A 144,179-nucleotide genomic window follows, 5' to 3' on the forward strand; every position below is an offset into this window, starting at 1 on the left:
CTATAACTATTAGTAGTTTGCTGAAGCTGTTTGTACTACCATAAATTCTTCTGCAAGTGCTGTCTGTCTGAGACAGTGAAAACTTCATTGCTGTGTCTAAATACATTTCATGCATAACAAATAAACAATGAATTAAACATGATTTTTTCTTATTCTTTTTGTCTTATTTGTCCCTAAACTTTTTAAAGTTCTACAAGACATACCATATTCCAGTCAGATTTTAAGCATTTTTTCACTTAAGAAAATTCACCTCTTTCTAGGCAAAAGCAAGGTGAAAAATTAAAAAAGAAAACACCAGCAGCTTTTCACATGGTATTCTGCATGACTTCAACTTTTATGATATGCTGAGAGATTCAGGAATGAAAGAAGCTGACTTTTGTTTTGTTTCTCATGTCTGCTTGCACTCTTTTAAATATCACCTGTTTAAAATGCTAAGGCTCACTATAGTAGAAACAAACCTAGAAGGGGAAGGCTAGTAAAAATTTTGACTTACTGTGGTAAAGAGCAGATATTAATTACTTTGGAGCTTTCTTTTCAGATGAGCTCATTACGTTACACGTAACGTGTTTCCATTTCTGTTGCGCAGCCGCAAGGCTCCTGCTTGCCCATGCCCACCTCTTGTCATGGTAAGCATGGGAAGCATCTTCAGCTGTAAAGGAGGCTCCAGGAAGTATATTCTTTCCTTGCACATCTCTCCTTGCGCATCTGCCTGATACAGTTAACAAATACTTCATCCTTCTACAGTAAAATGCCAGTGACAGTAAAATACTGAGACTGGATAATCTGGATATCAAGACTCTTCCCATCAACAGCCTAGTAGTCACTGTAGTATCATTCATATGTTTATAAGAAAGAGACTGAAAAAAAGTGTAACACAGTACAGAGATAAGAAGATTTATGTTCAGTATTCTGAACATCATTGGGTTTTTTTCTTTAAGAATATACTATTGATATTCAAAACTGCTAGTTATTTCCAGTATCCTGGCATTAGCATGGATTTACAACAAACCAACCAGTCTCCAAAATCATTCACTCACAGGAACTAATAAACCATCTTCTCAGAAACAGTAGACAGGAAGGATGTAATAAAGGAGACAAGATCCACTTACAGTGGACTTATAAACTACTTATACTTAGTTGAAAACACTTATCAAATATTCCAAAATACATCTGCTGGTGTCCAGAGCAAATCATAAACACAATCAGTGTAGGTGAGCCTGAATAAATTGTCTACCAGCAGAATTCACTCAGTGTATTGAAATAACAACTGGGGCTGCATAATGTTTGAGATCAATCATGCATATACGTTTCCAGTACAACCAACACAAAACATGTAAATCTACAAGTGAAAGAAAGGCATAAGCAAAACTTTTAAGTGCAAAACATGATTAAATTATTTCTGTATGACTTCCACGTTGCCTGATGAATCCTGTGCTCCTAATTCCCTGGGCTGTAAAACCCTGGTCTTCATGAACTGCTTTCATTATTGCTCCAGTTCTTCTCACATTATTTAGGACAGGTCAAATGAAAAACATGTCAAATGAAAAACATGTCTTGAATGAAAAAAAATTAAGTCAGAACAAGTTCTTAATTTTAGACCCCAGTTAACAGACAAACAAAACACTGTATTAGGCTGCTTCAATATAATAAAGCAAAGTTGCTTTTAAGGTGCTGCTGCTTAGAGATTGTTTTGCAAATATATACCTTCTGTCATTGTGCCAAAACTAGCAGCTTACTTAATTTTCAGTTCTTCTCAACTGTAAATGCATATATCTACAGGTATAGCTAAGCAGTCTGTGAACAACCCATCCCACATCAAGCAACCCCACCTTGAGTAAAATTATTCCATTTACTTGTAATAGAGTACACATCTTATTCAGCCATGATGCAAATTCTCCTTTTCTCTTTTTATTTCCCCTTCCAAAATCTCATCTCTCCACCATCTGGAAGGAAAGTTTTGCCCAGGGCAAATGGAGGAGCTACTGCACAGCAAAGTTGGAAAGTTGAGATATTGTTTGGCAGAAGATCCCTGAGCCTTACCACCGGTGAAGACAGCAGACACTCCTCTGCTAGGCAGCAAGCATTCATCATGCAGAAAGACTTTTTTGGAAAGGACATATGAGGGGGATAGTGTTGCAAGAGGAATTCAAAGATCTGAAATGATGCAGCGGTGGCAGAAGAAATAGTGCCACTTGCTCAGATTCATTTGTTATTCCATAATAGAGTAGGTGCAGAACATCTTTTTATACCTGTACATGAAAATCATTATTCTACCTGTGTACCAACTAAATTAGCTATAAAACCTACAAAGAAGAAGAATCACCTTCATCTTCCACCAAATGTTTCCTGAGGGCCATTGTGTCCCACTAGTGCAATTACCTAAAGGGTTGTGAATAATGCAGCAATTGCTACAGTTCCTGGTGTTATTTATTTTTTTAATGAAGATAGCCTAAATTTAGTTTGTAATTTTCTTTCACACATAAATGAGAGATATTTGTGAACTGCTGCCAAGTGAAGATTTTGCCACCACTGTCACCACCACTATTTGAAAATCTCTTTGAGTCCATGTCTAAAGAAAGAAAAAGTAAAGTTTCTATCCTACTCTGGTCTAATTTAAGATAAAATGAAATACTCACAGTAGTGATTTACTATTTAAGGAACAGAGAAGAGGATAGTTTACTGCATTTTACTTTTCTGCTGAAGCCCAGATGTGAAGAAAATACTATCTTTGTGAACACATTTCACACATAAAGGAGATGAAAAGCCTCTTATGTTGGCCAATTAAAATGGTCAAAGTGGCGTACTGTGGTCTGCTTATTTCAGATTAATTAAAACATACAGCTGGTACATGGCATCAGGAAAAGGAAAAAAAATCACATAGTCGATATAAAGGGTAATAATTACCTATCATAAGAAAATTAAGGAAATGTTTAGATCTGTGAATAGTGGAATGAGAAGTTTGGAACATTTAATCAGAAATCTTGATGAACTTAAAGATGTAAACTTTTACTTACATGTTCAAAATTCCCACTGACTTCAATGGGAACTTCACACGGGCAAAGGATGCAAGCTAAGACATGAATTTACACCCCTAGGGTAAACACAAGGGACTGGGAAACCTGCTATCATTCTTTGCAAGGCAAAGCAGCCAGTGAGTCATAGTTCCCTTATTTGCAGTGAGCCTCCTCCCTGTCGTTACGAGAGAAATCACATTACTACAAAAGAAGGGTCTGGACATGGTTGGATTTCCCCCATCTCAGACCATGATCAGCTTGCACCAGTGAGGAAGGACAACACCTTGTCTATATCTGGTCCAATTCATTTGTAATATGTGGTGAAACAAGTGTAATATTTGATGAGTAATGTAACTTCTCATGACTCCTTTTTGTTCTACACCATTCTGCAGATTCATTATGTGATTACAAAATTAAAGTTATGCACTCTAATATGCATTTTTAATCAACTGATATTAACTTTTATAAAACATGTGGTTAGCAAAGCCCTAACTGCATATATTATACTGCTTCTAAAAGGCAGTATAAATTCACAATATCTTTTCATTCTTTCAGCTTTTGGATAGGATAAAATGCCATGCAAGGGGTTAAACTGTAAATTCCTTTCAAATCAAGATTCCCACCCCCAAAAGTACTCAACGGCTGTTATCTTTGTTTTATTCTTTGAGGGATTAAATGGAAGATGTTCAAAACTGATCATACACAAATGATATGGTGGCATACAACAGGGGATTAAAATAACTTTTACCTTAGGGGAAAATTCTTGTCTTCCATATTCATACTATGCCACTTGCTATAAGCATCATTTTAGGATTCATAGTCTAAAGGGGCTACAATTCTTTTGCACTCCCTAATCTTACTTTTAAACCCCTTGGCAATAAGTTTTATGTACTATGTATTAAACACTACACTTACTAATGGAGAGAAAAACATACCTACCTATTCATGTTTGGTGGTTTGGTTTTTTTTACTACTGATGTGGAGGTTTTGTTTTATTTGTAGGTCTGCTGTCTGCTTAAATTCTTCTTATGGTAGAAATCACTGTCTTTGCCATGTTTCAACTAAAGTTGACTTAGCCTCAGCAGTATTTTTTCACACAATTAACTTATTTATCAGTGCAGCTGAAAATATTTATGAGTTTGGGCTGCAACAAATTTGCTGATATCTACAAAACCTTTCCAAAAGATTATCTTAAATTTGTTTAAACAGAAAAAAATTAGTGTGGATGTTTAAAGTGCCATGATTTTTTTATTAGTAGTAATCTGCTAATTTATTAAATTTTATTAAAGACAAAAAAAATGCTACCCCCATCTTTTAATAGAATTTCCATGCCAAAAAAGAGTGAAGTTTTAACTGCAAAGAGTACATGTGAATAACAGAATTACTGGGTAATATTACGTGCATATGAAAGATAAAAATAAACCATATTTGATGAACATATTATAGTTGAATGAAGGTAAAGGTCTAATAAAAAAGGTATTAACAAATTATTTGTTCTGATTGTAGACCTGTTGGGTTTGATGTTACCCCAGAACAGAACAGCTTGAAGTGCATTTTGCATGAGGCTCTGCAAGGTTCCCCCGAGGGAAGCGAGAGGCAGTCAAAGCTGCAAAGCGCTGCAGCTGGGCCAGCAGCAATGTCACCTGTGAAAGCTAAAGCCTCCCTGGAGCTGACAGCCTCAGCCAGGGACTTTGTGCTACTTGGCCAATGCTGAATAAACTGATGAAGGCCAAAAATGGAGTGGTAGCTATGCGTATTAATGTTTCCTGACACTTTCCATTATAAAATGCTGATTTTAGTACTTTTCGTTTTGCCAGTTGGTAGACACTTGGGCTCGAATGTTCCTCAGTGTCTGCTTGAAGGGTCTAAAAGTGTGTCAGAATGTTTTTTTTACCAATACAATTCAGTAATTTCTGAGAATGAGGCAAGAAGTGTCTTGTTTCACTCATGATAATAAATCAGAGAAGAAAAAGGGAAGGAGAAAGATAACAAGGGAAGAACTTATTTACATAGTTAATATAATTTGGAGCTGAAGACTGATATTTGGCACCTGGGGATAACAATGTGGGGTGAAAACTGAAATTTGGCTTTTTTGCCACGATAAATTATACAGTTTTGGAGAAAAAAAAAAGTAGGTTCAGCAGATTTATTGTCTTAAGCACAGAAATTTAGTCTGTGAAGGAGGAGAGGGGTTCCACTTATGTCTATGAAGCATTTTTTGGTTTATGCAGGTCAGTGATATTTTAAAGCCAGTAGCACTAGAAGAGAAAATAAGCAGGGTCTGTCAAGCCCAGTAGCATGATTGCTGATTGCAGTCAGACAGGGGCAAAGAACAAAGCTGTGAGGAATGTAAGAAAGAGTATCAAAGGGATCAGACACTGGGAGACTGGAAGCCTGTAATATTAAAAGAGGGGAAAAGGTGGGATTTGTATTAGGGCACATGTCAGAGGAACTTAAGGAATAAGATTGTAAATTATATGATGGAGAAAATGGGGCTTAGATGAGAATCAAAGGCTTTGGGACATAATATGATTTCCAACTAAAGTCTTTGAGGAATTGGCAGGAGAATATGTGACAATGAAAACACACTGTCTTGTTGAACTTGGAAGGGATCCCAGCACTCCTGAACTGCTCCATTACTATATTAGCTCAATTTATCATCAGTCTGTATAGCAATTCAGTATTTCCATTCATAGATATTGGTATTATTAATAAATGTGTCGTAGACTTTTCCGGTGTCACGTTGTAATTAGTCATGTTATAAATCCAAATATGGAAATACTTGAGTAAAAATTGCATAAGGAACCTTATTTGTGTCATTGCTATGGGCACACCATAAGTAAAAAATATATATAGTCACATAATAGAACTATGGTTTCCTTCAGGAAGAATACCTTGCTCAGTACCCAAGATGGGATGCTTCTGGTACTGAAACAAGGTTGTGCAGTACAGACAGTGCTATGGCCTGGATCCCCCAATAGCAGCAGGAATGGGAATACTTAGAGTGGCTGAAGCAAAGACTGCAAGGGAGCATGTAAAATATTTTTTTAATTATTAATTCAGTCAATGCCACCTTGGTGAATTTAGTAAACCTCTGCTAACCTTTCACAGGTGGCCACAAGCTATGTGTTTCCCAATTTCCCATTGCCTGATGTGAGTCTGTGCTCTGCTCTGCAGAAATACTGTTGAACTTCCTCGGTGGTAGCCGAAGGTAATAGGAGAAGATGTAACATGATCTGTACAATGCCAGTTTTCTGTAAAAAATGTTACTTTTTAAACAAGGACAACCAAAACCTCAGTCTTCAAAGGAAACTCTCAGTCCAACAGTCCTTTTCCTGTTTGCACTGGGCCTAGACAGGTTATTGGAGTAACATAATTTATAACTGTGAAGAACTCAGAAATCAAGTTTATAGTCCATAGGCTTTCTATGGCATTATTATCACAAAGAACATCTAATAAAAGGGCTGTGATATATCCAGTTTTCTTCCTCCATCTTCTCCTAGAAGAGGAAAGATCTGAGATGTTTTATTTTGAATTTTTAAATGATTGGATGTTCATGTATGTGGTTCTTTGCAACAGCAAGCTAGATATTTTTTATTACTGGGGATGTACACATGTCTAAGGATATGACTGTCCCAAGTCCAAAGAAGTTTTTGTTCTCCACAGAGATCATGTTCTATCTGAAGAAGTCATATTTCACATCTTCTCCTTCTTTTCACCCAGAGCTTCATGTTGCATTTTGTAAGTACTGTAAGTATGGTGGGGTGTGTAAAGTCCTGATCTACATTCTCCACTGTCTCTTCTGTCTAGACTGCTTCCTACAGCCCACATGGACATGTTTCTCACCCACATTAATTTGAGAGCTTCAGGGGGAAGGAGATATAAGTTGATGCTGAAAATAAATTTGACTCCAGTCTCCTGAAGAGATGCTTTGTGAGGGGCTGTAAGTGAGAGAGTCTCAAATGCCGCAGACATTTAGGCCACATTGCTAAATTTAACAGGAATAGATACAAGATGATTATTCTAGGACAAGAAAAATATTAAACTATGTTATAGGAATCTTAAAAAGAAAAAGAAGAAAAGTGGAAAAAAAAGAAAAGAAAAAAAATGAAATGCAGACACTGTAGGAAAGATCAATGCCTAACTCTGAAGGCTTGTGCTAGAAAGAAAGTTTAGACAATTTTGTCATTTGGAAAATATTATCCTCATAGATTGTTCAAAATAGATGTTCATAGACGTTCAGTTTTGACAAAGAGAAATTATAACAGCATCATGAGCCTTAAAAGCATTGAGAATCTTTGAGTAACTAATTTAAATAACTCACTTGTTTTGATAAAGTAGTGTTTTTAATAGAGCTACAAGAAAAAAAATTGGTAAGGTAAATGAGGATGCAAACAGTGGATAAAGTAACACCGGAGAGTAAAAAAAATAAGAGTAGAAAAATATTCAGTTCTGAAAAACACTGAACAAAACCATTGCCAATTAATTAATTGTGATCACTAGAAACAAAATCAGTTGACAAATAGTTTATAATAAATTTTTGCGACTTAATTATTTGATATCTCTACAAACACGTGAAATGTTTAAATTCCATCATGCAGACAACATGAGGAAACTTACAATATTGATGTACACTGTGTACAGAAGTTAACACAAGAGGTTCATAAGCTCTCAAGAGCAGGCAATTTTTTCACATAGAAATAACAAGTAAGTCTGTGAGAGTAAGACTGCACTTTTCAAATGTGATAAAGATGTATGCAGGAATGGCACAGATTAATTATTACTTTGATCTTTCAGAAGATGGAAAAATATTACAAACATTGGAGGAGAAAGGGGAAAACAGTGAATGGGCTTCACTACAGAATTGCAAGGTCTTATTTGCATACAGAAAGACATCTGGAAATGCCACCAGAAGCTCTGTCACTAGAAGTCGCTTTAACTTTGCAGATACTTATTGGAGAAGAAATGCTAAGAAGAAATTACATGGTCTTGGCTCAGTAACCGAATATTTATATGCCAGATACAACCATACTGTGTTATTGCAGACTATGTTTATTTGACTTGAGTAAGTAGCAAGCAGATTGCATAGAAGTTAGCTGTTGAAAATAACCTTACAAAGAATTATCATGAGATAATTAGCTTTAAATTAAGTAGAGGGAAAACCACAAACTAGTCCTTAAACTTCTGATTCATCACACATACTTCAATAAACTGATTTTATTTAGAACTTAGTTTCTCATTCACAGATCAATACAGAAAGAACCTGAGAACTGAAAAACAAAGGAATTAGCAACAAAACAAACAACACACAAATTCACAGAAAGCATGTGGAACTCCAGCAAAATAAGGAGAATGTATAAATAAATAAATAAATAAAGATTGAACTATAATAACCAAAACAGCAAGGAAAGCCTAAAAGAATTGCAAATAGAACTGGTAGAAAAATTATGATTTAACATGTAGGATTTTTAGGATTTTTTGAAGTTTATTACTTTTAGGATAAAGAAGAATTTTCTAAATTCACGGTGAGGTAGATGTAAAGAAAAAAAAACTGAACAAATTTTTACCCCTATAAGTAAAAAAGAAATGAGATGAAGTGAAAACAGTGAACATGGGATAAGAATTAAGAAAGGTCCATATGTGGCCATATTCTGAAGTTCAATTTTCAGTGAACTTTTACAGGAAAGATATGGGATACAAATTAGCATTTGATATGGAGAAAAAGCTTTAAGTGCTTAAGTGCTCTCCAACAAGTGACATTTAGAACTAATCAATAATGCTCACAAATTTAATTTGGTATTGCATAATGGATATAAGCAACTGTAGCTCAAGTAACTTACCTTATATATTGGTTTAAGATAGTGCAGCATCCATAGGAAATGCTAGAGATAACACTTGTCAGTCATAGTTTGAGCAACTTTTTCAAATGAAAGAGTACTTGTTGAATGCTTTTGGGATGTTTAAACAATTATAGATATATGTAGATACAGAAGTAGATGTAGATATAGATGACACAGGTATAATGAAGAATATTGAAGACTTTTCTGTGCATAGAAAACTTATGATGTGTAAGGTAATTTATGGATTGAATTATTTGTTTAGTATAGTGATCTAGTGGTCATTACAGATAAGCTCCAAATGTTGAAGGATGTTTCCTGAATTAAAAAAAATAAATTAAAAAGCATTAAGCTGGTGTGCAAGCCATTGTGTAAATCAGCTCTGGTCAACTATATGATAATTTTATATATATACGTCTTTCTTTTTTAATTAGATAATACTTTCTGCAGCAAATTTGTCATTTAAAGCACATTTCTTTGCTGTAGAAGATAAGACACATGTTTATAGATTTCTTAGAGCTCTAATGTAGCTAACTGAGCCACATAAACAGGTCACTCATTTATGTAAACCGTAGTAGTAAGTTCCAAAGCACACTAGTAAAGCTAGATGCCCAGTTAATTTTAATGAGTATTAGGCTTCCAGCTCCCTTAGGCAGCTTTCAAAATGTCAGGCTATAATTACAAACAGCTTGGACCAAAGCCCATTGAATTTAATGGAAAGTCTCCCATTGATTTCAATGAGCTTTTGGATCATTGACTTTACTCTTTACACAAATATTTCTAATGGATTTGGATAATAAATACCACATACTTTAGAAATACTACATTGCAAACAATATCTTCACTTTTTAGTGTATTGGACTATTTACAAGACTATTTGTAAGACTATGGGAAGTCATATAATTGCAGAAATGTAAACTTTGGTGGGAAAAAGAACAATGAAAAATAAATTCAAGTAAAGCAGTACTACTACCGAGCTGGTCAGGACTGTTTTAAGGAATTGTTTCAGCTAAGAAAAAGTAAATGAAAAATACAGAAACCTTAGCAAGAAAAGGCTGACTTTGAGGAATGTAACTGCTGTTAAGGAATGTTTTTTAAGGTTTTAAAGTGATCAGGGTAGTCCCTGTCAATATTTTCTAAGTAATAAATAGTGGCTTTGGTTTCCTCTACTTGGAATTTTAACCTGATTATAGAAACAAGGGTAATTCAAATGGAATTTTTTAAATTATTGAAAGAAAACATTTTTTTCTGACCTGAGAGAAAGACTTTCCTGGGTTTTTTTATTGACCAGAATGTGCAAAGTCTCAACTTTGCACCATAGAGGAAAAGTTTCCCTGCATAGGGGAAAACTCTTCAAAAGTTTAACTGTATCTGTCAGTTACTAAGCAGTATTTTCACAGTTTACAATTCTACCTTTTCATCTCTGTATATGCAGGTATGATTTTGTTACAGACATACTAAAAGCCTTTAGGCATGAATTGTTGGCAAAGTCACCAACAATACAAACAAAGATGATTATTCTGTGGAGCTCCTCGTGAGACAGCAATCCAAGCAGGTGGCTCAGCCCCAGGAACACAAAATGAGAACATGACACCAGGTTTATCACTATTACTATAGTAAAATTCTGGTAACCAAATGCTGAGTCTCAAAGAGGGAGTTCAGATGCAAGAGCAGAGAGGATCTGATGTACTTGTAGAGAAAGGAGCAAAAAAGCAGGAAATGGGGTGAAAACACTACAAGTGATAATTAAATACAATTTATATTGAAGTAAACTGTAGTAGGTGAGCATTAAGTCTCTTCTGGTAACTGAAAAAGTGCTCAGTTGGAAACTGATATTAGGCAACAACAGTATTTTGCAGTGGGAAGAAATCTTCTCTTTCCTTGAAACTGGTAATTCTGAGAGTAGATGATCAATAGAAAATGTAATGCCAACAAACTAAAAACTCTTCTAAAGCTCAGCCTTTTAGTAAATTCTACCTTATAATTAGCTTATGCAGACATGCATACACACACACATATGAAATTGTATCAGTATAAAATTACTGTAATGGAGTAAGTTAAGCTGTCAAACCTCAGAAGTTTAACCAGTGACTCCTTTAACATACCTATAATAGACCCTGAAAATATACCTCTACCCTACACAAAATGAATGCAGACCTTAGAAACTGAAATTCAGGACTGGAATCATATTAGGAAGAAAAGATAGATATAAAAAAATAAAGAAAATTAAATGGGTAGAAGAATTAAATAAGATTTAAAATTGGTCTTCAGGTGCCGGTGAATCCCAATGCTCACAATGAGAGACACTAAGCGAAGCCTAAAAATCAATGCACTTATAACACAATGGAAAAGGAGACACTACAATCTTGCCATTGTAGTTTCCATTCACAAATGAAGAAACTGAAAAAGATCAGATGAGTTGTTTCCTTTGACCTGCGCCTAATATAGTAGCCTTTTTTGTTTGTTTTATAAATAAAACGTCTTAACTGGGACATTCAATAAATGTCATACATTCTGTGAAATCTGAGAAATCTGAGATCACAAGCTAATGAAAGTGTATTCCTAGATTTTGGTAGGTTTATCTTGTTACTGTACTTGAGAAACAGAACCAAAAAGCAAGGAAATGGTATTTCTAACCTTTTTTAATGTTCAAACAAATTCGAATTTGGTTCATTGGACAGACAAATGTTCTTTTAATGAACTGAAGATATCATCTTTTGAAAGAGCTGCTGTAAACCAAAGGAGTGGTTTTAAGTAGTGGATGCATAAGAAACTCCCTCTCTCAAACAAAATCATACCAAAGCAAAAAAAACCCAAACCAAAATAAAATAAAGACAATCAGTTCCTTCATATCAAGAAATAATAAAGCAAACTAAACAAGAGCGACTTTGATCCATGTCAGTGATAGTTTTTCAACAGTTTAGAGTGATCATTTTTATTAAGCAGTTAGAAAATGATAGACATTTTTTGTTTGTGGCTTCTTGAAATTACCTCAGTATAAACAATGCATATTAATAAGGACTTCAATGCTAATGTTGAACTAAAGGATGATTTTATGGAGGATAACAGTTGGGAGATTTCCTGGTCACTCAGTCATATACAATCTCATTGCAATCTTGGCATTTCCACACAGAGCAGCATTAGCATTTTAATCTGGATCAGGCTTACAATTTTGAAGCAAAGCTCCTTAATTCTCCCCATATATGTAACTTTTCTGTCCACTGTGGAGCAGTCTTGAAGTGCAGAAAAAGATAAAGCTGTACCAAAAACTTGTGCCCAGTAGTGTGCACAATGAGTTCGAACTGCAAGTGGGTGTTCAGTCCTTGTGGCCAGAAAAGAGTGAGCCCAAAACACACCAAAACCCAGGCAAGTGGATGACTGGTTCTCAGCACCAGATACGTTGATATCCACACTAGCTCCTATTGTGTCAATCTACTTGCTAGTGTAGGCCTAACCTTAGAAATCCATGGGTACATCCATTAATCTGATTGGCAAAGAATACATACATATTGCTGCAGTTTTCTGTGTAAACTTGAGTGAAATACCTTTCTTTCTTGGACAGAGATGCTGAAAAGTGTTTCCATTGTAAGGTTTTTTACAATGTGTTTGTAACAACTTCTCAGCAAGAAAGATAAAATAGCAACAAATTGTAACCTAATCTTAGAGGTTGCATTTCATTGTTCACTTGAAACAAAGCAATAGCAGATTAACTCTGAAAATTTATCCAAGTCAGATGCAAATTCACTGAATTTTCAGTATTTATACTATTTGATCATCTAAGTATTGTTCCTGTTGCTTGCCTTTACCAGATGTAAAACAAGAAAGTTCCTTGGTTTGCACTTTGTATGTGTGCATGTGTGTATGAGTGAGAAAGAATGAATAATCACTTAAATTTCATCTCCTTAGGCAAAGACAGGGAAAATACCAAATCTTGATCTCAGATGTATTTTGCAGTATATTCTCCTACTCAGACAAGATTATTTTCCCAAAATACAGCAGAATTCTACCAAATAAAGTGTTGAAGGAAAATAAAATCAGCATGACAGATTCCAAAAGTTTTCACTTATTCACAGTAAATCGTGACAGTTTCTTAGAGACTTTTTCTTCTAGACAGAAAATTATGTGTTCTCATAATTGCATCCTTGTCATAGACTGTCAATTTTGACATATTTTTGTTAAGGAAATCAACACAGTAAAAAATCAGATGTTCCAAACATCATAAAATGACATGGTTGTAATTCTATGGAAAACCTGATTCAAAATTTATTAAAGATAGTAATAATATAAGAAGGATATATAAGTAAGTCACAAAATTTTCATTCACATAAAAATGTAACATCTGATTACTTTAAAAAGGTTGGGCTTTTTCCCCCCAAATAAGTCATTGGTAGGAATTATTTTGGTTTTATGACAGATTAGAATGAAATTATATATGTAATGGAATTTTCTACAATGCAGAAATACCATTTTCCTTCAAGTACATATTTTAATTGCTATCCATTTAATAATGAATTGTTTTGAAATACTTACAAAGAAATTTATTCCATAACACATTATTTTTTAAAGTTTTTTTATCAGCACATTAGTTCCAAATGAAACTGGCTTCTGACCATCATGAGATCTAATAAATTCAGTTGTTCTAAACTTCTGCTGTTCATTTTGGTCATGGGCCTGAGAGTTAGCTAGTGTATGCTATCTATTTATACCACTTTTCATGGCACTATATTCCTTTCCATAAACTGGGAACTTACTGCACCCAGTTTAAAGAGGCCTGAAGTTTTTGGGTAAGAGTTGAATTGTTTTTTTCATTATATTTTCAGGTCATATAGTTTAACTGATTAATTATTATAATGTTTGTCCCCACATTTTCTAGCTAATATGTTTCTTTAGCATGTAATTTTCTTCTTAGAGTTTAAGGGAAGGTTGGTTATCCTTCTGAAGCAAACTCTGCATACTGAGATTAATGTTCTTAGGTGAATTATGAGATATTACTATTCCTCATTTTTTTAAGTTTATAAACTATTCCCAAGATATCAAAATCATATGTATGCTTTGTCTTACTAATGTCAAACCATCTCGAGTTTACTTGCTTTTTTCTTCTTATCAGGTCTTTACCTCAGAAATTCGGTGTCTTTTGCCGTCTACTAGTGCATATGAAAGGTTTTATTCTTTTTTAATGATTCATAAAAGAAGGTTTAATGATGTGTAACTTAGAGAGGCAAAAGACCACAATGCATCTAGTTGTGTACTAGTATATTTAGTTGGTTTTAGTGTTCAGTATCACCAAGGACAAATGCCCTTAGTATAAGTCAAATATCAGTAACAAGGGGAAGAAAAATTTTTCTTTCTCGTGCCATTTCGCTAGTGGAAACTTTATATCTGCTCATTAAGTTACAACAGGGAATTTATTCCAGTGGACTATAAGACACAACTCATGCTGTAGTACAATTGAATATATCACCAGAATACCACTATTCATTGAACTTAATAAATTGCTGAAATACTCTTCAAATGCAACATTTTATTTAGAATTGTTTTTCACTCTAGTTTTACATCTTACCTAATTTGGCTGGTAACTATATCCATACAGTATTGTCATTATTTTTGAGAATACTGCCTTCTATTAATGTTTTCAGTATTAAATAGATTCCACAAAAATTGTGAAAAAAAACCAAAAAAACCCAAACAACTTGCTTCAGTTCAAAATAATTGGAAACTGAAAATCCAGCTCCAAGGCATGACATCTGTTAGCAACCTGGATTGTGCACCACTGAGTTTCAAAGACAGATAAAGGGGAGGTCATTATAGTAACCCTCTGTGGTGACCATGATGGCAACACATACAAGCCACATTTCAGGGCACTGTGCAAACTTAGCTTAATAGTCCTATTAAATCAGCTGCTTCATATAGAGCAAATAATGAACTTTTACCATGTAGTTTACAATTCTTCATATACCATGTGAGCTAAATGCTACCGAGGATTTGTGTTTCACATTTTGCAAAAGAAAACCTGGGCAAAGTAGCCATTTTGTCCAGCCCACAATGAGAACCAAAAGGCGATAACCTGGGAATTCCTATCTTCCAGTCATGCAGCACTGTTGTGGCATAATTCTTAAGGGGGTCACCTACATTAATCTCTTATTTCATACATCTCGGTTAAGTACATCCAAATGACCTGGGGTATATGCAATTTTCTAGCATTGAAAATAAGGGGAATTTAGGCACGGCATTGATTTTTCATGAGAGGAATTTACTATATGGATTGTTAAAATGCAGCTCTGCCTCAAAGCCTTCATAAACATATCTTCTTAACATATGCTATTTAATAAAGCCAATTAATCTGGTTTTGGCTGTCCAAGAAGTTTTTCTTCTTGTAAAATAGTGAGTCCTGCAGGCAAAAGTTACTGCCCTGAGAACAGAGCAAAGGAAGAGAACATGTTCCTGTGCTCTGCTGCTTCTCATGTATCTTCTCAAAGGCAAGGTAGGTTTGCAATTAAGATACAGGCTTTTGTGTAGACATTGTTTTGAGATTGTACTCAGATGTGTGAGACACATGTTCCATATGGTAATCCTCTGGAGCCTGGCAGGTGTTTGACAGTGACAAAACCTGGCATGGCCACTGCCTGACCTTGGGGTGATTTTTCGGAGTCAGAGACAGTTCATCAAAAACGTTATGTTCATTAATGCAATAATTTAGTGCCCTTCACTTGACTGGAGCCAAGCATCAAGTATCTATACAAGGTACTGAGGAATGAAGGGGACAATATTCAGTTCAGCAGAGGAGGATACAGTTCACACCATAGGCATCTGGGGAGCTCAGACTCCTCCTCACTCTGCTTCAGGCAGATGTGGAGACCGCCAAGACAATTAGCTGAGCAGCACAACACCATTGAGACCTTTGTGCACATGACCCAAAAGAAAGATGTAGATGCATTGGAATTTTAAGGATGCTACCCTAACTGCCAGTATTGTGCACCACCTTCTGAAAATTTACATTGTGAGGGCTGAAATTTTTATAAAACCTGTCTATAGCCTTTATCAATGAGTGATGTCACTGATCAAAATTCAGAACAATAAAGCACCATTTTTAGTTGATGGGCTATGTCAACACTAATGCGAAACTCATCATTCTCAGCTCAATCTCAATTTCACTTCTCTTGTCATTTCAAAATCTGAAGTATGTTGGGACCCAGATTGTCATTCCCAATTTGATTTTAACTGTATTCACGTGCTTAGGATGAAGTATGCTGAAGAAGTTCACATGGAAAACTGCTTCTGGATAAAATTATTTCAGAGTCTGATGGCCTTCTCTGAACACACTAAGACAATTCCTTGAAAGAAGCACTCTCCCCTAACTTAAACAGAGTGACAGAAATACTATAAAAATATATGTCAGGAAGAGACAAGTGCAGTAAACAGCTTAAAATGTATTGAGATTCTGAATATTCTGAATATTTTCAACTTCTCTACTGGAAGGTGTTAGGAGTAGGATTTTCAGAACAAAGTAAGTTAACATATCAAATCAATTGAGAGCTGTGGCTCACTGTGGTTCTTTTGAAACTCTCAGCTATATAAATCAGGCATTAATAACACCTGAGATGCAGTCATATATTATATTGATTACATTTTATTCACAATATCAAATAGAATTTGTGGGTAAAAATAAAAAAATAATTAAAATTGGATAAAATTAAATGGATTTTCTTAGTTTAAGAAATCAGCTACTTAAAATGTCAAACTGATGTGCAAAACAGTTTGAAAGTAAAAAGAAACAGCTTGATAGCTCTTGATCATCTGTGAAAGATTTATCTGGGTTGTGCAAGGATCATGCACATTCTCTGGATGCAGAAATAATGGAGTGAGCTATAGGTAGCCCAAGGGTAAACCTAGTCAGACTTTCATAAGTCACACACTCCTCTGCACAGACACACTATTTTCAACGTCATTTATATCCCAAGATTGATGCATAGCCAGTCTTTTCTCCTATTAACTTGAGGTTCCTGAAATTTCTTTCCAGTTTTCTACACTTGGACTTTGGATGCAATGTATTTGCATTAGTTCTAGATTACAAGTATGGCTTACATGGAAGACAGTCATGAATCCTCTTGATTCCAAGCTCTTTCTGTGAAAATTCACCTGAAAATTTCAGCCAGTACTCTTCTCACCTCTGGTAGTATCCTTATTATCTAATGCATCCATAATCTGATTGATCCCAATTTCCCTTTATCTCCAGTAAGCAGCAACCTGTATGCATGAATATTTTCCCTAGAAAAGGGCTTAAATATTAATTTCAATTATAATATTTTTATATAAGAATGTAAAATTTGTAGTACTTACTTTAACATCCTTTTGCATGGTCACACTTCTTTTCCAACATCCAGAAGATAATGCTAGGTATTTTGTGTGTTCCCATCACATGCTTTTAGACTCCTTAAAACAGAGAACTTTTAGCTGGGAAGCAAAAATAATGAAATAGCATAATATTTTCTGAACAGAAATGGGACAGTATGGAACATGGTGTACTATGCATTTCGAGTTCAAAGGGACTGTCATATATTCTTTAAAAAGTGAATTAAGGGTTAGCAAACTTCCTCTATCATACTATCTCTTAATATAAATCTGGTATCACCTGTAAATCAAATTCCTGTAGATAAACAGACTAATTTAGTGATTTCAATGAAATTGCCTATGATAAGTCCCAGGAATTTGAACAATTCAAATATATGTAAGAGAAAGTTAATAAATAATGTAAGCTTCAATATCTCCACTGTTGATTGCAGCTATATGTCAGATCCAGTGTTAAAGAGAGTATAAACTCTTGGAATACCCCATAGCCTGGGGCTTCCAGTCAATGATCGTTCCCAGCAGGCTGGAAGTCCAGGGTCAGCCTATACTCATTACAGTATAGTAAATCCTGAGTATGTTGATTTAAAAGAACTGTCTTATTTGGCACTCTCTTAGAGCTAATTTAAGATAAAAGACCAGATCTGCTCTCAATTACATAACTGTAAATCAGACGAGTCTCACAGCCCTGAGGTAATCTTACAACATGAGCCAACTAATGTCAAAATCCATGGATTTATTTTGTGATTTATCTGAGGAGCTTTTTTAAGGACGAGAAGAAATAAGTTTTCACAATAATGTAGCATATATTCTGTGAAATGTAGTTGATTTCCACTTCCTTCATTAAGAAATTTGTGGTTAGAAGAATGCCTGTTGACATTAGAAGGTTCTAGTTCTGTATAAAAACATGTCTTCAGGTTTATTTTCTTTTTGACTGTGATGGGAATAATCCCATGAATGAATTACATGTTTAGGAGTCTTCCTGGGCTTCAGTTTTGGCCAAGGCTCACTAAAAGTCACTCGCTCTTTTTCACTGAAATAAAATGGATTTTGAATCAAGATCCACTTATGGCAACAAGCATTGTATCCATCAAGCATAAGTTAAAGTTACCATGTACTAAAATCACTTAAAAGTCAAATTTCGTCACTTGGCCACCTGCATTTTGAACTGGATATTAGGAAAAAGTTCTTCACTGAGTGGGGGGTCAAGAATTGGAACAAGATCCCCAGGGAAATGGCCAAGGCCCCAAACCTGTCAGTGGTCAAGAAGCATTTGGACAACGATCTTAGACATGTGGTTTAGCATTTAGGTTTCCCTGTGTGGAGTCAGGAGTTAGACTCAATGTTCTGTGTGGGTTCCTTCCAACTCAGAATATTATATGATTCTATGAACTGATTTCCAAAATATTAAAAATAATACTATATTTCACAAGGCTTGTCAGCTCTTTTGCCGCTTTATATTGTTAGCATTATTACTGTTGTTATTATTATTATTATTAATAATAATGAGAAAAATTGGACTCTGGTATTGATAGTTGTTTGACAAATCAGATATCCAAAATCTTTGCCAGATTAATGTACATCAGTTTTGAAGGTAGATAATCCATAACAGTGTGCCTGATGTTTCAGAATACGGGAAGAAAAGTAGAATATTAGAGTAATCTTGGAGCACAACTTCATCTTACTCTGATAGACACTAACATTTTGATTGCTATGATTAATGCAAGCATTCTTTTATACTGTGTTTTTGATACTGAGAAAGTGCCTTAGGCTTGGGAGATCTGACAATGAAGGGAAAGAAGATGCAAAATAACTGCTTAAGCACATGGAATACCATTTCATCCTTTCTTCCTCATAGAATAAGTTAGAAACACACTTAAACCCTATCACTGGACAAACAACACTGCATTTGTCTGTTCGCAGCATAATACTTTCTGCTATAAAGAACAGCACAAGCCTTTTTTTTTTTTTTTCTATCTTGTTTACTTCTATTTCAGAGAGAAACTGAACTGATTTTTGAGACCAATTCACTGAACAGAAGAACATTTCAGACATACCAATCTTTGAAGTTCTTATTCCTGGAATGTAGTTGCAGTGTTTATTTTGTGAATGAAATATTTTGTTATCTAAAGTCCAATAGCTTGTTAACTACCATATCAAATGTCATTGGTATTTATTGTTGACTTTTCCTTCCTGACCTACTGGATATGACTTTGTCATCACAAACATGCTATTGTGTGGCACCTGCTGAATAACTCCAGAGACCAGAGTCACTGCTCCATTTCCATCTGCTTTCCCACAAACACTGATTTTTGCAGAATGAACTCCATACTCTAGAATATGTAGTGTACAGGGAATTTTCAGATGCCTGCAAAGCTACTCTATTCATTTTGTCAGAATCAGTAAACCAATTAAAATTGCCTTGAAATAAAAATCATACAAGAACAGATGGGCACCATTCATATTGTTTTCCTACTTACAAAGAAGTGTAGGGAAGCACTTAGCCAGCAATGAAAACTACTATGTTAAAAGGCATTTGAATAATGGTTATGAAATAGGTTTTCATATTTGCATGAGCTGAAATTCACACACTTGACAATTTGCATTCACAATGCAAGCCATTTTCAGGATGTATATGGCTTACGGATAATAAACACAAACACAGAGTGATCTGCAACTGGTATGATTTATAGTGGCAGCTTCTCACAGAAAATATCATCTGCCCACTGGGACTTTTGCCATTTTATTGCTAAAGTACTCTCATATCATATAACTTCTGCAAAAAGAAATAGTATTTTCTCTGGGGGATGAATATGCTAAGACGCTCATTTATTTAATTTTATTGGAAGTGTATGCATATATTTTGTCAATACAAAAGTGTAAGGCGCTTTTTTTTTTTCTTTTTGGAGATGTTATACTAGGTAACATGTCATCTGTTGACAACTTCTGCTTTTTCTCTCTTGACTGATTATTTACACCTAAGCCATTTCTTACCTGAATGAACACTTTTCCTAGAATTTTTCATGTCCTAGTTTTTGCTAGAATAATCTTAGAATGGAAATTGCATTTATTTTTGAAAAAGTGGTGAATTTCAATATCCAAGCTGCATTTAATGGAGAATTACTGCATTTACAAGATTTATGGAGGTTTTTTAAGGTATGATTGGCTGAAGATCACTTGATATTACAGGCATTTATGATTCCCATTTCACAACCATGCAATACTAAAAGCAAGAAAACATTGATGTAATCCATCTTCTTGAAGATACTGAAACAATTACAAAGCGTTTATTTCTTATCTACTTTCCTTCTGTTTGCTACATATTTAATTGAACCATGTACTTTGTAATAGTTCTAAGTAATTTTGATCCCTGGACAGTTGCAACCCTGGATTAATTACAAATATTTTTGCTACTTATGAAGCTTAAAACCCTGCCTTCCTTTCATTTCCATTTGTACCTATTTCAGCCATGGCTTTATGGTGTCATATTGCAATGAGAAATCTGCAGATTAACCCTCATGCCTGTCAAGGAGGTTATTGACCTCAATGGTTCTACTTGCATAGGAACCTACCTACTGGGACATCATTATGAAACTAGTACCATAAACTGCCTGAATAGATGTCACAAACTAATTATTAACTAGTCATTAATGAGCTAATGACATTAGTATATGTGATTAACTAGTTCCATTAACAGCCTGGATAATTCCATGAGTCTCATTGTACTATGAACTTCTGGTGCAATAATGATAACCTATGGGCCCTATAAATTATAACTATTTTATAAGTACCCATTAAGAGATTATGGCCTTAATCAAAGTGGAGGTCATTATCAGAGCCATAAAAATGACCTAAGATCATCCTTGTTAAAGAACTCTACTCCCTGCCCAGAAAACTTATACCTGTTCCCAAGAAAATTAAACAATGAATAGAAAGTTATAAAGCCAGTAAAGTTGTCAGAAATATTAATAAGGAGAATGCACATCAAAAACATAGAACTACAGTGTTTCAGAACTGGAAAAATATTACTTAATAAAGACACAAGATAAAATTAATTTGCGAAACAGGTTCAGCATTTTTTCTCGGTTACCGTAAACTCCAGAATTAAACCAGAAAACATTCTTCAAAGACCTGGTAAAATAAAACAATACTTTGTGACAAGAGTTATCAAAGGATTAGGGAAGCTTGTGATTTCTGTTCTTTGCTTGTTATATGGCACCTTTTTATAGTTTCATTTTTTACATCTGATGCATGCATTGCTAGATGTAAGAGAGGCAAGAAATGCTCGGTGATGGAACAGGAAGTGTTTAAAAGAGCAAATCCCTGGTATGAAGAAACTGCAGTGCTGTTTGGATGAAAAAAAGTGGAACCAGAACTGAAAACATTCCTTAATTGTTTATTTATGCTACAAATGTTAATTGCTTTATGCCTTACATGGACTGTACAATAGGACAGGTTAATTGGGCTGAGAAATGGCTGGCTCTGAAGGTGCAAGCTCAGAATAATTAAAACTCCTGCATCATATTAGCAGAACTCTCCTGTCATTTTGGCTCCAAGGGTATGGATTTGCAGTTTCTTTTCTTTCTTTTTATGTCAACAGTACAGGATTTCTACCATAACTGAAGAAATCAAAGGACAGAGCTTTGGCTGACTACCGATATCATGTGAGACAGATTTTTATGTGGATTTGAATGCTTTTTGGAGAATGAAAGGACTACATAAGTCTGAATGACTTACAGTGATCCTTTCAAAGCCTTATTTGCATCTGCTAGTACTAAACCAGACAGCAGGAGCCCTTAGTACTGCCAGGAAATAAAGGGGCCTCTAATTGCTTATATGTTGACTGCAAGCTTTTCAGAAACAAATCCATCACATAAAATATCTCCTAGGTCGCTGAGCAGTGCAATGGTCACATGCTTACATTTAAGAAGGGCAGATGGAGAGAAAGACGAATGCTTACAGGGGTGGCTTGGCAGGAAAAAAATAACTTAAAATTGGAATCTAATTCCCACTGATCCTTATTCACACCAAGGTGGCTTTACAGTACTCTAGCAGCAAAATAAAAAAGGATGAAGGAGGTGTAAATTACAGTTATAACTACACTATGGTAATACAGTAGTGTCAAAGCAATATAAAAGACCTTTATTGCAGTCAAGGATTTGAAGACTGCTGTTCTCTTATTTGTACCTAGGCAACCCTGAAACCCTCCATGGCAAAACAGATCTCAGGGAGACTGAAACTGGCCACTAACCTAGCAGCACTTTGCTAGTACTATTTGTTATAACTCACCTCCTGATTGCCCTAGAAAGTTTGTTCAAAGTCAATAAAAGCTGCATTGCATAAGCTCTAATAAAATCTTTTACCCAAAAGTAGGATTGTCCCTGTTGTGAATGAGGAGCAGGTTTATTAAGTGAGAAAGCCATTTCAGCTGCAGAGACATGAAGAAACTTTAAGAGAAAATATTTGGGATTAAAAAACAAAAAAATGGGTTGGGGGACCCCCAACCATAAAGATTATTTCTGATTTTATGCTTTTAGTCGTGCTGCAGTCAGGCAGAAATTGTATTTCACTCCTGTGTACCTTTTTTTCCCATACATGTGGATATCTTTGAGGTACAACTTAGCAGTTTACCATTCAGCCACTTCCAACTCAATATTTACCAGCACAGATACAGTTCTGTATCCCTGCCTAGAGCAGGGAATATCTCTCTCACCCACACATAGGTATAAAAAAGAAGTACTTTCAAGGCAAAATCCTCAGAAACAGAATTTAAAGGAAAGACAAAGCATTTTGACACTTTTCAAATAACAGTGAGGGATTTTCCTGTTCATTTCATATCAATATTTATTTATGAAAATGTGGAGTTCGAAATACTGGATTACATAAACACAAGATTAGTTACTACATGTCTTTCAAATACTGAAAATAAAAAGGCGAAATTATAAAGTAATAGATAATTTCAAAAATATATAAATCCTAATTTTTAAAGTAATACCTAGACCTGACTCTCTGCTCATTGTCACAGAAACAAACCAATACTTCAGAGCTTAGAGACTTGGACAGCAAGAATTTGATGGCAAGAATGTATCACTCAGATATGCTTTTATAGTAGGGAAACCAGCATCATGGTTTCTCTTTCTTAAGTAGTTGCTTAAAGGTATCTGTGTGACATTTCATTAGATTTACTACTTCCCTTGTTTGAATGCAGTCACCTGTGGAAGTGAACTATGCAATTGCATCAAGAAACTTAATATTTAAAATTTTGTCCTGGAGAATCTAAGTGAATAATCTCCATAGAAAGACTGATTTCTGCTGTCTCATAACTGTTCTATGGTTTTTCATGCTGGGCAACAGAGGGAAAAAGAGAAGAAATAAATTCTGTGATTTCTCAGAATGAATGGATACATTAACATTAACATTAATTAACACTTCACTGCTTGAACTGCAGCGCACCCCCATACAGGCTCCTGTGTCTCATTATTTCCATTATCTAGCATTCATTTAGGCTTCACATCATAGCATACAAACATTGAAATATTAATTTTTAAATGAAACCCAAAGGCAAGTTTTATATTAAACAGCATTAATTTTCATGTTGAAAGATTTCAGCAGCTTGTCTTTTGCAAGGATGTTAATATTAAATTTGTTATTTAATAAAGACTGATGAACAAATGGAGGGAAGTTTGTCAGTGAGGGTTTGTCAGTTTTCCTTCCCTCACAAGTTAATGACATCTGCTTCATAGACCATCCCTAATGATGCAAAGGAGTTCTGGCATTGCACAAATTTCTGCTGGAGTCTCAGTTCAGCAGTATTAGGCAATTGCACAAGTGTGGCACATTAGAAAGATGAGCAAGACTTACTGAACTTAAATGCAAAGTTGGAAATTGGTTAAATAAAATGAAAGGATGCCTATGTGCAATATTATTTTCTTTTCAGGGATGAGTCACACTTCAGGAAATGTTCCATATTTCAGAGGCAGCATGAAATACTCCCAATGGGAAAAACACAGAAGCAAAACACTCCATATCAGCTCAATGTGACAGACTATAACAGCTGCCAATGCCTCTCCTGTTCCAATCACAATAGCCCTAAAATATGTATTTTAGATTAAAATCACTGAGTCATGAAAAAAAACATTGGCTTATTTGATTTAGGTCTTTGACAAGATCAACGATACAAAGGTATCGTTGGGGTAACTCTGCCTAAAAAAAAAAACAAACAAAAAAACCAAAACTGAAAACATGTTTAGGTATTATATCCCAAAGTAAAATTCGCTATTACTGTGTATACATTGAAATTAACATCAATGGGGAAAAAATATTAACTGTTCACATATAAATTTAATCCTAGACAGCTGAAACCTCACATGGATTTATTTCATTAACTATATCCAGTTTTGGCCATCACTGCATAAAGAACACTTGTGAGGCTCCTGTGCTCTCAAATACAGACTAAAACTGTATAGAATCATAGAATCATAGAATCATAGAATCCTAGGGGTTGGAAGGGACCTCGAAAGATCATCTAGTCCAACCCCCCCTGCCAGAGCAGGGCCACCTAGAGTACATCGCGCAGGAACGTGTCCAAGCGGGTTTTGAATGTCTCCAGTGAAGGAGACTCCACAACCTCCCTGGGCAGCCTGTTCCAGGGCTCTGTCACCCTTACAGTAAAAAAATTTTTTCGAATATTCAACTTGAACCTCCTATGCTCCAATTTACACCCATTACCCCTTGTCCTATCACTGGTAATCACTGAGAAAAGCCTAACTCCATCTCCCTGACACTCGCTCCTTACATATTTGAAAACATTGATGAGGTCACCCCTCAGTCTCCTTTTCTCCAAACTAAAGAGACCCAGCTCCCTCAGCCTTTCCTCATAAGGGAGATGTTCCACTCCCTTAATCATCTTCGTAGCTCTGCGCTGGACTCTTTCAAGCACTTCCCTGTCCTTCTTGAACTGAGGGGCCCAGAACTGGACACAATACTCCAGGTGTGGCCTCACCAATGCAGAATAGAGGGGGAGGAGAACCTCTCTTGACCTACTAACCACACCCTTCCTAATGCACCCCAGGATGCCATTGGCCTTCTTGGCCACAAGGGCACATTGCTGGCTCATGGTCATCCTCTTGTCTACCAGGACCCCCAGGTCTCTTTCACCTACACTGCTCTCCAGCAGGTCAGCCCCCAACCTATACTGGGACATCGTGTTGTTCTTCCCCAAATGCAAAACTCTACACTTCCCCTTGTTGAACTTCATCATGTTTCTCTCTGCCCAACTCTCTAGCCTGTCTAAGTCTCTCTGAATGGCCGCACGGCCTTCCGGTGTGTCAGCCACTCCTCCCAGCTTAGTGTCATCAGCAAACTTGCTGAGGGTACACTCTATACCCTCATCCAAGTCGTTGATGAAGATATTGAACAACACTGGTCCCAGTACCGACCCCTGAGGGACTCCACTAGTCACACACCTCCAACCAGATTCTGCCCCATTGACTACAACTCTCTGACTCCTTCCTTTCAACCAGTTCCTGATCCACCTCACTACCTGATCACCAAACCCACACTTGGTCAACTTATCTACAAGGATGCTGTGAGAGACGGTGTCAAATGCTTTACTGAAATCAAGATAAACCACATCTACCGCTCTTCCATCATCTATCCACCTAGTAATTTCCTCATAGAAGGCTATGAGGTTAGTCAAACATGATTTACCCTTGATAAAACCATGCTGACTGCTCTTGATGACCCCCATGTCCTTGATATGCCTGGAGATAGCGACAAGAACAAGTTGTTCCATCACCTTTCCAGGGATGGAGGTGAGGCTGACCGGTCTATAGTTACCCGGGTCCTCCTTTTTGCCCTTTTTGTAGACTGGAGTGACATTTGCTATTCTCCAGTCCTCAGGCACCTCTCCTGTTACCCATGACTTACTGAAGATGATGGAGAGTGGCCTAGCAATGACCTCCACCAGTTCCCTCAGCACCCTTGGATGCATTCCATCTGGACCCATCGACTTATGGATGTCCAGATTACTCAGCTGATCCCTAACCCAATCCTCATCTACTATGTCAAGCTCCTCATCTATCTCGACTACTTCTGGGGCTAAATGAATCTGGGGCTCATGCGGAAACCCTGCAGGAGTAAAGACAGAGGCAAAGAAGGTGTTCAGCACCTCTGCCTTCTTTATATCCTCTGTCACCAGGGCTCCCATCTCATCCCTTAGTGGGCCAATATTGCCTCTAGTGTTAGTTTTACTAGCTATGTATTTGAAAAAGCCCTTTCTATTATCCTTAACCTGACTTGCAAGGTTAAGTTCCAAGGAGGCCTTAGCTTTCCGAATTGCCTCCCTACATCCTCTGACGACAGTCCTGTATTCCTCCCAAGTGACCAGCCCCCCCTTCCATGATCTGTAGATTTTCCTTTTCCACTTAAGTTTTCCCAGCAGTTCCTTTTTTAACCATGCAGGCCTCCTAGCTCCCTTACTGGATTTCCTAACCATAGGGATGCTCTGATCCTGTGCTTGCAGATAGTGGTCTTTGAATATTGACCAGCTATCTTGAGCCCCTTTATCTTCTAACACCCTGTCCCATGGGATTTCTCTTAACAGTTGATTGAGGAGGCCAAAGTTTGCCCTGCGGAAGTCCAGGGTTCTGGTCCTACTGGGCATTCTGGTCCTTCCACACAGGATCCTGAACTCAACCATCTCATGATCACTGCAGCCAAGGCTGCCATTGACCACCACTGCTTCAACAAGGCCCTCCTTGTTGGTTAGTACAAGATCCAGCAGCGCTCCTCTTCTAGTCGGCTTGTCCACCATTTGCATTAAGAAGTTATCGTCAATGCACTGGAGGAACCTCTTAGACTGTGAAAGGCTGGCTGTGTGAGTCAACCAGCAGATATCAGGGTAGTTAAAATCACCCATGAGGACTAGGGATTGAAGTTGTGAGGCTACTTTCAGCTGCCTGTAGAAGGCCTCATCAACTTTCTCGCCTTGATCAGGAGGTCTGTAGTAGACCCCCACAACTGTATCACCCACACCAGCCTGCCCCTTAATTCTTACCCACAAACTTTCAACTTGCCCCTCATCAGCCCCTGCACAAAACTCAGCACATTCTAGTTGCTCCCTCACATAAAGAGCAACTCCACCACCTCGCTTCCCTACCCTATCTTTCCGAAAAAGCACATAACCATCCATGGCCACATTCCAGTCGTGTGACCTATCCCACCATGTCTCTGTTATCGCTACCAGATCATAACCCTTAGCCCGTACACAGACCTCTAACTCTTCTTGCTTATTCCCCATGCTGCGTGCATTAGCATACAGACATTTCAGGAAACAAGCAGAGCACACTGGTGGGACTAAATCCTCCCTAGACCACCTGCCTTCGGACACTGGTTCATTCTTGTGTTTGTCCCTAACAGACCCAGTTTTCTCCCCTTCCCCCTTCACATCTAGTTTAAAGCCCTCTCAATGAGCCCTGCTAAGTCCTGCCCCAAAAGCCTCTTCCCCCTCTGGGACAGGTGCATCCCACCTGCCACCACCAGGCCAGGTGTCTCATACAGCATTCCATGATCAAAAAAACCAAAACCCTGTCTTTGGCACCAGTCTCTTAGCCACTCATTGACCTGTAAACTCTTCCTATATACCTCCCCACCCATTCTTACAGGAGGGATGGAGGCAAACACTACTTGCGCTCCAGATCCCCTAACTAGCCGTCCCAGGGCCCTGAAGTCCCTTTTCATTGTCCTTACATTTCCTGAGATAATTTCATCACTGCCAACCTGAAAAATCAGCAGTGGATATCTCAAATATCTCTTGGGATAGATTGAAGCCTTATTTTGAAGCTCATTTTATTGATCTTCAATGCAGCTAATATTCTGCCTGTGTGAACTATACATACATTGATTGCCATTACTTTCCTCTGAGTATGTAATATAAGAAGATATCATAGCAAGCCTTTGAATTGAGACTGTAGCATAAAGTAAAGGTTTCAGAAGTAATCATATTAGTTAGCTATTCTTTCATGAGGGCCTAATAAACACCACATCTAGTGTTAGAATCATAAAAATGGATGGCAAGGCATTGCCAACACTCCAAGTGATATTACAAGTTGATATTTCATTCCTTAAAAGCTAAATTTCCCAGAGACATGACTGCAGTTTCACCAGTGATAGGAGGAATTATTCACCAGCATTGGTACCTGGAATAGGACTCATTGCTACCATAATTTTTGTTTTTACATTGCTTCGAAATATGGACAGCATACTGCAATTTTTCCTGTAAGACTTTGCTTTATGCTGACTGTTTATTTTTATTTAAATTAACTAGGTTACTCTGATCATATAAACTGCTCCTATGATGCTTATTTTTAATGTTGTCTTAAAGGAGACCCAAAAGTTTCTCCTTGGAAAACTCAGAGGCCCTATAAATAAGACGCAATATGATAGTTTCCTTCTGTAAGAGCCCATTTATTACCAAATCATAAAATAAGCAAAAACAGAACCTCTCATATGAAATGATAGAAACGTTGATGATTGTTTTCCCACCCTCAATTGTATTGCACACAGTCAATTCAATCCAGACATTGTGTGATAGACTATTTCCAGACCCTTCCAAAATGAAGATGTTCAAGTAATTAAGAAGAAAATAGACTGATTTATCCACGTTTATAGAACCATAAAATGGTTTAGGTTGAAAGAGACCTTAGAGATCATTTAGTTCCAACTCCCCTGCCATGGGCAAGGACACATTTCAGTAGACCAAGTTGCTCAGTTTGAGCATTTCAGGCTGTTCTCATCCTATTGGAACCCCATGCATTTTGTGAATGTAAGACAGCTGTGGCACGTGAGCCTCAGATAGTGGCTATGTGCTAGAAGACTGGAAAGATAGAAACACTTTAAACTCTTGGGTGGCAGAGATAATAACCAGACAAGTCTTATACAATGTACTACTATGGAGATAAAATGTCCCAGGATTGTTGCACAGCTCCTGAATAATAAGAAATTTAGGTAAGAAGATACCTTGCATAAAGAAAAAAGGACAAAAGGAAAAAAAAAGCAAGAAGGATAGATAGAAAGGATGTTTAAAAATAGGAAATCATACTTCTTTTCCTTTCTTTATAAAAGGAAAGCTCCCCGATGCTGAGGTCGTTCATTACACCAGGACAGCAGCAATTTATTCAACTATAGCTCAGGTAGTGTCAGCAATTTCATTATAAACCCATTTCTAAGAGGTCTAAAGCCTGACTGTAATAATTTTTTGAGGGCTGAAACATTTCCTCAAAGGTCTCTCCTCAAGCATCAAAAAATATCCAGCCCTCCTATTTTCCCCTTTCCTTTCTCTCCCCAACAACTTCAGGCTCTTGTGAGTAGGTAGCTCACAGTGACTTTTTACATCCACAATATGTTTGACCACTGAGCTTCTGCTTCTAAAAATTCACAAGCACCTCAGTTGACTCTGGTAAAACCATATAGCTTCCTGAGGTTAATATACAAAGTTATGCTTGCAAAAATTCCAGTATATTTTTGCTTTCCCTGGTATGCCATTGAATCTAAAAGATGGTAGAGGCTGGTAGTAATAAAGTGAAATCTGTCTTCACACAGGCTAACATTTCCAGTGCTTAACTTTTATATTTATTTATTTTTCCTTTGACCATCTTTTTAGACCTAGAATACCGTAGCATTCTGCACAACTTGAAAAGTTGACAAATATTATTCCTAAACTTCCTTTATTCTCCTCTTTTTCATTTTACAGGTTTTATCTAAAATCTTCCCCAGACAAGTTTGCCATCTGAGTGCCACCTCACACGTTTAAAGAAACACTGAGCACAGTTTTAAGATGCTCTTAGGTAACTGTGCAGTCCTTGGGTATCAGCAGGTAACTTTTTTCAGCTGAGGGAGGTTCATTCATATATTTTATTTTCTATTACTTTGCTGAGAAGCATCCATAGTAGAGTTAACAATTCCATAGAACACTTCCAAAATGTATCAGTGTAACGGCCTTCAAATTTTCTGTCAGCAGAGCAGCCCAGCAGATTATTGCTTTATCTTGTTCCAGTCCCCCTGAAAACCAAGTCCTGCATTGCAGTACTGCAAATAAAATTTTCCTGCAGTACACATTTTCCATTTCTTGTGAGTCTTTCCTCTCTTTTTGGCTTTGCATACTTCCTTTTTATTTTCATACTTTTCTCAACTAATGGAAATGAAGATTGTGTGCGTTAGTAGGACACATAGTTTGGTGATGTTAGTAGCGTAGGTGTCGCTTTGTGGAACTTTAAATTTAAAAATTTCTACTGCAATTCCTTTCAATAGAGTATGACTTTGACTTGTACAAGAGTTAAACAGAATTAAAATTAATTAGTTCCAAAGTAGCTCAGAAATTAGTGTGGGATTTTTAAGCCAGTGAGTAAAATGGCACAGAAATGTGATCTATTTAAGTGGAGACATTCTAGCTAACCACTCAGTATCACTTAGTGATACACTACAGAACACTTTGTGCACTCTTTTATAGAAGTGTTAAGATTAAAATAAATTTAATCCATGCAAACAGACCAGGAAGAAGAAATTGGTCATTGGCAACATTTCATAGCATTGGACAGCCCAAAATAGACAAAACTTCAGATTATTTACCACAGGTTTTATACTTGAAATTAGTATAAGATGCATGTAATTTCTTCCTTCCTTTAAGAGCCACAAACCAGGAGCAGGTGGTACCATAAAGCCTGATATACTGAGAGATACTGGGTGTACTGCAGCATCCCCTCAATATGCTGACCCCGAACCACATTTCCAAAGAATTAGACTTCGCTTTTTGTCCCAAATTCCCCAAGGCCCACGTATCTTTGAAAAATTAATTTTTCCTTGCTTTACAAACTGAATGTCTTCCAAAAGGTCATTAAAAAAACAATGTTTTGCCTCCTTCTGCAGCTCATAACAATCTTATTCTGGACCTCAGAAGCATAACAAAACTTGCAAGTAATTAAGTCCCCCTCCTTGTTTTTAATTGATGGCATTTTAAAAGTAAACTCCAGAGGCATGAACTGTGTCAGTTGCTGATGCATTGAAGGGCTTGGCTAGTGTACAGATTACCTCCACTACATTAAACTCCCTTAGCAGTGCCAAGTATAGCATTAGAAAATTCCAGTGAGGGATCAGATTGGGATTCCTGACTTGTCCTGTCTGGGAGCTGAAGGAGAAGTGCTTTTTTTTGTGTGCTTCTTTTCACAAAACACAGCTCCTATGAATCACTACAAAACCATGGCTGATGTCTTTCTGTGTTTTTTTTTTCAGGTTCTTTTAGACAGCTACCTGCTTAATTGTAGAAAAGAAATATCCCAGTGCAGTTACCCGTCAAAGTGAATCCAAGTGCTTGTGTGTGTTTCAGAGGTGAAATTCTGCATATTTCACTGAGTTTCACTTCCCTGCTGCACCATGTACCTGCTCTGCAGCTTCCATCCATGGAGGTGCTTTTCCCTGGGATTACTTGTTTTCAGAACCAGTCCTGGCATGAAACACAACTGAAGTGATTGCCTCTCACCTGCTTTGGGTATTGAAAACTTACAAGGCCATGAATGTCGGGTGATTTCAAAACAGTAGCTCAGGATCAAGTTAAATGCAACCTTTGGTGAACATGGTCTCGGATTGAAGCTTATGAGAGAACACAAAGGTGTCTGATTGCTTCTACTCTGCATACAAATATTGCTCTGTATGCAGATGTTGGACTAGATCCACTGTATTGGTTATTTCTGTCAAAGTCCCAGTGATAACTCTGTGTCTTTTTCCTCTAGGCTACCTCATATTTCCTCTTGTAAAAACATTAACTCCTTTAGGTCCTTTCTCCAACTTTGCTCAGAGTTCTACTTGGTTTAACAGATCCTCATGAAGCAAATAGAAAATACCATTCTGTTTGTTGGGGTGTTGGCTTGTTTTTTTTACAAGAATAAGGCAGAAGTGAGACAAACGATTGCTGACCATTATGCTTAGAAGAGGCTGCAAGTGTTGCCAAATTTTTGTCACATTAGAACATTTTTTCACCCTGGAAATTTTTATCATGTCATCCATAGCAAACTTTCCATTGCCATACAAGTGTAATCCTAGTCTACTGAATGCATGATGGTGACACTAGTTTGCTGAAATACCTTTCAGATTACTCTTTTTCTCTTTTCTGTGACAGTCATCTCATTGTCTGATTTCAATACAGAAAAAGATGTTTGAGTCTCAAGGAAATAATGGAATTAATCTTTGTAGGTAAAATAGTTATTTTACTGTCTGATTTTTATTTTAATGCTTTATTAAAAATCCAATACGTGCCCAGGCTAGAGAAGAAAACTGTGTATTCATCTTTTAGCACAAGAAAAAGGGACTTCTGCAATTTATAATCCAACATAATCTAATAGAAATCCAGAAAATATGAAGAGTCAGTGGAAACCTACCATCTTAATTTGTACTAACCAACACACAAAATAAAATTAAAAAAAAGAAAAGAAAAAAAAAAGAAAAAAAAAAAAAAAAAAAAAAAAAAAAAAAAAAAAAAAAAGGAAAGGGCAGCCAGTATTAGATGATAAACAAGAAAATGTCTAACCTATTGTAACCACCTCCAGCTGTAAGTGAACAACAGCTTTGGCATTCCTTCAGTTATTTTTCTTTCTTGTTTCAACTGTCTCTTCTTAGCCTGCCGTTCTGTCAACACCTGTACTAACCAAACTCTAGACAAACAGAGCTCAGTAATATGAAGTTGGAAACAGCTGATCTAGGTAGCAACAGGTACTATTATTGCAGAGAAGACTGGAAAATGGAGATTATTGTGCATCTTGAGGTGGACATGGATCAAAAATTTCTGTCTTGTATGAATAAAGCAATTATATTCATTTCTACAAACCTAAGCCTCAGGACATACACTGCTTTATTCAACATGGGGAAGCCTAGATTAACTTTGGGTGATGCAAAGAGCCAAGAGGAGAGCACAAGCTCAGAAAACATGACCTACCTGAGCAATGCTATTTTTAAAAGGATCAATTAGTCCAAGAAGAGTAAGAGGGATGTGGCAATATTGGAATACCTAAAAGGTCCCTGCTGATCAGCCACTTGCCCAGCTGTCTGTAATGGAGGGTCCTGCCATCAATAGCCTTAAACTGGTACTCAAAGACAGTCTTTGGAGATCTCTTCAACAGAAAGGTGAAAGAAATTTTAACTTTATGGTCTGGGAGGACTGCAGAGTCAGTACTACTGAGTATGAAAAAGCCTCAGAAAGATTTCAGAAGACAGGAATCTGTCAGGGAACAGAGAGCAGTTGCTCTCCCCAGGAAGATGAACCTCTTTGCTTCTTTTCCCTCCAGCCCTCCAGATCTCTGACAGTGCTGTTACTCCTCTAGCCTTATATTGATCATTATAAATGCATCTTCAAAATCCTGATTAAAGTGTAAGGTGCTCCAGTGTCATCACTAGGGGCTCAGCATGAGAGAACAAGTGGTTTTTTTCCTGCTGCTTCACTACTGACATTCCTGCCGGAGTTCTTAGGTGGATGCTGGTCAAAGGGCCTTCTCTCCATGACTCGGTACTTCCTACCTGTGTCAAAATCATCCCCAGCTTTCTATGTCTTCTCTGGATCTGATCTTTCTCCTAGGAATGGTATATGACATAATGGTGAGTACTTTCTGATGAGTATTTTTCAGCAGAACCTTTATTTCAGCTTCAAACTTGGGTTCTTGTTTCTTGATACTGCTGATGTGCTGAAGCATGTAAGAAATCTGTCTCCTTTATAATATCTTACTGGCCATGTGGCAGTATTAATAAAATAATTGGAACATGTTCACTCCCAGCAATCAATGAAGTCTATGTATAATAAATCAAATCCAAATGTAACTAACTGACTGATAAATCAGAAATATAGTTTACCTAGACTGAATGACATTTCCCTCATATTAGTTTTAAGGAACCTTCTGAGATACCAGAGACAGATATGTTGCCATACATATGAACACTGTCATTTGTGTACATGTATGTTGCTCAATCTTGTCTAACACTATGTACCCTCTCTTGTTATTTTCTCTTCTGCAACAAATGACAATAGTCCCATTATCCTAGTCTGGTAATAGTATCAAAAACCCCAACCAATGAAAATAATGAATTAGTTCTTCATAAATCATCAGTTTGGTTTACAATACACAGGAATTATTTTAAAAATACATTATTTTCTCTATCTGCTTGTTGTTTCTGAGGCTTTTTGCCCTTGCTCATTGGACCAGTTTTTGAAGCTTTCTTAGTGATGGGAAAAGCATAAACTTACCCTTGTTAGTCTGAGATCTCTGCCTAATCACAAGGCTGTAGAAGCAAGAACTTCAAAAGAAATATCCAAAAATACATTATAAACAGAACAGTCAGAACATTTCTAACTTTTTCTTTTTTTTTTCTGATAAAATAGTACAACAGAGAATTCCTCTAAACAAGATCCTCTGTTGGCTTCATATTTTCTCCACATATTCAAGCCATATGAACCTCACTGTCATCTGTACTTAAAAGTCCCTTTCGTGTCTCTGGAGACGTGTGCACAAGGGCCTAGAGGTGAGTAAAGATTTATTTTGTGACCAGTATAATACTTCTTTTCTTCATCATGATGACATAAAGTGTTTTAAAGGGGGACTTGAGTTCCCCCAAAAATGAAATAATCTATTTTTAACACTAACATTATTTGATACTTTCTCCAGTGGTTTGGGGAAGAGTGAAAAGAAATTTGTGGGACTTCCTGATAGCTTTCTCACCCAGAGATGGCTTGTTCTCTGTGGCTTTATGAGATTTTTTCTTCCTTTTGCTGTTTTGTGGGAGTTTTTTCTGTTTTACAAAAACATAATTATTTTTTAAAAAATTATCAAGTTTTACCCAAATATAGATGAGATGATACTTCTTTTTCTTATTATTTTCTTCAGATTATTTTAATATTTTTTGAAATGGATTAATCATTACTGTTTTCCAGCATTTTTCTGTCAGGCTATTTTATAAATCATATATCATAAGATATGTATATTGTATGGACACTATAGGCATTATGTATTCTTTCTTGTTTTTCACTTTTACATATGGACTAAAAAAACATTTATGCCATAGTAACAAGTGACTATACTGGAATTTAGGATGTTTTTCCTAAGACTAAATGCTGTCTTTCTTCTTTTTTAGTTTGATTATACTTCTAGTTTATAGCAGAATAAGTAATCTCTCTGGATTAAATAATTAATCACTGTAAGTTTAAACTTATAAAATATTTGAAGACATTGAGATGAAAGATTTTTTTAATTAATCCATATTTTCTTTTATTTTACATTTAGATTGACAGAAGCTATTACATCCAGTTCTGGAAAATTAGAATTAATTACAGTTTTGTCTCTGGTGAAGTTAATATTTTCAGTTTCCCAGGTTTACCTAAGCACTTCAAACTGTGTTTTCCATTCTGTTTCTAAATGTGTAAGTGCTGCAAAACGATGCAACACATCCCTTTTCTGGCTTTCTCAAGGGAGTTTAGAACCCATGACAACCTGATGACTCCAGAGCTGCTTTCTCAAAGAGAGATGACAAATTGTGTTAATTATAACAAATGTCAGTTGTTGAAATGATTTATTGCAAGAGCAATGATTGGTTGGATATACAACGTAGAGTGGAGGCCATGCAAGACTCTTTCATATGAATGTAAGCACACTGCAGCCACACTCCCAGGAACAAAGTTAGCCATACTACATTTGTAGACCAATTGAAATACTGATTAATACACTGCTAGTGTAAGCATCATGTCTACTTAGGTAAAGTAAATAGGAATCAGAGAAACATGTTATTGTGATTAGAAATTTTAAGGAAATTTTCAAGTTTAAATCCATATGTTTACTTCTCTTCATTCCAGTGCAAGCAATAGACATTTAGTATGTTGTGTCTGTATTTATATGCTATATGAAAAAAAATTATTTAAAAAAATCAGTGAGCATGTATTTGATTCCTGTTGTTTGGGGTTTTTTTAAGCTGAGGGAGCCTTTTCAAAGGGCAAACAACTTGCCTGGCAGGCTTTTAGACTGTGTTCATAAGTTATTAATTGCCTATTACTTGGAAAAGAGGAAAAGTTACTTGAAGTGTGTTTGAAGCTATTGACTTGTCCTTACTCTTGTTTGAGATTAATCTTATTTCCTAGAAGACAAAACATGATAAAATTACATTCAGAAGGCAAAAGAAAACTTCAATGCCGTTTGGTTTTGGGACGGGGGTTTTTTGTTTGTTTGTTTTGTTCTGTTTTGGCTTTTTCTATTGATTTCTATGGCCTTGCTGTTGAAGAAATACAGAACTAAAGTACTGTCAAAACATATCAGCTGTTCAGAGTTCTGGAACATTTGTACCAACATCATTCCTAAATCACTGTTTGCAGCTACCTTTTACTCCTAGTCTCTCAGAGCTGCTGCAAGTTATTAGGGAATAGATACAGAAGGGATTAGACACAGAATAAAGATGTAAGCAGATGCAAATGTGCATCATTGACTGAAATTGTTTCTCAGAAACAATGAGAATTCTTTTATTCAGTTTAGTCAGAATGCCTTGCAGAAAGTGAAGGACAAATGCCCAGTTGCAGCCAGATGGATATTAGTGCCCCATGTGATTGAAGGGCATGGCAACCAGAAGAAGTAAATGTTACCATTCACTTGAACTTCCAGTTACCAACATTGCATTATGAACCCCAAGCTGTGAGATCTCTCCTATTATTTTACCTGCTATCGAGGTGTAATTTACCACACCTAGTACCCACCTAAACATCAGGATCCAGGACACATGTGATGCCATAACATATCCATGTATTTCTCAAGAAAGGCATGGATTTTCTCCAGGTCTTGCAACAAATATGCAACAAGTCAGTAGCTCTAAAATGACATTAGGTTCCTCTGGTTTTGATACCTGAACGTCTCCTGTAATTTCCAAGCACCATACAGTTCTTCAGTTGGATTCATGGTAGTTTTGCTTCACCTGAATCAGGTTTTCTGTCTCCGTCTCTGCTGATCTCTATGAACAGCATTTTACAAGGAGGTCATATGGGACTTCATTAGAGTGAAAGCTACTAAGTGTAAGCCTGTATAAGACCTTCACCAGCACGGTATACTGCTTCTGGCTAGAAGTTTCACCCCTGCAGTTGGCAACACAAAATTACAATTTTTCTGAACTATTCTAAGAGCTCAAAAAGAGGGAAACATGTTTAATAAACTAAGAATTTTATTCACAAACTTCAATAAACTGAAGCTGATTATTCACTCTGCTTATACCAATGAAAAAGTACAGTTTGAATGGCTTTGGCTGACATTAAATCTCTCCAAACACTTTTCTGGGAGAGGAATTTAAGAAAGAAAAGCATGAGAGAACTCTATCTCATCCACAGGTTGAGAGGCAAGGCAGAAGACAGAAGCCTTTGGCTTATTAGATAGATTACTTACAGATAGAATTATTATTCTGCTGAAAATAGCTTAAGCAAAGAAATTTTTAACCTTAAAATTAACCTTTAATTAAGTATTTAATAAATACTCTTGGGAATGAAAAATTATCTTCATTTTCTAAGGGTCAAAAAAATCTGGGGATATGACCTAGTTTTTCTTATTATTATTCCTCTTGTTTCTACAGGCTTGAGTTGAGTCAAGCTAGACACTAGATGCTCACCCAGGTGAGCAGGGAGAGACAGGGAGAGATTAGTCAGCAATTACTGTCATAGTCAAAACAGACTAAATTTGGGGAAAATTTTTTTAATATTTTGCTAAACAAATCAAAGTAGGGTAATGCAAAAATAAATTTAAAAATTCTTCAAACACTTTCATTACACTCCTCCCTTCTTCTTGGCTTTAACTTAGGTCTGGATTTCTCTACCTCCTTCTCCCACAAAGAGCATAGGGATCACTTCCTCACAAGTTCTCTTTGTTACTCCTTCCTCCTCATGTGGAGGAATACTCACACTCTTACCCTGATCCAGAATGGGTCCCTCAGAGGACAAGTCCTACCAGCAAACATTCCCCTATAGCAGATGAACCTTTCTTGGGGCACGACACTTCAAAGTCAAACAGGTGTTCTCGCAAAGGTGCACAAACAGTGCTCTGAGCTGGCTGCCTTTAGACTGGGCAAGCCTTGTTCAGTGTTTCTGCTCCAGACTCAGCTTACTTCCTCCTCTGGCTGCTCGAGAGTGAACTGAGCATGCACCTGGAATTGCCACCTTTTATTGGTGGCCCAATCCTGCTCATGCACAGGTGGGGTAAACCCTAATTGGGCACAGGTGGGCTTAACACAAGCTCAAGCCTCCCACCTTGTAATTAGCAACACCTGATTGCCTCATTTCACTACATTCTCCAGTGTGTGCTCCTGTCTCCACCAGCCTACAGGTCCTGTCAGTGGAATGCTCCAGTGCAGGCTTCCCATGTGCTCACAGCCTCCTTCAGGCATCCAGCTGCTCCAGCATGGCTGCAGGTGGGCATCTGCTCCATCATGGATCTCCATGGTCTTCACTAGAGGCTGCAGAGGAATCTCTGCTTCAGCACCTGTAGCTCTTCTTCCCCCTCCTTCTTCACTGAGCTTGTTGTCTGCAGAGGTGTCTCTCTCACTCTCTTCTGACTACTGCTGGGGTTGCAAAAGTTTTGGTTTTGCCTTCTTAATGACATTATCATAAAAGCACTACCACTGTTATTGATGGATTCAGCCTTGGCCAGCAGCTGGTCCATCTTGGAGCTGACTGACATTGGCTCTGTTGGAGACAGGGGAAGCTTCTAGCAGCTTCTCACAGAAGCCACCCATGTAGCCCACCCTGTAAAAATACATCTCCAGTGCCAGGAATACTTAGAATAAGGAAGCAGCAAAAATTGACTACACAACATCCAAATTCCCAATTGACCTTTATGTTCCAAAAAGGCTTCAGATGACCACCAGCATTTCAAAAACCTGACCTTCAGAGCTGAGATAATTTATTTCTTTTTCGGATGGTAACTCATGCTAATTAAAATAAACTGAATAAACCTGACATTTATTGAGTGAATTCTAAATGCCTGCAAAGAACACAGGAATCAGAGTCAGGTAAATATTTTTGTTTCACAAGTGTCTGATTTAAATTCCTGGGTATGCATTACTCACATTCATAGTTATGTATAAAGGTGTCATAAATTCAACAGTAAGTGAAAAAAGTCTCTCAATAACCCTTAGAGTGGTTCAAACTAGGTATTAGTGGGACTACGCCCGCTTCAAAGGACTATCAGTTATGTAAACATGCTTTAGTAAGGTTCATTTTGAGCCACTGTTGGCTTATTTATTTATTTGACTTTGAGAAAGGATGGCTACTGCCACATACAGGAAAGAGTCACAATAAATGGATGGACCTGATGCTTTCCTTTGACCATTTGAAGCTCAGTTTGATATTTCAAACTGAAGAGCAGATTTTGTGGTTTGCCAGAAAAGTCAGTTTAAGTCCACTTGATCCAAGTAATATCTAATAAGAGCTCTCTCATGGAATTGAGATTCATAAAGCCTATCCCCTAACATCAACACTGTTCAGGATGGGGTCTGGAGAGTGAACTATTTGTTCAGAAAACAATAGCTGACCATTATTTGCCTTCAACATATCATTATGACAACAAAAGGATGTGCGCTCTTTCCAGTCTTACAGCTAATTTTTTTTTCAGACTATGAGATGGTATTGTAGGGAAAGAAGGTGTCTCCCTCAGGGCTATTATTTTTCTCAAAAAACATCGAGACAGGAATTGACCAGCAACATGCTTGTTAACTTGCTCAGTTTCAAAACCAGAAAAACTGGCAAGAAATGCTTAGCAACCAAAGTCATATACCATCAGAGTCTGTCTCATGAAAATATATACCACAACCAGTCTTGAGAGTTTTCCTCACAGTGTTTTCATGTTTTTCCAGCACTCCAAGACTGTGATCCCAGATGAGTCTAGATATATACCTTATATTATTACAGTGACCTAGATGACAAATTGTTTTGTGATGCACTGTTAATGCAAAACACCTTACAGTGACGCTCAGCCCCTCTTTATCTGTTTTTCTTACCACCTTTACTCCTAGCTGACCCGGTGAGTTACAAACATCAAACTGTGTCAGCCTTCCAATAATTAAGATTGACAGGGCTAAGCAAGCACAATAAAAAGCAAAGCTTGGCTTCAAAAAGGCAGTCTGAATTTCCTTTTCTAAAGTGAAGAGTTAAAGAAAAGCATTTGCCTGCTTGTGACACAGTTCCCTCTCTGGGTCTCTTCTGAGGTCCTCACAAATGGCAAAATCCATGATGACATTTAAAGTTCTCTTTGAACTTGGACGCAAGTCTGTAAATGCCATTTCTCTGCAGCAGTGCCTACTTTTATAACCTGTCAGAAGTCTGCACCATCCCCAGAGAGTCCAGAGCCTGTCAGACTGACCCTGCATGCACTAACCTCCCAACTGTGTTGCATGTTTGAGAATATCCCAAGCCTCAAGCGTAGGCTGCTGCCCAGTGGCTCTTCCAAGTTTCCAGTGGCCCCAAGTTCTTTTTTGCCTTCTTCCTCCATGCTGCCCCTGCACTTTGGTAGAGGGGGAGGCAGAGAACACGCAACTAAAGTCCAAGAGGGGCCTTAGTTCCCACAGTACAGAATATCGCTCTAACGTAGTGTCTTGACTGAAAAATAAGATGTTCTTTTAAGTGAGTTTCAGGTTACAGTGTAGTAGGTAGGGAAAAGGTCACTCATGAGTTGATATTAGGATCAGCCCTGGAATGTTAAATTTGATCTCAATCTATTTCCTAAGAAAATGATGGGTTTGTTGATATAACTCATGAATTAGCAGGAGCCTGTTCTTTTTAAAGAACAGCAAAATTGAGGTTGGTGTTCTGATGGAGTCACTGTGCTCTGATGTTATAAGAGGCACTTCATCTCGCTTTCCTTTGTTATAGAGGTTTGAGAAAAGGATATAATAATGATGTACTTCATTCACTTCAAGTGAAGCTGAGTTCATGCTAGTACTTAGTCTGCTCAGTATGTAGCATACGAGTTACTTCATTTTGCTCTTCTTTCAAGTGCTTCCTTTTCCAAGAATGTGCTGCAAGAGCACTCTTTTGGCCTAGGTCAATTTAGCTCTTTCAGTTTGTTTTCTTAAAGAGCCACTAAGAACTGGTTCTTTTACAAGTTAGATAAGCATAAATGACAAAGAGAAACTAAAGAAATCCTTTAATAAAGAATTGTCTACAGTGTTTTAAGCTGTTACTACAAATAGATGCAATTTCAGTCATCTTGTTAATTAATGTCCATTATGTTGACTTTCAGAAAGAGTTACACTGCTTTATGGCAGTAGTCTAGTAATCCTTCTGTGAACAAGGACCCCCCTCAAATAGTAATGGAAGATTGCCTGAATACTGATGTCAGCATCCTACCTCTTATTTTAAACAGTAAAATCAAGTGAAACACTACAAACAATGCACAATGTTTCTCTAAGCACATGCTAGATAAAGAAATAATCCAAAACATAAAGGAAAGTTTCTTACATTCATAATTAGGTTTTACAGTTTAACCATGTGTACCATAAGGAATTTATTACAACATGGAATGAATGTATATTTACTTCAGACACAAATTTATAAAGGAGATAAACATGGACAGAGCAAAATTTTATTATTCCAATATGCAACTGATCATGAGGTGAGGTCTTTCATAAAACAAATGCAAATCCAGTGCTCCAAATCAGGTTCCACTGGAGAAATAAAATGTCACTAATATCTCATCTTGGATAGAGTGTAAATCTTTCATCTCATACCAGTCAGGTGTTCTTCTTTCTGGTTAATAGCACTTAGACATATTAAAAAACAAATAAACAAAAAAAACCCAGAAAATCAACCTCCACTTTTTTTTTTCTGGTAAGTCCAAGTGGTTTGTTTGTTGGGTTTTTTTTGTTTATTTGTTTTTGTTGGGGTTTTTTTTGTTGGTTTGTTTTTTTTTTTTTAACTCAAGAGTGGAAATGATGGACTCTAAGTGAAATGAGTGCCCACTGAAGTGGACTAATCCACCTGGTGATCAACACAGGCTTTCTGGAGTCTGTTGCCAGTGTGGCAAATCGTGCAGTCTGTTGAAAGTAAAAGACATATTAGGAATAGTAGGAAAATGAGAATCTAAAGATTTTTTTTTTTTTTTTTTTTTTGCATCAGCTGTACACAAGATTCAGCCAGTAAGTCAATAAATAACTATCAGATGATCTTACGCTGGGGTGTAAGAGGTTGCATGATTTCCAACACATCCTTGAGTCCCTTTTCAGTATCTTCCTTGTCTGCAGATCCAAAACCAGTTGTTCTTCCTTTGGCATCTAGGTTTTGATTTTAAAACTACTGCAAAAATACCAGATCAAAAGAGCAATTTGCAGAATAAACATTTTAAATTCTGAAGCATTCACAGTAAGACTATGCCTTTAACTTAATAGTTAAAGAAACTGGAGTCCATATAGGCTGGAGGCCTGAGTCCTGTTGCTATTTCTGCACTGACAAAATGCAGCCTGAGATCTCCCTCGGGGTCGTTTTCTACTATTACCTCAGAAAGAGGAGAGACAGCACAGGAAATTCATGATCCTCTTTCAGCCCTTCTGTCCTAGTAAGCCAAAAATCTGTCTGCAGGTGTAAGGAGTACCCTGGTCTGTAAAGGTGAGGTAGGAGCATCAGTCCTGAGAGCCACTAAGGGGGTTTTGGACATCTGTGGGAAACCTCAGTTTGTTGTCATCAGTTTGAATCAGCACCAGTGAAACCCTCAGTCTTTTAGTTTTTTCTGTAATTGTTGTAATCCTAAAATCATCTTATTAATGGGTTTGTAAATGTAACATTTAGTAAATGACACATGCAGAAGAAGTTGAAGCATTCAGTTAAATGTAGAAAAATCAATGTTCCAGTGTTTGAAACATAGTAATGGTTTGTTTTTTTAAAAAATGCTAATATATTTTTATGGAATAAAAAGTACTGCCATATTTTCCACCTTTCACAGACTTCCCAGTATAGAAACTCTGTAATTATAAATCCATGCTTTAAGCTATTGAGTGGTGTATAAATAAATTCTGTTTTTAAAAGAACATCTATTTTAAGTGACACTTTAAATCTACATGGCTAAAATGAACCACAAACTCCTACTATTGTCTCTGGATCAAATGTTTTCCAGCAAGTGCACTAGCAGTGAAATAAGTAGTTTCTTAAAACAGGCACATGGAAGGACCACACAATCCTCATTCTTAAAATAAGAAGGTACCCTGTATGTATGCATGACTCCAAAAGCAGCCACTTTTTAAACATCTTTCTACGTCAGTAGTGTACAGTTTCAGAGTTTGCAGTGAGTCAAACCACTGCTCTTCAGAAGACTACACTGCTTTCTGATATTTCCTTAAGAATTTGTTAATAAAGACATGTACTTTATATATATTAATCCTGATGCTGTCTAATTATGAGCATTCTGAGTAAAATTTCATGTCATTATTGGGCCTGATTCCTTTTAAACAGATCCATGGGAGTTGAAAGTTTATGATGTTCACAGAACTGAAAATGACACAGGGTTTTCAAATTAGTTATGGTCAATTGACACATCTTAGGAGGTGACTTGCTTTTTTCAGTACTCAGGTGTCTTACAACAAACAATGAACAAATGCAAGCAGTGTCTAGAACATTTATCATTATAAAACAGTCCTGAGACAGCTTTTCCAAAGGTATGCTTTTATTAAAGGAAAGTCAATGCAAGAATCAGAAGTAAAATCATCAGATGATGAAGTAGAAGCAGAGACTTGCAGATACATGCTTATTATTTAATAAAATATTACTTGTAAGGTCATTTTGTGAAAAATAGAATATTAGATACTTCAAGAAGGTTATCTATTCAGTAATTCTTATTTTCTCTGATAGTAAGTACTATTGCTCTTTCTCAAAAAATGTGTTTTCACTTCTTTTAAAAAAAAACAAAACATCATGATGGCTTAGTTCCAAAGAACCATTTTAGGCCTCAGTCTATCAAAAATATTTCTTCTATACTTCTAGAGTTAGGGGGATTTGGGGTATTCTTGGGAAAAGTTCTTATGTGAGTTTTCATGCTCTTTGTTTAACTACAAATGAAATTTCCAACGTTCTATTGTTGTCCAAATGTTCTATTGGACACATTTCAGAAGGGCAAAATCTGTGTAAAATTCACATTATCAATTTCCATTATAAAAGTAACAAGCATCTGCAATAGGGAAGATTTATATCATCTGTTCCACTTCCATTCCTACTGTAGGATTACTTACAACAAATCAGGGAAGGATGGGATATTGAGGAAAATGGCAGAAGCGCTCACCAAGACTCTTTCCATCAGTTAGGAGCAGTCCAGGCTAACCAGTGGGGTTCCAGTAGACTGGAGGTTGCAAAATGTTACCCCCATCTAAAAGAATAGCTGGAAGGAGGATACAGGGAACTATGGGCCTGTTAGTCTGACCTTGGTGCTTAGGAAGATTACAGAGCAAATAACTTTGACCGTCACCATGCAGTACATGCAGGACAACCAAGAGATCAGGCCCAGTTGGGTTCATGAAAAGCAGGTCTTTCTTCATGAACCTAATCTCCTTCTATGACAAGGTGACCTGCTTAGTGGGTGAGGGAAAGGCTGAGGACGTTGTTTACCTGGACCTTAGTAAAGCCTTTGACACTATCTCCCACAGTGTTCTCCTGGAGAAATTGGCTCGATATGGCTTAGACCAGTGTACTCATTACTGGGTAAAAAATGGGCAGGATGGCCAGGCCCAAAGAGTTGTGGTGAATGGAGTTAAATCCAGATGGCATCTGGACAAAAGTGGTGTTCCACAGGACTCACTGTTGGGACCAGTTCTGTTTAATATATTTATTAATAATCTAGATGAGAGGTTAGAGTACACCCTCAGGAAATTTGCAGACAACACTAAGCTGCAAGGGAGTGTTGGTCTGCAGAGGGACCTGGAAGGGATGGATGGGAGAGCTCAGAACAGTTGGATAAAATCCAACAAGGCCACATGTTGGGTCCTGCACTTGAGTCACAACAACCCCAGGCAAAGCTACAGGCTTGGGGAAGAGTGTCTGGAAAGCTGCCCATAGGAAAAGGACCTAGAGCTGTTGATTGACAGACAGATGATTATAAGTGTGCCCAAGTGGCCAAGAAGGCCAACAGCATCCTAGCCTGTGTCAGAAATAGTGTGACTGGAAGGACTAGGGTATTGTCCCCCTGTACTTCACACTGGTGAGGCTGCACCTCAAATAACATGTTCAGTTTGTGTCCCTCACTACAAGAAAGGTAGTGAGATGCTAGATTTAATCCAGAAAAAAAGCAACAAAGCTGTTGAAGGGTCTGAAGAACAAGTCTTATGAGGAACGAACAAGGGTTGTTCAGTCTGGAGAAAAGGAAGATGACAGGAGACTTTATCAATTTCTACAACTACCTGAAAAGAGCAAAGTGGGGGTTGGTCTCTTCTCCCAAGTAACAAGTGATATAAGAGGTAATGGCCTTGTATTGCACTAGGGGAGGTTTAGATTGGATATTAGAAGAAACTTCTTCACTGAAAGGGTTTTCAGGCACTGGAACAGGTGCCCTGGCAGCCCAAGCTGTTCCAGAGGTGTTTAAAATACATGATGATCTGTTGTCTAGGAATATAGTTTAGCACTGGAATCGGTAGACCCAGGTTAATGGTTAGACTTGTTGAACATAAAGATCTTTTCCAAGGAGACTGGCTATGTGAAGTCTGCCAGAACATCTCACTAATACTGTGATGGTGCCTTAGACACTTACACAGTAAAGCTTTGTCTTTTTCATCCTTTAGCAGAATTCAGTTGCTGCTGGACTTAAAAAGCAAACAGTATGTAAGTTGCATGCATATATGTATATATATATAAAATTATATATATATAAATCTTATTTGTTTAGAAATATGTCATATAGGACATAGGAAACTAAGGAAAACTTTGGCAAATTCTCAAATGAAATTTTCAAGTGCTATCTCTGGGTCTTCAAGTGTTTTCAAATGTCAGTAACCTGCTCTTGTGCTAAAGTCACCAAGAAAAATAAAACAGTCTAGCCTGAAATATATTTTGATCCAACTAAAATTTAACGTCTCAGTTGTACATACAAAAAAAAATATATATGTGTGTATATTTAATCCAATGGCAGACTGTAAGACATACATTAATCCTTATATTTTCTGTAGTTATGTAAGTGCTGTATTTAAAAAAAAAAAAAAATTCCTTTGGATATATGTGAAATAACAGTATCAACAATCTTTCTTCAAATAAGACTGTTGTATATTTTTAAAACTAATTTTTTGTCTGAACAGGCCTCTTCACACATACAATTTTAATTGGAAACAAAAAATGTAAAGTTTAAATTATGTAATCTACTTTTAAATCATTTATTATAAATCTGGTTTTGAACCGACTAAAAAATAATTTCTTCATGACTGCTCTCATATAATTGCTTTCCTTTATTTTTAGTATAATATAGATAGCATGATAGCAGAAAGGAAAAACTGTGAGAGCCTATTTGTAGCTCTTACTACTCGTTAGGGGTAGATGAAGTCACACAGGTCTTTTGCCTAGTCATAACAAATACAAAATTTGAAGTACTTGAGCAGAACAACCCTGAGTTTATCTTTTTTTACTTAATTCATCAGATTTTTACTGCACAAACAGCAAATCCCAAACACAATTATCTTACATATTGTGCCCCGAAATTAAGCAATTATTTTCTAGAATAATACTAATAACAGCCACTTCTACAGACCTGTTTCTCAATTGTGTAGTGTTAAAACCAGAAATATCAACACAGACAGGTTTTGTAAGTGGTGAATATTGCAAATAAGATATGGTGCTTAAATTCCCTTTCATCAAACTTAGCCTTTGGCAAAAAGAAAATTATAATACTTTCTTAGATTAGAATTGTCTAAAAAAAAGTACATTTTATAAAAAAATATACATGTTATAACTGAAGGTGTTTGCAGACATATTCTGTATAATATGGTAGGTACTTGGGACTTTTATTCTGTTTGTGAGTAAAGCCAGTTGGTATGAACAATAGCATTATATTACATTTCTTTCAGGATTATTTGTCTCTGATGGAAATTTAAAATTACAAAACAATGTGGTACATTTTTCAACCATATTCATTTGAAAGCGAATTGAAGACAAAATGGTTGATGTTTAAGCATAAACTGCTCTTGGTCTTTTTACTAATGTTACTTTCCAAAATAGCTCTATTTTCTAACTGAGAAAAGATAAAGTGTTTACATATCCTCCTGAATACTCCACGAGATTGACTTAGAGTTTCAAATTGCTGGAAAAAATGTATAATCTAGTAGAAAACAACTAAAACAATAATAAATACAATACATTCTACCGATAGATTAATTCTAATTGTAGAATAGAAGTCAGCAAACGTCTTAGGTTTTTCTTATGTCTGAGGTACTGTAAAATAAAGAAATAAAGGGTAAAAACTTTATTTCAGGAGGAAGAGCTAAAAGAATTTGATAATCAGCACTAGTATCAGAAAAAGTGTTCAGATGCAACCAGAACAACCCAAACAGAGTTGTTACAGGCATCAGAGGTTTTCTGTCTGCCAAACCTGAGAAATACTTGATATATATATATACTATCAGGTGTCCAAAGTAAGGCTTTCTCAGCATACATGTTGATCCCTTAAGATGCTGGCAATTGATGCTGATATTACATTCCCCCTTAATATTTGTATGACGAGGAGATATTGACAATTTTTGTATTAATAATATTTGTATTGAAAAATGATAAATATTATGGTTCACTGATGGAAATGATCATACAAGTAAGAGAGTTTAAAGAAGAAAATTCTCCCGTCTTTGAAAACCAACTCCTCTAGTCAGGACTTCTTTTATCTGCCCTTATTATTTCTGTGGTATGAGGTATGCACTCAGATCTGAAAAGAACAGAAATTTAAGCAGATATTTACCAATAAAAATGGCACTAAATTACCTAGTCCCCCCAAAAGTCTGATAATTTCTTTCACTGAATATTATTTTACAAAGAGTGAAAACCTTGACAAAAGAGTGCTTGGGTTTTTTGCAAAAAAGAGAACCTAATATGTCTTGATCCAAGGCCAAGAGTTCATGCCAATTCCAGACAAAAAATTCATACTTAAGTGGACAATGAACTTAGCTTGGAACTAGGAAGTTTAAAAATGTGTTTAAAAACTTTTTTTTCATCTTTGTAGAGGTGACTGCAGAGTCTGAAATTGTTTTTGCATGCACATTACTTAGTAGCACAGAAAATTAAAACCACTAGTCACAGGTTAGATATAGAGTTTATTAAAATTTAGCTAACATATGTGTGGTTATTTCATTCTGATAGTCTTAAAATGTGCTCTGTTCTACTGTAATCATTGCACATTTATCTGAAAAAAACACAAGTGCATTTCTAAACTGTGGATCTTTACGTAGGGTATGTGGCCATTGAAGAAAAAAAGTTACAAGATTTTGTGTGAGATCAGAATTAGAACTTTATTCTATAGTGACTTCCTTTTTCATAGTATATTTATAAAAGTAAATTCCAGGGTGCTAATTCATGATGATACAAAATTCATTGTCCTAATTCATCTGATAGTCTCCTGAAAGTTGTCAGTTTTATTGGATTCACAGTTTCTTGAGTTTTTAAAGAAGCTACTCATTTCAGTTATGTCTTGAAAAAACAGTAAACAATATCTTTGAGGCTGCAAATATCTGAGATAACAAAATCAAATTCCAAATTTGAAATAAATGGAAATACTTTATGAGGAATCCAATTATCTGGGTTATAAAATAGGTGCTGAATCTCTATTATATTCACAAACTTAAGTATAGTTGAAAAAAATCAGTGTGTTCAAATGGAAGGCTAGGTCACTTAATTTCTATAGTCTGAGCTAATGATCACAAAAAGTATTTTTGTCAAGAATTTGTTCACCTGCGGCCCAAATGAGAAAAAAAACCAACCAAAAAACCCACCCTGATTTTTATTGTTTTTTTACCAATTTGCACCCATGATCTCTACATATATTTGTTACACAGAGTACAAGCTGACACAAGCTTGTTAATGTTAACTCTTAATGTTTCTTAAAGTAAAAAGACCCTTTTGCTATGGATTTCTACAGTCACATGAGCCACAGTTTAGTCAGAAAAGAAACTGGGTTTGCTGATACCCTAAGTAACAGCCCTAATAAGCTGCTCATTACTGGTTGTACTTCTGTATCCAGTGCTCCTTACAGCCATAAACTAAAACATCCCCCGAGCAAAAGCTTCCTTGAGATGCTATATATTTGCATAAGGAGCCCTGATCTCAAAGAACAGTTGTGCCTTCACGTGCTTCTCATACAAGTCTAAATGTAATGATAGAATAAATTATTCTGGCTGTAATGCTGGTATACTAGATAATGATTTTATTAGCATAGGAAACAAATAAACATAGTTTTAAGTGATGAAATTGGTGTAGTTTCCTCTGGGTCATGTATTTTAACATTAAAAGTAAACATAACAAGTCAAACTCACATCTCAGTAATAATAAAGTTCCATTTTACCCTTTTTTATAAAGTTATTCTCAAGTCTTGAGGAGAAGAGATTGCAGTTGCGAAAACACACTCCCAAATACATATATATACACACAAAAATATATGCATATATAAGTATCATGCTCTACTTTAAGATGTTCTACCATTCTGAGAAGCTATGAAGAATTTTTTCTGTGATTAATATTACATAAGGCCCCTAACTCATTCACTAACTCACATATTGAACATGTATTATTATTTCCCAGGTGTGGTGTCCTGGGACTGTTGCATGACAGCCAAGTCCTGCTGACTGATACTGACAGTCCAAGTTCCTGAGGATGTAACTGCTCAATCACTGATCATAAATAACTGATGGGAAATCTGTTTCTTTCACATCTTTTCAGAAACCAAAAGTTATGCAACCTTGCTCAGCTATACCCTGACACTGAACTTATCACACACATTTCTTTACTCAGGTAACTGGAGAAAGCAAGTGTAACATGCATGGGTGATCCAACTACAAAGAGGTCTAAATTTAATTAAATGAATTTAAATTAATTTAGCTTAAATTTAATACCTGCAATAAATTACAAATTAAACTGGAGGAAATACAGATTTATTCAAATGAAAGGAATTAGATAGTTTTGGAGTGACAATTTTTAGATCATAGTTTTCTACAGAAGCAAAGGATTAGTTTTACATAGTACCCGTGATCTTGCAACAAAAAGAGAAAAAAATTGTAGTGGCATTTCATAATGATATTAGGTATTGAAGGATTAAAAAACATTAAAAAATCCACAAGATGATCTAAAGAATAGGATTGAAAACACATTATTAAATATTAGTTATTTAAGAAGAAATTTGCCTATGAACATTGTAGGTCATGATAAACTGAGTGTCTCCCCAAATATGATGAAACCATAAAGAAAAAAAAATAGTAAAATAAAATAAATCACAAATAATATCTCATGTTAATATTCGGGGAAGTAGGAAAATGTGTTTTACACAATTAACAAATTAAGCTCAAGAATATCTTACACACTTAAGAGGTAGCAAGTTGAATTTGCAGACTAGAAAGGTTTGATAAGTTTATAAACGTTAGTTTAAAAGTAGCGGCCCCCAGCATTGAAGCCTGGATTAGATTACCTGGGAGTTTCTTTCAAGTTCCAGCTTCCCAAGTATGGTGCCTTTAACATGTGCTCATGTGAATCTCATGTGCTATTTACAGATATATATATATTCCCTGCTTCTCCACCACCTCCCTTCTCTCCTTATCTTAGTTAAATGCTCCAGCTAAAAGCTTTAAGGGATACTTTTCTTACAGCATTCAGAGTTTCAAGCATCTGTCAATTTAAAAGGAAGAAAACATCTGCTGAAAAGCTTCCCATCTTTTGTTCTTCAGCACATCCAATAGTAAGGTTGTCTTTTTCTCCCCATAGATCACTGCCAGCTTTATTTCTACAGTCAAAGACCTTCTTTGGCCTGTGATAAAATTTGGTTTGGCATATTACCCTGAGAGTGGCAGTTCCTCAAACTACACTTTATATAGCTATGCAGGAAGCAGAGAATACACTGTCCAGTTCTATAACCATGAGCATTTTTGCTTCATTCATTCATTCTTTCTTTTATTGCTCTATATATTGTTGTACAAATGGAATGCATTCTTCCATGTGAATTATCTTTCTGAGAGGAGTTTTCTTTACTTTCATTTGAAGTCTTTTGTTATTTGCCTGCTGGAATTACTTTAATTTTTCTGCAACAGGCAGTGTTTCCTTTTGCTTATTGTTAATACAATGTTATTTTTTAACCTAAATATGACTAATTTTACCCATCTCTTACCATTTGTGATGTTTCACATTTTCACAACCACATGGTACTTCACAAAATAAATCATTTAGTACTATATTTCTTTTCAGAAGCAATACAATGACAGATATTCTTCTTGCCAACTACAGAATTAGTGGCATGAAGTCTAGTTGGAGGCTGGTAACTAGCAGTGTAGCTTGGGGAATCATATTGAGTCAAATCCTGCTCAACATCTTCATTTTAATGAGCTGGATGATGGGGAAGGCTTAACTGTCCTAACTCCACTAAAAAGAAGCAATTTTTGAAGGTTTACACACCTGAAAAAAGTGATTAAGTAAACTGCCTGATGCTATTGAAAAGGGACCACAGACCCCTTTCTGTGCACTGTAGTCATTACTTTATGTTTCAGTGTGACAAAACCAAGATTCTAGGTTTATCAGAGATAGCAAGCAGTGTAAAGCATCTGCTGAAAACCATTTAAAGAACAATCAGGTTTAATAAATTATGTCCTTGCTGCAGTTCCTGGGAAGAAATCACATGGTGTCTCATAAGCACATGATTTGAATTTCTGATTAGGATGAAAAATATTTTTTTTCTACATGTGTATCCAGTCAGTGTAAATAGATTTCTACATTCCAGGGCAAAAAAATTATCTTTTCTGGAGAATTCAAATGGAGAAAAAAGAAGATGCATTTTGATAGTAATGGTGATAACTCATGGTGATAATGATAGCTGTGATTGCCTACCTTTTTTTTTTTTTTTTATATCTGCCAATAGCTGATTTCTTGTAGTTTTCTTGTAAATTTAGGTGTTTTAGTTGTCTCTGTACTGAGTCCTAAAAGGCTTGACTATATATTCAGAGTAATTATTTACAGTTTAACCTGAAATATTTTGATTATTTTATATTATTGTTATGGTCAATATCTCACTCAGGACGGTGGGTCTGTGCCTCCTGAACACTCAAGGGTTTCAAGGCATGGCTGTGTAATTTATGCAGAAAATGGATGTAGAAGTAACATTTCTACAGGGATACTTTCTGATCGTAAAATTATGAAATTATTTAATGCCTCTTTTAAACCAGTTGACCTAGATATCCATTGGTTGTGGTCAGCAGAATAAAGAACATACAGAATCTTATGGACAATCCTTAGAAATGTATATATTACAAAAAACTTATAATTTCCTTTTTGATTGATTTAATTTAGCAATAGTTTTCACTTTTTGAGTTAAGTGTACTCTTGAACTTCTAGTTAAGAAGCTGTAATTGGCTGTACAAAGTGATTAGGGTCATGTTTGTTGTTCAAGTAGTTTAGCAAAGCCATACAAATGAAAGCCAGGTTCTACTTGGGCTTTCCAAGGTCTGATTCTTGATTATGGTTCAGTGCCTTGTATTTTTATGTTATTGTTATAAAGAGTTTTAAAAAAGAAATTTGGTTTTCTTCCTCAACATCCTAATCATAAGGTCTATACATTTAAGTATATGTGGTCCTAACCTGCAATTACAGATACATTCAAATAACCAACTTATGATGGTTTTGTTTCTCACTGATTACAGATTTTCTCCCCTACTTTCAGCATAATTTGAAATTCAGATATAAAATATAGGATGTCAGTGGAAGAATAGCCCATTTTGAATAATGCCTTTGAATACCTTAGTATTCATTAGGAAATAAGACTTCAGTAATGAGACTGAAACACCAAAACATTATCTTTTTAAATATAATACACTAATATTCCTCAACTTGGACTTGGAGAAAGTTTTGGAAGAGACACAACCTATTTCTATAGACATATGATATGTGATAACTCTGCTAGCAAACTCAGATATTTGTTTCCAAGATGTAATATCTTTTGGCTGTGTAATAGTTTAAGATATTACATAGTAATTACACAGCAACTGTAATCTTTTTGTTCCAAATCACTTTCTTCAGACAGTTTTTGCCATTCTCAAGGACACTCTGTAAACAGAATATACACTACTGAAGAGTGTAAAGATATTTGTTGGCCAACACAGATGTCAAATCAGAAGGACTAGCAAACTCCTAAACTAAGCATTGATACATTCACCATCCATGATGAGTGTCTCTAGGCCAGGTGACAAAGTCTGGATTACTGACCTCCTATCTCCTGATTCTGACTTTTTCCTTGGGATTTTCAAGAAGTTTCACATCAGTATTTCTTCTCATAAATACCTGAGTTGCTAACATTGTCTCAGTAATTCTCCTGCTTGTTCTTTTACTTGCTTTGCATATATTCCTTTCAGAGACTTTCTCACAAGTTAACATCTATTAGTAAAACTGAGTCAAGGTCACAGACGTTTGTCACCAAACTAGGGCATAAATTATAGGTATCAGAGCCCTAGGGAAAAGGTTTACAGAAAAATGGGACACTTCTGAACCAATTTTCTGAAAGGAAGTCTATTGTCAACTCTAAAAACACTGTGCAAATTATGGATAATTATGAATAATATATTCTTCAATTTTAAAAAAATCAAGATGTAATGGCAGAATTCTATTTAAAATATTTTTTTGATCTTAGTAGGACACAATAGTATAATTTAGAAGAAAAGAGATTAAATATATTCAGCATAGCTTAATAAAATGGGAAACAAGAATTCAAAATTAAAATTCTAGACAAGTAAAAATAGCTGTTTAAATTCTCACCTAATTCACAAAATAAATGCATAAACGTCTGGGCAGGGAAAACAAAGAATTATATTATTTCTGTGGATTTCATTTGGATCTATTGATTCAGCTAATGGTGCATGAAGCCTCAGAGACTACCAGGAATCTTTAAATGGAAGGAAATGGGAAGCTTGATTATTGAAAGGATGAGGCAAGACAACATAGGTCAGCAGCCCATAGACATTCTGAGTAATGATAATGATAACATTTTACTTATTGGTTCTTAATGACTGAACAAAATTCCTTAAAAAATACTGAGGAATTTTTATAAAGAAAAATGAGGCTCTCAACGACTATCAAATTCTTTGATCAACTTTATTCTTTATTTGGAACAGAAAAGTATACATTCTTACCTGTAACTCTGGACATGACATTCTTTCATTCCTGAAGGATATCAATACTATTGATAATTACTAATCCGGACAGATTTTGTTGCTTATTTGACACTCCAGTTCCAAACAAGTTGTTTTCCAAACTTAAGAAGTACAAAACCAAGAAAGATTTTGGACACACCCCATCTTATGTACAAATGCAGTGAAAAACATGGGAGTTCTGAGGGTTTTTTTAATAAAAACTCTCCTGATAACTTTTTTTTTCCCCCCAGTGTTGAATTCTAACGTTGAAATATTTTCCCTTAAAATTTCATTTTGTGTCTTCTGTGTCAGATATTATATACGTTATTTATTCCTAAGAGTTGCCATATTTATAGAGTGGTTATACCATTTTTAGACAAAGAAGTATATGACTTCTTTCTTTTTTTCCCATATTTATAGCTTAAAAAGTAATAAAACTGCAGCACAGATCAAAAAAGTTTTATGACAACCCATTGGAAAAAATTTTTACCTGGCTTCATTCCTGAATAGAGAGTCATCTGACATATTTCCTGCTCTTTTGCCATATATTTTTTTTTTAAAAAAAGCAATATTCAAGTAATAATGTTTGACTTGCACAGTCCCATTGCATTGAAACAGAATTTAAAAAGTGAACAATGTAACTTATGTTTCACATAGATTGGATGTTCAGAATTCAAGTCAAAGTGATGCTTTAGACAGCTCATCTGACATACTTTAAATAGTTCTTTTAGAATGAGATGATGTCAGCTTTGTTTTACCAAATTGTTTCCATTGCCTATGCAGAGACACAAGTCTAAGACATAAACACAAAAGCTGAGGTCATAAATATTTAAATAAACTAAGATAACACATTTTTGTATAAATCAGTAGAATGATACACCTTTCAAATTCCTTTGATAAGTCTCATTCATTGCCACATATCCCTTTTTTCAATCTTTATTACAGAAATTCTAGTCTGATATCTACAAATACCTGTACTAGATATACAACATAGGGCACCATTTCCTCTCTCTTCTTACTAGTTTACAGAACCTTTTTGAAATTTTTTGAAATTCCCAGTTCAGCAATGCTTTCTTATTATTTAGCACATGCTTAAGTATAACTGAATTTAATGCAGTTAAGATTTAGTACACAGCTAAGCTTCCTGTTGACATCTGCAACTATATCATCATAATCATCTATTGATGGGAAATCATATAGGGAATTTAAGAATTGCTGTTTAAGTAGTAAGTGTTTTGGCTTGATTTTAAAATGCTTAACTCAGTTTATCTATGCTTGCATTTAGAACATGAAACACCAATGAAGAATGCCACACAAGCATAAAATATAATGACTGCAACAAAAAACCTAAACATTTTTCATTATGTCGTTGATTTTCCCAGGCTGTGGAGAATAATAGAAAAATTAATATAATTTAAAAGAGTTTGAGTCTTCCACGGAATTAAAAGCCAACTGCGAGTTCAGATAGCATAGATAGAAACTGTGAGTTCAGATAGATAGAAAATTTCATGTTCACATACTTCTGCAAAGCGTGCTTTTGTTAGAGCTTATGAGGTTGAAGTAATAACATCATGGAAAAACTGGTAAATACAGGATGGATTGAATTATCTGCGTCAATTTTAAATTTATTCCTGATCACTTATGCTTACTGCTTCTTTCTTCCTGTGGGTACTTATTTTGGGTCTGTGAAATTCCAGACTGGCTGTAATCAGATTAATATATTAAGAATTCCATGTCTATGTAAGAAATTATTGTATGTGAGATAAGGATAAATGAAATTTCACTGGCTAAACTAATTGTTCTGAAAGACTATGCTATAATGAAAAACTATTAGAAGTGTCTGGCTCATGAAACTGCAATTTCCTGAAAAAAAGCATCATTCTAACAAAACATTATGATGAAAACTATTTATTATTATCCTATTATACATAGGAGTTTTATTAGTTTAATTAGAGGACATATTAACATTGTAAGACTATGAGAACTTTAGTGTCTCTCTTCATCTATCACTACTTACTGTCCTATCAACAAGTGCTTTTATACACCTTGGAATCTCTGTGCTCCCAATTTATTAGCAAGTAGATCAGCCCCTGATGAGGTGGAAATCGGTGTTGTACTCTGGAAATTACCATGACAATGTTAGTGAATATCTTTCGAGGTGGCAAAGAAGAAAAGTTAATTGATTTTATCTGAGAAGCTGACAGAGTGCTTATCCACATAGTGTCACACAACCATGAAGTGGCATCTGGAATGTTGGCTGATGGCTGCTTTGATACACTCTCCTTTCTTCCTTTTCCTTTTGTCTTTTTCCTTCTCTTCTGTATTATTCCCATTTCTAATACAGCCAAAAAACAATCCTTCCTACCAGATAGACTGTAAATACATGTTTAGTAGCTCAGCTGTGCCTTTAAACTGGTTGAAGGAGTATAGTGTTTCATTGTGGTTTTCTCCTCCCAAAAGAGTAAATAGGGCACTTACCAAAATGGTGGACATTTTAGTTCTTATTTGGAAAATATATAATGTAATAAACTCTTTTTTTGGGAACCAGATACAGTGAATTACATTACCTTCTCTGCTGTGCCCATTGTTCCCAAATTCTGAGCTAAGTCTCAGTGAGTACATTCCAGTGCTGATTAAAGATATTTGGGGTCCAGATAAGGAGCACTCTAACAGTTTATTAGTCTGCAATCTTCCTTTCTCTGTCAGCAGATACTGCTAAGAGAAGGGGAAGATTGTGAGGAATACTCCTCAGAAGGAAGCGACAGAAAACAACCTGTGACATCCGGACTAGAAACTCCACTCCCTTTCCCCCCAAGTATTTATGATCTGGTTTGTGTTTTAATTTTGCCCTATTTTGTTTTGATTAATGATAAATTAAATTGATTTTTCCCCAAGCTGAGTCTGTTTTGCCTGTGACCTTCATTGGTGAGTGAAAACCCCATAGCCCTTGTCTTGACCCACAAGGTTGATTTCCTGCTCCCCATCTCCTAACAGGGGCGGGGAGGGAGCAGCCACCTGGTCCTTTGCCATCGGCCAGGTTCAAACCACAGCAATCACAACATTGTAAAACCAACTTCTTCTCACCGGAGGAAACCAGATCAGTCATTTTTTATATGAACATGCTGCTTATTGTTCATTTCTGTTTCAATTATTAAAGGTATAGTTTTGTATGCAGTGTTGGTCATTGAGTGAATTAGAAAGCCTGCTCTCTAAAGCTGAGCTTGAGAGTGCACAAATTAAAGAGTGCCTCTGTTTCTAAGTAATGAATTCTTGTAGGTAAATATAAATGCTTGAACAGCTTCCTGAATGTAATTGCCATAGCTACCTAAATGCAAGTCTATACATATGTCCTCCATTTGATCACGTATGCACTTAGCTCTTGCCTAACCTCTATCACAATTTACAAATCAAATGGAAAAGAATTAAATGACACCTGAACTCACAGTAGCTGCAATCCAGTAGTTACCCTCAGACCATAAACAAGCTTTGGGTTTTCTTTGAGTCACAGCAGTTGCATCTGCTTAACTCAAAGACTTCCTTGGGAAAAATGAATCTCACACACAGGTCCATTACTCTTCTTGGTACCAGAGTATTCAAAAGCATATGTATATATATATTTATAAGCTACCAACTAACATGGAATTGACATGCTTCTCTCAGCTAGGAAATACTCAGCCAAAGGTATCTAAGGTAATCACAAACGATATGGCCTTTAACAGGGCAAATTTCTGCTGTCTGCTGCTGTACAGAAGCTGCTGTGTAGTTAGAAATAAGTGTTCAAAAATATTCTTACATTTCAGTATCTTGTAAAAAGCAAAAATGGATGCATCTTTTACACACAGATAAGAATCTGTTATTAATCCAATTAATGTTTTAACAGCTTAATAGTCCAGCCTATTTAATGCAGAAAAGCTTCATTAACAATACATTATAGTATATTAACATTACATTAGCAAAAAAAAGTGATATTCCACAAAATACTTAGATTCTCTTGGTAGCTATCTCTGGTCTCTGTTATGGTAATCATCTCTAAGAAATGCCCTTCAGGATCTGAAAGTCAACAGTTCTTGTTTGAGAAGCAGAGAGGGGAAAGGAGGTTTTGAGGAGCTGACAGTGCCTCTGCTGAGAGAAGCACTAATTCAGTGGTGGAGGCTTCCTCCTCTTACTAGGAAAAATATGATGCTTAACTCAATGCTTGCTTTCTCTTTTATCTTGGGGTCTGCTTGTGGTTATTTTTTCATTTTCATTACACTTTGCTTTCTTTTCATTTGGCCCAGGTTGAAGTTTGAAAACCTCACCTAGCCTTGCTCTTCTACCCCTGAGGTTCTTGTTTATTGCATTTGGTTCCCTTGGGCTGTCAGGCTTTTACCACACAGAGTACTTCATGGCTGAGGCTAAAACAGGTCAGGCAGCAGTCACTGACCACTGCACAGCTGTTCAACTAAATCCCAGCCACCTCAGGCTGAGGCAACTGCAGACAAGTCCTGAGACCCTGCACTGCCAGGTAGGTTAAAAGCCTAGCTCCTTCTCCTGCTAATGGCAAAAATCATGTGCACTAGGCTCAAGGATGAGGAAAATGTTCAGACATACACCCAATGATAAGCATCCATTTCCATACTTAAGCATTTAAACGTTTTACAAAAAACAGTGATTTTGCTCTTACCATCTGGGAGATTATCAGGAGACAAACTGCTCTCTAACTCTGTTATATCATTAATTTTGGGATATTTGAAAACTAATAACTATCTACAACACAGAAAGGGAAAGTCAAGGTTCCTCAGCCTGTACTGGAGTGGACACAAACAACTTGAAGATAAGGCTTAGCATGGATGTAGTTTAGTGCGGAATAGACTCAGGACTTTAATTTGTGGAAAAAAATTTTGAAAATGTGCCAAAAATGTATAAAAAAAATCTGTTTAACACTCAGCAGGTTCTTAAAAACCTTGAGTTCAAGATGCTGAACAAAAATATTATTATTATAGGCAAAATATCAAAATTCAAGATAACATATTTGATGTGTTTCGATACCACATCAGTACAACTCCATAATGTTGTCTTTTTGGTGGCAATTCCAGATAACTCACAACATACTTGTATGTACAGTGAAAGAGCCAAAAAATCATAAGTTTACTATCTGCTTTATTTCAGTTCCAGAAAGTGTTGTAGTAGGTGATACTTGTGATGGTTCAGGAAGGACTCTTCCATATACAGAGTGACAATTTCGGGTGCTACTATAATTTTCTTTTAAGATATCAAATTAAAGCTTTAATTCTGATTCTGATTCTAATTCTACAAAATTAAAATCAATAGAAGATAACTTAATATCTTACTAAAATAATCTTATGGTTAACAGGATAATCCCCTTCTCCCTATTTTTTTTAAGACACCAGTTATTTAAAACTGGAGTCCTTCCAAAACTGAGAGTCATAGATGCATTATGCTAAATACAATTGCAGCACACATTTCATCTTTTCCCTATATCTTAAGCTCTCATTGGAGGAAGAACAAGAAGTTTAATTAAATATGTTTTGATACTCTCCTCCACAATGTCAGCCCAGGATGATGATTAATGCGAGTAGCTTGCCAGCAATATGGCTATTCTGCTAATCTTTCTCTGTTTTTCAGCTGCCAAGTCCCTCAATTTAATGTTTATGGACAATAAACTCAGTATATATAGATATTTTATGTTTGAAAGGATTAAAATAGTAAGATAGATCAAGAAAATGTATTGAAATAGTATTAACACAAAATAATATTAGATAAATTATCTAACTCTGCTCTGCCAAGATTATATATATATATATATATATATATGATGCAGATGAAACAGACCTGTTCCTATGAATATATATTACTGTATTTTCTTGAAGAAAAGTTCTAACCAAAAGCAGTGTTGAAATCAACAGGAGAGTCATCTCCCACCAAGTTTCAGAAAACTTTCTCTAGTACTTCTCTCTTTAGTAAAGCCTTTGACACTGTCCCACAGCATCCTTCTAGAGCAGCTGGTGGCTCATGGCATAGACATGTATACATTTTGTTGGGTTCAAAACCAGCTACGTGTCAGGGTGCAGAGAGCTGTAGTCAACTAAATGACTACTTTTTAGATTATATGATCAAGAAAGAGCTGATGATCTGTCTGCTAACATAAATGGAGTTTAACATCATTCCACCTAACCACTGAAGGCAAAACATGTATTTTTTAAATTTAATTTACATTTTTTATTAAACAGGGTATTGGACTGTTTAACACTAAAATGTCTATTCTTTTGTAAAGTTATTTTATTAATGTGACATATCATGTAACATCACTTTTTTCACAAAAAATTAAATATGAATGTTCATTTCATTCCCTTGCTAAGTATTAACATCCCAGAAATGCTAAAGAAGAAATTATTTACATGATCATGCTATCCAGTGCTTTGTTTAAAAATCATACATATTACATATTATCTCTGTCATAATTACAGAAAGTTTTTTCATTAGTGTTAGGCATATTAGATATGTACTGTAAGAATGTGCTGCTAATATAAAACCATGGAAGTCCTAGCATTATACACACATATATTCTTCCTCAAAGTCTTTGTAGCTTTTTCATTATAGTTCACACACAAGGAATTAATTTCTCAACATTCCTTTTCATTTTCTGGAGACTGAAACTGGAATTCAGGCATATTAAAAGAAAGCATGAACCAAAAAAAAAAAAAATACCTGAAAAAAAAAAGTGGAAAAAGATGAGCAGTACTGTATGACCCTGTAACCAGTAATATCATAGGTTATCTGTTACATGAGAAAAGTTTATGTCACTGTATTTTTCTTTAAGGCTCAACCATTCTGAAGCAGACAATATTTGTCCCTAAGCCTTCTCTGAAATAGCCAAACGTAGTTCAAAAATTGGTATGATTCAATAGCACAAACAGTGAGAATCTAGAACAAAGAAAGGAAGTTTATGTCAAAATGCATGAAAATGAAGTCCCTGGTGACTGGAAGAAGGAAAATACTATACCCATTTTTAAAGAGTAGAGAGAATGACTCTGGGAACTACCAAACTGGCAGCCTCACCTCTGAGGCGGTGTGGAGGTGAGGAGCCTGGGATGGAACAGATCCTCCTAGAAACTCTGATAAGGCACACGGAGGACAGGAAGGATATCCAAGATAGCCAGCATGGCTTTACTAAGGGCAAGTCCTGCCTGAGCAACCTAGCAGCTTTTTACAATGGAGTGACTGTATCAGTGGACTAGGGATACAATTCCATGATGTATGATAGATCCATCAAATCAACCTCTCCTTTCTGGTTCCTGTGTCACTTGTGTCAGGAAGTTATGATCAGTGCCCCCCAGGAACCTCCTAGGCTGCTTATTCCCTGCTGTATTCTTCCTCCAGCAGATATCAAGATTTTTAAATTTCCTCATGAGGACCAGGACCTGCAAATGTGAGGCTACTTCTAACTGCCCGGGGGAGGTCTCATCTTTCTGCTCCTGGTCAGGTGGCTTATAACAGATAACCACTATACTGTCACCCATGTTGATCTGCTCTTTAGTCCCTAAGCAAGAGCTTCAGGCATTCAGCTGCCCTCTCACACCAAGGGCAACTCCATCTCTTTTTCCTCCCAGTCTCTCATTCTTAAAGATCCTGTATCACTTAGTTGCAGCACTCCAGTCACACCAGCTGTTCTAGCATCCCAGCAAGATTGTAGCAGTGTAACTGTACACAGATCTTGTAACTCCTCCTGTTTAGCCCCCATGTTCATGGAGTCATAGAATACTTTGGGTTGGAAGGGATCTCAAAAATCATCTAGTTCCAACCCCCTGCATGGGCTGGGATACCTTCCAGTAGATCCAGTTGGATGTGTTGGTATACAGGTGCTTTAGAGAGGCACTGCAGCATACTGATGTCCTAGAAATGGTGGTAGGGGGCAGGTTCCCCACAATGGTGCTTCTAGGCTATTCCCTGCTTACATGCACATGTTAAGCCTTGTTTTGTTGATTTTGTATTACCTTTTGTTGACATCGCCCCAGTTCCTTTTATTATCAATCCTGTCCATCATTCTCTTACAGGGCTGCTGGTACCTATCTCACACTGTTCCTAGTTTAAAGCCATCCTTACCTCGTCAGTCCTCCTACTAGGAAAGATACTTTTGCCCTCTCTGAGAGGTGGAACCTATCTTTCCCCAAAAAGACAGACTCTCAAACAGGGGCCCATGGTCATAGCAACCAAAACCAGGTGTGACAATAAGCGCTGATGTGCAATCTCAGTCCTCTCCTCCTCACACTATTTTCCCTCAATAGCACTTGGGCCCATACCCCAGAGCTCTTTAGTCAAGAATGATATTCTCTAGGTAGCCCTTGAGAATAACTCTGGTGTCCACAGGGAAGACTATCAAGGAGAAACAGTCAGAGGATTAGTCAAGCTTCACCAGTTGCTCTGCAACAACCTGGACCTGTGCCTGCAGAAAGGTGTAAACTTGTCTACATGATAGGCAAGGTCAGGTACCTCTGTTCCTTGCAGCAAGGAGTCATCCAGTGCCATCAGTTGCCACTTCTTCTTGGTGTTCCTTTGTGGTTTAGATATTAAACATCATTTAAATGTATGCTAAATACCACAGAGAGTTAAGAAACCAACAGGTCTATTTTTAAACTCACCCATTTCATAAGTAGCTCCATTTGCACACAGGCAGAATTAAAATAATACCTAAAGCTTCAGATCCAAAAATTTAGCAAGAACTTTTATAATGTTTCCATAGCAGTGATGTCTCTACCTGTAAGACTATAAAAAAAAAGGACTAGGCATTAAATATCCCGAGTAACATATTTTCAGACTACTTATTTAACAAATGTACTCTAAATAACTTACTGGCAAGTGTTTCCTGTACTTATGGATTCGAACTGAACTGAGTGCAAAACTAACAGATCCCTGGAGCTGAACTGAAGCAACGTTTCTCCACTATGTTAAATCCTTTCCAAAGAGAACATATTAGTTCCCTACTTTCCATCGTTAAAAAGTCACTGTATTTATACCAAGTGGAATACGAATGAAGAAACAAAGCAGTAATTCCAACATCAAATTATTTATTATTCCATCTTCCTTGACATCCTCTTTGCTAATCTTCCAGGCCACAGTGTCTCATTCCATTCTAAATATGAAGACAAATCCTCATGGGCCCACTTGTGTTCAAATTTCGAAAAGAATAAGGATCACACATATCAATGCTCTATATATGGAAATATTTCTTGTCACTGAACATGGATCTTTTCACTGTCTGACTGTCAACCCCTTCCTGATCAAACCAGACAACACCAGCTTCTGCTGACTTTGGAGCCTGTGTACTTGTAAATGCAAGATGTGCAGATGTGAGGAGAGCCTGCCAAGAGTACGCAAAGCTGTCAGTGGATGGAAATAATTCTGAAATCCAAAGTGAATACAAATGGATTCCCTGTAAAAGGTTTTTATTTCTATGTCAAATAGTAGAGTTGCTAGTAGAGAAGCTTCCATTTTACACTTCCCCACTTCCAACAACAACACAGAAGACTGGAAATGTCCTCAAAGTAAAGGGAGGTAGGAATTTTTTTTTAATTGTTTTGTGTATCAAATAAGCAAAGGAGAGAGAATAATTCTTTTTTATTTTTAGGATAAAGAAATATACATACAAATACATGTAACAGAGGAAAAAATCTTCTGCACTTTTCTTTCCTCCTTTTCAAAAGAACATTTCAAACAAAAACCTGTTTCTAGTTTATTTATAATACAATGTCATATGGGAGAGCTTTCAGTAGCTATGGATTACATTATACAGTACTGGCAATGTAAGAGAATCCATCCATTCCTTATTGTATCTCACTGTTCCAAAAAAAGTTACAGCAATAAGGTTCAGTATTAGTTTGCTTTGGAATTCATTAGCCTGAACCGGTTGTTTATTCTGGACGATGCAAAACTGTGATCTCACATGTGTGGTGTGAGATTGACATCTTGACAACTGAGCAGAATTTCATAATGTTTCCACCACAATTGGACTTTTTAAATAAAACCAGATTACCTCTAGAATAAATTTATTTTGGGCAAAATTGAAGAGCTTCCAAATTTTTCCAAAGAAGAATAAGCAAAATTGCTAGACTATTAACCAGTACCTTAAAAAAAACAAACAACCCTACAAGAACACAAATTAAATGAAACCTAAATATCTAGAAGAGATAAATATTTTCAAGTTTTACTGGAAGTTTTACAGGAAACACACAATATTCTGAAATATTTTTTTCAGCAATTGGACAAAAATCATTAGAGGAGAGGAAAAAGCCACTGTTGATGGATCTTTTGGAGTGGACCACTACGAACAGCTGAATGGATGAGTGGAGGTCAACTAAAGCTGTGCCTGCCCAGGGAGCCCGATGCAATGGAGCCCTTCAAATGACAAGCAAGCAGACTGATAGGACACTGACCCTGACCTTCATGACAACATGAGAGCAATTTGTTTATCTGTGAGGCAGCTTGGAATGAAATCCCAAACCATTATGTACCTTGAGTATGCAGATCTCTTGGAACTTTATCACAAAGATAGATATGTCAGCAACAAAAACTTGGAGGGAAAACTTTTTTAGATTATGCATTTTGCTGCAGGAAGAACAAGCACAGTCATTAATGAGGAGGCGTCACAGGACTGTGAGAAAAACAGTGTCAACAAAACTCATCTGACTGTTGCTTAAAGCCTTGAGAGAGGCAAGTGTCAGCCAAACCCTCACCCCAGGCTGAACTACTGAATGTTGCCTGCATGAAAAAAAGGCTGCTTGACCTACTTTTATCTTCTGGATGAAAAATAGAGGTTTCTGTCTGCTGATGGCTGTTGCAGTTCCAAAATAGCAAGAATCAAATGGCTTTTATTTCTTCTACAAAGAGCTGTGCCAAATCTGTCCTGGATGATGAAGGCTGAATTACAACATACTCTAAGGGAATTATGAGTTTTCCATTAGCTGTTGACTAGGAAAAGCCACAAGCTCCTTAGCCACCATGTGGCATAAGGTGAGCCTGAACAATAAGAACAACAAATGTGTTCACTGGGACACCCATATCTATGGATATAAGAACATATTTGTCAGATTTTATTTCAGCTTCCCATTAATCTGGAAATTATATTGTCATTTATATTGTTTAATATAGTCTATTGTTAAATAATTTTTAATTTTATTGTTAAATAATATTTCTTGGAAACTCCAATAAAGAGCTGGTGAAGTTTTACAAAAAAAGATTCTTCCTCCAAATGCCTTACTGTCTTCAGAACAAGATGAATCACAGTATGAAACAAAATTAAAATAGAGAAGGGAAAAAACAAAGGTGAAGAACACAGTTAAAATATTAATAGCATTACTTTATGCAGGGTATATTATTTTATGAAATATCTAGCTTTGGGTGAGAAATCATTTCCACTGGGAAAAAAAGAAAATAAAAAGGAAAACAAAAGAACTGAAATAGAACTAAAACTATAGTATACCATTCTTTGACAATGAGTTTTACCCCATTTTTCTGACTCTGCATCATTGTACCTGAAGCCTCTTGTTACATTTATCGTTTACTGAGGTTAAACGCCAAATCTCTCAGCTGGCTAATTAAAAAACAAACCACATTAAACACGGTAAAATCTTTCCTCTACCAGTCAGTGTGTATTCAGGTTCATTACTGAAATGGCCAAATGAGCACATGATGTGGAAACTGTTTGCAGAAAACTGCAGTGTTACTTAACTGCAAATCTCTGTCCATTCACAGAAATACAGAAATAGTTTTGCTGAAGTTAATAAGCATTAGAAGGTAAAAAAAAAAAAAAAAAAAAAAAAAAAAAGAGTTTATAATGGAGTCAGTGGTAGAATTCCTCAATTTGCATCCATTCCTTTACTTCATTCATAGAGAGGGCCTATGGTTACTCTAGAAATAGAAAGTTCTATCTGGCTCGTAGTCGCAGATTTTCTGTCTCCTAACTTTAAAAGTATAGCATTGGAAAATCAGAAAAGTATGCCTAAGCTATCTGCAGTAATTACAAAAGATATTGCAAGGCCTATCTGTCCATTGCTATAGCTCTCTGTATATGAGAATGACTTCTGATTCACAACTAAGAAGACATTTGTCTTCAATGTACCCTTCAGGAAATTGTTATATATAAAAATAAAACTTTAACTGTGGACTCGCACAATTTAAAAAGCAAAAGAGAAGTTCAGATGGAAATGTTGAGCTCAGATCCTTCGGTCTTTTGTTCTTGGACCAAATAAGTCATCAGTTTTCACTTTTCCTTCCTCATAGACTTTGTCTCTCAAAAAGTGCATTATAAATCTATAATATAGTTCTTCCTTGCTACGGGATTTGGCACATTATATCACAATTAAAAAAAATACAATAAAACCATGAGGCAATAAAAATGCAGTACAAGCTTCTATAAGTTAAGCTAACAAGCCATAAAACAAATAGAGATTAAGTGTAAGAACAGGTTTTTGCTGCCAACAGAGGAAGAATTTTATTGAAAAGTATATATAGTCATCTGCACATTTGTACTGTTGAAACAGTAAATGTTCTTTAAAGGGCAGTATTGTTTAATTCGGTCTTTGAAATCAGCACATATACTGGAATAATTTTTGAACTGCAGGTAAGTACTACAGATGCCCTTAGGCAGCAAAAAATTTCCCAGGTAAGTGTAAGATTTGGTTAGAAGCTGAGCTGTCTTTTCCTAAAAACACCAGGAAACCACTCTAACAGATAATGGAGCTAGGATTACATAAGCAAATACCTTACACGTCTCATTCTAAAAAGAAGGCAAACACACACAAAAAGCACACTTCAAGGATCTTTTAAGCTTAAAAAATCCTCTCATTTGGACCATGTGTATGAATGCTAAAGTTTCTGCTTCTTTTTTCTCTTTGACTTATGAAACAGAAAGATACATATGGACTCCTTTTCATGATGCTCATGTTTCATGGTAGGGGGAAACTGAAATAGTGTCAGGATTTATAAATGCTTGTCACCAGAGCTTGAGGGTGGCAATGGGCCGGGTTGGGCTGGCAGAGCCTCTGAGCTTGAATCCTCTTCCTGACACACATCCAGTTCTCCAACAGCAAGCAGACTGCTGGCACCCCCACCAGCTGACCCTCTGTGTGATAAATTTACACATTTGGCTGAGAACAGGATACTGTGCATAAAGGGACAGAGGCAAGGGACATCAAATTTATTTTTGTTATTGGTTGACACTGTCCTTTCAGCCTTGATAAAAATTTATGTAACTGTATAGCTTATTGCTTTGGGATAGAGTAGAAATGGTATGCAATTTCATCTGCTCTTTCTCTTGACTTTACTTCTGTATTAAAGGATAATGGTTACTTTCAGGGTTCAAAATAAACTTCACTACTAATAGTCTATCTATTATATTTCTCAAAGGGAATATCTAAAAATACTGTCATCAACAACAGTAAGAAATACCTCAAAACTTTTAACTTTATATGAAAAACAGGGAAACAAACACTTAAACTGGAGAATAACTATGAGAGTATTTGTTCTTTCAGGTTTGTCTAAAAAAATATCAGATTAAGTTTGTTTCTGTAGGCTGTTGTGCATTTCTGTTTAAAAGTCAAAACAATACATCTGTTTATGTGGGCATTCTTCAGAGTTTGATTCAGATTATTAGTGATTTTAACATCTTAATATTATAGTTAGGTACTTCATATTGCTTTTATGCCTTTTGAGCTGAGCGGTCTTTGAAGTAGCTTAGTTTACCCCAGTTTATTTGGGCATATGCCCAGCTCTTCAACAAGGGCAGTGAGCGTTGTTTCTGCTGTCAGTTCTTTACATCTGGCACACCACCACACAGCTCACTGCCTTCAGAGGCACAAAGGTAGAAAATTTCTATAAAGGAGTAACAAATGCTGTTACTTTTAGGAGCCTGAAATTTCTGTGAGTAAACTTAATTAACTCCCAGTTAATAACAAACAGAATCAATTTTGATTTTTGATTGGAGACAGGTAGCCAACCGTCCTCACTGAGTATCAAGCCTGAGTAAAAAAATAGACTTCGGAAAAAAAAAATATCCACACCAGCAGAGACAGTGTGAGATGCTTTGAATTTTATGCCAACTTATGCAGGAGAGAAGGTCTTCAATGCATCCATCATCATCCCATTGAGCAAAACCATCCTCGCTCCAAACAGCATGGCACTATGCTATTTGTTTCTGTAAATCTGCACCTGTGTTTGCCAGCTTATTCACAGAGACACAGGCTGCCCAGAGAGGTTGTAGAGTCTCCTTCTCTGCAGATTTTCAAAATCCACCTGCCTACATTGCTGTGTGCCCTACCCTCGGTGAGCAATCCTGCTTTGGCAGGGGGGTTGGACAAGATGATCTCTAGAGGTTCCTTCCAACCCCTAACATTCTAAGATTCTATGATATAAAAGTATATAATGTTACCATACCACCAGTTTGTAGGAAGACTCATGAACATCCGTCCCCACTAGCTCAAATTGAGCTCATTTATCTATGCTAGTACATGTCAATATGCAAAGAAGTACACGTTTGGGATGGCAATTCTCTATTTTCAATTACAGTGCCACTGTAGCATCCTAGGTTGTCTGTGGCAGCTGACTGCATTTCTCAAGTTGACTTAGAAAGATGCTGAAGAAATGAGCAGCATGTTGAGTCTGAGTGGTCTTGAAGAAAAGGAGTATTTATCTCTTTTTTTTTTTTTTTTTTTTAATGCTGTGTCTTCAGCAGTCTGGTATGTAATAGTGAAGTGCAAAACAGGGAGGAGTACTGAAAGATAGCCTTGGTTCAGTGTCTTCAGTAACTCAAGTATATTTTTTCTGATATGATTAAGGAATAGGCAGAGTAATAAATTATCCTTAGGCACAGCATTGTGAACATTAACTATTGCCAGCTGCTCTTGCTTCTGTGTACATGCTCCCACATGACAGTAAATGAGAAATGTTCCCAGGTAGTAACAGAGAGCAGAATCCTCACACTAACCATACAGATTAAGTGAAAGAAGCTCACACTAAAGCTTGTCTTTCAGAGGCTCATTCATCTGTTTATGGTCCTTTGATGCTTTTAAAGTGTTATGGTTATTTTAAGATCTGTGCATGCCTTCAGTCTTGTGACTAAGATTGTGAAATGCAAAATTCAGATGCCTAGAGGCCATATGAGTTTGAAATATGAATGATAAATCAGGGCCCCAGCTCTGTTTTGAGCAGAGATTGTTGCTAGTTTTATTTAATTTTTCAAAAATTAGACTAACTGCACTCACAGAAGAAGATCAAAAAATAACTTCAGGAACAATATTTGACAGTTAAGTAGGTGTATTCACATCTGTTTGGTTGACATCACGAAGTTTGCAAAGTTTATTAATAGCTGCTATGATACAAATCTGAAGACTTGTACCTAAAGAACACTTTACATTTCAGCAAGTAATCAAACATTTTTGCCAGAAATTCAGAAAGACATCCCCTCCCCCCCCTTCCCACCCCCCCCCCCCCCAAAAAAAAAGAAGATACAAACCAACAAACCAAAAAAAAACCAAACAGCTGCTTCTTTACAGAGACTGACCCCATCTCAAGCCTCTGAACTTAAAAGTTATGAATTTAGGACAGTATCATGGGAAATAACAGCACTTGAACTGTCCTCTGTTCAGCACTAATGTAAATGGATCTTTATGATCATCTAGTACAGCTATTCTTACATTCTTGAGAATGACAGGTGGAATAAGCAATGGGAGATGGACAAAAAAAAAAAAAAAAAAAAAGAGAAAAAAAGTGTTCAGAAGAATACAAGCTAGAGCAATTACCATGAAGAGAATGAAGAGAACTGAAGGTGATAAGGGAAATGCATTAGTGAGTCAGATATTGAGGGGGAAATCATAGGCATGAATAGCTGAATTCATTGTACTCTTCAAAGAAGAATAGGTAAAGATGAGTTAGATTGAGTAGTAGGAATATTGGGAAGAAGTGGCCTCTGATGGGAAGATGAAGAGATTATGGGAAATTGGGGAAATAAAGACCATGTCAGGAAAGCTTGGTCAGCACAAAAAAGGGAGATCAGAAGAATGAATGTTCAGAGCATGAAACTACTCACACCAAAGGGCTTCACCATCTTTTGTTCTGAGAGCTGTCTTACAAGGCCAATAAAGAACGGGGGCTTCAAATTTTATTCTAGCTCTGTTCTGATATTTTGAGTATCTTTCATGCCAGTGAAATTTATAGACTTATTCACTTTTGACCAGAGGCCATTGTGATTTCCTGTACCCTACTCTTAGGATAAAAAATGAAATTATAATATATGACCAATAAAATCTCGTTACTTTTGTGACTTTTTTTTTCTTAGTGGGGTTAATAAAATATAGTGTCTTTTTTTCTTCCAGAATTATTTGTATCAAGGGTAATGGAATAAATTTCCTTTTCTCAATATCCCAGTTTCTGTCAGGAAATATCAAAATTAAGTAATGAGAGCACAAAGCATGGTGTTGAAACAAGATGTCATTTTTCTAAGTAGACCCAGAAGAGACGGATAATGGGAATGTGTAGAAGACTGGTACTGCAAATGTTGTTCATATTCTATGAGCAAGCGAGAGTATTTCTTCCTCCAGGCTTTTATGCTGGTACGTTTCATAAGGAACTCAAATCTAGACTTAGAGGTTTAATTTATATATTGTGTGTTGGTCATATTATCTAAAATACTTGAATACCTTCGAAGTATTTTATCATGCCTTAATGTTGTGAAGGCCTGTGCACAGGAGTATTTGGCATTTGATACCACTGTGGTACTTTCTGGCAAATTCTTCTCAATGGTTTTTATTTCTTTTGGTTTGGTTTGTTTGGTTGTTTTTTTTTTTTAATTCACCAAGGCTGAGATAGGCTCTCAAACAGTTCTGGTAGTATACAGCTGGCATTTTTCCATGATACTGAAGCTATCTTCAATTGCAAGTTGGTGGGAGACAAGTCTCCTTGGGGTTTGTGTGTAGGTGGATTTCATTGTGACCAAATTATCCCTGGCATTTACACAGGCTGTATATAGTAACATCTTTAGTCTTTAACTGATCATGAGAAGTCAGTGCTTACCTGAGCTTATTCTATGAATTGCAGGGTATACCTCTGGATTTGTTTTTAAAGTGTCTGGAAACAATACCAAATACAGGGTTTTTTTCTGGACTTCAGTATCTTTGGCTAAAATGCAATCTTTTTTTCTGTCGTAGGTCATCTGTACCATTTTATCTATTTAGCAGACTTGTTTGGTAATAGATATTTATTTTTTCTTCCACATAAGGGTGCTCTATTGTCTTGCTTCTAGTTCACTTTCAGTCTGCTCAAGCTTTTTAGTGAACATGCCTCCAAGGAGGGGTTAAAAAATCTCACTATTTTGATTTGCAGAATCAGTACAAAAAGTCTACTCATAATACTTTAAATTATTCTCTCGAGTGCAGGTACCTGACTGAAATGCAGGTTATATGATCAGTCTTCCTGAGTCTCCAGATGTATGAAGTATGTAAACAGCTGTTTATCTTTTGGTTATGAAGGAGCTTACAGAATCAGTCCTGCTTTAAAGACTTGTCATATGTTCTTGTTTCTTTAAATGCTTATGTTTGTTGCTGTGTATGTTTATGTTATGATTTCCTAACATACAGAACTAGAGAAACTTAAGAATCACTCACTGTGCCTACTGTTGCATTTTTGATATCTTAATTTTAAGAAGGCACCTTGGCCTTATGAATGAACGATGCTTTAGCTTGTCACTGAATTCCCTTGACTTCTGTCTGACATGCTTCCACACTTAAGTGTTAATTACAGTGAAAAACCTTCTGGGCCTTTTGGGGCATTCCTGTAGAAAGCACAGGCAATATGTTTGAAAAAATTAGACATTTATTATCTGCCTGTACAACATAAATGGTTTGGTTAATTGTTCCAGTATCCTTTTCATCATTCTATAACCTTGCACACCAAACCAGGTGCTACACTTAAACATAATTACCAGATGTGTATATGTTAGGGAAAAAACAGGAGAAAGTATCATGCGTGTTCATAATCTCACTGGTTTAGAGAGAAAAGCAGAAAATAGTAGAACTGGAGTGAACGCTCAGCATTTTGGTGGACTCGCACACATTTTTCTTTGTTTTGTTACACATATACAATGCAGGCACACATTTATCTCCGGAAGTCAACCTACATTTCTATTGCTGTCCAGGATCAGGAGTGCACTTGAAGTGAACGTCTCAGTGATACCTACTTACTGCTCTTTGGCTGCTGTGGTGGTACAGTGTTGAAACATGCAGACCAGATTACTTTTGAATTAAAACTATAAAATGGAGTCCAGGAGCACACATCATATGCTCCATCTCGTCATTAAAGTCATGGAACTAATCCAAGACTAATCTGGGTAAATTCCCCTCAAAACACAGATAATGTGTACATCAGGACAATTAAGCACCATTTCACCCTGTAAATCCAACCTGGTAGCTCCACATAATGTCTTGATCTAGACACAACCTCAGAGGCTTGATTGTTCATGTGAAAAAATTTCATCCTGCTGAGAACTAAACTGCAAGACCAACATTCCTCATTCAGTTTCTTTCTGTGCACGTTGACTAAAGAAAAATATGAACAACTTGAATCTGAAGCATTAACCCTGCTGTATAAGTAGGATCACAATCACCTCTCACACACAACTTCAGAATCTTTGGTAGACTTATTTGATTCTTCTTACGTTATATAATGATTCTCCTTTTCTTGCTGGACCTTATTTTAATAGTCTAGTTTAAGATTCTAATCTTACATCTTTTGCAGCACTGTCTCCTAGTATGACTGTCTTTTGCCTGCTACCAGTTGCATACTCACATAAACAATGATCCTGGAATGTCCTACCCGATCTTGAGAAGAACTTTGTCCTTTGTCACTTACAAGAACACTAGGTAGCCCAGATCATTTCCTCATTTTCACAATATCTTCAGTCCTTCGGGAATAATAAGTTCCCTGCAGATTGGTTTTACACCTGTACAGTATTCAGTACCAGAAAGTTGGAAACTAAACAGAAATCAAGCAAAAATAAGGTGAAAAAACCCACATAAAACAAATAAAGAAAAACCTTGAGGCAGAATAATATTTTTCAATGAGTCTAAAACATATCTTTTATTATGTCTGCAATAAAGCTGTAAAAATTTAGCCTATGGTATCTTCAGTTGCACAAATTAGTCCTTGAGACAGAATTAAACATATATTGAAGATGCATACCATGTGCAGGATGTTAGCAGACAATGTAAATACTGATTGCATTGGGAAGCATGACTAAAATCAGCTGAAAAGAGATAAATTCAAATCAGCACAATACTGTAGTAATTTGAAAAACACTTAAAAAAAATAATCAAAAAAGCCTGGCATCAATCACAGATCATTTGCAATGGATATTTTTCTGGGAGAGACAGAAAGATAGTCTGCAAGACACCATGAATGTAGACCCACTATGCTAATAGTTAGCATTTAAAATAATATTTTTTATTTAAATGAGCATGTTAGAGAGCTGACTTTAATGCTTCCTGAAGTGCAAACTGACTAAAAAAGCCCAAATTTATACCAATGTTCAGATTGGGACTGAACGTCATAGGTCTAGAAATACGTGAAAGGTCTCAGAAAAGGAGATTGTGAAGGAGTAAAGTGATTGCAGTTCTGTATTTTACCATAGGCTAAATGATATAGTCAACCCAGGTTTTGGACCTGTATATCATAGGATCAACTTAATATAAATTATAGGATGATATTTCATATAATCACAAATTTTTCTGGTTGGAAAAGACCATAAATATAATCATATCCAAAAATTAACCAAACTCTTAGCAAATCCAGTGCTTAAACCATGTTCCTGAGCACCACAAAAAGCTGGCTTTTTGGCACCACAAAAACCACACTATTTCTGATTTAAGCCAGGGGGCCACTAGCCATCTTGGGCACACTGATGGCTCATATTCAGCCGGCTATCCACCAACAGATTTTAGGGCTTTATTTTCCACTTTAAAGTTATCTTCTCTCCCTAAAAGATTTAACACATTTATCAGAAAGCCCAGACTAAGGAAGTCGGACCCGTTTAGTTTAATAAGGTATCATGCACTCAACAAAGTATTTTCGTCCTCTTGTCGGATGTATTAATCAGTTCTTCAGGTATACATTAATTCAAGTGGCTGTGATACAGCAAAGTCCCGCTGGCCTTGTGCTGGTATTCCCCTATAAATTAGAGCGGTCTGTTGGTATCTGTTCTGGGTTGATGCGGTGCCGGTTTTGGCAGCAGGGAAGGGGCCCTTCACAGGTGGCTCATGTAAATAGCTTGAGACAGCTCTCCTGGCTCCAAAGTGTCCAGCCCCACCTCAGGCCATCAAAGAACAATGGATGTGTGCCTCTGAGGATTAACGTATTCAAGAAGGAGAAACAGTGATTAAGAGCCGGGCAGAGGAGAGGGGAAGGTGGGAAAGCACACCATCAGAAGAGAATGAACATCCAAGGAGAGCAATGCTGGAGCAGAGACGAGGTCGGTGAGAGAAAGTGCCTGAACAGGTTTTTCTCTACATCCCGTGGTGAGACGGCAGCCTGTCTCCTGCAGCCTATGAAGGATCAAGACAGAGCAGACCCTGAAGGGCCACAGCAGATCAGATGTTGTGGATCCGCAGCCGTGGAGGGGACTGTTCCCTGAGTGGGCCGTGGCTCCGTGGGCCGCCTGTGCTGGAGCAGTTTGCTCCTGAGGAGCTGTGCCTGGCAGGAGGGACTCACGTTGCGTGGGGTTGTGAAAGACTTTCTCCCATGGGAGGGACCCCACGTTTGAGTAGGGGAAGACTGAGGATTCCTTCTCCCTGAGGAGAAAGGAGCGGCGGAAAACAACCTATGGCGTCCGGGCTGTAAACCCCGCTCCCTGTTCCCCCGTGCTGCCGGGGGGGAGGAGGTAGAGATGTCGTGAACAAAGTACTTTGGGCTCGGAAAGAAGGGAGGGGTGGAGGAAAAGTTTCTAAGCTCTGGTTTCTGTTTTCTCTTTGCCCTGTTTTGACTGATGAATTGGGTTTTTTTCCCCTCAAGCTGAAATCTATTTTGCCCGTGACCGTAATTAGGGAGTGGAACCCTCCCAGCCCTTGTCTTGACCTACGCGGTTCCAGGTGGATTTCCTTCTCGCCATCACGTAAGAGAGGAGGGGGAGTGAGCGGCCGCCTGGTCCTTTGTTGTCGGGAATGCTCAAATCACGACAGAATCGCGGGAAGCTGCTGCAAAGGTTGTTTTCGTAACTTAATTGTGAGAACATCTCTTAATTGGCTCCGGTTCCTTTACCGTATTGAGCTTAAAACTACTCAGTTTCACTCGTAGTAATTCTCATAGCTATATGAACCACCTCCTCTCGCTGAGCTTGGAAAGGCTGACTTGTTTCTCACTGACTCAAAACTTAAACCACTCTCAAACACTTCACATATTTTCAAAGAAATGTGCTTTCTTATACTGACCCCCACAGAGAGATTGATTCAGCGTGCCAACTTTTGCCTCCTTTTGTACTCTGAAATCCATTCTTAAAAGCGTGACATTTTAAACAAATTCAACAGCTGTGTATCTTTACTAATAATGTAAACAATATTCTTAATTAGTAAACAATATTCTTAATTATTTCCCTCCTTGCCAGTCTACCCTTATCAAAGCTTTTGTATAAAGCATACTCTTATTCAGTCAGGAACTCTCATATTTTCCTGCGTTTGCTCATTCTGGGTTGCCTTGAACTCACACAAGGATTTAGTAAATGCTGAAGAATCAGCAAATTGCATCTTTACTCTTACAGGATCAGGCTCTAAGAGGTGATGGTTTGAATTTTAACGCAAGGGAAATTCCCTAGCATTATTGCCTCTAAGAATGTTTTAAAGATCCTGGCATTCTAGAGGCCAACCTTATAACAGCAGCACTGGCATTAAAAAGTCCCAGACAATCGGTAATAAAATACAGAAAGTCTCTTGTAGCAGCTTAAATTCAAACTCAGTAGAAATAACCACTCCCAGGAAATTAATGTCAATGCCATTCCAGTAGGGGCTTTAACTGCTAAAATAGCAGATTGTATTTAGCAAGAAATAAAACATTAACATAATCAAGCAATCATTCATTAGTGATGGAGGTTTACACCCAAAAACACATCCTGGCAGACTACAAGTACTTGATTAGACAGGAAGAACAGGACTGGAGGTCTTTAGTGAGGAAGCACTGTGAATTACTAAGATTATTGCAATTATATTCCAAATTTTATTTTAAAGTGTATATACATATATGTGTGTTAGATTATAGAATATTTCAAGACATACTGGTGTTAGCACACACTCTATAACTACAAGAGTGAAATAATCTGTTATGTCTTCTCAGATGGAAGGTACCAAATATATTTGCCTTACCTAACCCATTTTTGTTCTCCCCTTCCTTCCACCTGCCTCTACATCCTTTCAGACTTTGCATCTTTACTTGTCTGTACTGCACCTAGTTGCAAATTATTTATTTATCTTATTTATTAAAAGTGCACACTAAGATTGCTCAGACATAGTGTAGTTGCTAAAGTAGTAAGGCTAAGTTTCTACTACTTTTTGGTGTCTTTTTCATTTAAACACTGATTTAAAACTAAAACCAAAGAAATAGAGAAATAATTGAAGAGATTTTTTACAGAATGATATTTTATACAACTAACTAACTTTGCGTAAGACAGCACAAGTAGTGACAATTGCTCAAAGATTCCTTTCAACATTAGGTTACTAGCCTATTCCTTTGCCAAAGCACAGATGTAGCCACAGATTTTTTGATTTTTACAAAGCATAGATTTTTATACAGTAACTACTTAAGCATTCAGAAGCAAGTTAGAAAATGAGTGACAGAACTCCCAAAGATCTCTAAAGTACTCACAATAAATCCCTCTCAGTTAAGTACAAAACATTTCAGTTTAAACATATATTTAATACATTTCTATTTAAGACTGTCTAGATGCTTACGGATGTGTCTCAACACTCCTTAAATGCTTTTCTGAAATGAGGTCCCAATGAACCCTATGCTGTGGAAAACCCCTTCAGGAGTGGACTATTAAGACCTGTAAGCTTACCTGAAATGCCAGCTGGAAAACATTGCTATATTAAAGCAAGCTTTTTTTCTTCATTGTCTTCCTGGTGACAGAATTAAGTCAGTTTCTGGTGGGATTTCTTAAAGTATTAATTTAAGTAGAGCTGGCTGATAGTTTACTGTTCTCCACATATTGACATTCCAAAACCAAAAGGAGAGAATATGAAGTTGATAGATGACAGCAGCATATTTACTAGAACTCTGCAAGAGCTGAGAACACTATACAAAATTTTCTATTTCCTCATTCACTTGTAATTGGTGTTTGCAGAAACACAAAAGCTGCCTATTAAGTTCCATGGGGATGTATTTTTTTTTTAAATGAAGTTTTTTTTTTGAGGGAATAAAGTGGGAAATTCCACATTTCTAGAAAGGGAGGCAGGGTTGCCAGAAAGCTGGTTAGGGTGTTGCAACTAGTAATACAAAGTCAATTAAGAGGTAAGGTGCTACCAGGGGTAAGTGGTCAGCCTTGGTGTTAGTTTGATTATGAAACAAGAAAGTTTAAGTGCCTTTTATATGAAAAGAGAGTATGATGTCTGCTTTGGAGTTTTCTCACTGAGAAGCTTGTGATGCCAGGTAATTGAGGGGTGTCTCCTGAGATAAGTTGTTCTATAATTTAAAAGGACTCCTTTGGAAAAATAACTGTACTTACCACATTACCTGCAGAAAGCAAGTGTTTATATTGACTGGTTCAAAACTTTAGGAACATCTTTGAACTTTTTTTCTTTAAAAAGAATACAGTTTGGGGTCAGTCTACTTTGTGTTGTTAAAAGAAAGGAAGATTGTTAAGAATTGGTTCATCACTTAGGTGTTAATTCCTAAGATAGGTTAGGATACTACCTAAAGAAAAGATCAGTACCCCTAACATTAAGTTATTACTGTGATTAATTAAAGAAAAACACATTACTAATCAGTGTCAGATGAAGGTTCATTTTAGCTGTGTCTTAAGTCTTTACTGAAAGGAGTCTACTTTTCTGTCTTTACTGAAAGCCTGTAGCACTGGTCTACTGCCTTGATGGAAGTTTATGTGACTTTATTTGCCTGCAAATGTAACAATTATCAAACTGAAAAGAAGCTGAATGGAAGTAGTTACATATTCCTTTTAAGCACCCATACAGAGGGCTAGACAGGAGCAATTTACAGAAAAGAAAATTGTTTGCCTTCTTTATTGCTTGCAAAATGCCAGCAGATTTTCAAAGTAATAGCATTTACTGAAAAAAAAAAAGAAAAAATGAGAGAATGGGAAATAAATTTATTGCCTCAGAAAAGGCCCAATTTAAAAAGTCTTCACCTTTTCATCCTGATACATGAGTCTTCTGTATACTTTAGCGCTTACAGAACTTGCATGTGTGTATGAATGCATGTCTATATTTATTTATTTATTTTATTAATTATAGGAGCTGAGGTGTTTTTGAGCTTTTAAATATTGTATGGTATGGTTTCCAGGTTTTTCTTCTTTTTAAAAATTGCTTTGATTCCTCTGATCCAGCAAAGATTCGCTCAGTTGTGCGTACATTTGAGGTTATTATTAATGAAAAATTTTGCAATACTTAAATATTTTTCCACATTTCAGTGTTCTCTTTGTTACTTCTTCAACCAAAAGCTCATTCCTCTTTCAAATGCTCATTGTTGTTTGTGAATTGGTGTAAAAAGGTTTCTACATTTGGACAGCCTGAAGAAGAAAAAATAGAGCAAAAGCATTTCCATTCAAGCCACCTTTGTTTGATAGAAAAGCTTTAATTCAATCTTTTAGAAGTTCCAACACATCAATTACTGTGCTTTGCAAGCTGTGGGGTTTGGAGGAATTGGTGTGTCAATAGATTGCAAAATCCATTTCTTATGATGTTGCCAAGAAATATTGAACTTTCTTAGCTGAAAAAAACCTTTCTGAGTCTTACCTTACTTTTAACACAATAGTAGCTCATGTTTACTGAAAACATAGGATAAATAAAGTAATGTGATATGTGCTGGCAAGGAAACAGTAAGAGTAATATACTCCTTTTCCACTTGTGACCATAAAATATCATTCAAGTAGTGATCAGGCCTTTGGCTCTAAGATCTAAGACTCTTTTGTGTATCTCTTATTTCTAGTGTCTATACTGTCTGACTGTCCAAATCCAACAAACTCATTGCCACCTTACAGTGCACTTCCCACCCCACCTTGCAAGGGGAGATGCAGAGCTGCAATGCCTGAGCTCTTCTTCCTCTGACAGATACCATCTACCTCCCAGTTCCACCACACAAGTCCTTACATTGCTTTCTTTTCCTTTTCCCAGCTCCTGAGCTGAGTGTATGGGATCCTGAGCACAGAGGCGCTGGAGACTCCTGTTTCCCCAAAACCAAATACACCCAGGATCTGCACAGCCTGGTTTGCCTTGTGGCAGCAAGCAGCTGCAGCAGGCAGGGCTCAGAGCCAGGAGCTGCTACCACACCTAACATTTTTTGGTCTCCCAGGCTTTCCCCTGTCTCCTCTACCAGACACAGCTTGTCGGTGGGGCTCAGAATCTGCCTGCCAGCTGCACCTGGCCCATCAAGGCTGTGTGTGGAGGAGACACGGCTGCACTGCCCTGCAGATGGGGGAGGGAGCCTACCAGCCAGGGCCTCCCCGCTGCAGCGCCTGGATGAGCCCGATTCGTGGGCTGCCGCTTTGAACTCCCATCATGGTGCTGCCTCCCACATCTGGAGCCTGAGGTGAAGGAAGATGAAAGCGGGCTGGGGAGCGCAGAGGCTTGTGAGGCACGCTGGGAATGCTCACATCCTGTGAGGAGGGCTCACAACTTGGCCATTCCCCAACCTGCTTTGTTACAGCTCGGGGTTTGAGGAGATATTCCCTGAGCCTCTGCACTGAGCTTTACGGGGGCCTCATTTGATCTGTGCTGGAGTGTTTGTACATAAACCAAGGGTTGTTAATAGGTGCTTGCATTAGTGATTACAAAGACTGACTTTGGTAATATTCAAGGATCATGCCTGCAATGATCTGAATAGTTTTCAGAGGTACTGATGAGGCCCAAATGCTGCAAGAGTCAAAGGCTTTTAACAGTTCCAAAACTTCATACCCACTGTATGTTCCCTTAACTTCAACAAGCTTTGAATCAAGCCTTTAAAACATCAAAAGGGAAAAAAAAAAAAAAAAAAATCCAGCAAAAACTGCTATCCAATGCTTCTAGGCTTTGTAGTGAATCTATTAAAAGAAAGGGCAAGTCAATGTGAAATGCACCACCTGGACCTGGCCAGTTATGCTGAAAACTTGACTGCTCTCTCCAGCCTAGGCAGCCTTATAAGCACTAGCATTGGCCTCGTTGTGTTCAGCAAAACTTAAGCCCTTGCTGGACTGGCTTTTCTAAATAAGACCAGTTTTCTGAATTCAAACCTTCAGGCTCACGTTGTACATTAGTATTACAGAATAAATTATAAAGTGTATTTTTTCTGACCTGTGAATTTATTGCCTGCATAGTTCATGCCATCATAATGTTCCCTGGATGTCAGTGTTAGAGGATGCAGAGAAAACAGCTTTTGCAAATATATTATTGTGTAAATCTCAGTCTCCCTCATCTTTTTAGAATAACAAACAACTATACATAATTAATTGTAATTTTGCTAGAAGAAGTGACATTATCACCACGCTCATAAATACCCACAAGGCAAGGACTGTCCCAGGGGAGGGTAACTTTCTTTCAATAGTGTGATAAAATGTTCTCATCGTGAACAGTATTTATTTTTCGTGTCTCTTGAGAGATGATTAAAACAAGAGAAAAGCAAATAAGCAGACACAAAGCATCCTCACTATGCTTGTTTCATAGGCTTGCTTCCATTAGTTTAAAGCACAGTGTATTAATATGGAATCTGAGAATGATTGTTTTCCCTGGTTGTTTTGTTACAGTTGTGTTATTGTTTTGGAGAAATATATCTAAATATATAACCAAAACTCTCTTCTAAAAGAGAATATAAAAGAGAGTATATATTATAACAATATCTTTTTAAAAATTCTCTCTACACTGAGCTATAACCTGTCACAATAAATTAGGTGCATTCCTATTTATCACTTTAGTTTCTTTTAGCCACCTTTTATGCCCCTTTCTTTGACATCACAAACTGACAGTTCATTACATTCCCTTTTCTTACAAGTTAATCTAGCAGAAATTAAAATTTACAAAATACAGTGCAATATTTGGTATGTTGATTAGTTCTTAAATAAAAAGTAACAACTAGTGCCATTTTTTGCTTTTTTGCTTTTTCTTTTTAGCTGGACAGAAGCATTTTCTTCGTTTCTTCTTAGTTTTTCAGAAGGGCAGGTGACATTTCCTGCAACACTGACTCCAGGTTATAATCCCCTTTTGGCAAGCCAAAGAGAATTACATTTTGGACAGTTTTCACAGTTAGGCACTTTGCTAGGATGAAACTCTAGATAGGTTCACTTTGGACAAAGTGGTGAAAAAATTCCACTGGTAATTTTTCCTTTGTTTAATAAAGCTGACCTCTTAACATAGACTTGATTCATATCACCTCAAAATGATTCTCTTTTCTATAAAACAGAAAACTTACCTGTACTTGTTATGATACTGGTTATGATACCACTATTTCTGTTTTTATATTAAGATGCATCCTAAGATGAGCTTCAGTATCTTAGTCTTTATTAAAAAAACCTTGGGCTTTTGCCTTTTTATCTTTATTTTCTTTTTTTTCTTTTTTTTTTTTTTTAATGTAGACTTTGTACTCATGATCAAGAAATTGTCAATAACTTTTTCAACTATATTACTTAAAACTATCATGACCAGTATCAGCTACTTGCTTCAGAAAATATGGGCAGAGTTATATGGAAGGGTCAAAATGCCACTGGCTTTTTAGTGAGATTTAGTGAGATTTAGTGAGGTTCAGTTCCAGCATGACTTAAGTGGACCTCCAAATCAAATTATGAGCAGCTGTACTACTCCTCCAACTATTATAGGTTCTCGAAACAGTAGTAAGTCATATGATGCTGAAAATTGACATTTCAACTTAGATTTACTGAAGGTGATATTCACTTTTATTTTGCTGTACCGTTTAGTATCTTGTATTGAATTTACATCTAATGTCATAGCTTATTTCTGACTAACAAAGAATCATTAGGAAGCCATTTTATTATTAGTGTATTATATGAACTGAAAAATTAAACAAGAAAAGAAAAAAATATTTTCCAGTAACTTTCTTATTCTTTATTGGATGAAAATCTTGGTTTGGAGGTTCAAGGGAATATCTTATTTGGTCTAGATACCTGTTTTGAGCTGTAAAAATGCCCATATCAGAATGCTTTCACCTTGACAAGTATCAGCCAGTGGTGAGAAGACAAAAACACATTTACATAAAGGAAGACATCAAATGCCCACTTCAAAACTGAGAAGATACATTTTTCCTTAGTTTGCAGTTTTGCTGACATTGAAGCTCCTACCTTTTATCCTGCTGTCAGCTCCAAGGAAAACTTTCTAACAGACCTAATGTGGTGATCATTTCACATTCCATGGTTCTGCTCATCATTTTTAAAGGTTAAAGATTTTGGAGATCATCAGCATTTTGGAATAAGTAATGTTTCCAAATAACTCAGTTCAATGGAGTTTATTTTTAATAGTAAATTCCTTTATTTCTGCAGTGTTAGAAATTCTGAAAAAAAACTTTTCCCCTGGTTTACCACAAGGCAGCTGCAACTTGCTGTTTCTCCACACCATAAATATATTGCAATACACATTGCACGATAGTGATTAGATACATTGTGACTCATTATACCCTTGAATTTAAACATTGAATTGAAACTGTCTTAACATAAAACTTTGAGGAACCTACCAAAACCAAGGTAGTTGTGGTGCAAATAGCACAGATAAAAAATAATTTATTATCCTGTGCATAATTTGTGGAATATGAATTGTCCTGTAAATACTTAATGGTAGCTTAACTCCAGAATGAGCTAACATCTGCTCAGTTTTTGGTGAAAGACAGTAATGTAGGTGATTTATGTTGTTTTTCTTTGTTCTTACTTTTTTTTTTTCTCCCCCTAAATGATGAGAATCTTTTGTAATGAAGTCATATTTTTCCTTTAGCTGCAGCAATAGTTTGGCTACTCACCCCTCCAATTATTTGATATAAATATAAATTTATGCAGTGGATTCTAATTTTTTTATTAGTTTTTGATTCAAAGTTGTGATTGACATTCTATTATTATATCAGTGCAATTTTATTATGAAATCACTCATTCAGGTGCCCTGATAAGAAAATAAATCAATCTATCAGATTTTAATGTAAAAAATATGAAGATTTTTTTTAATGGAAGAAACATCCAACATTTCTCTTCAAACTTCAGAAGTCCTTTATTCAAAATAAGTATTCTTGTACACTTTGTATAACTACAATAAGCTTGCAGTTTTTTTTTTAGTGTCCCTAAAAATGAAAGGTATGTGCAGCAAAGTTCAATTAATAAAAATCATAACTACTAATGTGAGTAGATTAGTATGGATCCATAGCATATCATTATCAACTGACCTTTTGTCAGTAACTGGGATATGGCAAGTCTAAACAGAACTGGAGTCAAAGTATCTCAGCAAACCTATGAAGATTTTTTTCCTTATGAGGGAGGACTCACACTTATGAAGACACAGAATGGCCATGAAATGAAGCCATGAAAATCATAATCATTATGATCAGAATGATTAAAAATGTACTTAGACTATAAACTCCACCTCTTACTTAAGGTTGGGTTTAACATAAGGTGTCTAACTTAATATGCAACCTTCAAAGATCCCTGATTTTAAGTTCCGTTTCAGTCTTTTAATATTTAAATCTTTTCTGGAGAACACGTTTCCCATGTTTTCTTATACTATAAACCATAATGAATTGTATCATACTATATTTTGAAGCTGCTCGTCAGATGCAATTATACCCCAAATATTTTAAATGTTAATAGACAGTTTCACAAAGCTTTTGTAATTCATGTTACTACTAACTAAGATTTTGTAAGCAGGCAATTGACCTATATTCTTTATCTCCAACAGCTAAGTAGCAGTGACACAAATGTACCTTGTACACATGGGTAGGTGGCATTTTCTATTTGCTGTTCTTGAATTGCTCCTGGGTGTTCCCTGGAAAATGTTGACAGGAATTGGGATTGTTTTGTGATGAATAAGACTGTTTCTGGACTGCAAAACTTTGCACAAGCTCTGGAGAATACTGGCTGTCCAGTGAAATCCTAAATAGCCTTTCATCAACCCAAATTCCCATTACTGTGCTCCTGGTTCTCCACTTAACATCAAATGAGAACTTATTCCTACAGTGAGACTGTAAGAATCATCAAACAGAGAGTAAAATTTTTTTAGCAAGTGTTTGAGAAACACAGAAATAATGTAATAATGAGGTTGACCAGGTTACATTACTTCTTTTTCCTAATCACTTTTTTCCAAAATACTCTTTCACCATTTTCATTTTTTTAATGAGGTTGTCTTATTTCTGCAAATTTGGGGGATTAGACTTTCACATGGGTGTGTTACAGATGTCCAAACATAATAGGACTTGTTATGTGATCCAGGCTGGCCAGGGCAACCCAGACCTAATGGCGACCAAGATCTAACAGGAGGATAGCAAAAGGTCTCTCTGCATACAACAGACACAAGCATAATCATCAAAAGCAAATAGGTAGAGGCATTTGATGGTGGAAGTTCCAGTTTGTGCTGTGACCTTGTCAAACAAGGCAGGACAGTTCTATTAAATAAGAAATAAGTAGCTCTTTGAACAAATCCTGGAGGAACCTTTTCAAAGAATTGTGTTTTTTTCTGTTTTCCCTTCTTTTAAGTTTCAGTCCTCTCTCTAATATTCACATTCCTAACAACTAATTTATTTTAGAATGAATTTATTCAGCATTTCAAGTCACACGAAATAAGTACCACAGATTAAAATTTTTTCTCCTTCTTGTACTATCATGAATTTGTTGCATAAATGGAAGGTTTTGAGCTCTCATATCTCTCCTCCTGCAACACTGGTATTAGTTTTCAAGTATTTTCCAGGCTTTGAAGTGGGTTTTTTTTCACTGTTTAATTGGTCTTGTGTTAAATTTATAAAAAAAGAAGTTTCAGAATCCTCTTAGAACATTGCAAGTCTGCTTCAAAGTATACTCCCTCTATAAGTATATTAAAAATACAATACTTGATTGTAGGAACTTACATGCCAAGTTGCAGTCTGAAGTGAATTTTACAGCTAAGTTATAAACCTCAGAAAATATGAGTTTATAATGGAAATGCTGACAGATTTCTAACTCTCCCCACTGAAGTGCTGCTGGAATGATTTTTCTGCTCTATGTAAATCCACTGTAAAGACAACGGGATCCATTTCATGAGGTGGGGCTTTTGAATAAAAATAGATTTGTTCCTATAGCTCCAGACTGTGAAATATAATTCAGTTTATTCAGCTATTAATTTCCTCCTCATAATAATCTTACATTTCTTTCTGAGATTTTTATGCAACTGGCAATAGGCAAAGGCTAAGGGCTTTACCTAATGGGACAGAATACTATGGATAAACAGGAGTATCAGTTAATTTCCTAAGACAAAAATTTACTATGTGATCCCAGAGAAAACCTAATGTTCATTTTACAAGTAGCCTGATAAAACCATCTTGCAGCACTTCTTTTTTTTCAAATATTATTTGATTGAGTATAGAAGGAACGTGGTTTGTATCAGAGTTCATAAAATATTTTGTTCTTTTTTACAGAAAGGATTTTGCATTAAGAGTTGGGGAATCTGTGACAATAAAAGCAATGACACTTCACTAATCGTAAGTTTAACTCATTCCAAGATTATCCACCAAAATCCTGGTTTGGTTTTTGTTTATGCTTTCTTCAGCACATAAAGTATTTATAAAAGACAGAGTTTTAATGCACAAGGCCTGTAAATTTTTTTTCACACACATTCAATTAATCTAAGAATCTGTTTAATACCTAAGTTCCATAGCCTGTTCCTTATTAGTTTTTATCAATTTTAATCTTCTGGAGCATTGCATGTGCTACATAATCTAGCATTAGAGATAATAAATGATAATAGAACATCCTGGAATGTAATTTTCCATACTACTTATTAAAATCTGCCTTATGGCAGATTGTAGGAGATACAATTTCTGTAAAGTCAGACTGAAATCGTAAGTAATTCTGGCCTTTCTTGTTATCCACAGATTAATCTTTAAATTTTTCCATATGATGGCAACAAATACTTTAGATTTTACCAAGCTGATGCAGGTTATACTAATCCCTTTGATCTGTGTTAGAATCTAAGAAAGTTTTTCATGTTCAGTCATACTTACGTGATCATATTTCCTGCATCTATCTTGTTTATAAATATAAGATAGCACAAACAATTAGGCTAGTAGTTTACAATTTGATAATAAAATAGCATGGGAACGTGAAATGCACTGCATGAAATGCACTAAACTTTTGTACTATTTCTGTGACATAGAATTTGATTTTTTTTTCAAGTATACTTTTCCTCAGTTTTCATAGGTTCTCTTAATTCCATTGCAATTTAGCTTCAGAAATAGGCCCACAGTTTTTGCACGTTTTCTTCTCCAGTTTTGCATTAAACATATTGAAAAACTAAAGTGTTCTAAGTCATTATTTTAGTGTTTATTTTAAGGGACTATTTTGACTAATGAATATACACTTAACATAGTGTATAAGACAAGGGAAAGTTACCTGACTGTTCAGCTACAACAAACACTTGATCTGGGTTTTCTTCTAACTGACTTTATGTTTTAATTCTGTGGAAGTCAGCAGGGGGAGAATGAGTTTCTCTTTCTAGTTCAAGAAATAAGATTAATCTTTTTAAATCCTTTTTTGGAACTAGAGCTAGAAAATAACACAATGCAAGTGTCCTTCTTGTACGAATACTAGTTACAGATTTTACCTTAGACTAAAACTATTGTCTTTTTGTCTGCAAAAATGCTACTCTAGGTAGCTCAAAATGCCTCCTAAGCCTAGTAAGATCTTCATCATTATTGCTTAAATGCTTATGCAAGCTTTCAGATCTTGTGGTTGTGTTCTTAGTGCTGGAAGCTGCCCTTTTTACATTTTTGGTTGATAGCATAAGGTTAAACTAGGAGTTGGTTGTTAGCAATCACACAGTCTTTTCTTTAAGAATAGAGAAAATGGCAATTTGCCAGGAACTGCAGAGCTCTGTTAATATTTGTTCAAGGATTTCCTCCATGTCTGTGGGCAAATCAGTTTCCCAATTGCTTGTAGAGTTCCGCTTCACAACATATTAACTGCTTATCTCAGATTGCATAGGCACATGTGTGTGGACAGATGCAGATAGATCTATTTCCTTGTTATGAAACAGCCTCCTGCATGAACCTTTAAAGACCTGTAGCTGAACTGCTGCTGGGGGAGGACATCATTGGCAAGTCTGATCCTCAGGGGCTTAGGACCTGTCCTGGCCTATACTCTAGAAAAAGAGGGCTAGAGCACATCTGCTCTCATCTTGCATCAGACAGTGCTTTCAGGTCAAAGAAGGTGGGTTGATCCTGTTCCTCTGTCTGAAAGACAGCTGACATAAATGCAATTTCAATAAACAAATTTACTAGGTAATATATTGACAACTTTGGCTGCCAATTTATTTTATTGTTAATTTGTATTTATGGAAACCTTTTAAACTTTCTGACAAGAAAGTAATTTACATGAACTTACTCTATTCATCATGGAAATAAACTCATTTATTAACCCTCTCCCCCTACCCACATTACCATAAATCACTGTGCCAAGTACCCACAGTTTAATTCTGGATTACATGTGCTGAAAAAAATTGCAATTTTCTTTTTCTATTGTGCTTGGTTTAAAAAACTTGTGATTTTTTTTATTGACCTCCAAATATAGAGGAGAAAAGTAACATGTAACAAAGACTCAGTGTGCATATATCTAGGCTCCTGTGCTTCCTTGCTGTCCAGGGCATCATAAACAAAAGTCTGGTGCCAGTCAAGGGAGGTGATTGTCATGCTCTACTCTGCACTGCTGCAGCCTCACCTTGAGGTGCAGTTTTGGGCACTGCAGTATAGAAAAGACATCAAGGTATTGGAGAGTGTCCAAAGTATGAGCACCAAGGATGGTGATGGGTCTGGAAGGGATGTCTTATGAGGAGTGGCTGGGGTCACTTGGGTTGTTCAGTTTTGGGAAAAGGACGCTGAGGGGTGACCTCACAGCAGTATAGGGTTTCCTCACAAGGGGAAGAGATGGGACTGGTGCTGATTTCTTCACTTGTGTAACTGAAGACAGGACTTGGGGAAATACTAGGAAGCTGAATCAGGGGAGGTTTATGTTAGATATCAGGAAAAGGTTTTTTCACCCAAAGGGCAGTTGAGCAATGGAACAAGCTCCCCAGGGAAGTCACTGCACCAAGCCTGCCTGAGTTCAAGAAGTGTTTGAATGATGCTCTCAGGCACATGGTGTGATCCTAGGGATGCCCTACAAAGAGACAGGAGTTGGACTTGATGATCCTGATGGGTCCCTTCCAACTGAGCACGTTCTATGATTCTATGACTATGCACAACTTCTCATATTTTTCTCCTTGCTTCACTTATTTTTTTTAAAAGACAGTCATGATATCGTATCTGCTTAATAATTTTATGTCAATTTATTTTCCACTTGGCAAGAAAGTTACCTTCTTGGCAGTAACACACTTCAATGAAGATCTCTCAGAAGCATTCAAAAACAGACCTAGTGATACACCATGTCTTATATGAAACTAAAGGACAGTTTTGTTTGTTAATACCAGCTTATCATCATCTTTTAAACTCTCAACAGAGAACAAAGATGAGTACTTCTTGTAGTCCTCTGCTTTCCCTATCAGATGTGCAAGCTTTAATATTGATTTGATCAGTGTTCACTGTGCAGAAATCAACCCCCTGTGAGCCCTTCTGTTGAACTTATCTCTACAATCAAGCCTGACATATCTGAGGAGAAAGCACAGAATTGCCTTAAAACCCTCATTTGCACTGTCATCATCACAGTACTGTGCTGTGAGAGTCTTCCATAATGCAGAGTGTTCAAATAGCTTGAGGGCTCTTTTAAATTGCTCTGTCTTATGGCGATAATAAAGTTCTGGGAATCTACTTTTTAAAAAAAAATATTTCTACTTTTTTTTTTTTTTTTTAATCATCCTTCTTTTTAAAAAAACTATGTCCATTATTTGGGATATTTTAGCCTTCTTGGATTTCTCTACTCAAATATTTGATCATAGAATCATAGAATCATAGAATCCTAGGGGTTGGAAGGGACCTCGAAAGATCATCTAGTCCAACCCCCCCTGCCAGAGCAGGGCCACCTAGAGCACTTCGCAGTGAAGGAGACTCCACGACCCCCCTGGGCAGCCTGTTCCAGGGCTCTGTCACCCTTACAGTAAAAAAATTTTTCCGGATATTCAATTTGAACCTCCTGTGCTCCAATTTACACCCATTACCCCTTGTCCTATCACTGGTCACCACTGAGAAGAGCCTAACTCCATCTCCCTGACACTCACCCCTTACATATTTGAAAACATTGATGAGGTCACCCCTCAGTTTCCTTTTCTCCAAACTAAAGAGAGCCAGCTCCCTCAGCCTTTCCTCATAAGGGAGATGTTCCACTCCCTTAATCATCTTAGTAGCTCTGCGCTGGACTCTTTCAAGCACTTCCCTGTCCTTGAACTGAGGGGCCCAGAACTGGACACAATACTCCAGGTGCGGCCTCACCAATACAGAATAGAGGGGGAGGAGAACCTCTCTTGACCTACTAAACACACCCTTTCTAATGCACCCCAGGATGCCATTGGCCTTCTTGGCCACAAGGGCACATTGCTGGCTCATGGTCATCTTCTTGTCTACCAGGACCCCCAGGTCTCTTTCACCTACACTGCTCTCCAGCAGGTCAGCCCCCAACCTATACTGGGACATCATGTTGTTCTTCCCTAAATGCAAAACTCTACACTTCCCCTTGTTGAATTTCATCATGTTTCTCCCTGCCCAACTCTCCAGCCTGTCTAAGTCTCTCTGAATGGCAGCACAGCCTTCTGGTGTGTCAGCCACTCCTCCCAGCTTAGTGTCATCAGCAAACTTGCTGAGGGTACATTCTATACCCTCATCCAAGTCGTTGATGAAGATATTGAACAACACCGGTCCCAGTACTGACCCCTGAGGGACTCCACTAGTCACACACCTCCAACCAGATTCTGCCCCATTGACTACAACTCTCTGACTCCTTCCTTTCAACCAGTTCCTGATCCACCTCACTACCTGATCACCAAACCCATACTTGATCAACTTATCTACAAGGATGCTGTGAGAGACGGTGTCAAATGCTTTACTGAAATCAAGATAAACCACATCTACTGCTCTTCCATCATCTATCCACCTAGTAATTTCCTCATAGAAGGCTATGAGGTTAGTCAAACATGATTTACCCTTGATAAAACCATGCTGACTGCTCTTGATGACCCCCATGTCCTTGATATGCCTGGAGATAGTGACAAGAACAAGTTGTTCCATCACCTTTCCAGGGATGGAGGTGAGGCTGACTGGTCTATAGTTACCCGGGTCCTCCTTCTTGCCCTTCTTGTAGACTGGAGTGACATTTGCTATTCTCCAGTCCTCAGGCAGCTCTCCTGTTACCCATGACTTACTGAAGATGATGGAGAGTGGCCTAGCAATGACCTCCGCCAGCTCCCTCAGCACCCTTGGATGCATTCCATCTGGACCCATTGACTTATGGATGTCCAGATTACTCAGCTGATCCCTAACCCAATCCTCATCTACTATGTCAAACTCCTCATCTATCTTGACTACTTCTGGGGCTAAATGAATCTGGGGCTCATGCGGAAACCCTGCAGGAGTAAAGACAGAGGCAAAGAAGGCGTTCAGCACCTCTGCCTTCTTTATATCCTCTGTCACCAGGGCTCCCAGCTCATTCCTTAGTGGGCCAATATTGCCTCTAGTGTTAGTTTTGCTAGCTATGTATTTGAAAAAGCCCTTTCTATTATCCTTAACCTGACTTGCAAGGTTAAGTTCCAAGGAGGCCTTAGCTTTCCTAATTGCCTCCCTACATCCTCTGACAACAGTCCTATATTCCTCCCAAGTGACCAGTCCCCCCTTCCATGATCTGTAGATTTTCCTTTTCCACTTAAGTTTTCCCAGCAGTTCCTTTTTTAACCATGCTGGTCTCCTAGCTCCCTTACTAGATTTCCTAACCATAGGGACGCTCTGATCCTGTGCTTGCAAATAGTGGTCCTTGAATATTGACCAGCTATCTTGAGCCCCTTTACCTCTTAACGCCCTGTCCCATGGGATTTCTCTTAACAGTTGATTGAGGAGGTCAAAGTGAACTATCATCATATATTATGAGGGGCACATGGGTTCAGATCCCTTAAAACTTGCATACTAGTTTTTCATGGGGTTTTTCACCAATGGTTTCAGTACCAAGCTTTTAGTTACCATCATTTTTTTTATATATTCCCTCTACTGCATCTGTCACTCTTGGCTAAACTTCCTGTTCACTGGATGTACTATAATAATGTCAGCCAAACAATTAAAATATCAAAGTCTTTTAGACTGATGTGTTCCTATGGCCATGCAGAGCAAGTAAGGCTTTCCAGGAAACAGTGCTGAGTAACACTCACTGAGTACTGAGCCTACCCCTTCCATTAGTACTATTCTGTTATTCAGAGTTTCTGAGAGTTATGGGGTTAGATTTATTTGGTTCAGCATTGGAAAAAAAAACATCTCTGCATCTGAAAATATTTGTCTGTTTGTTGTGATGGACTGAAAAAAATTACTGAAAAGGGATTAGAGATTCTTCATGCAATGATTCCTATTTTCCCCATATCTTTAAATTATGATTACATATACAACTTTCTTATTCCCAGTGTACAAATGTAACCAGGAGATATTTATTTAGATTTCCAAGTCTGTGGGATCAAGGGAGAGAAGTGAAATTACAAACAAGCTACACTCTTGTTAAGAGGGCTCCTTAATGCTTTTACAATATGCATGGAATGCCTCAAATGGGCTGTCACTTTTAAAACAGTACTGGCTGACAAAAAAAGGAAACTAATCTGCTTCTTGCTGAAAATCTCAAGATAAAATATTTCTAATGACTTCTTAGGAATTACATTTTTTAGCTCTGAGATGAGATTGCTATACTGCCCAACAGTTTGTTTGCCTGACATTTCCAGTTACTTCCATGGTGATGCACCCCTGAGTAGTGACATAGTCTTGACATGCTTCTCTGTCCTCTGCTTCTTTAGATACCATCCTGCCATTGCAGGTAGAGATGAACAACTTCTGCTTTCATGAGGCACCCAGTTTTGGACAGGACCATGAGCAAGCAAACCTTGAATCTGTGGCCATATTAAGGGGGGCTCCAAACCAGCTGCCTGTGCCTTGCATGTATGCTCTCCTAGTTGTTCTTCTCTAGATATTTCTGTTTTCCTTTCTGACATCAGTGAAATGCATACTGCTCTTCATCTAACCTATGTAGTTGGCCACCATGGTATTCAGCTGCAGACCACAGACAAAGATTGTATTCTGTTTAGGAGCACATATCCCTTTGTCTGATTTGGATCTTGCAAATTCTGTAAAACAGGGCACTCTAAGTTTTCCATAAGTTTTTCCTATATCTTGGAGATGTTTAAAGAGATTTGCCTTAGGTTTAATGACACATGGGAAAATTGCGTGGTTTAGTTCCACAGGTTTTAGGAACCTGCTCCAACACATGACAATGACTAGAAAGAAGCAACACTTTTCCTAAGAAGGAATTATCATTTGTAAATTGGATATGATGGTTACGTAAAAAAAATCCAGGACTCCTCGTAAAGCTAGCCAGATATGATAAAAATTATGCTTGTGGAATGCTTTTGATTTATCAGTTTGACCATATACATCTGTCTTTTTTACCCAAGATCTTTTAATTTATTAGCATTTTGCTGCTCATGATATAAAAAGAATGTCTGCTTCACATGAATATCTCTGTTTGCAGATGTGCACATTGCATATGGACATTTGTTACCTTTGGAGGAGTCTTTATCCTTCTTCATATTAAGTTATAGTCATTTGATAAATATAGATGTGACATATGAGAAATATTGCAAAGAAAATGGTCAAAATTAACAATTCTGTATTGCCAGCATTACAATTACACTTTTAATGTAAGTGAATGTGAAAAGTGGAAGACTCTTAGGCATGAAAGAGTTAGCATTAGTTATTTATCTAGAATGCCAAATAATCCAGCCATCACTGTAATCCTGACTGAAGTGCTAAATAAACAGATAGGACAAAGTATTTCAAAGTTGAAAGAAAAGGGGATACATACTCATATGTCTCTATTCGTAGTAACAGCAGAGGAAGAAGTAAAATATTAGGCTTTTTCTTCACAAAAATCAACCAATTTTTTCAACTGACACAAACACTTTCACAGAGGGAAAAAAAAACAACACAAAAGCAAAAAAGCAAAGGGAAAACAACCAAACAAAAACCCAACCAAACAAAAAAAACACCCCAAGAACAGAAGAAAAGAAGGAAACACGTAATGTTAGACTAGGTGGCAAAGGTCACCTTAGGGAAGAGGAAAAAAAACATAATTTGGGGCATAAATTTTTCTCATTTGCAACTTCCATGAAGTCAGGTTAGCATCAAGACACACTAGAAATTCTAAAATCTCTAATGCAGTAATGGCAGAAAAGCAACTACTCTGGGACTCATAATGCACACCATTGCTTTTATAAGTTCCATCCATGAAATAAAATGTTGGATTTTTTTTTCTTCTTGTTTAAATTACTAAGCTCAAGAGCATGGTCCATAATTCTCAATTTTGTAGTCATGAAGAGAAAATATTGTAGTGGTTTAATATGACAGGTGGACAAATGGTACAAAGGCTTTCATTAAATGTTCTTTAATTCATTGACAAAAGAGTACATTAGAAGTCATTGTTCTTGCTCTCAAATTCTCCATGCATAAATGACTGAGCACTGAACTCCACTAAGAGAAATAGGGACAGAATATTTAGTTTTGAGCTTTACTTTTAATCCCACTAGGCAAGCATGGCTGGAAGAGCAAAGAAGGTGAGAAATTCACATTTAATATAGAACTTAATGCTGTTTTGATATGTGATCCAGATACTAGAACAAAAATGAACTCTGTTTATGTAGTCTATCAACATACATGTTCTATTTACACTACATATTTCTTTTAAATTACTATTCACAAGAACACAAATGTGCTAATATATAATTTTCTCAACATTTAAGCAAACAGTGGTAAGACAGGAGGCAGCACTGAAAAAAAATCATAGCAAATCTTTGGAGCCTTCAGTTGAGACTAAAAAAGGACCATCAGTTCAGTGTTAATATGATCAAGGATTTAAATGTATGACTTTAAACATGAGAGTGGTTATGTTTAAGTTGAATACTTTACAACCAATAATATTATGTGTTTACTTTCCTGTCTTTGCTGATTGGAGTCAGAAAAGTGTAGCTGATATGTATGAAAGATTTTGGCTTCAGAGGTTCTCTGTCAGTGTTATTGGAAACATACTCATATTTTTATATTCATTTCATATTTATTTCCAAAATAGAAAACCTTTCTACTTATCACTAAACTGCTGAGTATTCTAGCTACATATATAGCAATTCCAGTAGTTGAAGACTGACCCATCCTATCAAATAAACATGCACATACACCATTTGGAAATGTTTCATCCAAATATTTAATTGGGATTGCAGATTAGCATTCATCATTCTGGTATGAGTTACTAGTATATTAACACTTCATAAATGTTCATGTATTTATTAAAACATCAACAGTCTCAGAATACTCATAAATATGTACATGTAGTTTAAAAAAAACAACTTTATTTTACTGTCAGTATTTCAGTCATTTAGAAAGAGCAAGCAGCACTGTTACTGAGGTGATAATCATAGACAAGGTACTGAAGTAACAGATACAGTCAAATTACTAATTTTGGAGAGTTTATTGATATGCAGTAGAGAATCATATATAATGAATACAGTCAAGCAAAATAAGCTGAGAAGCTCAAACAATTTACCATCCCAAGTGATCTTACAGAACTGAAAAAAGCCTGTAAATGGCAACATATATAATTTTTGGTATGTTTTGTAGAACATATAATTTTTGTTCTTTCATCTTTATTTAACTATTTTTAAATAAAACTTTCACTCTGATTCTGCAAAGGAAAATTGTCATTCTTTTCATTGTGTGGCAAAACTGTGGCAAGCTTATTTAAGATGGTTTGGGCTGGTATTTGCTTGACTGATTCTGTTTGAACATGAGAAGATGTTGAGACAAGAAAAATAAAAAAGCAAGCTGAAGAGAAGAAATTGTTCCTGTATATCTTCAAAGACTAAAATAAGCCAGTGATGAAGACAGATGTTATGATGCTGAATTTTCTGAAAGTAAAAAAGAATTTTATGGCCATATACAATTATACACCTCAACACTAGGCAAAGCATCTTCAAAAGTTATTTTTAAAATAATTAAAAAACCCATGAAAGTGAATATTTTTTAAAAAAGTGAAAAATCACAAACATTGTTCACCCTCTCATAATTGTGTTTTATTTATACCATACAGACCTAGAGAAAGAGGTGTAAAATATTTATAGACATTATGCACTGAATAAAAGATGACATTGATATTCTCTTAAGTTTTCCATTGTTTTTCTAAATATTTCTGAACACACATGAGAGCAGCACATTTACCTCAAGACACAGAAATAAAGTATTTTGTAACGTTTTGTGTTTTATAGAAGAAACATTGCAAACTGGTAGTCTGTAGTAAGAGACAAATGCACCAGCTTACTGAATGCAATAAATGTACCTGTGCCAATGTTTCAGAGTGCTTAATACTCTCAAGAAGATCACTACATAAATATTTCTGTTGGTCCTACAGTTACTGTCTCTTCTAAAGTACCTTCTGTAAAGTCCTGACAAGCAGTCCCAGGGTGGTCCTCTTGGAAGAGCAGTCATTTCTGATTACCTTACTTTGAGGTGAATAGGAAGTTAAAAAATGTGAGAAAAAATATTTGAAATAGGCAAAACTACAAACAGTACCTTCAGAATGGTTGTTTTGCTGCTTCTTGCTGCGTAACTCATTTCTTAAGAGCAATTTTTTTCTGTTAGCCTATTTATAATTATTATTGTGATAATTATCTTTCTGACTTTTTATTTACTTGTCACTTCTGATAAACAGAAAAACTTACAGGCTATGAAACTCTGAGGTATAAAAGTACTTTCAAAATTTCACATTCAGATTCGTATCATCTTGACTGCATGCCATGTCCATACTCCTTTTTTGCTGCCTTCTGAACCAACACACTTATGCACAAAAGCACATGCACACACACACAGACATGTTGCCATTTGCACTTTTGTTCTTTATTACTTTTAAAATGTAAAAGCTTGAGAACCCAAGCAGTTTTCCTCTCTTCTGACCATACACAGTTAGGACTGTACCCCACACCTTATGTACTTATAAAAAGAGAAATAAATTAAATATTTTAATACAATTTCTATGTCTACATATTTTTACGTTATGCAATAATCTTCTTTAAAAAAACAAAACAAAACATAACCTGCTAGATTTATATTTTATGATTATATCCAGTGATGGAGAATTTTACATACACATTACATCTCACATACCCATACATTGGTCTGATATGTCAGACCAAAGCATCTGTGACAAAAATAGCACACAAGTAACAAAAAGGTCTTAATTCTGTTTATATACTGCCAAAGCACCTATCTCATTTTAGGAGAAATAGATCTTCTACTGTGTGCCTGAGTCTTCCATCGCTCTTCAGTGCAATCTTATCCTTGAAAGCCATGATAAGGACATTTGCATTAAAATGTACATTGAGCATAAAACTTCTTAAAATATGGCTATATTGTTTAGAAGTCTGCTATGGGGTCTGTACTCTTACCTCCTCTACTTGTGTCTAATGTTGTAGGAGAAAACACATCTGAAAAATATCTGGGCTACTTTGACTGAAAAATTTCTTTTTTGACCCATAAAGAATGTAGCAGGTTTTGTCACATAAATGGTTAAGTTTTTTATACTGGAGAAAGCAACCTGGAAAAAAAAAATAAAAGAAGGTCTCAACATGCTTATGGTCCTCATGTTAATTCTTGGTTTTGTCTTAAACAAAAAGGGTAAAGTCAAGTGTCCTTACCTGAAGAAATACATTTTGGTTTACCATTTAATAACGTGATTTAAAATGTACGTATGCTGAACATTATTTGACAGCAAAAATGACATTCCCAAAGACAGTGCAATGAAGTATAAAGGATAAGGCTCAGTAGGATTTTGTGTCTGCCTTGTGAGCAGTAGATAAAATACCCTTTCCATGCAAGTGTTCTCATCCTTACAAGCCTTTCAGCTATAAAACTACAGTCTGATTTAATAGCTTTTCTTGCAACTGAAATTGTTTTAAGTCTTCAATATGTCTCAGAACTGATATTTTTTTTCTGTCATTTCGTCATGTTAAATTCTTTGCATCCTGAAAGCAAGACCAAACAGGCAGCTGTCTGCCAGCTTTTCGTTTCATAAGAAGAAAAAGTGTACAATGCTATTCTTTGCACCAGGAAAATAAAAAATTAGAAAAGAAGAAAGGAAAAGGAGAGGAGAGAAAAAGGAGAGGAAATGGAGAGGAGAGGAGAGGAGAGGAGAGGAGAGGAGAGGAGAGGAGAGGAGAGGAGAGGAGAGGAGAGGAGAGGAGAGGAGAGGAGAGGAGAGGAGAGGAGAGGAGAGAAGAGGAGAGGAGAGGAGAGGAGAGGAGAGGAGAGGAGAGGAGAGGAGAGGAGAGGAGAGGAGAGGAGAGGAGAGGAGAGGAGAGGAGAGGAGAGGAGAGGAGAATTTTTATTTCCATGGGATGCTTCATTAGCAGCTCAGTGACACTCTGCAATCTAAGTTACTCAAATTAGTTGGTGTAACAGCTAAATATAATGAATAAACATAACGTGGTTGACATTTAAAAACCAAAACAAAACACAAAAAACATAAGGGTAGAAAAAAATAAATTACAGAAATGCTTGCGTTTGTATTTATAGCTAATTATTTACCCCAAGAATGAACTATATGATTTCATTCACATAATTTCAGTGATAAACAGAGTTATAAGATTAGGAAAAAATATTTACCAACAAAGTAAATAGAGGATACTGATATTTAGTTGATACACTTGTAGGAGTGTATCACTTTTCATCCTAGAGTACAGGAGAGTAAAATATTTTTTCAACTTCTTGTATATTCTTCTTAGTGAATAATGATGAGGAAGAGGTGTATATAACTGGGACATTATATATTTTAGAGCAATATGAAAAATTGTCAATATATTGCTCAATAAATGAAGTTATTGCAAACAGCATTAAAAAGAAAAAGATTCAGAAGAATGCATAATTTTCAAGGATGATTTTTAGAATGTTTTTTGTAATTTTGTACTTCACTGCAATTAATGACATCTACTGTAGTTCTTATGGCAGTAGTGCACAGAAAAATCGTGTATATTTGTACAAAGCTTGAATATGTACATCATGTGTACCAGATTCAAGCAGCAGTAAGGGTAACATGGTTGAATTTTCTCAGGCACATAAATCCAGATAATTGTGTTTTGTTTCTTATACTGCCTTCTAATTTGTCTATGTAAGCTGTTGCAGAGGTTATCTGAGTATGGAATTCTTAGGAAGTGACAGTGGGACTCAGTTTTGTCTGCAGATGATATTCTTTAAACAGAATATTTTGCCTTTGTTTCTTACATTGAATGAAAACCTAATGAATGTAATCATACTATTATATTAGAATCTTAATCATGCTATATTTATTAAAATTGAGCCTTATAATTTAGTCTTTAGTTGTGGGGCTTTTTTTGCTTTTAACTAATACTACACTGCTGTAATTCTTTTTCATTCAGCTGATTCATGCAAATTTCTGCAGTACAGCTGTGTGAGATTATTATTATCATAATTCTAGATACAGATAAATTTGTATAGTCAGGATTTATCTGCCATTAAGAAAAACTGCACAGGCAGCTGGTATAGAATATATTGATGTATAGCACTTATGATAACGATAGAAAGTTACTTTATTCTGGGATCAAAATACTCTGTAATCTAACAGAATCTTTCTATAGATTTATAGGCTTGACCCCTACATATCAATGGGTTCAGACACTATCCACCTGAGGGTGTTGAGAGAGCTGATGCCATTGCAAGGCTGATCTCCACAATCCTTGAGAAGTCATGAAGACTGGGAGATGTTCCAAAAAACTTGAAGAAGGTTAATGTCATCTCCATCTACATGAAGGATCTAGGAAATTGCCCAGGGAGATGGTGGAGTCACCATCCCTGGAGGTATTTGAAAAATGTAGATGAGGCATCTCAGGACGTTCTGTAGTGGGTGATACAGGTATTGATATATATATGTTTTATTTGGGGAGAATATTGACAGTTGGGTATGGTGATCTTAGAGGTGTCTTCCAACTGCAACATGTCTGTGATTCTGTGAAATTACAGGCTCATGAGTCTTTAGCCCCTGGGAAGGTCACGGAACAAATCCTCCAGGGGCTATTTCACATCAAGTGGAGCACACGACTGGGAAGAGCCAGCAAGTATTCACCAGGGACAAATTGTGCTTGAAAAACCTGATTGCCTTCTACAAAGAATTAACCTCCTCTGTTGATGTGGGGTGAGTGGTGGACATTGTCTACTTGGGTTTCTCTGAGGTGTTCAGTAGAGTTCCCCATAAGCTCTTTCTGGAGAAATTAGTTTAGTAAGGTCTATCCAAGTGGACTGTGCAGTGGATGGGGAACTGGCTGAAAATTTGCACTCAGAGGGTGGTGGTAAATAGTTCTTTTTCAAATCAGCAACAGACCATAAGTGGTGTTACCCAGTGATTGATATCAGACCCAACACTGTTTAAAATCTTTGTAAGTGATCTAGATGATGAGATCAAGTGTGCCCTGGTGAAGTTTGTGGATGACACCAAATTGAGAGGGGAAGTAGACATTCCAAAAGGGAGTGCTAGCCTGCAGGAAGACTTAGATAGGCTGGAAGAGTGGACTAACAAGAGCCTTATGAAGTTCAGCAAGTACAAGTGTAGGGTCTTATACCTGGGAAAACATAAATGCAGCACAAAGTGTGATCCACCTGGATGGAGAGTAGCTCTACAGAAAGGGACCTGGGGGTCTTGGTGGACCTCAAGCTCAATATGAGTGAACAGTGTGCTGCTGTTGCAAAGAAACCAAGAAGATGTTGGGTTGCATCAGTGAGGATATCACCAGCAAAGCTAAAAAAGTCATCATCCCACTCAACTCGGGCCACACCTGGAATACTGTGTGTAGTTCTGGTTCCTGACATACAAAAAAGATGTGGACAGACTGAAGAGGACCCAGAGAGGGGCCACAAAGATGATCAGTGGATTAGGCAGCCTGCCAGATGAGGAAAGGCTGAGAGAACTGGGTTTTTTCAGCCTTGAGAAAAGAAGGCTTAGGAGAGACCTTACCACCATGTGTGCCAGCACTTGAAGGGCAGCTACAAAGAAAATGGAGACATCCTTTTTCTAAGGAGTCACATGGAAAAGTTGAGGGTTAATGAGTGCAAGTTATTCCTGGGAAGATTCTGACTGGTCTTAGCAGGGAAAATTTTTTAACTAATGAGAGCAATCAGCCACTGGAGCAATATCCCTGGGGAAGTGGTGGATTCCCCAACATTGGACACTTCTGAGATTAAGCTGGACAGTTTGCTGGGCCATCTTGTCTTGACTGTGCTTTTGCCAAGAAAATTTGGACCAGATGGTCCTGGAGGCTCCTCCAAGCTGGCGTTCTATGATTTTGAAGACAGTCCTCTAGTCACTTTTTCTCCATTCCTTCTTCTCCAGTGATGTGAATAAAGTGAGATATCTCAAGAATATGATTTCTAAGTCATATTTTCTACTTTTTTTACTCAAAAAGTAGAAATGTTGATAGAAAGGGCTCACTGAAGCACTATGACAATTTTCTTTCTCAGTAGCATATGGAAAAGTCTGCTTCTATTAGGGCAGAAATATCTTCAATTGCTGAAACAGAACAAAGTTAGAAAATGTGGTCCAATAAAGTAAAATATTGGTCTGAACATCTGAAGACTGCCACATGTTTGTTTATTTGTTTTTTTGTTGCTTGGTTGGCCTTTGGCTTTCTTGCAGAACAGCTATGTGTTAGCAGATCTTCTTTTAAACCATATCCTTCAGCCCTCAGACACTAAACTCTGTAGAGCTGAAGCCATCTCTTACTAAGTTCTTGCTGCTACTTGACTTTTTTCAACAAGGGAGACTTTCAGCTTTTCACAGAGGCCTTAGAATTCTACTGCAATTCTAATTAAGCACAGCTTATCTCACATGAATACGACCAAGACTAATGTGGTAGGCTGCTCATGGAGAAAAAGAAGATATTGCTTGTATGTTAATTTCTTAATTTATTTTATCCACTACTTAATTTTTTCCATGAGATGAGGCTGAAAAAATGGTTTGAAAGAAATTCCATTTAAATTAGTATGCCACTTGGCTGTCATAGCTGGATCAGTCCTTGTATTCATAAATTCATAGAAAAGGAGGGACCACTGTTGTCATCTAGTTTGAACTCACAGATAAAAAAATGTCAGGACACTTTTTTGAAATTAATCCAGTTAGAAACAAAGAGTAACTTTCAGCAACAAATATCTTATCTTGAGGTATAGATTTAAAGAAAGATTGAAATACTTTTCTATTTTTTTTCAGAGATGTTCTCCTTTTTATAAAAAAATATAAACACCCCACCACAAACAAAAATACCCCACAAAACCAGAAAAGCCCACATACAAACAAAGAAACAAAAAAGCCTTGTTTAAAATCAGACTACTTATGAGCCTGTAAGCCTTGCTGTAAATTCTTACAGGGACAAAGACCCCTGCTTCTAATCTCTATACTACTATTCACAATCTGTGACAAAATTACCCAACCTCTTTTTCTCTTCTGAGAGCCCTGCATTGTTCACTAAAGGCATATTTAATTAGGCATAATTTGCATTCCTTTGATGACTTTCATGGATCTACTTTGAATTCCAAAATTATTTCTGTACCCTTCTTAACTGTAGAAATCTGAACTGAACACCAAGATCTAGCAATAAAAACCAGTGCCAAGTACATACCATCTGCTATATGATAGTATAATATGAATTCAACCAGCAATTAATTAATCAGCATATCAAAGTAAAAAAATCATGAACAATTTAGTCATCAGTTTTTTTTCCAAAGCCACTCTTATTCAACACATGTACAAGGCTTCATATCTGTCCTTAAGATGATGCAGGCCTGTCTACTTGTGTTAAAAAAAATCTGAGAATACTTAACCAGCAGTTATTTGCTTCTTTATTTTCTACTTTCTCTATTTGTCATCAGCCAACACATTCAGTAATAATTATGTGGGTTTATTTTGTATGTTTCTTTAGCCTATTTTTTTGATGGAAATGTTGAACAGAGCATAATGAAGATCTATCTGCTCTCCAGGACATACTAGAAGCACAGATATTTCATTTGATGAAAATTTCCTATTTACAGTCTCAGATCTAAATTACAGTTTTTCATTTATTTAATATGCACCTAATTAAAATACCATGCAATATGAGGCTGTACAAAAATCCAAATGCATTAGAACACTATTATCTTTGTGAACCAAACCTGTAATTTCAAGTTGATTTTAACAAGTTCTGTTTTCCTTAAACTTATGCCAACTGGCTTTGATTTTGTGGCCTCAAGCCCATTCTTAGCAATCTGTTAGGTTGCTTAGATTGGATATTAGACAAGCAGAAGTATGATCTATGATAATACTGGGTTCCCAGAATTCCTCTAGAAACCAGAACTTTTTCAACACAGTGACATCTAAAAGGTGGAAATTTTCTACAATTACCCTCTCCCACATTAACATTTGTAAAATGAATGTAAAAATAATAAACTTTAAAAAAACTTCCAATAAGCCAAATAAAGATATTCCAAACTGCATACTTTGCTCAGGGAGGAGACGGTGAAAGAATGAACAATTCATGACAGATCCTTGTAACTTGGCTTAATTAGAAGTGTAATGAATGCAGCTGAGAATCTGCAGAGACTGTGACTGACAGAATCAGATATTTTTAATACTGTCAAACATTAACTTTACTCCTGTTGTCTTCCAAGATTAATAGAAAATCAACACTCCGGATCTATATAAATCCCTGCTTAGCTAAGATAAAGTTATCTGTTTGAACTTGCCAGTTAAAATGGCCAAATTTGCTACAGTTTCTGGATTTAATCTCTTTTAAAGTTAACTTTTAAAGCACTTAAGCTAACTTATTTCCCCCTCAGCTGATTTATTTTTAAGAATCTGAAATTTCATTCTAAGCAGAATAATTGTATTTTTAAAGCTTTCTAAAATATTCCTTTGATATCCTCCCTGTATTTTTTCAGTTTAAATTCCTTTGCCGACCCAATACGACTTCCCTTAAAAAAAAAAGCCTAATTGACACATTTTTGAAACAACACCCTTGCTGAGGTTTTTTGTGTTCATTTACCCATTTTGAAAGCTATTATGATAGAGAGAAAACATGAAGCAGATGACTTTACATAATTTGTGCCGTATTATTTCCCTGAAAATTTGACTTACAGCTGTTCATAGTAGAACTATAAAATTTAATACCAAATTTAACTACAATTATGATTCCTTTTTGTATATGAAACCTCAGGTGTTCAAAAGCAGAAATTTTCTTCCCAACAAGCTGTAAAAGCAAGTAAAATACAATATGACGTGACAACTGCCACTCACAGAAGGGAGGGTCACACAGACTGAAGATTCTGGGTGCTACTAGGTATCATTTCCTTTAAAACATAAGGACTCCTAAGAAATTAATTTCCTTATTTTGTGGAAAAGTCAAGGAAGTGTCAATGGCAGAAGTGCCTGGTCAGGCTAAGAAGATGATATTCTTGTCCATTTTGTTTCAAATCTGTGCCTATTTCTTCATCTTCTTCCCTCAAGTTCCAGAGTGATTAGAGTAAAGGTAGTCTTTCCAGTCTTTTGCTCTCAAAAAATTAAAAATTAGAAAGCTATTTTAGCTATTTTGAAGCATTTATAACTTTTTTTCCTTTCCTCTTTTTTTTTCTGGTGGGAAGAAGTCTTAAAAACATGTATGTTTTCTTCCTTACCCTGGTTATGCTGCCAAACAAGTATTTAGTGTAACCCACAATTTCCATCATGCAGTAATTTGGATGTCAAGTCACTGCCCATCCCAGACCTTTTAGGTTACTGTGAAGTGTAGCTGCCAGTGAGTGTAAAATTCTTTGAGTTATTGCACAGTAGTGGTAGAGAGGGAAACAGTAATAGTTTCACAACACAAAATATCAGATTAATTTCTTTTACTCTACTGGTGTAGGGAACCAACCACTACTCTTGTGTAAGAATCTAACTATGGTATTTAACTGATCACAAATTTTATCTTGTAGTCTTCAAGATGTTTGTATATGGAGTATAGCTGGGCTAAGTAACTAAGGCCAGCAGCAGTGGAAGTTAATGGAGTTAAAGGGCTTTAACTTCAGGGACTATCTTTTGAGACTTATGGCAGTTTTGTGACACAGTATTTTTATAAAAAACCTGACATCTTTTTTCCTGTTTGATTATAATGTAGCAAAAGATGTGATGCTCAAACCTACAATTATATAAAGCATATGCACTCCCTTTGGAGTAATGCAATCTTTAAGCATATCTACCTAACATGCACACAAATCACCATGATGATTAATTGCTAATCCTGCAAGGGGAGAAAAGGGCAGTCATTCTGACCCTAGCATTGTTGGTGTCCCATAAGTGTTAGAACCTCATTTACCCTCAGATTTATGCATCATCAGGGACTAAGGTAATGCCAAACTCTCTGCTTCTTAGAGTTTCTGAAGCAGGTGGGGTGTGGATGGGACTGGCTGTAAAGACAGCACTAACTGAAACACAGGCACAGAATTTTTCTTCTCTGACCACACATGAGGGAAAGTAAATCTGTGTATCCCCATCTTGAATGTGACACTTGTATTTTGTAGGGCTGTATCAAGATATTTTTATGTTAAAAAAAGTCATATGTGTGTCATGCTAAAATTCCCAAAGACTGATTTAGTTATCTCTTTGAGCTTCTCTGCAAGACAAAGTAGGTCATGCCAAGTTCCACATTGCTAGGTTTCTGCCAGTACTCAAGCTTACATATGTAGCTGTGCATTCTTCCAACACTGAGAACTGCAATGTAGTAATTTTACTGAAAAAATGGCCCAAATGATACCTTCATATTCAAAAGAGAGAGACCTTCCAGAAATACAACCAAAATATTCCTTTACTGTTTCTACTGCTGCAAAGGCAACATTTACACAAAGTAAGCCAGAATCTTTCATGGCTTATTCATCACTCTGTGACTTGAGCTCTGTTGTGAGAATCCATACAGCTGCTTCTTATTTCTGAAAAACAGCAGTTTATCTTCCAGATTTTATCCATCATGGCTGCTCCTGGTTAAAAAAATACAATAATAAATGTATATATGTTTTGTTCTCAACTTAACAAATTTAAAGTTATTTTAAAGACATATTGCATTGTGTTGTGGTGTGTACCTCAATTTTTCGATAAAGCTACTTTAATAATGCTTCTTAAAAATATCTTTAATTTATTTGTGTTAGTATAGTCAAATACTGGTACAGTAATTTTTTCATGACTCAGCATTATTTAGCATAATAATTTAGTTGGTTGGTTTAGTTGGTTTTGTTGTGGTTTTAACCACCATCCACACACAGATTTTTAAATTTTGATATAGTCGTTGAATAATTTGTCCAACAAGGAAAACAAAAAGCAATAAGTGTACTCAAGCCCAGTCCAGAGTTCAACACAGTCAAGGTACAAAAGAGTCTGCAATGTTTCTTTAGAGAAAAGAAATGTGCATTAAGAAAATAGCAGTAGCACTGACTTTATTCAGTCATATACAGTTCAGGAAAATTTTGGTATTACTTCCTTTTCTCTTAAAGTCACATGAGCTTCAGGCATGTGAATAAGGTTTCTGAAGATGTGTCACCCAGAGGATCTCCCTTTTGCAGTGCCTGCAGATGCATGGCATGAGTTTCCAAGTTCCCAAATCAGGGACTATAAACAGAAGGGAAGAGAATTCAGCTTGCAGGAAAACTGTGAAGGACTTTAGCAAGTTTTGAAGTCTATATTGTGTTCATTACTGACATGATGTCGCTGCTAGCAGAAAACTGCCCTGGGGAGTTTTAAACAGTTCAGAAAAGTCTACATGAACATAAGTTACCTCAGTGGCTATAGTGTAGCTCCTTCTCCCAAGAACAGGAAAGGGTAGTGGTGCCTTTATAATGTCATTTTTTTATGCAAATACATTATGGAAAAGATTCAGTTAAATGCTTTTTATGTTCAACGAATCAAAAGGAAAATTTAACTCTTTACACACAGAAATAAGGGAAAAAAGAGACTTCTTGGAGGAGAATTTTTTTCAAAATAAAAGAGAATATTAACTCAAATAATGAGACTGTATGGGTCCAGTGTAGAGCTGGAATGAAATGATGAGGCTGATTTATAAAACTAGTGAAATAGGGCTTCATAACTGCTGACAGAGTAGTATCAAGTGTGAACCAAGTGTTACTGTCATAAGGAATAACTTCTGTGTCAGATGAAGTTTTAGAACAAAACCAGCAACATATCACTTAATGTATCAAAATCCCTCCATATCTGAGTCCATCCCCTACATATATCCCTGCTACACCTAGTGGGAAAGCAATACTTTGTGATATTTTTACATGTATTAGGAAAGTATCTTCAGTTGCCAAATGAATCCCAAACTCATTAACAAAGTCCATCAGTGAAGCCTTTGCAGTCACTGACTGCTGTTTTTGTTCTCTATCAGCACATGTGTACTAAAGGCAGTAGCAGATCAGCATGACCAGCCATAGTGGGTGAATGTAATTTATTACACATTTATTTTTAAGACATATCTGCGAGGTGGCACGTGTGGGCTCTTTTTGATTCTCCTGTACCATTAGTTTTTGAGAACTCGTGCTGTGCCTCACCCTGACGTGTTATTTGAGCACTATGGTCTGAAATGAAAGAAATTTAAACTGTCTGTCTGTCTATATCTATCTATGTTTTGAAGGTCAGCACTCCACAAAACTTCATTTCTGAAACAATATCATAAACGTTACAATGACAGATGTGTTTCAGAGTGCATATCACCTTGCAATCTTTCATCATAATCAGATAATTTTTATTCTTTGGTTTGTATCTTTTCTATTTATCCACTTCCTTTATCTTGCTTTATAATTAGATTATAAGATCCTTGAAGGAAGATGTGTATCTCATTTTATATAATTGCACTTAACAATAGGCCTATGAGAGCTGAGTACTGGTATGAAGGCGGCATAAGGTGATACAGGACATGGAAGATCAAACACCATTATCAAATGCCCTTTTTTAATTATGGCAAGGATAATGAAGTGAGCTGTGCCTGACAGACCCATTGGAACCCATCAATGTTCTGTACAGCAGCTCATGCTTATACCACTGAGCAGCAAAAATGCAGCAACTGATAAGGATGACCTCTTCAAGGCTTTTAAGATCATGTTATGGTTGCCTACTGGGATGCTTAATACTGGCTTATTTCCATGATAACATCTAAAATAATAAAGAGACTTTCTATAATCAAGATATTTCAAGCTACTGAGAGAAGTGCGTGCAGCACCAGAACCAGGCTGCTCAACAGTAGATTGCTTCCACTGTCTCAGGTAAAAAGCTGCTCAAGACAGCCTGGATAAAAGAATGGGCTTTTACATGTGTTATCATCAAAACAGGGAACCAATAACCCAGTTTTATTTTTACAGCTGAACTCTCTCTCTGCAAGGAGTGAAAATCAAATAATTTTAGTGACCAAGATATATGTGTTAGTATTCATTTTAATGGAACAAATACACTATACTTAAATCTCATGAGCACTGAGGAAAAAAATATACTTACTCCATGTATGCAGTTACAAAAAAGAGTAAGTAAAATTAATGTATTTTGGCAAATATGAATGTCTCTGTCATGATCATTAAAAAAGACTCAAAAAGCATGAGATATTCCAGAGCAGAGACTAAAATCTTTTTTCCTCTCTTACTGGTAATGTTATCCAAAAGCAAGAAAGAGGCATTCTTGGAGGCATTAAGAAATGGTAAATGCAAGAATGTCCTAGATGGAGACTGACAATGAAAAATCCATAGCTTTACAATCCATAATAACAATCTAAGATTTGATTTCTGATGCTGTATATTCCAGTATCTATCAGCAAAAAATGAAATCAACACTGACAATAACATTTTCTTACTTCTCTTAATGTTATATCTCAATATTTATCTGAAACTTCCCTTTGAAATTACATGCAAGTGAAATATATTCCAAGTGGATTGTTAATTTATTCTTGGTTCAGGTTGAATGTTAAAAAAAATAACCCAACTAATATATTATAAGAAATTTATTTACACTAAGAATTAAGAGCTAGAATATGAGAGATTGGTAGAATTTCATTTTTCAGATATTACCCTTTTAAGATTGGCCTAAAGATGTTTTGTAATAAGATGGTGTTGTGGAATATAAAGTTTCAGTTTGATATCTTGAGAAATTTTATTTTCAGAAACAAATGTTGATACATATTAATATGTTTAAAATTCAGTGTTAGATTTTGTATTGTGACTTTGTAGTATGGTCTCCACTCTAATATGCTTGATGTCTATCATTTTTGCTTTAAGAACAGCTATAATGTCTGTTCCCATGAAACACTTATCATATGCACAGTTGCATGTTTCCCTCATCAATGAAAGTGAGATTTTCATTAAATAAACTGACTTCTGCTGAACTAAATTTTAAAAGTATTTCATGAAGTATCTTAGGTCAAACTTTTACAGGATCTCTTGTTTAAAAATATTGGTGTACATAAAGCCAGTCCCTATTTTATGTCTTTGAATATCTGTATATGAACCTCTGCTCCCAGCTCCTCAACTGACCCTTACAGACTTGGATTTTAACCAAAGGGAATGAATATGCTTACAAAGATTTCTAGACCCAGCAAATAGTATTCTGTGACAATATTGTTAGAAGACAGTGCTTTCTACCTGAGTGCTAGATGTGAAGAAGTACAAGTGAGTAATAATATTTAAAATATTTGCATTCTTAATGTGGCAAGGGAGAGAAAATAATGATATGCCTACTCACATGATGTGCAAAGTTTTTACAAAATTTTCTGTGTAATAGTATAATTTTCAAAAATTAAAGAGAAAAATCACCCAGTTTTTAATAGTCCAGATGCTTCCTGACAGACTAATTGCATTTGCCACCTAAAATGTCTCTTAATTAAAAATGACATTTCATATACATTAATGGTTTTTACCAATAATACTTCTTTGACCCTCCTTTTGTATTATTTTTGAAATAGAAATGCCTAATAAAATTGTCATTATGCTTTTCTGTTTTCTATTTTTTTCTCCCATTGCCTACTCAGCTTTCATGCCAGACAAATGTAACATTCATATGCATCCTTCATGATCCAGAGAATTATAGAACTGTTAAGACAAAGAGGTTGTCCTAAATTCCTAGAAAACTTTGCCTCTACCTAATTTTCAAAAGGATTTAATTCATTACCAGTCCTGGACATGATTTTAAATATTGCAGAAGTAGTTTGACAACCAAAGTCACTTCTAAATTTATTGATTTAAATTTATCTATTGGTTTAATTAAATATATTTAAAAAAACAAAAAACAACCAACCAAAAAAAAAAACCAAATCAACAAAAAATATCCTATAAGTTATGAAATATATTCTCTTCTGTCTACTGTGAGCCTTGTAAAAAGGGAGCTGATAGTATTGGTTGAGTTCTTGTTAGGAAATGTCTATATAATTACCGCTGAAATCACAGCTGATAATAATGTTGGCAGTCTCAGTGGGAAGCCAAAGAAAGATTTATCATGGCAAGATGAACCATTTTTGAAGTCTGATACCCTTAGAAGAAGACCACACAAGACAGCCTGAGGGATTTTGCAATGCTGCATTTGTATGAGCTAAACTGTAAATTTGTGATCTGCCTGTCGTGAGGAGTGGCACCATCGCTGTGCCACCTGAGGAGCAGGGAATGACTCACTGCAGCACTGTTCCTTCCTCCCCCGTGGGAGGTATGAGTTACTTTGAACTTTCTCTTGTGTAACAGCTAACTTGTCTTGCATGTCTGTCCAGATGCTCTGGCAACCCTCAGAGGAGAAAAAATCTGCCTGCCTCCTAACTCAGTTCCTAATTACTTACTTTGAGGCATCAGTACAGGCCTCTGTGACTGAAGACAGGCAGCCCTTGAAGACAGGGTTATTAATGTCAGTCCTTTCACAAACACTGAAGGATGGAGTCTGAAATGCTTACTGCTACTGAGCAGCACTTCATTTTAGGAATAATTTTAGAAATCATTTTAGATACATTTAAATCATGGAAATTCAAATTTCTGTTGATATTTTTCCCTCTGTTCTGTGAATTTGTGTATCTTTTCCATTTGTAACTGGTCTTCCAAACTGTTGAGGGTCTCCTGAATTATATGCCTTTCCTTATGTTTGACTAAATTTAATATATAAATTTATTAAAATGATTAATTTAACTTTGAAGATCAAAAAAATATTTAGTTATACTTTCAAACTGTAACCTTTTTTTACTTCCTTATAAGGATAGTAAAGGTATCTTTGTACTAGTTTTATAAAATATAGTAACTAATAAATAGTACTAGCTTCCTTGAATTTGACTTAATGCTCTGTGTGGAATTGGTCAGCTCTGTTAAACTGCTGTCCCCAGACCAAAAAAAAAGCAGTGGATTCTGGCAAAATATATCTGAGCTGAAGAGAACATTAATGAATATGCATGAAGAATACTAGTAAAAACTTCTAGGAGCACCCATGCTTGGAAATGACTATAATAAAGGATTGATTTACATGATTTTTGCAATAAAAATAGAAAAAGAAATTCCTTTTCTGACATTGATGGCATCATTTTACTTAACAAAACATAAAGGAAAGAAGATGAACTAGGTGATGAAACGATCCTTGAAAATTGTGTATATTGCAACTTAATTGTTACATCAACTTCTAAAAAGATAACAACATCAGATATGTCAAAATGCCACCTCTTCTCACACTGACACTGTAGTATTAAGTCATTTGCCTTATCTGTCCAATATGGTGTGTGGGGAGGGAATCCCAAGCTTTCTTCTTACTCCTGCTTGCTGGTGACAACACACAGGTCCATGCATAAGGATACTGATAATGACTTTGGGCTGGTGGAGGAAACCTAATTTTAAAAGACCTTAACACATAACTTTCATTAGATATTCAGGTCACATTCTTCAGAAAAATATTTTCATACCTAACACCATAACATCTGACTTATTGAAGCCTGAGATCTGGAAAGCAGGAAAAAAATAGTTGGGCTTTATCAGACTGAAAATGCTGCACATGCAAATGATGAACTAGCATTTAGAATGTCTGTTTGAAGTCATGAAACTCCATATATCACCAGCTATACATTCATGTTGGCAGAACTGGGAACAGTAGAGAGTGGGATTCTTTAGGGCTGAGCTGTCAAGGAGGAAAGTTATCCATATCCTAAAAATTTTAAGAGTTATTTAGGCAGATGGGAGAGAAGAATCTCTAATAGTGAAACTATTAAGGAGAGTCCTATGCCGTGATCTGCCAATAAATTCACTTAGTGATCTCATCCAGAGAAATTTTATGAATATAAATGGCTCAGAAGGTATCCCAAGCAGTGCTCACAAATGTGTGACTGTAAATGTAAGAAATATTCATAAATATTAATATTTTTAAATAAAGGTCTTTTAATTTATAATCCAATATATGAGAATATATTAGCCAAAGTTTTGAGAGTATTAAGCATTATTCAAAATTAAATGAACTGAACTGAAAAAATCATCTTCCATCACTTTTCATTTCAAGACAAATGGAATTTCTTCTTCCAAAATTCAGTTATTCTGAGAGTTTTTTAAAACTTCTTTATTTTCTTTCTTTCTGAAAATTTTACTTTTTTTCTTTTTTAATCAGCTGATGTGATCATTCTCCAGTCTTTAACACATGCGGTTAAGTTGTATGGCCACATCTGTGATTAGATCTGCATTAAATTACATCTGTTGTTATGTATTTCCCAGATATGAGACAGTGGAAGAAAATATCAGTCTTACAAACCAGTATAATAGTTTGCAAGCTGGAAGGGATATCCAGAGCAGATGGCATATCTCATCTGAGGAGTGAAGTTGGCCACAGAAAGGAAGCATGGTGTGCAAGAGAAATAATACAGAACAGAGGTGTTAATAACATATCATCTACACTGTAAAGCCCAGGATGAAACAATGATTTAGTAGTTCTTGACATGCAAACCATACCTATATTTTGTAAGATCAGTCCTGCTGTTCTGTTCCTATTTTCTTTCCTTGTTTATCATGCTTTTTAAAATACCCTCCTGATTATTAATAATAATCAGTTAGTTTTTCTCATATCCTGTTTTATTGCATGGCCTAGAGATGCAATGTTTCCCACAGCAAAATGCATATTCAGAGCCTGTTTTATATCCTACTTTCTTTGCACTGGTACTACAGACCTGCAGACAAGAAATAACTGGAGCTTGCCAAGGCCATGCCCGGCTGTATCTGCACTGACAGAGCTAAGAGGGGATAATATTTTCCAGTAAGTGAATTTTCCAACATATTCTCAGGTACGAGTGAGGCCTCGGAGTTCTGACTTTCTGACTGACCCTCAGGGTTAGGGGTCTTCTCTTTCCTTAAGAAAAATGAAGCTGTCAGTTTACATTCTGAGCTGTGATTGGTTCCAAGTTTTTAATCATCCAAAGCTCCATGTCTTTTTTGTAGTTAGGAGTTTGAAAGCACACATTTTTAGGGAGAATGCAGGGTTTTCCATTCTTGAATCATGATAAAGAAGAATAAATGCTCCTTGCAAGTGCACAAAGCATCATGAATTTCTTTCTGTTATTCTGGTACATTTCTTTATAGTAATTCTAGTCTTAACCAGTTTTTAAGATAGCTGAATATGTGTACATTATTGAACAGTGCACAGTAACCACAGCATAGACAGGAAATCATGTAGATAATTCTTTAGATGTGTTACAGAGGAACATGACATCATTATATTATTTACAATCATGGAATTTACCGGACTCACAGCATCCAGACGTTTGCGAAAGAATACAACCAAAAAGCATAATACTTGAGAACAGGAATAGAAACAAATCATGTTTTGTTGACAAATAACAGTGACTCCAACAGTACTGAAGGTAAATTGCTGGAGTTCAGAGTAAAACAGATTTTGTAAATCCCTGCTTTTTTTTCCTAGCTACTGTTCTAGAACTCCTTTTTAATCACAATTTTATAGGATTGTATAGGGATCCTAAAGGTTCATTTTCTCTCCCAGAGAGAATTCTCATTTCTATGTTCCTCTTTTTGTCCAGTACTGCAGCATAATTAGACCAATTATTTTGCATGCAAATACTAGAATAAGTGAACAGAAGAGGAAAAGGAGATCAACTAATTTAATATCATTTATATTAAAGGAGAATCCACTTTGATAAGACTACTGCTAGTTTGAATAATAAAAAACCTCACATCACTGAATATTTTATCTCACACTTTTTTCCCCTTATTCTCAATCTCTTCATATTTTTCATGTGTTATTAGTGTTCAATATTAAAGTTCTACTTACCAACTAGAAGTTGCCTACATAAATTAAGTGCTTAACTATACAATATTGGTGTTTATTGATTGTTACTTTTAAGACGTTGGACATCTTTATATTGAGTAAATGGATCAACAACAGAGACAGGGTGATTTTTTGTTTCAGGAGCAACAGAAACTTTAAGTCAGTACTAGTTTTCATAAACAAGCTGTCAAATGAATGACTTGCAATGTAGGGTGGCACCAGTTGAGAGGAGCACACATTCTGCAACAGCCAATGGAGGTTCATATGAAAGATTCCAGCTTCCAACTTTATTTGCATGCTTGTCTTTCTCTAGCATACAGATAACAATATATCCTAGTCAAAGACATGGCTAAAAGTTACATGTGTAATTACACAGTATGTGCACCACCATGGGGCATGCCTGGGATTGAAATCTCCCTTGCTAGTGCTCCATAGCACCAAGATAACAAAAATGTCCCTCAGATCTGACTGAGAACTTTCATAGATAATTCAGCAAGCAGCCACTGAGTAGAATTTGATTGACATAATATGGCTTCAGTACCCAACCTTGCTTCAAAGCAATAGTAGTCTACAAAGTACCCTAAACTTGGGCTAGGGTCTAGTTTGCTTTCTTAATGTAGTAACGTATCTATTCCAAGAACTGTCTGGACATTGAGACTGTAATTTGAAAAACAGCAATTGAAGTTTCCAATTTGCTTTTGATTTGCTGAAGTAGGGGTTCTTTATATTTCCCCCACTTCCTCCAAAAATAATAAATGATTTAATATTAATCTGAACAACAAGCTCATGGATCTCTAGTGAATACTTAGTCTATATAAAATGAAGAACTGTCACAGGAAGACAACAAAAGGTTTTCATCCATAATGTATTAGTACCTGGGCTAAGGTCATATTAGGTGAAGTGTAGGCATTTAAGTCCCTTCAAGCAGTGTTTGGATTGGAAACAAATGTAAACATGAATGTTTTGTGCTTTAATTTTTAGGTAATGGAAAGAAAAACTATGTAACCTGTTTATTTGCAAGTACCCCAAAAGAAGTTTTTCAGACAGCATATATTTTGTCTCTTCTTCAGTGAAAATGGTAGAGGGTTTTTTGGTTATTGGGGTCTTTTAAATAAATTTTATGTTCAGCCAAAACTTTCTCTTTTGGTATGATGGAAGGGAAGAAAGCTAACATTTTTTTTTTCTTGTGGACTTGAAAAACATTTGTAACCTCTGGGTTCTATTACAGGAGTAACCACAAACTTGTTAAGTAACCCCATGTAAGTCAGTTGACTCCCTAGTCCCCATTTTTGTAACTGTAAAATACTATTCCCAAAATAATCTTTAAGTGCTTTGGGATTTTCTTATGAAAGGGGATATGTAAAAGCTGACTCATTGTCTAAGATTATTCTCATGAAAGAAAATCTACTACCAGAATGTTGACAGAAAACAATCATAGAAGGGACATTGACATGGAGAGAAACTTTTTAATTTTAAAACTAAGCTGGTACTTGCAGATACACAGTTCACTATTCATTTCACTACAACAAATTTCTAGTTTTACAAGGTATTTTATACAAATTTATTGTCAGTGGGAAGTATTTGTGCCAGACTGGTCAATGTGTAAAGATCCGTCTTCCTTGGATTACAACATATTTCTATATTTGCTCATATATTTGCTCATATTTGCTCATAGGAAAGGGTTATTTTCCTATTCTTTGTAATATTTAGTTTAGTCCTAGTTTCTGATACTAAGTTTATTAACTTCACTTACAGGAAGTACTGTGTTTTCACATGGGTATTCTGTACCAAATAAAGCTGTCTCTATCTATTAGAAACTGCCCTTATAAAAGACTGACAATGTCTTTGCAGCAAGTAACTATATTTTCTTACTTATCTTCCATAACACAAGCCTGTCTGGTTCGTTCTTTCAAGAGAAAAATCAAAGATACTAATGGAGTTGTATCAATCAACTCAACACATATCTAGGACTGAATTAACTATTGACTGAGTCTGTGATCCTGTTAAAGATTGGCATACTCATTTCAACAGAAGAAACATGTAATGTTGTGGATAAATATTTTTAAAAATATATACTAAATGAAGAAAAATAGGTAGTACTTAAATGTTTTTTTCTATGAAGTTAAAGCATTTAAGCATATATATATATATATATATATATTCATAAAACCAGGAAACATCCCTTTAGATTGTGTGCTAGTCACCTGACTCCACCCCATTTTGGAAGCTTTTCTACAAAGGAAATATGCACTAAATAAGAAATGTGGTAGTATTTTGTATTTAAACGAGCACTTCTTTTCCCATGAATAAACTCTGCAGCTTTTGATGATGACAAAAAATTTTAATTTTTCCAGGCAAAAAATAATTTAAGCCTTATTTTTGTAGTCTCATATCTAAGATGATTACAACAATTCAATATGCTTGGAAAATTTTACCTTCTCAGCTGCTAAAAACCTGAAATGCATTTATTCCTTTGATGAGAAAGCTTACTCCTAAATGGAACATGGTTTGTTTCCCCAACATAATGTAACTTCTAATATGATGAATAGGCTTTCAATATTCAAACTGATTACTTGGTTTAGCAGAAAACTATAATTTTAACAAGACTCTCCTGATTTTCTTCTACTATGACAAATGTTCTCCAAACACAACATAAGCAACAGGTTCTCCTTCAGATCTGCAGTGCAGATCAGTTTTGCAGTCCTATGAAAGCAATTTCATGTTTGCTGGACATGTAGAACCCATGTCATCAATGGTAATTTAGTTCTTGGTCTAAGTGCTATGTAAAAGGAACCACCTGAAAGAGGAAAGCCTCTTTCAGATCTAGCTGGAGGGATTGAAAATGTTACAACCCCCAGAAACTCAACACTGGCCACTTGAAGAGCCTCCACTCCACAGAACTCAGGTGGAACAGCAGAAAATATGATTCTTTTGATCACCTTTTGTACAAAGTCACATTAGTGCAGACTCTTGGGTTAAGGTAACTGGCCTGCCTTTATACCAAAAAAAAAAAAAAAAAAAAAATCAGATGTATTCACCTGTTCTGCTTTGTGAGGAGCAACCTTAGCAAAGACAAGAAAAGTGTTTAATTTCCTTTTATCCCTAAGCAAATCTCAAAAAAGAAGATTCTATAGCCATGAATTATCTGTTCTTCTAAGTGGCTATAAAGACTATCTGGTAATAAACACAACTCTGTTTCTGTAGATTATTTTGTTTATTCCCTGCTTTTCATCATTCTGGATTTCTTAAAGGTTGAATCTTGTGACTGCTGGGAAAAAGTTTCCTACTTATGTTGCTCAGAAATTTTAGTGAAGAATTCTGACCTTTTCTATATGCACTACCCCTTAGCAGTCAAAATAACAAATACACAGAAGTAAGAAAGAGAACAGTTCATAAAAGCAGGATAAAGGGCCAAATTTATAGCAAGTATTTTTTCAATTACTCATTTACCCTTTTTTCCCTTTTCTCCCACATGCATGCCAACTGTATGGGGTTCTGCAGCTATCAGAGTGATTAAACCTAAGCAGAACTCTTTCTCAAAGGTAGTTCTGACCTTCTCTCTGTGTCCTTCACAGCCTGCCAGCAACAGTGGTGCCTTACAGAAAGGGAAGATTAATTGCCTACCTCACATACCGGGATCGTCTGTCATCTTTTCTTCCCCAAGAATAAATACATCTCTCTTTGTTTTGTGGTTTGTTTGTTTTCCACTTTTTCTTGGCAATGACCTCTTCACAAGCCACTGATTGTTTAAGTTGCCTCTGATTCTTATCTACATACTTTTCTCTAACAATGCTATGTTAACATCTTACTTGTAGCTCCATTTATTCTTCTGTCATTTTCTAACTCCTGAAATAAAGTTCTTCCCAGCTCTCACCTGCTTAGTTCAAGCCAGGTGTCAGCCTTGCCAGCCTCATCAAAAGCACCTGATTATCCTCTCATAATAAAGTGAACTCAAGGTTAAGTATTTTGACATCGGAGTTCAAAATTGCACCGCATCTCATTCACCTCTGAGTCAAAGATAAGACTTTGAACCCTCTTGTGGAGGATGAAGATGGAAGATCATTGTTTAAACTCAGAATGATCTCTGTTTTCTTATCTTACTCAGATCAATTTGATCTCTAGCTGCTGCAATTTCTAGTGGCTTTTGTAACATCTTGTCTGCTCTTCTGTTCAACACTTACCCAGCAAAATTTGTAACTCGAGTGCTGTGAAAAGCAAATAGATTTCACCACACAGCACAGAAGAAAACAGTGATAAGAAATAGGACAGGCAAAATATGTGATGGATTTGACTTCAATTTAAAAGAATTTTTATGAAAGGCATTTTGTATGATTCAACCAACTCTAAAGTTATTCCCTTACAAAAAACAGTGAATAACCAACAGTATGAATATGTGTTCATCATAGCAGATAATAATGAGAAGTGTGTTATGATGAATATTTAAGTACTCAGTTTATGGGATTTACATCTTGATTATGGCTCTGAAATAAATTAAACACTTTTAGAACAATCATGCATATGAGAAAGATATTTTGTGAAAGCCAATGTTTGAGTTTGATTTCATAGCTAAAGTTTATAAATAATAAATATTAATTTTGAAAACCAAATGTTAGGATCCAAAGAATTCTGTTTGGATGTGCAGCTGTTGCACTTCAAAGTTTCAGGCTAAGAATGCAATTTGTCCATGTTCTTGTGTTGTGTATTATCATCTATGCAAATATGAAAGCAAACCTCCATAGGGAAGCATTTTATAAAACCCATTTTAATTTAAAGTTTTTTTAGGCCTGACATTCTAAATAATGAAATTTATGTTAATATTTTATCCAACATACTTTTTAAAAAATACATAAATTTCAAAATTACATTATTTCCCAAAGGAACTAATAGTATGGAGGAAAAAAAGAGAATTTCAAAAATAAAAACAAAATTATTTATTTTATATTTCCTTTCACTGTATAGAATTTACATCGTATATTTCTCTCCACTAGAGAGAAACCACCACATAGGTGAATATTACAAACTATTTTCCTCTAGTATTTTTTTGGAATATGTGTATGACTTCCTATTTGCCAATATTACTGTATAAATTTAATTCTGTGGAGCATTAAACTGATAAAGAAATTCAAAATTTAGTCCTCACTAACAACAGTTGCAATGTGACATGCTTGAACTACCACAGGAGACATGTTCAGTAGTGTCCTTGAATTTTTTCAGCATCAACTTTAAGAAGTCCATTTAACCAAAAAGGGAAATGAAACATTGTCATGTGAGTTATGTATCCAAGAGAGCATATGGGAACAATTAAAAAAAATTTTTTTTCAGTATCCTCATTTTCTTAAAATATCTTATTCACTCAAAGTTTTATCGTCTTATTTATTCTTAAAAGCATTAAAACCAGACATCTGAAAATATAAGGATTTGTATTTTGAACTCTATCCTCTAACCTTTAATCCACATCTTTTTCCATCCCATTTTTTTTTTAAATTTGGCAACTTTTTAATCAGTAATGTTTTATTTTAATATTTCAGTGCATGTTGCTACATTGTAGATGGTACCTTGAATGGTATGAAGTACTTAAGCACTACTTCAATACCACGCTAAAGGAAGCAGCAATACTTTCAACAAAGAACTGATAGTCAGGCCTGATAATGCAAAAACCATCTTCAGTTCATACTGGATGTCTTTCAATTTTTTCTCCCTAAAGTCTTCTACTGCATTTAATATTAAGTGTTTTATGTAGTGTACTGTATGTACCAATCTTTCAAAAACAGATTTTACAGAACAAAAATATTCACCAACAAATTGCTATATGAAGCTATGCAGAAAAATGTGTTTTCCTTTAAAAGACTAGAACTGACTCTCAAAAGTAGGTCTACATTTGTTTTATACATTGTTTCTCATACTGGAAAGAGAGCAATGCAGAGCCAAGTCTTTGGCTTCTTCTCAGCTGTTTCCAAAGTGAGCCAATAACTGATGTCAAAATGCTCATTTGGCTACCACATGATGTCTGTCTGCTTGTGACCTTTCCAAACAGCTTCTCTGAGCCATTTCAGAGCTATGGTTGTTACCTGTCCTGGTGATTTTGTGAAGGTACAGATGTCAGAATTTCACCTGGGAAAAATATTCACAAAAAAAAATAGTGCTGCAGCACCCTACACCCTTTGATAACAGAAACCTGCAGATGTTTCATACAGATTCTTTGTATTAAGAAAGGCACAAATATATATGCTCAAATGAGATAGATAATATAACTAATAGTTTGGTCAACTAAGTTCCTCTGAGGACAGGATAGGATATATATTGTATTGAGTACATATATTACTATATTAATCATAGAGCATGCTACATTTTCTACATAGAATCATCTATAATATAGGTCTATATTATTAAAGTACAGTTATGAATATTTTAAAATATGTATGTATCCCATATGGGCTAATAATAATAATGTATAAATATCATATTTTTAAAAGCAAAATTATGAGCCAGAGTGTCTGATAATTTTCTGATCTCTTCTCTGCTTATCATGTTACCCTCTCCTATGACAGTTCAGGTTTTGAGGTCACTTTTCCACACCAGTTTTCAGCAGCCTAAGGGTTACTTTTCAGACACTAAAAATAAAATATGGATTTTAGAAAAGAAAGGCTAGTTACATTTGGCTATCAACCCTCATACAATGATCATGACAGAAAGAGAAAACATTAATTTACCCCTTTCCTTTAAAATATAATGAAATCCTCACTGGCTTAATGTCTTATTTTTTGTGGTTTGCTCTTCTAATTTCTCTGTTTCTTGGTTACATCTACTTTGTATCCAAAAGCTACAAATAAAACCCATGGGAAATATTCCTATATGTGTGGCAAGCCAAAAATAGTCAAGGAATAAAATTACTGGAGATAATTAAACAAGAAAACATAAATATGTTAGTAGAGCTTTCTGTATTGTCACAAAAATATATGTGAACAACTTCCTATTTTAGGCCTCAAAACTTCTGACAACTAACAATTTAAATTTTCCATTGAATATCCTGTTCATAGTTTGGGATTTTTTTGCTTGTTGAGTAAATAATTTTTCCTCCTGTTTTTCAGAACAGGAAAATGAGCTGAATAAAGAACCACAGTACTCTGGAGTTTTGTAAGCCATTTCACTGATGAAACTTGCAAGTTCATTGATCCAGGCCCTAGGCAAAAGGTTGTTTCAGCAGTCTCTCTTTTTCTCCATGTAGAATTTAACATGTCTGAAGAGCTATGTCTCCAGTGGATATAAGCTTTGTTTAACTTTCTTGGGTATATATGTAGCCAACAACATGGAATGTCTGTAAGCCCCAGGCCTGTAAGGGTTAGATGAACGTGATTTTTTTCTTTCTCATCTGCTTCAAAAGCCATTAGAGGGGTTATGCATAATGGTTTCACAAAGCACCTCACTCAGCTCAGGTTTAGGTACCCAAGTCCAAGAGAGAGGGAAAGTTTTCTGAGCACATCTTCAGAGTTTTCTGTTATCTCTTTAGCCTGAGATGGTGTAAAGCTCATACCCAGATCTGTTGATGGTGTGCACCTGTCTCCTACGGACATCCAGCTTATCTATTACGGTTCTGGAAATAGGTGCTATGCAGTAATTCTCACATTTCTAGCTTGAGGATTTCACTCATTATCCCCACTAAAACTAAATGCAATATTGCTATTGCAATAGAAGCAGACCATTTTCAATAGACCAGATTCCTCAGAATACAGTTTTGAAAGAGGGCCTCATCTGGAAGAAGTTATCATTGCTGTTAACTTCAAATGAATTCAGGGAAAATGGTGTAATTTCAAATGAGATGACACTTGACCCAACCTTCACTGTAGAACATGAAAAATATGCAAAATGTCTCATCCTGCTGACCCTGATTGGTGGGCACTATTCACAGAATCATAGAACCATAGAATTAAAGAATTGGCTGGGTTGGAAGGGACCTCACCAATCATCGAGTCCAACCCTTGAACCACCGTTGTGGTTGCTAGACCATGGCACTAAGTGCCACATCCAGTCTCTTTTTAAATATCTCCAGGGATGGAGAATCCACTACTTCCCTGGGCAGCCCATTTCAATGGCTGATCACCCTCTCCATAAAGGAATTCTTTCTAATATCTAACTTAAACTTCCCCTGGCACAACTTAAGACCATGCCCTCTTGTCTTGTTGAAAGTCATCTGGCAAAAGAGACCAAGGTCCACCCAGCTACAACCTCCTTTCAGGGAGTTGTAGAGAGTGATGAGGTCTCCCCTGAGCCGCCTCTTCTTCAGGCTGAACAGCCCCAGCTCCCTCAGCCTCTCCTCATAGGGTCTGTGCTTGAGTCCCTTCACCAGCCTGGTTGCCCTCCTTTGGACCTACTCCAGGACCTCGATATCCTTCCTAAACTGAGGGGCCCAGAACTGTACACAGGCAGGCTGACAGGGCAGGCTACAGCTCCAGCCAGGAGGTCTACACCACCTAGCCCAAAGGTGGTTGCTGCCTCTGTCCAGATAGAGCTGCCAAAGAGAAGCTGCAGTGCAAACTTCAGACCATGGGAAGTGTCTAGACCTTACTTCGGGGACAGGGACACATGGCAGATCTGCCTGCAAAACCTGTGTCCAAGTAGAGTACTGCAGGAGATTTCCTGCAGGAGATGGCTGAGCTGCAGGAGGCTATGAGAATGCTGCATAACATCAAGAAAGTAGAGAAAGAACTAGATAACTAGTTCCAAGCAGTGATTTTGCAGAGGACCAACAGCCACAACAGTAGCACAACTCCCCCACTAGCACAAGCAGAAGGAAGCATGCCATACTGCAAAAGAATGGATATTTGCAATTAAAAGGACCAGCAGGAGACAGAGGTGTTCTTGCACAAGTGCTTCACTGCTCTGCTCTCTTTCCAGAAGAGGAAAGAAGGGTTGCAGCAGGAGGGATGTTGGAGCTGAGTAAAGCAGCCCAATCTGCTCCCCTGTAACAACCACAACTGGGAAAAGGAGACAGGTGATAGTAGCAGGCAACTCTCTTCTTTCTGAGAGATATGGAGGCACCCATTTCCAGACCCAACACACTCACTAGGGAAGTGTGCTGCCAACTGAGAGCTTGTATCAGGGATGTCATCAAGTGATTAAGAGACTACCAGGCCTCATACAGTCCACTGACTGTAATCCACAGCTGTTTTTTCATGTGAGCACCAGTGATAGAGTCAGGAGTGGCCGAATCAGTGCCAAGAAAGATTACAGAGCCCTGAGAGTGATGGTAAGGGCCTCTGGAGTGCAGGTAGTTTTTTCATCAATCCTCCCTGTCAAGGAGAAGGTGTTTGAAAGACACAGTTGAATCTGGCAAGTCAACAAATGGTTACAGGACTGGTGTCACAGCCAGGGTTTTGTGTGCTTAGATCATGGGACTTGCTTTGAGAAACCTGGTCTTCTAGAGGTTCATGGGGTCCATCTGTCAGAGAAAGGGAGGAGAATTTTCAGTCATAATCTTGGCAACCTTGTGAAGAGTGCTTTAAACTAAAGTTGCCAAGGGAGGGGAATCTCAGTCCATCCCAGTACTCCAGTGGCAGCAATATATGCCCAGACCCTGAAGAAGGATCACATATCTCAGCAGGGGAGAACCTGAAATCCAGCACAAAGGAATTCCAGCCTCTCCAGACACCTTCACTTTTGGCCCAACTTAAATGTTTTTATGCCATCATATGTAGCATGGGGAATGAAGAAGAGGAGTTAGAGATGTGCACATTCCTGCAAGCCTATGATCTTCTTGGCATAAGGGAGACGTGGTGGGATGGCTCCTATGGCTGGAGTGTTGAAATGGAATGATACAGGCTCTTTAGGAAGAACAGGGATGTGGAGTTGCATGGAGCTCCATCTTGGGATGGATGAGGAAATTACTGAGAGTTTATGGGTCAGGGTTACAGGGAGGGCAGGGGACATTATAGGGGGGGCATACAACAGGCCACCTAACCAGGAAGACCAAGTGGATGAGGACCTCTATAAACAGATAGAAGTAACCCCTAGTTCAAACACTCAGGTCATCGTGAGGGACTTCAGCCACCCTGATATCTGTTGGAGGAACAACAAAGCAGGGCATAAACTATCCAGGAGGTTCCTGGGATGTGTTGATAGCTTCCTTCTCTAAGTGATAGAGGAGCCAATAAGGAGAGCTGCTATACTGAACCTGGTTCTGGTGGGTCATGTGGAGCTCAGTGACCATGAAAAGGTGGAGTTGAAGATCCTGGATGAACTCAGACATAAAAGATTACAGAGGATGAAAGCAAGGACAGGTGGCCTTGGAGGAACACAGGGAAATTGTCTAAGCAGCCAATGATGAGGTTAGGAAAGCTAAAGCCCTAATAGAAAGATACATGATCAGGGAATCAAGGGAAACAAGAAAAGCTTCTATAGGTATGTCAGTGATAAAAGGAAAACTAGGGAAAATGTGGGCCCTCTTCAGAAGGAAACAGGAAACTTGGTTATCTGGAATATGGAGGAGACTGAGGTACTCAACACCTTTTTCGCCTCCGTCTTCACTGGCAAGTGCTCAAGCCACAAAGTCCAAGTCACAGGAGGTGAAGGCAGGGACTGAAAGAATGAAGAACCACCCACTGTTAGAGAAGATCTGGTCTGAGACCATCTAAGGACCTGGGTGTGCACACGTCCATGGAATCTGATCAGACACATCCGTAGCCCCTGAGGGAACTGGTGGATGAAGTTGCAAAGCCATTATCCATCACATTTGATGAATCATGGCAGTCTGGTGAAGTTCCCACTGACTGGAAAAAGGGAAGCATAACCCCCATTTTCAATAAGGGAAAGAAAGAAGACCCAGGGAGATACAGGCCAGACAGTCTCACCTCTGTGCCTGCCAAGATCATGGAGCAGATCCTCTTGGAAACTATGATAAAGCCCATGGAAAATAAGGAGATGATCTGAGACAGCCATCATGGCTTCACTAAGGGAAAATCATACCTGACAAATTTTTTGGCCTTCTCTGACAGTGTTTGTGGATAAGGGAAGAAAAACAGATGTCACCTACCTGGACCTGTGCAAAACATTAGATGCTTTCCCACATGACACCCTTGTCTCTAGATTGGAGAGGCATGGGCTTGATGGATGAACCTCTTGGCCAGATGGTCACACTTAAAGAGTTGTGATCAATTGCTCAATATCCAAGTAGACATCAGTGACAAGTGACATTCCTCAGAGGTCAGTACTGGGTACCAGTGCTGGTTTAATATCTTTGTCAGTAAGATAGATAGTGGAACTGAGGTCACCATCAGCTAGGCTAAGGAACACAAGTTGGGTGGTGCAGCTGACACAGTGGAGGGAAGGGATGCCAAACAGAGGGACCTTGACAGTCTTGAAAGGTAAGCCCTTGCAAATCACATTAAGTTCAACAAGGCCAAGTGCAAGGTCCTGCACTTGGATCAGGGCAATCCAAAGCACAAAATATTTTATTTTGTACAACTGATAATGCCTTCTTACATTTGGTTTTCCCAGTTCTCCAGCTCAGAGCAAAACTTTCTTTCAAGTTTACCCTGCAGTCATTTTAATTGCAATTTAACTTTGCATTGTTTTGTTTGAAATGTTCATGTTCTTACTAAGAAGCAACAGTGCAGAAAAGCAAGGCTGCCATCAAACTTCTGTGCAACATGGCTTTTCAGATTGATTGCTGATTGATTGTCCCTTGTCTCCTGTATGCAAATCAGACAATTACAAAATTATAATCTAAATCTGAATATGAACATTATCGAAACTCATTGACAACAATCAAAGGAGTCCTCTTCAATGTTAGGAATCATAAGGCAGTGAACCAAGCAATGCTCCCTTTCAGTCTTTCACCATCACAAATGAACTGAGAGGTTTTTCTGTGTAAAGAGATGTGTAAAACAGCAGTGTAGGGCTTGAGAGCTGTTTCCTGAGGATTTGGGGAGAAAAGACAGACTCATAGTGGTCTTTTAAGAATACTGCACATTCTCATGAAGGAGGTCTCTGAGGAATATATTTCTTGGCCAAGTCTGTATTCTTTTCTTTCCTGTCACATTCTCCTGACGTGAGAATATTACTTGACAAAAATCCCTGACTGCCAAATCACAGGGGGAATTCATATTATTTGAACAGTTGGAGGGGCTAGAGAAGATTAGCAATGAAACTCAAGCCTCAAGGAAGAGCATGACAGAAGAAGAATAAGCCTTGGAATTTAACTTAGTGTTATCAGAGGTAACAGCTGATCTTCATCAAACAAGACTGTTTTGGATGAAAAAGGACCTTGCAATTTGAATTTGTGAGCCTAATATTCCACCAGAATGTTACACAGACTTCACAAGAACTTCACCCCTCTTTTTCACGTGCCTTATTACCTTTTCCAATAAGTAATCTGAATGTACGAAGACAGAGAAGAAACTTGTCCATATTGCATATACATCCACTGCTCCATCCAGTCTTAACAGATTTGTGTTGTGTTGTTTGGCTGTTGGTATGTTTAGTAGTTAGACTATGACATATGATCAAAGTGATTTCAGCTGTGTATTTGCTGTTTCTTATGAAACCAACTTCAGCATCCCCTGCAGCTTTTGAAAGTAATACAGTGAAAAACTTCGGTTTTAAAATATACCAGGTTTGGTACTGAGTTCACTCTTTGCAGCTGCTTCCACCTGATATATCCTCTGCTGCTAGAAGTAATAGAAAGTGGTGTAATCATAACTTAAAATGATAGCTGGTGAATTGCCATACAGCTTTCAAACAGAATAAAAAATTGTTAAGCTAATAGAGGAACAATATGAATTTATGCCATCCTGACATGTCTTTAGTTGCCAGGCTCTTGATCATTACATTTTTGTTGCACTAGTCTAAAAATAATAATGCAGAGTTTTGAGTTAGGAAATGAGAAGAAGAGGACAAGATTTATTATAGCTTTGGTCTGAAGGTTCTGTATTGGCCAAGCACTTTTCATACTGCCACTTTCAATGGATTGCTGTGACAGAAGAAGTCACAAAGTTTTATGCTGGAAAACAAAGAGTGAAATAGAAAAGGAGAAATACAATTGTTTTGGTTGAAAAGTCCAGCAAGGTCTAGACACGTCGGACAGCTGGACACTGATTTTATTTTACGACAGAGTCGAAAGTGCTTTTGTAGCTATTCTTGAAAATTAAAAAAAAAATAAATTATTAGGATGTTTATTTCAGAACGCTAAGGAGAATACACTTTTCTTGTACATTTACATATTCATCTCAAATAGATAAAAGAAATGCACCTATGGAAATTCAGCATGAGTTGACCTGGGAGTTGAGTTAGATAGCTTGTTTCCCAAATGTCTTCAGCATGCTACAAAAGTTTGTATTCTTGAAATAATCACTTAGTAGGAGCCTTCAGAGATGGAACAAGATGTAAAACTTCAGTTCTAGAATAAATTACTTTTTATTGAGGAATTAAGTTACCTGTAACTTTAAGTGAAATCATCAGTTGTCTTGATACATTCTGTCTGTGAGGAGAGCAGCATTCTTCACTGAAGCTTTATGTCCTTGATATCTGAACTGCTCTTTAGTTTTAAATTTCTTTGATTAATTTACATAGAGAAATGCTTGCTGTTCCTGAAAAAAAACTCAGGCATTTTGGAACTGGCAATGCATGTAGATGAAATGACAGTTAATTCATCAAAGACCTTTTGCATCTGTTTCTGTGGGATTCAGATATGCCTGATACTATTGAAGAAAATATTTCATAATGTAAAAGTGCAACATCACCTCTTCTTAGATCAATTAAAAGTTCTTTTTAAAAATGTTTTTAGTAAATTGGAAGAAAGATGCAAAGTGGTCCTACAGGCCCAAGACAGCCTTCTGTTTTTTATTAAGACTGTGTTTTGAAAGGAAGGAAAGAATGAAAGAAGTGATTTCTTTACCTAGAAAAGGGAATGAAATGATTGTTTCAAAACACATTAGCAGTAGTTCTTTTTTTCATTAATTCAAGAGCTGCAGTTCTAAATAAATTGAGATGTTCCTAACATTTACTGCATGCAATAAATAATTTTCTCATCATTACAATACTTAGATTGTCTCAGTTGTTCTTGCATAGACTATAATAAAATTAAATTGTATTTTAGGACATAGTTTTAAAACATACTGTATGTTTTATACAGGCAAGAAGTGTATGTAACTAATAATACTAATTCACCAAGAAAACTAGGATAATTTATTTAATTAAGGAAATTTATACTACTTTGTGCTCATTTTAAAGAATAAACTCAAAGATGAAAAAGTCCTCATTTATCAATACCTGAGTAGAAATCAACATATAATAGAACACTTTCTTATTAAAAAACCCAGAGACCATTACACAGGGACTAAGAACTTTGTTTTCCTAAAGGGCTTCCCAGACTTTTCATTTAGGCATGCCAAAACTGAAGACACAATTTGTGAGGCAATTCACTACTCCACCTGAAAAAAAATTGAAAAATCATGCCTTTCAAACTTCAAAGGAAATACTGGAGAACTGACCTCAGAATGTTTTGTCAGCAATATATGGCTGCAAGTAGACATCTCAACAAGGAATACGTTTTGTGACAGAGTCTGAAAAACAGAGAACAAATGTTCATGGGTTTGGGACAGCACATCCACACAACCTGCCTGTCTGCATCCCTCTTCAGGCTCTGCAGTCTAATGCACTGATGTGCCTTCCAAGTACTGAAAAAATAAACCCTCCCTACTAAGTGTTATACTGCGGGCCTGGGAAAACAGTGAAGTCTCGTCAGCTTCAGAACACTTTCCTTTTCACTATAATCCCTTTCCTAGTACTTGTGCAGCTCACTGTACTGTCACTCTTAGCAGAAGAGGTCTAAGAGCAGAAGTAGATACCAAATGGATGTGGACAGCAGAAGCACAGCCAAAGTTTTTCTCCTGAGGGAAAGGAGTTTGCCTGGACTCATCACCCTATGGTCTGGAAAGTTGTTCTGCCACTTTGGTAAACCAGCAGAAGCTGTGTACAAAACAAGGGCTGATGGAGGATTCTTCTTTTTCACCCACATTAAGTCATGATTTCACCACTCTCATGAATGTGTACCCTAGGGCACTACTCTGCTCATGCCTGAAGTCAGCTCTCCTATTTCAACATAAATGTGTATGGAGTATCTAACATCACTAATGCAGGAACAACCACCCTGCTCTATACCTTTAAATTCTAGAGGTTGTTAACAGATGTTAAAGTACTGCACTTCTGTTAAAACACAGGAGTGTGGAGAAAGATTGATAATAATGTGGCTTAGTGAGCTGGATTAACCTGAGGGCTAAAATCCAGGTGCCAATCAGTTTAATTAGCAGTGCAGACTAGGCTACACAGCATGAAGTTACTCCTTGGCAAACCATTTGCTAGCGCTTTTGTCATAAAGTAAGAAGATTACTTAACTTCTAATCTGGAGATTGGAAACTGGCTGGTTATAGCATGAGGAGTTAATCAGGCTATAAAGTTAAAGTCATTACTAGGTGGTTTGGATCATTAAGAAAGTACCTTCCAATCGTCTGGTACAAGGGTCTTCCCGATTTCTTCTCTTCTTTTCAGGGATTCCCATTTTTCAAACCATCCAAGAGAATTTATGCCTCTTGCTCTTTCTACTTCTGTACCTCATACTCAGGATGATAGAATTCTATCAGTTATCCAACTCCTGCAAGTGCTAGAACTGTCTTTACGATACCCACAGCTGTAAAGTGCTGTGAGTGTCACTGTGACATTTTCTCCATAGCTGTCCAGAGTGAATTAATGGGTGAGGAAAAATACCTGAAGACTGAGTGAAGTTTTTTTGACTAAAACTACCAGTTTTGTCATGAAACAAAGTACCAGATAAATGTTCAAACCCAATTACTCTGAGAATATAGGTTTCTGCATACTTATTAACAGCTATACTGTATTCATGCAGACTGCATAAATCATGACACCTTGTAGAAATTAATACATAAATCCAAAGATCAGAATTCCTACATGAGGTGGCAGCTTCAACACGCAACTGTACCGAAACACTCTGAAGGAATGATGTTTTTCCTGCTCTCTCTTTACCCATGTGGGGGTTTTTAGTTGCCATCATTAACTAGCATGAGCTCTGTTCTGGATTCTTAAAGCTGTTTTTAAGGGAATTCAGATGCTAAAAATATGCATTAAATATTAATGTCAACAGCACTTCTAAAATATATTACTATAATATTTTACTCAGAGCATATTTTAAATATTATTATTAAATGTACACACAGAGATCCTTTTCAAAATCTTGTTGAAAGCCAAAAAGAAATCAGAATATGCAGTACTAAAATTTTAAGAACATCCTTTTTTCAGTTTAAGTTGTATTTTTTAATGCCCTGATTAGGACATTTCAGAATGCAGTGTAATTTGACAGATTTTATATGTTGCTACAATATTTTTAGCAGCCAAACTATTTTACTTCAAAACATTAAAAAAAAAAAAGATATCTGCCACAGTTGTCTTAGTGTTGCTCTAAGAGTTATACAGTCCTATTCAATCTTGCTTTTTTAAGATAAGAGCACCGTCCATAGAGATGGAAAGAAGGAACAGATAGAAATAACTGTCAATCAACTTTAAAAATCTGATTTATTGTGACAATAGGAAGGAATTTTTTTTTTTTTTTTTTTTTTTTTTGGTGAGTCTATACATAATTATCAGAAAGGTGGCTTGCTGCCTTAATACACCACTTTTCTCATCTCATTTGCTTTCTACCATATCTATGGAAACTGGACACCAAAGTTTTCAAATAAAAAATGATTACCAAAGAAAATTAGCTTAATGATGTCATCTAAGTTCCCCCCAAACTTTCCATGTGAACTCTAGTTACCCAAATTGAATACACAGTTTATACTTTTTTTTTTAATATTTATACAAAATTGTGGTATTTTGTTTTATATGCAAAAACACTATCATAAAGTTATATATATAGGTGCATATATATATATATATATAGTACTTATATGTATAAATGTATACATACACATACATATGTATAGAAATGTGTGCAATCCATATATATATATATTTGGCTAGAAAATTTAATTACACATGGGGATTTAAATAAAGTATTACCATTTACATTTTTGCTTCAGCAGCACACATTGATGAGATCAATACCAGAACCATTAGACATCTGGACTTAGCATATGTATTGTCTGTTTCATTAAAACCTAGTCTCTCAGTTTTCATCTACAGTATTTGATTTTTAAAAACCTTTACAAACTTCCTGCCTGAAAACTTCATAGCCATTACCATGAATGATTTTAAATTCCTCGATTAAGCCTACTATGAGGTCTTATAACTCACACACATTTATATATGGAAGTTCAGAAACTATAAATTTTTAACGTAAATTAAACAAAGCAAATGTAAGATATGTTCACAGAATGCTTTTAGTTTTCAAACTGGCATACATATGGAACACAGATCTGAGAAACCAACTGAAGTAATGAGAATCTGTATGTTGAGTCTAAAGCTTTGGCTTAGACCAAAGATGTCTGAGTCTACTGCTTATTTCCAGCTGCAGAATTATAGTGGCCAACTTTAGCTAGATACTTTTCTGTTATTATTTTTCCATGTAAGCAATCTTAAGTTTTGATATGGGAATACTAGGCAGTCATAAAGTAACGGAACAGATGGTTACTACAATGAAGAAAAAGAGAATTAATAGTATGTGCAAAGAAGGGGGAGATTTATCAAACACCTTTGTGATCTGAATGGAGGAATTTGGGTAACATCTATTTGATGCACTAAAATATGTCATAAAGGAAACAAACATTAGATTGAAATTGTATACAACCATACCTGTGTTTTGCTGCTTTAAAAATTCATGAAGAATTATTGCATTGATGAATATTGTTTACAGGACTCTGAAGCCCAAATAAATAGTAATACATTAGCTATTGTTTCCATCCATGTATATGCTCTAAGCCTGAGAAAAATGGGGTCTACGTTCCACTGTTTAAAACCCCTTTCATACAGATATTACCTCAAATTCACTGTCTGGAAATTTGACTTATTCTTCCTACACAATACACTTGTTTGCCAGGAAAGAGCACATACTTCTGTGAACAGCAAATATTACTATACCTTTCTTCTTCCATTTGTTTTTAAGAGTCTTGGTGTGTCTTGTGTTTGCAGTGGCTGAGGAGCTGACCTTCATTTCTTCAAGAAGTAAAAGCATATCTACATGGAGAAGTCAAAGGAAAACTAGAGCAGGATAACTGGGGTGGGGATTTTAAATACAGAAATTCTTCTATGTTGTATTACACTGTTACAGTGTTAGTGTTGGTACTGTCATCGGTGAGGAAGCTCGAATTGCCAGGAAAGGTGGTATCTGTTATGAGAGCAGTATTTATTTTTAAAATGCTCCCAGAACACTCTAAAACAGGCTTGTGTGAGGAGCTGAAGGACAAATGTTGCTTTTCCTTCATTTTTTTGTCCTAATTATACCTTTTGCTCTGATCAATCATGACCCCTCTATGCAATCCTTGGACTTCAAATTTATGTTGGCCACACACATGGGTGCCCAATATTAATGCCTCTGTGCACATCAGGTTGATCAAAGTGGATTAACCAAACAGTACAAAAGCACAATATACAGATAGCATGTGAGATGCAACAAGGCCGGATACTACAAAAGTAACAGTTATAGATAAGGTGATCAACACTATCTATACTGCCAATTTTCTATTAAGTAAGCAAGTGATAGCATCTACCTATTCTGGTCACTGGGAAATGACATAAGTTGAGTCACAGCCTCAACTTAACCAGCAGATTCAGAAGGGTTTGCTTAGTTTCTTGGTTTGTAAGCCACCAAGCTATTTTGCAGATTAGGCTGGTAAAATGTTACACTGTTGGTCACATAATACAGTCTTTATCTAAAAATTAATTCTTCACATTTCTCTGTTGAAATTGAGATTTATGAGCTGGTATTCATAAATACAAATTTTACTTCACATAATGTGGTGGTTGTCATGTTACAAACAGAACTGCTTTCACTTAATAATGAACCAAGAAAAGCATGGTACCTCAAGTGCCAAAATAAACTTTCTCTCTCATGCTGCTCAAATGTTCTCTTCTGACTAGTTGTCTACTAAAAAATTAAAGAAATTAAAACATTTGCATCTTCACACTTAGGAAAAAGTACTTTCCTAAACTCTGCCAAGAGACACAGGTGTTAATGAAGAGTCTTTGCCTCCAAGATAGAAAAACTGCAGTAAAGTTATTTTAAAAATGCTACAGCTGGAATACTGGGCAAAAGAAAAAGAAAAGCTAAATTCTTACCTTTTTGATCATCACACATCTTTAAGCATGGTCTCAAGATGGTACAGCTTCTATCTCAGCTTTTCCCATGGCCAAAATTACTTCACCTTTCTAGCCAAAATGAACTCCATAGCTTCTGGAACTTTATTATTGAAAGAAACAATAGGAAGATATATTATTTTTAAATCTAATCAGTTTTCTCTGGACCACAAGCACTTACTTGCTGTTATTCCAACTGGAAGCATATTGTTATTGAATAACAGTGAGTGTAATAATGCAATTTTTTGGGTGTGCAATTTTGAATTTCCACAATTTTAGGTATATGAGATCATTAAAAAGGTAATACCAGCTCCAGGTGTCATTAGATTTTACATAAATGAGAATAGTAGCTGTCATTACCAATATTCCTATCTTAAACCATTGCACTTCATTTGTTATATATTTTTGTCTGCAAAATGTAGTAAATCCTAGGCTTCTTTTCTTCATTGCTTACATGGTAATGATCTGCTGATTTTTGTTGCTCAGAGGTAAGTCATAGGAACTCTATTACTCAGAGATTTTATATCAGACCAGACTAGTTGATAATAGAGCTTTTATATTACTTTCAGTACATAAATAAGGTCAAACATATGAACAACGATCTTTAGCAAAGGCATTTTCATGCATATTAATTCTTTGACACTTGTATCACTAGATCCAAGTGGGCCTCAGAGAAAGACAATTAAATTGGTTGTTTTTTGTGTTTTTTTCTTCCCTCTCCCAAACACTGGAATAACTATTAATCTTTTTCAGTAAAGAATTTCCATTAAAAGAAAATATCTTCTATTCCAAAGGAGACACGAATAAATAGTAATTTTACATCCATATGGAGTTTGAACTTCATATCTTGGCAGATACCTGGATGGAATTTTACTGATTATTTTCTTCTGTTGGAAATACTCCTTCTTTCAAAATTTGTTCTACTTCTTTTGGAAAGAATTAGATAACTGAAAAAAGAAATTTGGAAGCATCGCAGCAATAAAATTTAAAAAAAAAAAAAAGTCAGAATTATACAAATGCTGAGAATCAGAAACCTTTAAAACAGAAAATTAAGAGGAAATTGTGACAGTATGATCTAAACCAATGAAGAATTTACTTTGATTACAAGTTTCAAAAAGAAAGACTGCTTCCTCAGTTTAACCTTGCTGGGGTCTTGTGAAAGGTCTTTTGGGAAAAATAAAAAACTTGCTAAAGTTTTTGGAGTTCAAGTTGCTAAGGCCTATATATAATACAAATTTTTCATGTGTCTATTTTAAATATTAAAGTCAATACTCAAAATACGAATGTAATTTATTAATATTTATGAAATCTACTATTTTGCATTGAAAAGCATTGGCAAAAGCTTATTTTTATTTACTGGAGCGATACCTAGATACCCTCTGTAAGAAAAAAACTCAGACTGGAAGGTATTTAATCCTGTGTTTAGATTTTGCATAAGAGAAAGACATTACAATACTTAATGAGTTATTTTTCATAGTTCCATAGGTTTTTTTAAGTGTGTGTGTCTGTGTCTATGTTTGTTTTCCCCTGTACTTCGTAGTGCTTCTCCAGAATGGCCACTTCTTTCCCACTTTTATAGTACACTGCCAAGAATACTAAAGCTATACTGAAAAAGCTGCCAGACCCTTTTTCTTTGTATCTGCCCCATTCACCTCTTAATTGCAGTAATGTGAGGAAGGCCAGGCTTCTAATCCTTCCTCAGAGTATTTCCAATGAAAAACAAAACAAAACAATACAAACCAAACAGAATTCAGGGAAGAAAGCAGACACTGACTGCTTTAAAATGTTCCCTTTTATAGGCTTTGAGGACTGAGATCTCAGAGTACTCTGCCTGGCACTCCCACACAGAAGTTTGAATGCAGCTGTCAGTTTCTCCTGCTGTTGCTAACAGTTATATTGAAGCAGAAAATGTGGGGGTGCACAGAGGATGTTCTTGATGTAATGATTTAAATACACTGGGCTTTTCACTGATAAGAATGTTGAAAGTGTGCATTGGAAACACATCAATTTTTCTTGGCCTTTTGCTTTGAATATTATGCTAATAAACTTTAGTGAGTTATGTCTATTTCCTTTATTATGTTTATTTCCTTTAGCAGGTTCAAGAAGGAACATTAATACCTGCTGCTGGATGGCCTGTGCAGGGGGGTGCAAGAAATTCCATGAGTTTCTGGAATGCAGTGTGCACAATGGTTTTTGCACAGATACTAGACAGATCATCTAGGAGAGGTAGTCTGCTGCTACACATTAAGACCTAAACAAGGATGTGACAGTCACTGCTAACTCTGAACTGACCATGAGTCAGTACTATTTAGGATACTGAGAGGAATGAGGAAAAACACAATGAAGAGCACAAAGAAGTCCCTAGGATGGAGAAGGATGCATTTTGTCTTGTTTAGGGAAAGCGTAGGGAGTGTGAAAGAAGTGAGGCAAAGGCTCATGAACTTCTTATGCCTTGGATTGGCAAGGTCTGCTCCCAGGCATCCTGAACAGATTTAGAGGATGTGTGACCCAGAGCAGAGGAGAGCTGAGTTAGGTATTACTTAAGTAAGGAGGACATAAGTCAATGTTAACTGCAGAAAAGCCTCCAAGGATCCTGAAGCTGTGTAACTTCAAGCTGTCCACTTGTTGTACACTTCAAGTTGTACAGTAACTTCAAAGTTGTGCAACTGCCAGGAGACGGCTTGCAAGTATCTCTAAAGTGTTGTGCAACCAATGAATGGAAAATCAAATATTATCTACACTCATTTAAAAAGAAAACAAAAAAGGAAAGGAGAAAGATCTAGGTAACTGCAAACTGGTCAGTCTAATGTCAGTACCCAGGAGAACTGCAAAGCAAATCTTCCTGAAAGTCATTTATGGACATGTGGAAAAATGAAGGGAGATGGGGAACATCCAGCTTGGTTTTACCAAGGAGAAATGGTGCTGACTCCCCTCATTGACTTCTATAATGAAATGAATAGTTTTGGGGACAAGACAAGAGCAGTGGATGTTGTGTAGCTATTTACCTGGTGTCTAACTGGAGAGCAGCTGTCAGTTATGCTCCTCAGTATTCACAATGGGGCTTATGAGGTTGAACACTTTCCTCAAAGGCATGGATGTGAGATGATCTAATCCTGCCATACCATCAAGGTCTCAGAGGGACTTTAAGCTGAAACAAATGGCCACAAGGGACTTCAGAGAGTTCAACAAGGTCAAATGTAAAGTTCTGCCTCTGGTACCAAACACCCAATGCAGTGGTGCAGACTGGGGAGCAGCTCTGCTTAGCTTTAGCTCTCTCTAGGCTGGCTCTGTAGTTGACTTCAAAAGCTCTCCTATGGCCTAACGTATTCTATGTGCCTGTGACATCTCATCTTTTTTGGGTGACTTCAGAGAACTACAATTTGTGGAGGAAAAAAGTGATTAAGATTTAACATTTTTCTTTTGGTAAAAATTGGAATGATGGTTTGCTGTCTATAGAGGTCTTTTCAATTCCTCTATGCCTACAGGAATATAAAGTTAAAAGGACCATTTCAAACAGACATACAAAAAGCCAAAGCTTTTTTTTTTTTTTTAATTTCTATTCTTTTTACAGAAAAAGATCTTTAGGACAGTTTAAAAAAGGTTCAGATAGCAATATATTTCTTTTCTGGAAGCTGGGATCGTCAAAAGACCATTGACTTCTCTCCCTGATGAAACCGTATTTTCATTCAGCTTCAATAACAAATAAATATAAAAATGGGGAAAGAAATCCTAAAAAAATATTAAAAGTAAAGTAAAACCAAACAAAACCTCAAATCAAACCAACCAACCAAGCACTTAAAAAACTACAGAATTAATAAGGCAAAAGACTTGTGTGAAATATTAATCAACAGAAGATTTAGAGTAGTGACTGCTTTTTGAGCATAACACAGCTGAACACATAGGGCTTAGTTTGAACGGTGAAACTCCATGCAATAGTTAGTATCACTACAAGGCAGCTTCAATTCTTAGTGGGAAGAATGAGTTTAATTTACTGGAGTTTCATTATATTCATGAGTATATTCATTATATTGCATGAGTAGAAACAGCCTGAAATTCATCCATTTTGAGGACACTGGGAAATCTGGAAGAAAGCTAAGGATAGTATTATTGGTAAATAACTACTAATGAAAGTATACTGATAGTGATCTTTTAAAAAAAAACCCAAACCCAGTTTTGGAGATGTTCATAATATTAGATATTGAAATGGTGAGAAGAAAACCCTGATTATGCATTATCTCATACAAGAGAGGCTGGTTTATTAATTTCTTTGCTGTTAAAACAGAAAATATTTTTTTAAAGGGTGAATAGATGATCTTGAGTCAAACACAGTCCTACACCCATTTTTTTATTAATGTGTAACAGCTAATAATCTATGATCTAGAAAATAGTAAAATTGTATAATAAAAATAAAAATTTTGTTTTTAAAATGAGTTTTTACATATTTTCCCAAGACAAGATCTGAAGGCCTCATAGCTTTGCCTTTATAAACTAGATCATATGAAGAGGTAGAATACACATCCTAAAAAAGGATGTGTAAAGAAAGGTGTACACTGGGTATAATCTGTATTGAATAGGCAGACAGAACTTTCTCATTTCATGCTCCAGCTTGGAGGATTTAAGTCCTGCAATTTTAGGATTGTGTTGGCATTGTGCCCCCACTACAGAGCTCCTGAACATGCAGCAGCCGTATGGGATCCTGACAGAAGCAGCGTGAAATTAGATCAATTTCCTTTTTCTTTTAAAGCTCTGAATATTTGTATATACAGAACAATGTTTACCTATCCAACTGAAAGTTAATTCTTTTAATATATGGGAAGAAGGTAAAATTAAGTGGCACATATGAGTCTGTATAAAATATACCATTATGTGATTTTTGTACGTTGAAGAAATAAAGAATTCTTTAGAAAGGCACAGAGTTGTAGGCAACTCTCTGTGATTGCTTTGGCTAGCTTTAGAGATACAAATTAGGAAACAACCAAACATTTTCAACAAGACTGTGGGAGAATTTCCTTTTTAATATACATTTTGGAAACAAACACTTTATTTTTAAAACAAGCCTAATAGTGTGTGATTTCTGTTTTGTATTTTTAGTGTGCTTTGAAGGTTTGACACACCTTATGAATTATCATGTGGGACTATTAACAGCTTCAATCAGTTATCTTCTTCATCAAAAGGCTTTTCACCAAAAAAATACTCCTACAGTGAAGGAACAGACAGAATGCAATGTACAAAACCAACATCTTTACGTTACTCCTTGCTAGCTTTTTGGAACAAATTTTGCCATTTCTTCTGACAAAATAAGGCCATCTTTTCAATATAATATAAATCTTCTATTTTCTTGAAATACATCCTTTTAATTATCCTATTGCATATTTTGTCTCTGGTTTAAAAATTAACCCCTACCATACATAATGCTGGTCATAATTTCTTTCATACATTTTAATGGACAGCCATAACATAAAACAATTTTAAGCTCAGGACAGAAGACATCATATTTTTGAATACACTTTAGTTCCTGATGATAGAGGCAATTTCCCAGTGACCAGTGTTGGAAAGTGGACTGAACTGCCATAGGAAGTAAGGATCATCACAGACATCTGGCTCCAGGGGCAAGGCACAACCTCTGTATTTTTCTCTAATATAATATATATATAATATAATATAATATAATATAATATAATATAATATAATATAATATGTAATTACAATATATATATATAATATAATATAAATATTTACCCAAGTACCGCAAAATATAAGTGATTAAATATTAGCAGACAAATTACAAATTTTGTCCTTTGTGATGTGGGAAATTAATCAAATACCTCTGACAAATGCTGTCTGTGTTGCTGATTGCAATTTTGGAAAGTGTTCAGCTATTTTAACTATAAGGTCAGTGTACAAAGCTCTATATTATTCATCTTTATAGCATGATTTCTTCAAAGATAATACGAATTGTTTCTTTAAATTATAAAGTTTTAATGCTTAATCTTGAAATCTTCTACTCAGTGATCTTAATGTAATTTTGTAAAACACATGCTTCTACAATGAAAAAAAAAAAACACAAAATGCTACAGCTTTGACCTTTAATCATAAGACAGATACTGTATATTATTTCATCCATAACTGCTCCTTTTTGAGACACAGTAGTGAACTACAAGTTCTCTCCATATCATTGTTTAAAAATATTTAAAATCTGTAGCAAAGAACATTTAAAAGTTTCCTGATTTCTAGATATGTAAGCACAGAATAATATTTTTGTATCATCTCTCGTGACACAACACTCTTAAGAGCTTCGCATGGAGCTTTGTAGATTTTAAAATATTGTCACTTTTTCTAAAATTTATTTTATTTCTTTTATGGTAATAGAGGATTTCTGAACTAGGACTGAATGTAACCTTAAATTTTGAAGCTGTAATAGAACATCATTTTTCCTCCAGTGTATAAGATTGGTACTGTCTATCTGATACCCCTCCAATATCTGTTAAAGCTATTTGGTAAAATTGTTTCCCACACAGATGTTTTAATTCATAGCTAGAGATGATTTCAAATCCTGGAAAAAAAAAGGCTCAGTTTCAGATACAGACAAAGACAACTGCTGTGAAGTACATGGAGGCAATACACTTTTGGTGCAGATAACTCCTTTAAAAACATTCGGATAATTTTAGGTGGATTTTACAGGTTTCAAATTGTAACTTCAGCAAGTTCTTAAATTTTATATTATTGGACTGTAAAGAAATATACAGCATTATAAAACTATAAGACTATAAAGACTAAGAAGTGAATTTAATAAATCTCATTTAACTGATTCCATTAACTGAAATATGAACACAAAACTTGCCAGTATATTTATGTACAAAATTTCCACTTTTCTTGAATAACTTCTTACTTTTAAATTGAGTTTATTTTCTTAGGAGTTTTAACCAATTAGTTTTTGCAAGGCATGACTCTAGATTCTTCTCTGTATGAGCTGAGTTACTGTGGGGTGTTTTAGAAATGCATAAATGGTGACAAAAGGACCAGAAAACAAGATGAATTTTCAAGTCTGCATGCATTTTAGAGTATGCATAGCCAGTGACAGTCATCGGTACAAGAGAGGGAGAGGATAAAAAAAGACATTTTGATGGACTGGATAAAATAATCAGCCATTACCCTTTACAGGACAAAAACTCAGTAGACTAGTTAAAATTCACTATGTACTTTAATAATAGGTATTTTTTTCCATTAAAAGACACACATGTTAATATTTCCATCCATAGACAATGTAAATAAAAGCATTTGGGTATGTGACAGCTGTTCCTGCTAGATAAGAAAAGCATTATGAAACAGTGGAGAAGTAATTTTCCTGTGACTTATATATATTCACCACTGCTATAAAAATTGAGGGGGGGAGGAACCAATCCAACCTTTGGGGGGAAAAGTTCAATAATTATTTTGTGAACACTGTGAACTGGTACGGCAATACCTTTACTCTAGGTCATTTCCCACACTTTTAATAAACCTATCAATTCACTGAAGAACTTTCAGGTGTCTCAGAACTGTATTCCTTTCTTATATTTCAAATGCTGTAGGGCAGCTGTACAGCTCCTAAAAGCTGTTTTGTGACGGCGATGTCCGATCACATACAGAGGCCAAAAAGTTTTTATGACGCATAACTTGACAGAACTTCACAAAGATCTAGTAAATCCCTGGCTTGCCAAGGGGGGATCACTAGTGCCTTGTAAGAATAAAAGAGGCTTATTTCTAGGGATACAGCACTCCTGCTTTTGAAGCTTCCCATAGGATGAATATCAGAATACAGCTCTGCTAAATAATACTTCATATTCCAGATATAAAAATATCAAATTGTGGATTCAGTGGAACTTAGAGTTTCACAAAACCTCTTCCCCTTCTCAAATCTTATAGTGAGCCGTTACAAAAGAGAAAGAAGGTTCCCAATTTCAATAGCAATGCAGTGGTGAAATCTAAAATAAAATGATCTTCTGAAAGAGAATAGGCTTAATCTCCTAGGAATGCCTTTTGTGAAATCCTTATGTTTGAGTAGATGGTATAAAATTTGCTTTTAATGATGCAAAATGACTTCTCTTAGAATTAAATTTTGTAATTAGGTTGGTTATAAGTTATCATTATCTCATATCTCAATGTGTACGCTCCAGTGATCTTTACAAGACTGTTTTATACCCTGAAAATCCATGGACTTGTTCTGGATTAGAAAACCTCATTGTGGGTTCTAAAAACAAGAGTCAGTATGGAGAAAAATAACTTCTAGTGCCAGCAGTGGAAATGAGCTTTTTTAACTGACCAACATGTGTTCTAAAGGCTTTTTTTTTTTTTAGCCTGTGCAAAACCCAGCTTAAAAATTAATTTGAAGTCTAAGACATTGTTCAAGGCCTGTGTTGAGGAGCGGGATGAGCATGCCTCAAATTACACTTTCCCTGTAGGACTCTAACACCTTTTATTTTCCTGAGAATCAAAAACATCATAGAACTTCGCTTTCTGGCTCCCAGGGAAGCAGTTCATTGCTCTTTCAACTGAGAAGGGGCAAGGGGCTACCTGAGGTTTTCAATATAAAAGGGTAGAAAATGGGTTTTATGGGACTTTAAATAACACTACTCAAATATATTATCTTCTGCATGCCTAAATAGATGTGATCATTTTAGAATAATTTTCTTGGTGTCAAAAGCACTCCCAAAATCACTATATGCCCTGACACAGTTATTTGTAAAGATTTATATGCTATATAATTAATAGCTATTACTATAAATTAACCACATATTTTAAATCCTGTGCCATGTTTATGTTTTGCAATTGCCACGTGGTTTATACCATGATCCAGTTATTTCCTTAACTGCACTCGTCTCCTTTTTTTTCTACTTCTTTCCCATTAGCTGGTATTCAGGAGCTCTTCCTCTTGCCTGGCCAAACCAGGGCACTCAGTCATGAAAACCCTGTGTTCAGCTCCCATCCACAATCCTATATCTGTCACTCTTCATTTAATAATGCCCAAATTAACACCTTTATCAGACTACCATTCTCAGAGTGACAGCCCAGTCTCTTAACTGTGCTTAAGGTGCAGCAAGTCCTATGGCTCCTCTAATCTGTTACCTATGTGCTAGCCTAGAGTCTGGGAGAGCAGGCTTTGAAGAACTCTGCTACCCACTCTTTCAAATACACATATATTTATGTGGATACACACCCCTGCCTGCACACACACACAACAAGGAAACAGAAGGTCTGTATTAGCACTTTCTTCTGAGATAAATAGTTCTCAAAAACAACTACTGAATTCTTTCCACCCTCACAAGCTTCCACTACTGATAATTCTAAGGGTAGCATTGAGCAAACAAGTAAGGGTTGTGTACATGATTTCCTGTTACTGGTGGCAGGCTTTCACTGTGGCACAAGTTGACAGATGAGTTCATAGAACAAAATCAGATGTGCCACATTGTTTTGGTCTACCAAAGGATAGTGGTTTTACTTTTTTTTTTCTCTGTCGCTGACAAATGCTACTTTGAGACTCAAAGAAAGAGCATATGTTTATGGGTGTTTTGTTTAGAAAATCTGACATGCCATAAGAATATGTTTGTCATTTCTATCATGGTTTTCTCCCACATGCTGGTGATTTGTGGCTGTAGCTGAAGAAAATTGTCATCATGGTTTCTAAAACTGATATTCTTAGGACATATGTAGTCAGTGGAAAAGTCATTATGTCCATTTTGGTGAGCATTTCTTCAACAGTAAGATTATGACAGCAGTTTATTTAAAGAATGTGGGTTTTTTCCCCTCCCTCTTTCTCCTTGCAAAGGTAATTTACTTTTAAATGAATGTGTAAAACCATATTTGGAAAAAAAAATTCTTGCCCGCAGCAAGAGAAGTAAATAAATATAATCTCAGATGTCCTCACTGTATAACACTGGGAGAAGATTAATCTTAGAATATTTAGAATTGTCTAGAAGACATTATAATCATTCCACATTTTGACAAACCTGAAGGCCTTTTGCAGACCATCACTGCATGGTGTGCCTGTGATAAACTCAGTAAGAACGAGGCAACAAATTGATAGGTCAATAGATGTATTTTGAAACTCTATTACTGCTCTATAGATGCTTCCTAATTTCTACAGAAGCAGAGCTTTCAGACATGACATAACAGTACTGACTAATCAGTGTTTCCATATGGTGCAGAATTTGAAGAGAGCAAATAATGTAGATAGGAAAAGTAATTTGAAATGTGTCTATATATATATATGAGTACATATAAGTACATATGCAATGGAAAAAAGAAGTCTGGAAATTCTGGAAAAGATCTACATGGAGCATCTCATCAGACAGAATTGTGTGACATTAATTGGCAACAAAATGAATGTCATCATAAAATAGAATAAAGCAATACTTTCTCTAAGTATAACAA

This window comes from Calypte anna, chromosome 4A (genome assembly GCF_003957555.1).
Source record: "Calypte anna isolate BGI_N300 chromosome 4A, bCalAnn1_v1.p, whole genome shotgun sequence".
NCBI lineage: Eukaryota > Metazoa > Chordata > Aves > Apodiformes > Trochilidae > Calypte > Calypte anna.